This window comes from Paramormyrops kingsleyae, chromosome 18, assembly GCF_048594095.1.
Source record: "Paramormyrops kingsleyae isolate MSU_618 chromosome 18, PKINGS_0.4, whole genome shotgun sequence".
NCBI classification, from domain to species: Eukaryota; Metazoa; Chordata; class Actinopteri; order Osteoglossiformes; family Mormyridae; genus Paramormyrops; species Paramormyrops kingsleyae.
Genome location: NC_132814.1, coordinates 13,603,487 through 13,742,834, shown reverse-complemented (window position 1 = coordinate 13,742,834; position 139,348 = coordinate 13,603,487). Strand labels below are relative to the sequence as shown.

Here is a 139,348-nt window from a genome sequence, read left to right as displayed (position 1 = left end):
TTTGATAGATCAAGAGCAAAAACAAAAAAACCACCCACGTCAAACAGCTTCAGGACCAAGGACAAAGCTATCATTTTAGTTAAACTTTATGATCCGAATGAATACCGTGATCTTCGTAAACCCACAGTGGGAGCAAGAACTGAAGCGAAACAACACAAAATTCCAATCTTCAGACAAAAGTGTGATGTTGATAGTTACATCCTGCTATGGGATTTAAACTTTAAGAGTCCTGTGTTGAGGTTTTAACCTGGAAGAAGGATCAAATAAATGATGTGGCCACAGCGATTGTCAGCCCTGGATAAAATTCACCCTATTTACAGAACGCCTCTTCTCTCGGTGCACTTGAAACAACTAATACAGCTTCTTTAAGATCTCCTTGTGCGGCCCATTTCCTGCAACCCCCTCAACCAGGGAGGTGGCCCAGGGTAACCAGCAGAGTGTACCGACTGGTGTCAAACGAGGACCCCAAGCAAAGACATCAATGAATGCCGTCCACGCCAGTATTACAGTTTTTCTCGATTGCTTTGGCGCATTTCTCAAATAGCACAATTACCATTTGCAAAGTTACATCCCCACACCATGATGTCACTTCACACAAATTTCCAAATTTTTTATTACATATACTGAGTGACAGGGGGCCTAAAAAAATTGGAAGATACTTGAATTGATCTGGGTTGGGGGCCCAGTGTGACAGGCTTTCGGGGGGCCCAAAGTCTCCAGCAGCCCCCCTGCCCACAGTGCGTGATTTGGTGTCATTTTGTTGTCGTTGTTTTGCAGTATTGCCGTTTTTGTGTTATACAGTGCTGTGTGACTATTTTGTTTGCTATTGCACTGTGTCTTGAGAAGTTACACGTACACGTGAGTGCTTTCTCTTGCCAGTGAACTTTACACACTGCAATGTTGCAACTTTGCAATGTTGAAACTTTTGTTTCTGACATGAATAAATATGAGCTTGATAAACAAAAATAATCAGTCATTGACGATGAGAAGGTGGGAACCAACTATCATTCAGAAATGTGGAGCTCATGGTTAAAACCATGCTGATTGTACTTTTCTTTTTGGTGGAACTGATTAATTCATTGGTGGAATCATTTACTTTTGAGACACAATTGTTTTGGGTTAATTACACGCTTTTGCAGCTAATCCATAGTGTTGTGCTGTATGTAGGAAGTGTTCTGAGAAATGCTCTTATAGTCTTGAGAATGTTAAGTAAGTTTCATGAAATGTGCCAGAGCAATTGAGGAAAACTGTAATCTGAGGGAGCAAGGGGACCCGTCTCAAAATCTCAAATGTTCTATATTTTGTCAGTATCCTGTTTTCCAGATTTTTTCTTTGCTGGCCCACTGGAGTATTGTTGGCCCAAGACACATCATGGTAACGTAATCAGTTTGACACTTTCAGAACAATTGATGATAGATAGATAGATGAATGGATGGACAGATGGACAGACAGAGACAGACAGACAGACAGACAGATAGATAAATAGATAGATGGATAGATAGATAGATGGATAGGAAAAGCTAGGTGATGACCCAGTTATAATGCAATAAGGCATTTTAAAAGCCCTTAAATCTGTCCTTAAGTAAGACAAGATGAACTCTTACCCTTTGGCACAAGAAAAATAAGAAGCATTAAAGTCCAAGAAAATTACTAAATTGTTTTCTTCACTTAATATGACAATTTCCCTGGGAGGATCTGGATGAGGAACTAAGCGCAGCAGAAAGCTGTCATTTTAGGTTTTTACTAAAATAAATGTCATTTCATGTGGTGGCTAAAATTATGGTATGGGAACAGAGAGCTTGTTGGAGAGCAGTGAGTCAAGGCGCTGCCGAAATCTAATAAGACAAGCAGATGCTTTGGAAAAAGTAAAAAAGATGTGCATCTGAGAGGGTCGGTTGGGCTGGATAATGTGGTGTGTTCCTACGTGTAGGTTATCATGAAGCTCCATGAAGCTGATTATCAGGGAAGAATTGAACATTTTTCCCATTTAAAGAAGGTAATCAAGAAATATTCAGAATTCCTGAAAAATATGCAATATAAATATAATGTTATATAAATATTGTGGCTGGGTTAGCCGGTTTCTGACGGCCATGACCAGTGGTTGGGTTGATGGAAATACGTAACTGCCAATGTGGATAATTTCTCAGGACATCTTATGACAGTTAACAGAACATGTACGTACTGCCAGTGATCTGTGAACTTGGGGTGTGCTGGCCACACCCCAAGACAGAAGACAGAGTATGGGGGAAAAAAAAAACAAAACCATTTTCTGGTAGCTGATAAAGAAGATGAGAGAGAAAAGATCGATACTGAAAAATCCTGGTGGATTAATCAATGACAGCAGTATAAAGAGATCCGGACCTGACAATGTGTCGAACCAAGATACTTGCCACTTAATCTCAGCACAGCCCAGGTAATGGATGGAATCACATGTAAGGCTATGGAGAACTGCGGGAAGGTTCTATGCTGCTACAAGATTGGTGATTAGATATATAGATCTATCTACAGATAGATAGATAGATAGATAGATAGATAGATGGGGCTTCATTGATTCCCCACATTGCAGTGAGACACATTAAGAACAAAGAACTTCATACTGAAGAAATATTAATTAAGAATCAGAATAAAACACACATGTTGCTATACAAATGTTGAAAAGGCAGAATGATATGGGTCATGCCGTGTCATGGTTTTCTGTGATCTGCTCTCCTGTCCTCAGAAACACATCGCTAGACGTGTCGCTCTAGCTTCAGTCCTCCTAGACGTACTGGGCAAAGCCGACCACGTGCAGCTTTGAAGGATTTCCTGGTGGGAGGGGTTAGATGTGGTGAAAGGACGTAAGGAACCTAAAACCTGCAAGCCACAGATCCAACTAGGAAGACGTGTAAGCTGAAGAACAAAGTAGCCAGTGCAGTGCTTCAGTTTGTACTCCAGCACAGTTATAATGTTTAATAGAGTAAAATGATAACCTAAGTATGCATAATTTGTTTTGACTAAAAGAATCAGTCTGCCGAATTAATGTAGGAATAGCACGATAGTGGATTAGAGGGGAACATAAAGAATCGGTGATGGAAGGTCATCGACTCATGTTGCATCAGAAGAGGTGATCCAGGCAGCTGTCTGAGTCCCAGCCAAGCGACTCTGCTTTCTCTGGGCTTGGACCACCATCCGGAGGCCGTGTGTGGTAGCAGATCGGGGTCCCAGCTGTGAGATCAGGCAATTCCCAGCAGGCCGAGCTGCGCGGTCGGCCAGGCCAGAAGCATGCCACTGCAAACGGGCGGTCCCGTGTATCGGATTCTACGTGGAAACGAGAGCCGAATTCTGCTTTTCCACTTACTGGCTCTGAGTATTAGGAAAATTTGTTGCCGGCATGAAATTTATTGTGTTCAACAAACAATCGTTTTAAAAAGTTTATAAACCCTTTTTAAAAAATCGATTTCTGCAATATAAGCAAAAAAGGAATAATTATGTAAGAATCATGCAGGCTGTCCTGAAGGCTTAACTTTTGAATGCTTTTTGAGGTACAACTGGCCCCCTACTTACCTAGATTTCAGGATAACCGTCTATAATTTGGGTGGCACTGCGGCTCAGCAGATATCCTGCTTTTCATGCTCCCCCTGTGTTCTGCAGGGTTCTTCTCACAGCCCAAACACATGCAGTTATGCTAACTTGTGTCTCCACATTGCCCATAGAGCATGACTGTGTGATTGGCATCCAGTCCAAATCGGCTTTACTGTCAAACCATCTGTATGCAGGTATACAGGGGCACAAAACAGTGTTCCCCCAGGACCATGGGATCATATACAACAGCACTGACGATAGATGAATCATCTATAATCCTTCTTTACATACCTCCGAGGACAATCTGGTGAGTGGTTTACAGTCCCCAGTGTTTGGTCACAATCCGAACGATGGGAGGCAATTTTTCAAAACCTTCTTAGAAGGTCAAGCTACATTCATGCTGTGTAAAGTTCATACACCCACATAAATGTCTCTCTTTGGATATAACAGAACACCCTTTCAAGGAGCATTGTGGAATCCTGGTCAAATGTCAGTACCCCGATAGCCCCGCCCTGGTGGTGGCAGTGAATGCAGAGCATGGAGCATATCTCAGTGCAGCATCAGAAAAATGGTCCTGCTCAAGCTAGAATCCACCATCTAGCCTTCATGTCCCTAGTACACTTAACTATTTATAAAATTCATTTTTTGGTTGTAGATAATTAAGTAATTAGCCTTTTAGAGGACAGACACACTAACTCTGAAAAGGGGGATCTTGTGTAAGTGCTAGAAAAGGAGGAATTAGTGAAACGAAGGCAAACTAGAAGCAATACATTGGGTAGAAACGTGATCCACGTGATCCCACATGATCTGGCTCCCTTGCTTTGCTATTGGTCCATCCTCTACCGCTTATGTGGACCTGAGCCTATTTATATTATATTATATTATACTTTAGTTCTTCTTTACATTCTTCTGTGCAAATATTTGAGAATGAACTCACAAGTCCAGTTTTTTTTTCCACCGCAGTTGCACTGAGAAAATTAAAAGTCTTTACCATTACGGTTTGGCCCAAGTCTGGGTGTTTTTTTTATTTCTTCCCTGCAGCTCCACAGCCTAAAAACCATCTAACCACCCAGCTTCCTCACATCCCAACACGGCCCCCACCCCGCCACAGGGGCAATGAGATCCGAGGCATGCGACTTGCTCCAGATGCATACAAATAACAGAACTGCACTCCAATCTAAACATCTCTGTTTCTTATTTAAAAGGTCCTGGTGACTAATATCTGACGTGACTGCAAAGTGCGCTGTCACGCCAACTGTGCCTCAGATAATATTGGAATTAGCTGCAGATAGCAGTTTTCCTGACAAAACACTGGGTTACAGAAAAGATCAGGAAAACATGTCCTTGCAGTAGTGAACTCTACCTGTTTCTCTTAAATCCACGTCTTTGTATGCCTGGAACTGTCAGGATGGGTCCCTGCATGCTACTTTTTCATTATGTCTGTCAATTCCCCGTTTGGCCAGCTGGTGTCACTGGTCATCCTGTTCTGTGCTCCCTTTGTTTCCTGTAGTTAGCACCCTAATGTTTTTCTCTGCTCCTCTGGCTGCCACGTGGCTTAATAGGGCTGTGTGGGTGGCTGTGTCACCCTGGCTTCCCTTTTGTTGTGGGTTCGAGCCTAGCCAGCCTCAACTATGTTTGCAATTTTGAACGTTTATGTTTTATTATTTTCTTGATCTATGTATTTGTGTTATGGTTCCTAGCTGTTCCCTGTTTTTACTAATGTTCAGTTACCATTATTTTCTAGTCTCCCTTTCTGTTTTGATCGTTTATCTGTTGATTTCCTCACCTGTGCTTGTGTTGGTCATTTTGTGTTTGTAGCCGTTGTTGCCCTGCATTTGCTTCTGTTCTACTATGGTTGTTCCCGTGTTGCTCCCTGCCTTGGTTTATGCCTGTTACTTTGTTTTTGATCCCTCGTGGTCATTTTGTTTCTCATGTTTTTTGAGTTCATTCAGTCCCTTTTTATAAGCCACTACATGGATCATCCATCCTTCATCATGTCCATCCATAGCTGAAACATGCTTTTAACCAAAAAACTTTTTTCTGAACGTTTTGTGGCATTCACGAGTAAGTGCCCTCACCAGAAAATCTGATTGTTCTTAATGAAAGCAGGCAACAAACAATACAAATGCGGTCACATACCTCTCCCCCCCCCAACCCTCTCCCATCTGTAATTACCCCCCACAAAGACAACAGCCCACATCAGAGGAGTGAAAAATCCATGTGTCAAAACCAAAATGGAAACACATTGGTGTGAACTGACATCACTAACAAAACAACCTGCCTTCTCATTGGTGGGCACTTTGTGAGCCGTTAACTTTACAGGAATGCAGGATGAAAGCCTCGAGGCCTGCTGATGTCTCAGCTTTACAGGGAGGACTTTCCCTTCACCCTCTTGACTTTCAGACAAACTCATGCCCCGAGGTTTGGTAAGATGTTAGCTTCTTCGTCCCGCTAACATCAGTCACTGAGAGTGGTGATTTCTGGTAGCTGTGAGATTCAAAGAATTCAAATGCTGAGACGGTACAATTTGTGATAAAAATGGACTTACAGCACACGTGGCACGCAAACCGCAAATAAACAAGGCTTTTCTGGAAGCTTAAACTTACAGACATGAAGCAAACTTGACATTACAAGAAATGTCTAACAGATGCTCCAGCTCCTCTGTGTTTAGACACGTCTTGGCTATCTGGGATCAGAACCAGTACACATCAGGGGTCAAAGGTCCAGGGTTCAGCCACATTCGACTCCTCCACATCGCAAACTACAGGACACAACTTTGAACCACATCCTGTCCTTGATTTCATTTTTGTGTCTCAAAAGAAGGAATTCCCTGGGTTACAATGAGAACCTCATTATGACTAAAGCTGGATGTGCTGTTAAAATATAGTCACACCAACACACTGCTGCAACATTCTCGTGCAGTCCTCAGAAAGCCTTTTTTCCTGAACAGAATGCACTATTTGTTTTGAATGATTGTGAACGGCCACAGATATTTCATTTTGTCTATCATCACCCTGGCCACTGTCCTGTCCTGAACCTCCTGAACTGCATTGTCTTTGTGTACAATCTCCTTGCCAGGCATATTGTCATTCAACCATCTACAGAACAAATAATTTTCCAGTTTGTATAAATTCTGTATTAGCTTACCTTTTTTGTTGCTAGCTTCGTGATATTACACACGAAATGGATTATGTCCTCATCACTCCGGTGCCAGTTATTCCAGTGGGGTCTACATTCGTTTTGGAAAATAATATGTATTTCAGCAAATGAAAACCTCAAGGTTCCAAAAATATGTATATATGTCACTACATAAATAAATCTGCTGTATACACCCCATACTGTGTGGTCTTAATTGTTCTTGTGGCAGGCAATTCCTAGTTTACGAACGAGATCTGTTCCCTAAGTCTGTCTTTGAGTTTGCAGGTAAGTTGTAGGTAAGTTGGAACAATAATAATACAATGAATAATAATAATAATAATAATAATAATAATAATAATAATAGAAGTAATAACTACATATGGCACTGTACTGTACTGTACCTCGAGCTGACGAATCATGGAAGATGTGTAATGTGTTCAAGAGTGTCACGAAGTAGTTTGTGTGCTTGTTATTACAAACCATTGTATTTAATTCAAATTTTTGGCAGTCTGTTACTCGGACGTTGTTATCCTGGGGACCGCCTGTATTTTCCTTGCTGGTTCGAGTTCATGGCGCTTAGGAATCACTGTTTAAGAAGGATACACATCTTTGTTTGATTCTGACATGGTTGACATATATGAAGACAGTTTATATGAAGACTTCAGTCAGATGCACATTTTGCTTTGGCTCCAGTGAGTCTAAGCTGACCGGGCGCTAAGGAGTCAGGCTGACTTAGCAGTCACCATCTGATGTAGACTAGCAGATTGTTTCCTTTGGGGACATGGCAATATCTTCTCTGTCCCATGCAAAATGCTCTAGGCACACAGCAAACAAACAACCAACAATGACCAACAACCAACGCTGACAACCAGCAAGTGAAAAAACAACCAACAGCAACAGTGTCAGAAATAATGCCAAAGAGGTCAGATTGGCCCATATCCCTCTAATAATCACAGCAAAGGATTATGGGAAATCCCAGCTGGGCGGCTTAGTTTAGGTGATGGTGACACAGGAGCCTTTCATACCATACGACAACCTGCCACAAGCCATTTGCTGGTGAGCAGTTCCAGTGGGGGTGCAGGCCGGTGTTTCTCAGGGACACCAAACTCTTGGCATGGTTCCTGGGGCCTGACAGCAGTAAGGGAACCTCTGCCTACAGGCCTTCATGTTGGCATCGGTCTCCATAAAAGGGTTCCTGGCAATTCAATAACTAGTTCTAAGGCTTAATGTTTCCATGAACATTTCTCATGATTAGCATAGCATCTGCATTAAAGTCGCAAATTCATTATGATGCAAATTGCTTTTTACTGCTAGCAGATGCACTGTAATAAGCTGAACTCTAGCTATCTGTGGCTACACACTCTCCCGTGAGTTAAAAAACAAGCTGCTAACTTGACTGCTTTTTATTAGTTCACTTTCATTCAACTTCAAGAGCCACAAAAAAAAGGGACAGTTGTTTTCAATCGGTTTTGGATCAAAAAAATGTTGGATGAATCATTACAGAGAGAGGGCGTCTGGTTAGTAGAAAGCTGTTGAGGTAATCTGATGTTCAAGAACTGTGCAAGCAATTAAGGGCATTACATATTTCATAATGCATTATGTGTTTAATAAAACCGACTGCCCCATCTCACTCCTCTCTGCTCCACGCTCTGCTTCCAGCTCTTGACGAGTGAACTCGTCCTAAAGTGACTTTCCACCTTCCTTTCCATGTACGTCTTATTAAGTTAGGATAAGCTCCCAAGACACGCAGAAGTGGGGTGGTTTGAGGAGAGCGACTGCGGACAGACACGACACACACGGAGGACGTGAGCATCGCCGCTTTTCATAAACAAGTTTCGTCCTCCTCCCCCAACTGTTTTGAGTCCCAGTGCCAGAGAGACTTTCAGAGAGCGAACTTTTAATGACGATCGGGCTCACTCTGTTTATTATTTCTTACGGCGACTTCCATCCTCGCCATGGCAACCATCGACGGTGGTTTTGAGGCTAATCCGTAGTCAAATATCACTGAAATAGCCATTACTGGGTAATTACTGAGGCCTCAAGCCTGTGATGTGGGGCGGTGGCCCCACCCTCAAAGCGCTATTGCAGATCCATAGGCCGCGGTCCTACCTTCTCTTTCCATCCATTCTTGCCTCCGTGTCACTGTGTGGTGATGCTGCAGTCCTTCTGCGAACGATCATAGGATCCCAGTAGTGGCTGAAAAGGACGGATCTGGCAGAACCCTAAAAATGCCTTGCCTGATCGTCTAAATAAAAAAATGAGTACATGCATTAGGAACCATTTTTATTTAGTCACCATTTACTCCTATGCCTTGCCTTTAAGCTTCTCTGTTATGTATCTTGTGTCCTGTATGTATTCCTTGTCCACATTATGCCCTAATTGTTAGTTGCAGAGGTAGAAAATTCAGGTCCAGAAAGTACATATCAGGGTTGGGGGCATTCCGGACTGTATTCATCAATTCCAATCCAAATTAGGAAATGGAACTGGAGCTGGGATTGGAAAAAAAACTATGGTGAACAGAACTGAAACTGAATTCGAATTCCAGGGAGATTTAAACTCCAACTCCAGTTCCATGTCCTGATTGGGATTGCTGAATTCATTCAGAAATGGCCCCAGTCCAACCAGTTGTGCATAAAGAGTAACATTCACAGGAGACTCAACTGGCTGGTTGAAAAAGAAAACCTTGGTCTGGATTTGTACTTTCTAGACCTGAACTTTCCACCTCTGGTTAGTTGTTTGTTGGCATTGTGTCAGGAACAGTAGCTGCGCCAGCAAATCCCCACCAGCCACGGTCGTGTGGCAATAAAGGTTGTGATTCTGATTAACATTTCACCACTAATTAACAGAGCAAACAAAGAAGCTGCTTCCTAATTGTCTTCCCATGAAAAGGGAAATTAATACTGTATTTTAATCTGGCTTTGTTCTGCAGTGCAAGGTTGGAAAGCAGATAACAGGTTCTCTTGACACTACCTGGCAGGTATACTCTTCCATGCAGGTATGGCAGAAAATGATAATTATTCATGTAATAAAAGATCAAATATCTTGGTTGAGTGTCCAAATCTTTATAAAGGGACCATTGACTGAGGAGATAAATCATAGCACACTTGTTTATAGAACAAAATATATGTCTGTAAATATTTGGTAGGATTGTGGTAGAAAAAGCCAAGAATGGAGAAATTAAGTGCTCTGAACACAGAATCCTACAGGCAGTTACAAGTGGCCTAAACCTTGCATGTATTAAAATCACTGTATTGTTTTTATGTAGTTAAATGTTTATTTATGAAAAGCCATAAGGAAAGGAATGTAGCACTGGTGACTTGTGCGGTCGCTGTGATTAGCAGAGAAATAGTTCCCTGTTTTAGATAAAAATCAAAGAGGACACAGCTGTGCTTTAAGGCTTACTGTGCAAATTATGGCACGGTAATTATGGTTTATTTGGCATGGGGGGAAATATAATTCAACTATCTATCTATCTATCTATCTATCTATCTATCTATCTATCTATATATCTATCTATCTATCTATCTATAGATATAGATGTACTGGTAATACTTTACTTCAAGCTGTCATCTATAATGAAGATATATTATGAAGATACCTTCATAATGCACTATAATGATCAGCGTAAGAATTAATAAAGCATTACAGCATCTTCTACTGACAGTCATAAGGCATTGTAGTGTTTATAGTGATTATAATATTTCAATGGCGCTCTCATCTGTCATGCATTTTAGATCTGTACCTTTATAACGCATTATAATGGTTGCCATAAGCATCAAGGATGCTTGGTTCTGCATGATAAAGGTATCTATAATGCATTACAGATGAGAGCTTCATAGAGTATGTTCATTGAGTTATGCCTTTTTATAAATATTAATAGCCATGTTTATAATGCTTTATGAATGTATTGTAATGTGTTATGAATGTGTTCATTGAGTCTTGTAGGCACGGCATTCAGAGAAAATGTTACAAAAAAACTTAAAATAAGATAAAGGTCAGTCATTCCAATATTAAGAATATTCCCTACAAATATACCACATCATCATGTTCATATATTCCATTGGTGGAGAAGATTATAGTGGGCCTAGATTTTATCCCAGGCAGCAAAAGGTACAAGCTGGACATATTCTGCGGGCAGGGGTGCAGCCCGTCACAGGGACATGGCCATCATAGGGCCTTTTATAGACAGCACTTTGCTTTCCTGGATGGTTTACCGCACGGATACATTACATTACCATATAAAGAGACCATATGATTATGAGTATACCACATGCAGAAGAAGAAAGAGTATAAAACTCAAAATGATTAGGATTTGCACAACCTCATAATAAACCGTGGCCAATAGGGGGAAAAAAACAGTGTACACCTGCCAAACAAACAAACAAATGAAGAAGCAAACAGATAAATACACCAATATGACAATACTGGATGCTTTCAGGAAATCGCTGCGGTTCTTTATATCTCATTAATTCCTCATTCAAGGACACAATAAAAAAATCCTTCATTTGTTTCACTGTGGCAGACTATGAAGAGACACATTATTAATCAAGGGGGTGCAGAAAGCCTATGCAGACCCATACCAACCGAGACACACATTCAGACAAGCAACACAGATATATACCTGTAACATATCACAGGACACTTTAATTACCCCATTGCCTCAACCTTGGAGACCAGTATCTGCACAATATGTGACTAAATCTCTCCCACCACCTGCGCATCCCCACCTACACAATCAGCAGTGCCAGGAACAAGGCATATGTATGCTGGAGAAACCTTGTTATTCTACTTAGAGCTGTTTTTAGAAGACGCTAAGCTACTAGACCATCATATCCAGAGGTAGAGATTTCAGGTTCAGAGAGTACAAATCCAGGCCAAGTTTTTGTTTCAGCCAGCCAGCTGAGTACCATGTGACTGTGACTCTTTATACTCAACTGGTTGGTTGAAACAAAATATTGGACTGGATTTCTACTTTCTGGACCAGAAATCTCCATCTCTGATCATGCCAAATACAGGGCTTCACTCAGAATTATTTCATCATTAAATGGCCGTTTCAAACTTATTTACCAGCCTGTCTGTTAGGACCTTCCATTAAAACCATTTGCTTTATGTAAAACTGCCGTGTTTGTGGTGAATTAAATGTTTCAGCAATTATGTGAAAACAAAAACATATACTGACCCTCTGCGACTTATGACGGAGTTCTGTTATAGCTTAAATTGGCCTTGTTGTGGAAAATTCCATCCATTCATTTTCCATGCTGCATATTCATGACAGGTTTGTGGCAAGACTACAGTAAGAAGTACAAGACAGGGGACACCCTGGATGGGGAGCCAGACTGTCACTGGGCACAAACTATAGACAATTTAGAGACAGCAGTTCACCTAAACCATATGTAGTGGTAGTAAATCACACGAAGATGGGGAGGACATACACATTTTACACATAGGCAGTAATGGGTAATTCAAGTCCAGACCAAGATTTTGTTTCAACCAACTACATTGCGTATAAACAGTCACAGTCAGAGTACTCACCTGGTTGGTTGAAACAAAATCTTGGTCTGGAGTTTTACTTTCTGGACGTAAACTACCAATCATGGAGTCTCATCCCTACAGTGCTAAGAACTGAGCCATTGTTGAACAGTCTCTTATGCTAAATACATTATTACACAACGAATATACGCCCAAGCTAGTTCAAAACTTTCAAACTTTTTTATCAAAAGCTAAAAATGTAGTTGATGTGGTCTTATGTTACACCCTTTAAGTGTTTATGCCATGGATACTAAACATGCTGGTGCTTGGTGGTTTTTGTTCACCTCTATCCTTAATATTACTTGTCATATTTAACCATCTTGCCTGAGGACTGGATGAACTCTCTCTAACCTGTAGGATCCCTGCTCTTGAAATGTGCATCAGACTACAGCAGCCAAGGGAATGTGTAAGGGCAGTGCTGGTCATCACAAGTCCATTACTTTTATGCCCTAGTGGAATCCGTAATAAGCCTTGATTGCTACACATGTAACAAATTTTGGTTGAATCGATTATGCTTCAACTTACAGCTCACTATCATGTACTACCTGGGTGGCTGGAGTGCTGAGGTCACATTGAACCTGATGTTCACCATCTAATTAAAGTATCTCCAATCCAAATCAAGTCTGTTTGATACATAGATCTGATTCGGGGTCAGGTGTGTAGACTTGCCCTCTTTAAGACCAGGGTTGGAAACCCCTGGCCTAAATCTAACAGTGCTGATACACAGGGCAACTTTTTGAGCAATGTTGCCGGACAGTGTTGCTGACAAGTGTTGCTTGGGCACTTTCCCATTGATATTGGAAAACAAATTTCTATTTGAATGATTGGCAGTGGGCAACACAATCCAGATCCAGATGAATTGCCCTTTGTCTCACCTAGTTGGCAATTGCCTGGCAACATTGCTCAAAAACTTGCCCTTTGCATCATTACCATTTAATAGTTACACAATTCAGTTTGGGGGGGTGGCATGGTGGCGCAGTGGTTAGCACTGTTGCCTCACATCTCTGGGGCCTGGGTTGTCTGTGTGTGGAGTTGGCATGTTCTCCTTATGTCATTGTGAGGTTTCCTCTAGGTGTGTGAGTGTGTCTGTGATGGGTTTGTGCCCCATTGTTGTGGATCCCTACCGTGCACCTCAAACCTCCTGGATCAGCGCCAGACCACCTGTGACCCTGAATAGGACACATGATTACAGAAAATGGATGGATGGGCAATCCAGTTTGTTTCTGTTAAGAATTCAACATTTTCCAGTCCAAATGCACATTTCATCTTACGTAATCTGTATAATGATTCTGAACAGAACAAAATTATCTAGATCTACACAAACATAGAGTAAAACTGCTCCTTTGCATAGCTGCAAGAAAATCATGGGTGGATGTTCTGGCATCCAGTCTGATGGGGTCAGCTGGGGGGGGGGGGGGGTGTTTTCAGATGACACCAGCACAATGCCCTACTGGACAGGAAAGTGTAAATAACATAACAAGAACAACAAACGGGAAGGAGCAAAGGCTTTTTACTCCGGACCCAACCCACCTTATCTTGCTTCACGCTCTTGAACTTGAGACATCTTCCTTTTCCTGCCAAGGTCTTTGTTGCCTGTTTGCTCAGGAAGACCTCGCGATGGAACGTTTGGACTGATAACTGCTTTCACAAATAATAATGAGAATGTAACATTTGAGTATGATAATTGCTAAACACGAGGAGATTACAAAAACACTCACTGAGTTCAGGATAAGAATAATATGTGGGATACTGTTTCAGAGAGCAGGGGACCAGCACCTTTGTAAATTCTGACAGACATTGTGAAGAAAATGCAATTTTTACCACGGTCATGATATTTAAAAAAGTAGCCTAAATTGTTTTTTTTTTAACCACAGACACAGATGAGTCTTGCCAAAGTCATGTTTGTCAGGGTACGGTAGGTTGGCGATTCCGGATTGAGAGAGCTGAGCTGACTTCATTTCCCAAGGCATTGTTAACCACCAGAATCGACAGCAGCGCCCCCTGGTGGGCGGAGCTCTGAGAGCCTGGAGGGACTGGTCCAGAGCGGAATGGCTGCAATGCTGGGGATTATTTTCCCACGGGGAGTGTGATGTGCTGTTTGTACCCAGGCGGTGGAAGGAAACTGACAGGGGCTGCCAGGGCGGGGGCACAGTGCTATGTTGGCAAAGCTACAATGAGTGACTCTTGATTCACCTAGATGACCAAAAAAAATTGTCAGGAAGTTCTCAGCATTGGGTGTTTCCTGTTTTCCAGAGGCAGACCCCCGGGACAATGAGGGGTAGGGGGGACTTTCAGTTGTGTAATTACATACCAGTACAACAGGATCGATGCCATGGGAAAGAAAGTCTACATGCTGAAGTGGGAAATAAAAGGACGTGAACTGAGTTTTTAACACGAAGGAGGTTGTCACCTCCTGCACCTGGAGCATGCTGGGAAAATCTGTGCTGCTTCCTGTCTGCGAGGTCAGTGATATTTCTGGATTGACCAGGGGCGATTCTAGGATTTGACCTATAGGGGGACTCAGCTGTCATTTTCGAAGAAGAAGTACAGGATGCCACCCACGATGTTGGTGGGGAGGATGGATATGAAATGGATATGAAAATATGGGGCAAATCATTAAAATGGATTTAGAAAAATAATTTTTCAGGGCGGCTGAAACTCTCCGAAATAAGGTCTAGAACCGCCTATTGTTATGATCCTCAGGTTCTCACAGCAGATACAACGCTCCCCCTCCCCATTTCAAAATGGAAGTTATTTTGGCCACAAAACGTCTTCAAAGTGATGGATGTATGTGTTGGTGAGGCCGTTCCTCTGCTTCAATTGCTGGTCGAAAAGTTACAACCTAGACTGGTTCATGCAATACCGCAATAACACAGTGGCCTGGAACCGAACTGTTTGTTATGTGGGTTTTCTGTTGCTAAAGACAACCAAATCGCATAGGAAAATCACCGGAGGCGACGGAGCGAGGTACGGGGCAGTGTGAAAGCAAGCGGCCTAACGGGTCTGTGATTCTCTTGGGGACTAATCCGTTGTGAAGAAATGCTCAGTGACAGGAACCCTTCAATGAAATGGTACCATCTGAGGTTCATTCTCTCTTCTGGTACCAGAGCTACGTCTTGGTTTCTTCAACTTGAAGGAGTTTGTCACTGCCCCCCCCCTCCTCTTTTTCACTGAGTGGAACACTCCGCAGTCAGGAGCTATAAAATTACAGGGAACATCTGACTGAGGCCTGGTCTGCTTGTCTGCAGGTCAAACCCAACAAGGCCCAGCAGGGTCCACCTCTGGATCTCTGATCCCCAACAGAAAACACCCCCATCTTAGGAAGTCATCTTTCCCTGGCTACCATCTTCCGCACTTCACAGCATTCCAGTTTCCAGCTGACATCATCCTGGAAAAGACTGCAAACAATTACCAAGCAGGGAGTTTCTTCACCTTGTCCTTTACTCTTGGCGCATAAAATGTGTGTCTATCATGTTGAGTACGCACAGGGTTTCGCTCACACAGGATTAAACCGGAATGTTATTGCAGTGTGTTCGATTCTTCGGTCAGGCAGCTTCATGGGAATGGAAAGCCCTCGCAGGTCTCATGGCTACCATGCAAAAACATGTTGAAATATAAATCACCAAACTCTACACAGCACGATGCCTAAAACCAGTGTTTTCCTGTTTTCGTTCTCTAATTCTGGGCCTTGTTTTTTGAGCTTCTTTTAAGGTAAAGTACATTTCTGTGCATATAAGTTAGAGGGCAATTTTAAACAGTTTTAGAAAGAAGAAACAGAATTTGTTGTATGTTATTTTTGTTTGAGGTCAGAAAAATGAGTTAATGGCACAATTATGAAGGATCATAACGTTTACTGAAAATCAGCATTGAACTTTTAATACAAGGCTGTGTATTAAATGACTGTGATGCACTGGCATTCTGTCCAGGGGGTACCCTACCTGTGATAGAGTCCAGGGCACTCTACAACCATTCAAAGCAGTTTGACGATGAGTGGACTAAATCACATACCCTAACCCTAACCCTATGCAAGACAGTTTCAAACTTTATAGGTAAGAAAGTTTGGGTTAACAGTTGCTCAGACATTTCATTAATTATGTTCATTTTAAGATTTTCTTTTGACGGGATCTCTTCGCCAGCTGGTTTTGGGTTCACTATCTTCGGACGCCATTTCTACCTCCTGACTGGCTGTGTGGAATGATGTCACCCATCTGCGCAGCCAGCGTACGCAGCCTATAAGTCCGGCTGTGAACGGAAGTCGCTTTCCTGCGATTGTCTTCCTGCTGGCTTTTTCTTCCACCCCTCTAAGAGATCAAATCGAGCAGGACATCACTCACAAAAGGAACATCCCAGAAGATATGAAGAGTGAAAACAGGAAGAGAGCAACAGGTCAAGATAGTGACGGGAAGCTCACAGCAACTAGTAGCCACATTCTGTATCATTTACATTGAACATATTTAGCAGACGCTTTTGTCCAAAGCAATGCGCAAGTGAGGCAAAGAGGACATTACACACATACATGCTGTTGAGGAGTCGACTGGACATAAGTGAATCTAGGCTGAGGTAACAATGACTGCCCAGGTACAAGTGTCTGCATTATTGTAACAGAAGCTACACAACATCTTCCAACACAGTAAGAATCTAATAAGGCTGAATCAGATTGCTAGCTGTTCCACCTTGATCTCACCGTAATGTTTTCATTTATTTAAGTCAACGCTGTGTATAATGGGCAAGACTCAGAGGGCCCTGCAACTCCACCCACTCAACATGGTAACATTTATTACCCTTATTTTACTGTTAAGTGTAAATTAATTAATAATACCAACAAATGGAATTTAATAAGCAGATCAGTTTTCAGTTTTGTGAAAAACTGAATACATAAATAAAGCAGATTTGCCGTCGCGATGTACGATGTAATCTGCCACCCTCGGGGGCCCCCCTCCCAGCTCGGGGCCCCGAGGCCATTGTCTGTCCTGTCGCTGCGCCTCTGGCAAGACCAGAGGATAAATGCACCCTTATTTTCAGCTGTCAGTTCAGTAGAGATGTATAAGTTTACGTTTCACTTAAATGCTTCCGGAGATGCCAAGCCTGCCCTTGCTCTCAAGTCGAACCCTTGTATCGTGGCCCATCTGGGCTTTTGCTTGAATTTTATTTCCCATTTTTCTTAGCCTGACATGTGTGCTGAATTTGAGGTGGACTCAAATCGTCCCCCTTCCACCTACCATTAAGTCTCAATTCCCTTTTAGTGTGTTTAGTTTTTTTTTCCCCTATTGCCATTATCCTCCAGACAGGAGAATGGGAGTCTGGAGAAGCAAATGGCTGGGAAGAAGGCCAGGAAACGCCACTGGAAGTGGACTCTCTCCCCCCCTCTGTGAGTGGCGCACGCACAAGGCGTGACCTCATTCCTTTGCTCCACGGGAAGGAAGTACGAGGCTGATTGCTGGGGACACCTGCTTGGAACGGACGCTGGAAAGCGGCTGACAGTGGCAGTGGCAGATAAATAAATGAGCAGATAGATTATTTGCTCAGGCAGGTTGTTTAGTCATAGATAAAATAGAAGTATGGGCCTGGTCACATGGTGCAGTGTGTGGCACTGAGCTTTCCCTTTGATTTATTCAAATGCTATGTAGAAATAATACCAAAAGCCTTTTTGCCTGGATTAAGCTATTGATTCTCCAAAAGAGCGATGCATTATTCAGCCCCATATGATGGTACATTTATGCAATCCCTTTGCCCAAAACTGTAAGTTTTGGTCAAATATTGGCCAGTCGGGGTCTGTGAAAGATCACAGTCTTATGCACTGTGAAGAGGACACCCTTTGGGTAAACACTGAGATCAAGTTTTTGAACAAGGCCACCGTGAAAACGACCCCGAACTTTTTACCTTTGCATTGTAAACACAGGGGTTTCTCGGCTGAGAAAGTTTTTCATTTCACCAATGCAAATTTGTGGCCTCACACTAACCCCACGCCAAGGGATATTACTATAGTGGGCGGCGTCAAAACACAAGAAACATTATTTCTTAATATCTGTCCATCTATCCATTCTATCATCCAATCATGTTTTTAAATTATGTCGCTTTAATTTGAATTTTCTTTGCATTCTGTATTTTTCTTATGTGTAAAACACTTTGAATGACCACAGTGTATGAAAGGTGCTATATAAATTAACTTGCCTTCCCTTCAACTTCCATACTGCATATCCAGTACAGCAGGGTTATTCAAATCACGGTCCTCGAGGTCCGAGCACTGCTGGTTTTCCAGCCTTCCTTTACCTGTGAGCCAGGTGTGAAGCATCTGACCAATCAGAATCAGTAATTATTAAACTAACTACCTGGGAGAACTGAAAACAAGGCCTGGATTTGGAATCGAGGTCCAGATTTGAAGAGCCCTGCAGTACAGTATCATTGCAGTTATATCTTAATATGCAACAGTTAATTCATCTGAACATTCTTCTTTGAGCTAACTAACATACAGTAATGATTCTACTGCCACAAAACCTCTTAAGCTTGAAACAAGGTTATATTCAAGACATCTAAATGATTATCTGTAGTGCCCTGTAAAAGAGATGTATGTGTGTGGTTCTACACGCTCTGTAACAGCTGCTGACTCCAGCATCTGGCCTCCAAGAAACTCTTGCGGCTTTTTGGTACCCAGTACAGTAAACCCAGGCTGCTCGAAATAGCTAAAGGCACGAGGCAAGGTTAGACAATCAGCACTACAGCCTTTTACATCACAGACAGAATTAAGGCGTATAAAAATGCTTAAAGGTCCGTCAGTCATCTTGCATCTACAATTTGGCACGTTCTCCGCCGTCACTCGGAACAGTAAAAGGGAAATTTACAGAAGCCTTGTTACTCTGCGCTGTGCTTCAGGAAAACTACATCTGACCTTCAGCAAAACATTGAAAAGCTCCATCTGCTTTGCATTAAAGCAATGTCTTTATAATTATCTGGTTAACTATATCCACAATAACTGTGGTACCCTTAAAAAACATGAGCAGATAAAGTGTGCTATATTCCTTCTCAGTGATCTAAAATGTTTCTATAAATATATTAAACAGTGAACTTCAATTTTTGATATTAATGCATGACCGAGCTGATAAATCTTGTCCAAAATGACTGGCAATTATATTCATTTTTATTTCAGACTGGATATTGTACGGGAGCTGCAAAAATTACTGCTATCTGGCAGGTAAAATGCTTCCCTAAAGCATCTTCAAAGGGAAAAAAATTAATAAACAAGAACTCTTGCGAAAATCAAAATATGTATAAACAAAGTCCTGCACTCTCCTCCCTATGCTGGCTGTCAAATGTAAATGTAATTCAATTTACTTCTCATCTATAAAGTCGCAAAGAAATTCATCTGCAGCTGCGATTAATTTTCAGCTTTCTGAATATTTTTGTGCTGAGTTTCCTGTTTTTGTTTTTCTTCTTAGAAATTTACCATCCGTCTCTGTAAAGCACTTTGTGTCCAACATGGTTGTAAAATGTCCGACACTTCAAGTTCAATTCGACTTGGAAGGCAATGCACAGATTCTTTAGGGGTACGTCATGCACCTAGAGCTTCGAGAAGCGTACGATGCAGCGATCCTGGAGGAACCACGCGTTCCCAGTTCATCCTGCACAGGCATTTCCACACTCGTCTGGCCTGGTCTGCAGTGTTCAGCTCCACTGGAGCAGGTGGAAAGCTGACCTAAAATCCTGCCTGATTAATGGATGCAGCATCCCGCTGGCGCTCCTGGGTGGAGGCCAGAGGTGAACATGGAGAACGAGACAGTGGAGGCCTTGGCAGTGAGCGCTGTACTGTCATACTCCCTCTGCAGGAGTGGGATACGATGACAGACGCCGGCATCCAGGCGGGGAAGGAGATAGCGTGGTGCTCGAGGACAGTCCTCGTGACCTTGAAAGCTGCAGGTTCATGACTGAGAATAGGTCCTGCTATTTCACATTTCAACAAAACCATATAAGATAAAGCAAGAAGCCACATCATTAGGTAAAAAAACTATGTGAAAAGCTTCATAGAAATAGGTTGGTATTATCTCAACCCAACTGTCTGACATGTAAGTACACTGTCAGAAAAAATGGCACCAATTTGGCCCTTTGCCTGTCACTGGGGCTCAGGAACATCCCCAAGGTACAAACAACATTAATGTACCATCAATGGTATAGAAATGTTCATCAGAGTCCATTTCTGTATCTTAAAAGGTAAAATTACCCTTGAGGGTACGGCTCCATAACAAGCAAAGGTACAAATTGGTACTACTTTTTCTGCCAGTGTATACATCTACTAAGTCCATGTCCTACAGCATTTTTGAACCTGTTAAGATGAGACCAGGGCCTGTCGATGAATGTATGATATATGAAGTGGTCTAACAGTCGTATGTTAACAGTGTATACTGAGAGTAAGCCTTGAGTATTTACATACTGCCGCCTAGCTGGCCCAGTCTGCATCCAATGTGTCTCCAACGGCCTGGTCTGTTTCAGCTATTTATAAAGCCAGATATTTTCTACCACCTGGACGCCCACCTTCAGACCTTCACCTCCCATGCCTGTAGCAGAATACTTAACCCCCACCCCCTGTTTCCTACTCATATCTGTGCTTTGCATATTAGGGTGAGTAATTACTCTTGCACGGCATTATGGGTGGCATGGTGGCTCTTTGGGTAGCACAGTCACCCTTCGCCTCTTGGACTGCAGTGTTTAAATCCCATTTGTGGGTGGAGCTTGCATATTTAGCTTGTGCCGTGCGGTTTTTCTCCCTCAGTCCAAAAAACATGCACTTTGGCTAAGTGCCATCTGTAAATTGCCCATAGGGTGTAATCGTATATGCGTGTGCCTTGCCGGCAATGGACTGGCATAAGATGAAGGACGTACCCCAGCCGTGTGCCATGTGCTGGGACCCTGACCTGGGTATGCGCTTCGAGGTTTGATGAATGGATTGTATTTTAATACAAGACACTTACAATTTACCATGAGCCAGGCCAAAAGACGCAGCCTGACGATGATGATGATGATAGTGGTGTAATAAAAACTCATGAACAGAGAATTTCTAATGCAATTGTACTCAAAGGTGTAGGAGAGAGTTTAATATTGGGGGGTTGGTTAATTACTCCAAATTAAATATTGGTGCCTATGCCCCTAATTGCACTAATGAATATATATGTGAACATAAGGAGACATTTAATGTTAAACAGTCCCTTTCTTTATATGTATACCACTGTGTTTGTGGATAATTATTAATGTAAACTCACAATAATATATTCTATAATAAAAACAGAAACAAACCATTGTATTTTTACAGATAATTAACAAGCAAAAAATGTGATAAACCCCAGCTAATTAACAGGCATCATTACTAACTCCCGGTTGTAGCTGGTCTTTGTTTAAAACCACTTCCCCTCAGTATAGCTTGGTGGCACTAAAGTCTTCGTGAACAAACCCCGTTTTTCCCTCTTCCCCTCATTTCCCCCACCCCTCGCTCCCTACTCATTTCGCACCGCTTTTCACGTGTTGAATAAATTTGCTACCCGGAGCGGGGAAGGAGGCTGGCCTTGTCGCGATATCGGGTTTCACTCGGGCTAGGTGCGGCGTGTCCGCCGAGCTTCGACACAAAGCCGGACTGGATGCTGTGGCGGCGGGGTGCAGATGCGCGAGCAGTGAAAGCCAAGCCGGTGGAGAGGCGGAGAGAGACCGGGGGTGGCGTTACACACCGGAGAGCACGCGTCCACCTGACCCTAAAATAACGGAAAAGAGGGAAATATTTACCGCAGGAACAAAGACATTACATTATAAATCGGCTGTAAAAACACACGGAATGGATATATTGTAGCCAGTACCCAATGTTGTCTGTTCAATGAACGCTTACTGGATTCCTCTGCGGTGGAAAGGTACTGGAGCTGTATCTGCATACAAACGGGATTTATTGGTGGATGAGGAGCGCGCATCTTAACATCCAGCGCAGGAGCAGATGAATGTAAGAGCTCGCTGAATTTTTCCTTTCACGTGGAGCGAAACTGGCCGCCCGAGGTTTAATCATCTCACCGAACTGCATTTTACTGCGCCGGTGACACTGTCACACTTTAGTGTGAGGAAGAAATGTGTTACACTGGTACCTAAATAACCAATTAAATGTTTCACCGGTACATGCATATGCGTTAATTCCATATGCATATTTTTTGCAGAGGTGTTTTGATTGCATGCTTGGCTCCTATTGTTGAATTGCCTGTATGACTGTCACGTTGAGTAAAATAGGTGACATTAGTGAACCGATTTGTTGAATTGTCAAAATTATTTTGTGTGCCATGCGGTCGAAACGGAGCAGGGAAAACGCCAGGACCTACAAACCCCCAGCATGCCAATGACATAGAAGTGGTATTTAAATGAAATTACCCAATATCTCTCTCTTTGTGGTCCGTTGTGCCGTTTAGAAGGCCTGACTCGCTGAGATCGATTTAAAACGGCGTCTGTCAAAAAGCGGCATCATCTTCTCCGCAAAAGGCGAAGTGTTTCCCCATTTATTCCGGACAGCACATAGGGTTTATTAAGGTGCCTATTCAAAACCCATGCATTAATATAATTGATTAAGCTATCATTTAAAATTTAAACAAGACAAACTCACATCAGATGTGTAGTTAATCTAAAATTAATTACAATTGTTTAAACTAATGTGTCGTAAATCGACCCGTGTTATACAATAAAAATCAAACTCAAACCTTTTTCTTTACACACTTCCATTACTCACTGAAATAATCGGATTGAGATTTTAGCTTCAGACAACTGCTGCCTAGATAGTATTACATGTGTCGCCTTGGTCAACAAAAAAGAAAGAAAATTCGACCTATACAACTTGTATTCGTTTTCCTCCCGAGTCACAGCATGATATTACCACTTAAGAAGTATATATCAACTTTATGATTTCCCTGCAAGGACATTTTCCGACGAGAGTGGGGTCGTGCAGCGGTTCATTATTTAGGGTGGCTTGAGTTTACCGTCACCGTTCGTGGGCAGATCGGTTTCTCCCGGAGCGGCGATGCGGCACTATAATGAAAACCGACTCTGCCCCTTAACTCGAACCATATGTCGGCAACTCTAGCGGGATCAAGGTGTTTTCCTGAAAGAGAGACGGCTACCGATCCGGGCTGGTAGTGAACTATACACTCGATCGTACGCGTATCTGACTGCCTGCAGCGTCGCTGCTGCAGCTGCAAGAACAGCAGCGTTTTATTCTGCCAACTGCTGTAAGGTTATATATTGTGCATGTATCGGTAGTTTCGTAGGTGTAGGAAAGCAAAGGTGATGCAATATGATTCCAGTCTAGGGGTGCATGCAGGATTAGGTATAACTGATTTTCAGCGCCTTTAGCGATAACAGTCACCACTGGATCCTCACTGGAAGCCCTGTGGGTCAGTGCTGTTGTAATTGGGCGAGTCGGTGCAACTGGCCGTCCGTTATATGAGGAGCTGCGCAGACTCGCCTTGTCGAGGATCGCCATCTGTATGAAATAGAAGTTCCAAAATCAGCTTTTCTTGGAGTCGCATCCATAAGCCAAATAGCCTTTTTACCTAGATGGTCGTTTTTTTGGCTAGTATCCCAGACGCACGAACACGCTACTAGGGATTATTCTACTAGTTAAATATTCATAATCATGTGAAGAGAAACTTTCGTGTTGGTATTTGGAGTCTTTTAAAAATTAAATTGGGACAGTCCATCAAAGGATAAAAAAACACGTTTCATTTAAGGCATTCCCAGTAGATTAACAGAGTCGTGTTTTTTCTCCGATAGGACAATGGAAGTCAGAACAATGCTTAGCAGTTCTCACAGGATTCTTGATTTGCCTGAAAACCCAGTTCTGAATCATGCAAGAGATGCTTGCATTACTGTCTAAAACAATGAAGATATTAGATGAATAGAATTTTTCTTAGCCAAGATTTCTATCCATTTTTAAATTTCGTTGCCTGATGGAGAATTGGATCGTCAAACACTGCATGGCTTAAGTCTCTCCTGGGGTGTATTTGTTTCCATAGTGACACGGAGTACCAGCTTGTCTCAGTCTTGGCCTTTTGAAAGTAGCAGAATTTGAGGGAAGGTATGCTGGCATGGGTTTTGGGGACCGGTAGGGAAAACCAGGAGCTGTACAAATGTTAGTTTTCTTTTCTTTCCCCCCCCCCCCCCTTTTTTTTACTTGCTTTGCAGAATTTTGTAAAACAAACAATAAGACAACAGGCAGAAAATACAAGTTATGTTTCTGGAAAGGTCCACAGTCAGTATCCAAGTGTTTTCCATATATTATAACTTAAGACCATCGTCCCAGATGACAGCCAATTACTTGAGTTTACTGTCCACCCTTAGAGTTCCGCTCACACACAGTTGACGTGTTGCCGTCTGTCAGCATGAATTAAAGGGGACTTTGATCTGAACGAATCAGAGCGTGAGCATAATTGGAGCCGGGGGTTCTGAGCTGACTTGGACCCTCAGAAGTCGGAGCCAGCCCCGCTAACCCAGGCTCCCGGGTCTGTCTTCTCAGGCCAGGCTACTACCCGGGGAACCAACCTATCAGTCTCTGGCAAGCTCAGATGCTGTTTCACCAGTCTCTGGAGGACCTCCAGATGGATTTCTTCCTCAGCGCTATCCAGACCTGCAGCGTCTGCTTTCGACAAGGCCAAAGGCCTTCAGAAATGGGCCTTGCTTTTCTCATTAAGGGGGTTGTGGGGGGGCAGTGCACACTAGGAGTACCGGGTGCAGAAGTGTGTCCACTTGCAAGAGTTAAACAGCAGACTTCACTTCTGAAGATTTTGAGGAGCTTCTGTTTACACGTTGCGGATTTGGTAACAAGGGTTATGGGTACCAGTGCTGTTTCTCTTCCCGGTAGGGACAGCGTGTGCCTCTATGAAATCTGTGGATGGCCTGCTTTTTTCTGTTGTGGTACAGTGTACAGATGCACCTTTATGTGCCCTGGTTTGTCATAAAGGCTGCCTCCTTCATTTGCATATGCTGACTGGCTCCTTGAACGTTTTACACTCTGAATCCCTCCCCCGCTGCCCCCCCCAGCATTGTAGGTAATGAAGTTGGACCGTTAGCGTGTCGTAGCAAGCCACAGAAATAATTTACTGTTGTTACTCTTTTCTGCAGGATTTTATTTATGATTAAAGGGATTATAACTGCTGAGCTGATTTATTTTTCAAACAAATAGCAGGTCGTAAAAGACTCATATAAATAAGAATGGGTGGCCGACTCGGGATGGTGTAAGGCGGTGTTTCCCAATCCGGTCCTTGGGGACCCACAGACAGTTCAGGTTCTTGCTTCCTCCCAGCTCCCAGTGGGCTGTCTGGCAGGGAGCTCTGAGGGAGTGAAAACATGGCCCGACTCTGGGTCTCCGATTGGGAAACACTGGTGTGTCACCAGCATCTTCTCCCATCTCGCTGACCAGGAGAAAGGCTCCTGACAGTATCTGCTGGGAGCTGGGCCAGACTGGAGATAAAGCTTTTGTGGTTGATGTGGTCTTTGTGAGCTTAGTGGGGATACCTGGAGTGTGAAAATAGGGTGACCCATGCAGGGGCTTCTGGGAAATATATTAGAACACAAAGGATTTGAAGGTGCTTCGGTTCTGAGGCTGTTACCATAGAGGGATACATATATGAGTATATTGGGGCAGAGGGTGAAATTTATATAAGGATCCTTCTTTGCCCATTTATCTTCCAGATGTCCTTCAGTGTCCTGCTGGTGTATGGGAAAGTCATTCACCCAGAACCTCTGGAAAGAAGTGGATTTATTGTGGGGGGGGGGGGGAGGTGTTTATCATTTGCACAAAAGACCTTGTGACCAAGAGTAGATTGTGAAGGTTCTTTGTCCTCACTCTTAGTTACAAGAAAAAAATAGATTTAATTACCACTAAAATATCCAAGATCATTGCTATTCCAGTTTGTCATTGCCTCTTATGACTGTGTTTTCACCAGCTTGGGTAGGAATGAGCTCCTGGATTTTAATTTCGTTGTGTAGTGCCAGTTAGCTGTTTTTGGGCCTTTGTGATGACGTTGCATGGACCAGCTGCATCGGTGAACTGCTAAGGATGATGCAGCCAGATGGCTCTTAACAGACACCATCCAATCTCTCTTGATTAATATGGTGGTGCTCGTATATAGAATGCAGATTCATCCAATAAGCAGGCAGAATATTTGCCTGGTGGCCAGACCTGTCAGCTTGGTACACCTGTGTTTGCAGCAAGAGATCAAAGCGATCAAAATCTGGATCTATACCTGGAATTGATATATCTTTACGTAATTTAAGAAAAACCTATAATATTATGATCTTAACCATCTATTTGTGCATTCAATATAATTTGATGTATCGCTTGTATTTTCAACATATGTATAAGCTGGCCTTTTGTACCGTTGCAGTTAAAGCATGATATATAAGATTTTCATTCTTCTCATTTTATTGTGTCTAGTCCATCTGCTTTGTACTTATGGCCAACATTTTACACCTGATGTCGTGCACTTGTGCATTTTTGATACTAAAACCTAAATTCCCTTCTGAGATATAATTCTTATATGTTTACAGTAATAGTTCCAGGCTTATTCTGGTTGGACATCAAGGCTTTTTGAGCATAACAGGAATCAAAGAAGTAAAAGGAATTTAAAAATGGCTGCCGTCAGCTAACTGTTGGCATGCGTAGTTGCACCATTAGTCAGTGGGCGGTATGCAAGAATTGAGCGGTAATAGCTCTGTCTGGCTAAGATGTCAGGAGGTGTGTGCATCACGCAATTAAAGAAGCACACATGTAACAGGTGTGTGATTGATCGGGCATCAAACCTGTGTTGACACACCCAGTGTAGCTTACCGAGCCCGCTGAGAAAAATGCCAGCTGATCCCACTGCAGGAGATCACTGCACCACTCACATGCATTCAGATATGCACCTTGAGCTCAGGGAATTTTCAATATGGCATTTTTCCCTCTCTTTAAAAATCCACCAGATAAATAAGCATAATTATGCCACTGTTCTAAAACATCTGATGACTTGCATTGACCCCTCCTCAACTTTTCATTCAGGAACTACATTCCTGACAGTACGATACTTGTCATTCTTAATATTCAGTGAGTTGTCACCCATGAATTATTAAGCACCGTTGCTCCTAGCTGAGCCAGTATCTCTTACACCAAGCGTGGCATCTTAAAACACCTGTTGGTCTGACTAGCCGCTGAAATATGATGGAAATGCAGTGTGGTGGCTTCCTTTGATGAAATCCCAGTGAAACGGACGAAATCTGTCTTAAAAATTCAGATGTTCCATATTAGGGTCAGAACAAAGCATATATTCCTTATTGTTAGCTGGATTTATTTTTTCTATTTTTTAAATGTAGGGTTTTTTTGATAAAATTATTTATTTAATTTTGAAATTTTTCTAACGTATAATGTTCTTATTGAACCGCTGAGTTTTTTGGGTCAAAACAGACCCCGCTGCAGGAGCCTTGTCTTCCTGTTTCCTAGGCCTGTTTTGACTGTACTTGATGTGTTTTGTCTTTCGTAATGTCATTCCGTTTCGGCATTGGTGAATTCCCAAATACAGCTCCTTTGTTATGCGATATCTTCCCAAAGACTGTGTGGTGCTACCATCTGGAAATTAATGCTAGAAATCCAACCGTGATGTCATATCCTGCTTAAGTGATCCCAGTTGTGATTATTCATTTTCTAGGTGACAGAGATGCTATTTCTAGGATCCGAGCAGAAAGAGGTCTTGAGGCTTGTGTTTTGTGTTTCCGTCCTGAGCTACAATGGCATTAACAATACCCTTTGTCTCATTTTGGGCTTCCATCATGTCAGAACCTTAACACTTGTCCGTAGAATGGAGGCTGTTACCATGGAACACGACAGCTGCAAACATTAGGGAATGTTGTGTGTCTTTTAATATAATCTCTCTTGTCACCTGACCCCTCTACAAGCCCCTGTCCCTTCATGCATCCTTGGAGACAATTGTTTGGTGGAACAGGCTAGAAATAGCAGTGACAAATTAGTGACAACAGCAGTAACATTTTGTAGTTTGAAAGTGATTGGGACACATGTCTTCCCTTTACCAAGGGAGTTCACCAACCTCTCTGCATCGCAAACTGAGGACCAGAATGTCTTTTATCTTCAGCCTACCTCATTGTCTGAAAACGCTAACTGTCCATGTGTACCTGTTTAGCTGGAGTGTCAAGGCTGTGATCTGCTTTCACAAGCCCCGAGGCCAGATATCATGAGAGAAGTTGGGAACAAGTTACTGCCCTCTTTATGACACCTCTGACACTAAGTATAGGAATCTCAAGAGGCAGGGAAGGTAGACAGATGCAAGTTGTAGGACTGGATCCAGGGGTCTGTCTGCGTCTGTAAGCCTGGCTGAATGACTGAAGCCATTTGAGGCTTCTTAGCCTTCCTGTTGGTGGATGTAGGGGTAGGGGACGAGATTATACGTCTGGATCCAGTAATTTCTTGGCAGAAGAAACAAGGAGTTCCAGAAGAGTCAAGTTATACTGTTAGACAGTCGGTTGCTCTCTAAGTTTTTAAGAAGCGCGATGAAATCTAGTCTGTGCAATTGGATTGTAAAAATAAAGATCCTTGGTACCAAGCTGGCTTTGGTACTGTGAAGAGCATTTAGATCTGCAGGATCTGAAATTAAACGGACCTCAAAAAGGGTCATCGTATCGCCCTTTTGATTCTGACTAATGGTTTGATCCCTGACAGCTGAGTTGCTGTATTCGTGCAGATATGTCTAGTGTTAGAATTTAGCGAACCCCAATGAAAACAATTACTGATGCATTCCACGTAGCTGACGCAAGTGTCGGAAGACTGGGGTCTGAGCACCAACATTGTAGCTCCAGCATTTCAGGAGTAAATGTGGTGCAACATCAGAAGGTGTCAAGCACCCAGCCTAAGAAGCGTGGCTATTTATGTGCTTTTCACACTTTTTTGTTTTTTTGTTGAGATGCCACAGGAAGGTATGCCCCAAATGTAGGCAGAACCTTTCAACAACCCACCTCCCCATCTCAGCAGCTTTGTCGTTACTGTTCCTTTAGTGAGACTTTACTTCATTTGAGTTGGTGTTGGGAGGTGGTTGGACAGGGCTCTACAGAGTGAGAGAGGAAAAGGTACATATATGGTGTATTTTTCTTCTACATAGCATGTATATGATGAGGGTGTTGAGTAGGAGGCAGGGAGATGTTGAGTTTGCATGGCGCTACATCACTTTTTGTCCTGTTTGATTTGGCGTACCCGGTTCGACCTGTTACATCCATCAGTCCTACTGGGTCTCAGAGCCAGACCTGGGGAACCCAGTCCCAGCGCTGTGTGTGTGACCTTCAGAGGTCCACCGAGCGTGCTTTAGCTAATGCAGAAAAACAACCCCAGATCCATTTTTCTCATTCTTCCATCACATCCAGTGGTTTGAAGTCTTTGGTGGAATTCTGCATCCTGTGAGCTGGGAGTGTAAGGGTGACACTGGAGTTCTCTGTCAGGCCAGGTATAAGTTGGCGGGGCGGGGGGGGGGGGGGGGGGGGGTTAATCATGAAAATGAAAATCACAATCACGTTTGCTTTTTAATAACGGTTTTCTCGAGATTCATTGGTCCCATGGCCAGGAGTCATCTTTATGGTGGATATAACTGTAGCGAAATGGGAAACTTCTTTAAGAGAATGCTGTGATTTAAGTTTGATTTTTACACTAAATCCTAACACAGCATTTCTGCTTCCCTTGTAAATCATTGTTGATCCACTAGAGGGAGCATCAACGAGCACAAGATCATTCATGTTCAGTCATAGCAAAAGTGAGGAAAAGTTTTATATTCTTTTGCATCAAAGTGGAGCTTAGTTTTTTTAGGATTACTCATTATATTACTTTTTGTTGGGGGTGATTTAGAAATTCCGTTTTGTTACTGCAAGCATTTCAGACAAGCTTACTGACAGTGACAAAGTGCAACTATCATGTGGTCAACCATAAAGTGGGCAGTGATCCCTGTGTCCTGTTTGCCAGCAGAATGTTTTGAGGTTTGGATTGCACAACAGTCCCTGTTATTTATAATATCTCCTGCACGGGATTATGGTGTCTATGGATTATGAAAAAATGCCTGCCAAGACCATCTTACTGTATCCAATTATCTCATAGCTCATCTACACCAGAGTTCCCTGTGTTTGGTCATCTGCTTTCTAATTGGCTGATTATGTTCCATTTATTAAAAAAGCACTTTGGAACTTGATTGGTCATTGTCTTAATGGTAGAAGTTTATTGGTGGGGAGGAGTTAGTGGCCCGTCTAGTCCAGACAGGTGCAGTTGCTTTTGTAGGATGTGTAGATAAGCATTTTTGTTATATGAGGGATGTAGCAGACAGGGAACGTGCACATTGAGAATGCCCCGGAGACTGGAATTCTCCCTCCCCAGACAGGTTGTGCCTCATAAGCAATTGTTGTCTCCAGATTTATAGGGGCCGGTTAATGTATTTCAGAGCTTTGAGCTTCCATGAGTTAATGGCCTGATTATTTCTGGTGGGAAGGTTGTCCGAGAAGGAGGAGGTTTTGCGGTTCCTAGTCAGTGGGAGGCTGTGGAATCTCATTCCCTAACTGCTCTCGCCTCTCCAAGGCCAGCCTTGAAAGGGCTGCTTCAGAAGCATAACCAGGTCTGCCCAGATGTTCTCATGGCGACCTGTGGGAAGTGTTGGCTGCTCTGACGGTGGTGAGGGCCGGCAGCCATTTGTTTGTTTGGCAGGGAGGTGGGGGGGGGGCACACCTGCATTTAACTTCAAACTTTATCAACAGTGCAAGCAGCTGTGATGTAAAAGTGCTGACAGGGGAGTAGACACGCACATGAAGAATGGGCAAGTGTGTGGAATGCAAAGGGAATATCTATGGCATCTATACTGTGTGGAGCTGATGAGAAAAGCTACAGGCAAGGAGACAATTCCCAAAGCTTTAGGGATGTCTAGTGGCTGCTGTCCTGTGGAGAACATGCCCAGAGGATCTGTATGATGCTCGGTCAAACTATTACGCGAACATGCGATTTATCAGTGCAGCCTAGAACAGCCTATCAGGTCTCTCGGTTGCTAACTTATGAGTCCAGCAGCAGTGAGTAGCTGTTGTGCAGTTTCTTGTATGGATTGATAAAGTTTTGAAAATGGGAGAGCAGAATATTTTAAAAAGCGACAGGGTGAAATAAGACCTGCCGTGTTGAGGTACCCACCACTGCCCCCCCCCCCCCCCAACACATTTCCACATATGGTACCGGAGGACCACATTCCTCAAGTTGACACCTCCTGAGCTGGATGAATACCCAGGGAGCACTTTGGGCCTCTGAAAGGAGGCTTCCGGAACACCAGGTTCCTCTCGGCTCAGAGTTCTTATTAAGAAGACCCCTACCTTTGCCCCAAGTGTGGGGCTGGTTTTGTGCGGGGGGGGGGGGGGGTGGACTCCAGGGTCCCAAAATCTTGTCTGAGCTTATTTAATGCTCAGGAATTATTGCTTCGACTTGTCATCTTAAATTATTGGATATAAATCAAGCTGCATATCTTTGTAAATTAAACTCCTTCGTCAAGGTTTCTTGTGTGTGTGTTTGCGGGTGTCTGTGTGTGTTTGCGGGTGTCTGTGTGACACTGGTGAATTGTTTTAGATTCATTACACTGTTTGAAATAGTAAGATGAAAAGCTATGGATGAAGTCTCAAAGGCTCCTGTCTAATCGCAAGAGAGCACTTCTCTTACCCACAAACAATCCTTGCCACATTATGCTGTTGATATTTGCTGTGTATTCCAGGGATCTTATTCATTGCTTAAGTGCGTGCACATGTGTAAGATGCATTCACTATGCATGACTGTTTATACTTTCTCTTAATAGAACCACTGGCGCTCATAATGTTTTGTTACCGCATCGTTCCTGCAGGCTTAGGGAGAAGTGGTCGGCATGAAGACGATGTCTGAGGGATTGGGGAAGGTGCTGATGGCTCAGTTGCATAAACGTGGCACCTGGAACCAGAGGATGCTGCTGCTGCTGTACGTGACTCTGGAGCTTATTGCGACCCACGCCACAGCTGTCCTCGGCACTCTGGAGCTGCAGCTGGACGAAGAGCAACCGGCGGGTACCATCGTGGGTGACATCAGCGCCGGCCTGCCCCCGGGAGTCACGGCAACGCTGTTCTTTATCGCAGACCAAGAGGGTACTGGAGTTGGAAGTGACCTGGATATTGATGAGACCAAGGGCATCATCAAGACAGCCCGCGTCCTGGACCGGGAGGTGCGGGACCACTACAGTTTTATTGCTGTCACCACATCAGGGGTGACGGTGAAGGTGTCTATTGTGGTGAATGATATCAATGATCACGCACCAGAATTCCCGCGGGAGAGGACGGTCCTCAAAATTCCAGAACAGACAGCAGTGGGTACAAAGTTCTCCTTGGAGCCTGCCACTGATGCAGACAAAGACCAGCTGACCACTCAGGGTTACCAAATAAAAGACGGGAACGTGGGGCAGGCTTTCCGCTTAGATACCAAAAGGGGATCCAACAAAGTACTCTATTTGGACCTGGTCGTCAATGCCGTTTTGGACAGAGAAAAACGGTCTTCCTACAGTTTGTTGCTAGAGGCTTTTGACGGGGGCTCTCCCAAGAGAACAGGGCAGATGGTCTTAGATGTCTTCGTGCAGGACATCAATGATCATGCGCCTGTCTTCAACCAGAGCCGCTATCATGCCATCATCTCAGAGAGCATGCAGCCCGGTAGCAACATCCTACAGGTATATGCTTCTGATGAAGATGAGGGTGACAATGGACTGGTGCTATATGAGATAAATAGGAGACAGAGTGACCCAGAGAACTACTTTGTTATCGATCCTCGTTCTGGGATGATCACCCTCAACAAGCCACTGGACTATGAGATACGGAAGGTCCATGAGCTGGTTGTTCAAGCCCACGACAATGCGAGCCAGCCAGAGGTGACAAACGCCTTTGTGACCATCCATGTTCGTGACTACAATGACAACCAGCCCACCATGACCATCATCTTCCTCAGTGAAGATGGCTCGCCCCGAATCTCAGAGGGGGCACAGCCTGGCCAATACGTGGCCCGAATCTCTGTCTCAGACCCGGACTACGGGGAATATGCTAATGTCAACGTGTCTCTTGAGGGTGGCGATGGCAAATTTGCCCTGACAACCAAGGACAGCATCATTTACCTCATCTGCGTGGACCAGGTGTTGGACCGTGAGGAAAGGGACTCCTATGAGCTAAGAGTGATGGCCACAGACTCTGGCACGCCACCCCTGAGGGCCGAGTCCTCCTTCACCATCCAAGTTACCGACATAAATGACAACCCCCCTCTCTTTGACCAGCAGGCCTACAAACAGGCCATTTCAGAGGTGGTCTATCCCGGGAGCTTCGTCCTGCAGGTCACCGCAAGGGACAAAGACCAGGGCCCCAATGGGGACATCCAATACAGCATTCTCCAGAAGTCTGGCACCCACTCAGATTGGTTCTCGATCGACCCAGTGACGGGGATAATCACCACAGCAATGCAGCTAGATTTTGAGATGGACCCCAGGCCCCAAGTAACGGTGGTGGCCACTGATGGGGGCCGTCCACCCTTGTCCTCCACCGCCGTGGTTGACATCATCTTGCAGGATATGAATGACAACAAGCCCGTTTTCGCGGGCAGTTTCTACAACGTGTCCATCAATGAGAACGTCGAAGTGGGAACCTGTTTCCTTGAGGTAGGGATTATTTATGCATGCACCTTATGGTTTTATATAAATTGAAATATCGCTTTGGGGAGTTCCCCAATTAATTGTTCCTTGCCATTGCTTGTGGTGTGAGGTGGAATTTTTGCAGGGTTGTGGAAAATGTCCAGAAAAGCTCATATTTATTTTATTGAGATGTCAGACATAATACCATGCCATAATATGATTAAGATACAGCTATTGCTCAAGCTGGCAGCACAACCATTAAATTTATTCATTTGTGTAGGAGTCTCCTGATCTGGAGCTGATTTAAGGGGCGTGTTTCGCACAAATTCACTTGGGATTTGAAGGTATTAGCGATGGGTTCACCGGCATTCCACGAGCTACAGTGAGCAGCCGTGATCAACGTAGTCTGTCCCCTCCTTCACCTCTCTGAAAAGAGTTTCCATGGTAACAGAGACTGCGTAGGGGAGTAAGCATCAGAGCAAAATCTGTGAGCTTCACCCTGAGCATAAATACAGGTTATCACTCATATTTTTTTGTGAAAAGACAAGTGTAGGTGCCTGGAGTCAAAAAAAGGCACTTTTCACTACAGACACATTGTTCATAAGTGTAGGAACTTTTAGACTCAGACATTTCAATAGAATGAGAAAGGAATCGCTTCGATGAAAGACTTGTGGGACTTGTTTGCGTGTTTCGTAGACCTCCTTTGTCTAAAAGCAATGTGGAAGTCTTTGAAAAATTGAGTTTGGGAAAAGGAACAAGAAATTAAATGATTGGAATTCCGGATTTCTGCAAGCCTGTTTAACAAAAGATGCATGCAGAAGTCAGCCACGGATCGAGTGCACAGAGGATCGGTATTGACTAGATGTGAGATGGGAGGGGGGCGAAGGTTTAGTGTGGGGGTGCGGAAGTGAGATGGAGAGAAGGGGTTGAGGGAGGGACAGATGGGGAGAGGCTCAGCACTGTCCAGTTGCTTTTGGCGGTGCTGAAGAAGTGGAAACCACAGGAAATGGAAGAGTGATGATCCGAAATGTCCCAGTTGCCCAGAAGATATGGGTTATACATGCACGAAAGGAGGAGTGAGATGACATTGAAGTATATTTGTCTGGAGAAGGAGAATTTGCTGTGGATCTTAATAAATGGAAACAGGTGTAATGTATCAGTATATGGCCTAGTACTAGTGTCAACTGGAATAGTGTATTTGGGAACCTGTAGAAGGACATGATTTTATGTGACCGATGCATTCTTCTGGTGCCCAAGAATGATCAGCTCCAACCAGAGTGACATAGACATAGGATACCTATATTCCTCCAGTATCCCCCTGCAACCCTAGTTAACCCAAGAAATAGGATCTTCCTGACACAATAATGAAAGGAGTTCTTCTGACAGAAGGTGCTTGAGGGAGTTGGTGTTCTTTATGTGATCTGCTCTCTACGAACAGGCCGCCAGCGACCTCCCTCTTTCTCGATTACTCTAATTCCATCTTGCAGTGCTGCAGTCTGTTCTTCAAGCTTGTGAGATTCTGCCACGTTAACTGCGTTCTCTGATTACCAGAATTTGATTACCGTTTTTTAATTAAAAGGAGTGTAGCAATAAGGTGCTTGGGAGATCTGTCAATGAAAACCAAGCATGACAACTAAAATTAGAACGACAGGCCTCCAAACTATTAGTATTAATCACTGTGTTACTGCAGTATGCTGGGATGTAAATGGAAAAGACAGGTCTCATGGGAAATGTGAATTGAAATGAGAGATAGAAAATAGTGTAAGCTTTATGCCCCCCATTCTGGGTTGTTCCCTACCTTGTGCCCCTATCCTTTGGGATGGGCTTTGGACCCCCCTAAATTGGACAAGTGGTTTCAGAAAATGGATGGATGGATGGAAGCACTGATATTTAGTGTACAGTATTTTCTGTCACAGTGTCCAGACTAGGGATGCTCCTTTTGACCGTTTAACCGTTAACCGAAATAATTAATTTTGACCGAATATTACTATCAGTTAAACGGTTTAAAATGTTTTTATATATATTTTAATTATTAGTAGTAGTATGAAGTTTTGTGGCATCTCAGCTGAAGATCGCTTTTCACGTTCTAAATACACTGGGTTTGAATCGGCGACTGTGATTACAGGCACACAGGCTTAGCCCACTGAGCCATGAACACAGGTACGAGCTTTGCTGCTGAAAATGGAAACATTGGCGCAAAGCTTCAGCGGCAGAGACGTATCCGTGTGCTATATTGTAGCCGATCGGTGTAAACACTACCCAGACATGTGCTCTTGTTTTATTTCGGTTACAATGGGCGTATTCACATATTTCTTTATCCAATACTAACTGTCGGATTATCATGTTGTTATCATGCGAATAGCGCAATTTGCAAGTGGGAAGGCGATCAGAGCTGCTTCGAGACGCAGACGCTTAAATCAGTCACTCTTGTTCTTTCTATTCGTATCACGAAGCTATAAAAGTATAGGCCTATTTAGTTTCTACCTATATATATATTTGAAAAGTAGACCGTCCAAGGTTTGAGGGTGTTTTTTAAATGTGTATATGATAAAACCTCGCAGAGTTATTTAAATGGTTTGGCGAAATTTCTGTCAGATCCCGCCGGCGGGACCGCCGACCCCAGAGGAATTTAATATTCTAATCTAATCAGTTAACGGTTAATGTTCGGTTAACGAACGGCGGTTGTCGGTTGGGAAAATTAATCGAAATCAGCATCCCTAGTCCAGACAGTCACATCTCTGGTGTCAAACTTCCTCTTGTGAGAAACAGGAAGCTGTACAGGAGGAGGACACTGATTCACTTATAATGGGCCAGAGGAATATGTGGTCAGAGAGCTAACACAGTAATGGAGTTCAATGGATCTCCCTTGATCTCCATCCAGGAAGATTCACTAGCCTGGGGAGCCAGTTGGGACAAAAAAGTATTAGAAAATACTTCTCTTGCATTAAAAAGGGGGGGGGGGCAAGAAGAGTAATGTTGGAGCTCATCTCTGTTGGGTGCAGCTTTATTCAGCAATGTGAAACGGTCATCTAGGGGATTATCAGTTGTGTGGCGCCTTTATTGACCTGAAAAAGGAAACACTACCGCCGTTGAGTTATTCTTCATTTCCTTATTTCCCCCCCCCCCCCCCCCCCGGGAAAATTTCCAGACAAGTCGGGCTGTTGTGCAGAGTGGCGAGTCTGTTTCGTGGGTCCTGTCGGTGTCATACTCAAGGGGTTCATAACGGATGTTTTTGCCGGTTCCGTCTTTGATTCTAGAGGCAAGAATCGCCCCTCTGTCCCCTTGCGGTCCTGGGGTATGACCCTCCAGCTCTAACGGAAAGGTGAGAGGCTTTCCCCGGGCACTGGAGGGGGAAGTGAGGCCCACCTGAGGTCCCCATGTGGCAGGATGGAGGCAGTGGAGTAGACATGGTTTGTGGGGGGCATTGTACCTCTGGCTCCTTCATTGGGTTTGGTGTTATGAATAATGACATGTCGGCCCGTTTAGAAGGACCTGTTTTGGCATCTCCCTTCCTTGGAGTGTTGTGATTTCATTAGAGTAGAAACCTACAGTTTGCGCCTTTATCAGTTCCCCTGCAGGCAGAGGAGGCTTCCTGTCTGGATTGTGCCTTTTCAGACTTAGTAGCTTGTACTGTGCACCCTTCCTGTTCTCATGACAGATCTCCAGTTCCCTGTTCCATTCATCTCCTAGTCCTCCTCCCCCCGTTCAACCAGGGGTGGGGGGATCAGATGAGAATCCACACATAGCTGCCCACTGTTTGTATAGCATGGCAGGATTCACCCTGAATATTTGTTTTTGGGGTGACTTGGAACATCCCGCTCATCGAGCGGCCAAGAAGGTTTGCTTTGCGGCACCAGAAGATGACCTGTGATTTGCCACCATGGCGCCGCTTTCCGTGCCTGCCAACACAAACGTGGCAGCTCAGCTGAGAACAGCAGCACAAGGGGTGGGTTGAAGACCTCAGCCAGCACCCATGGAGGCAGATTGGGAGCCCTGGTGTGTGAGGGGGGGGGGGAAGCCGCACATGGATGGATATGCCAGAAACAGCGGAAAGAAACAGAGACAGATAAAAGGAAACAGGGAGGAGAAAGGCAGAGACAGAGAGGAGAGCTGTGGAGACAAAAAGGAGAGAGAAATAGATACAGAAAGAAGGAAAGAACCCTGGGAGAGGCAGTGGAGAGCTGTCAAGAAAGAAAGCAGAGAGTCAGTAACAGAGAGTGAAGCAGAGGGAGAGTGAAAAGAGAAAGTTTTGGGGAAATTGGGTCAGGATCTTATCCAATTATTCACTGTCTCACCTGAGTGGCTTACAGTAAGTCAACCAGATACCCTTCCCCGAGTCTTTTCTCTGAAAGTCCCACCCCAGTGACTGGCTGCCCCAAAAGCCCACAAATCATTGGTTCTTCTTTGATTTACCAAAAATATAGTTTGGGTTCATGCTTTTCTTGGTTCCACAAGGTTCCACTAGTCGTGCTTAATCTTATGGAGAAACTGGTGCCAACATCTGGTGGCACATTAAAGACAGAAAGGAAGGTTCCTTCGGCCGGGTTCTTATAGCACAACTCTCACACCCCCCCCCCGCCCCCACCACCCCAGGTGGAAGTTATGAAGATACACTCCCCCCCATCTCTCACACAGCTACCTGCTTGAAAATTTTGGTTCAGAGCCTTATTACTCCTGGGAGTTACCAATGTCTCCCCAAAAACATCCCATCCTGCCAGGTAATTGGGTCTCACTCGGGCCTTGCGGTTTTCTCCACTGTTGGATTGTCGGATTGTTTTAATTAGCTAATCAGCTGTGCCAGGCATCCTAACACCAGACATCCTAACACCAGGCATCCTAACACCAGGCATCTTAACACCAGGCATCCTAACACCAGGCATCCTAACACCAGGCATCTTAACACCAGGCATCCTAACACCAGGCATCTTAGCACCAGACATCCTAACACCAGGCATCTTAACACCAGGCATCCTAACACCAGGCATCTTAACACCAGGCATCCTAACACCAGGCATCTTAACACCAGGCATCCTAACACCAGGCATCTTAACACCAGACATCCTAACACCAGGCATCTTAACACCAGGCATCCTAACACCAGGCATCTTAACACCAGGCATCCTAACACCAGGCATCCTAACACCAGGCATCTTAACACCAGACATCTTAACACCAGACATCTTAACACCAGGCATCTTAACACCAGGCATCTTAACACCAGGCATCTTAACACCAGGCATCTTAACACCGGACATCTTAACACCAGGCATCTTAACACCAGGCATCCTAACAGGCCTCCTGTCTTTTTAATCCGGCAGACAGATTGCTGTCGTTTGAAACACAAAAACTAGCACCTTCTCCATCAGGCTGGCAGCTGGGATCCAGCACATCAACACCATCCTATACTCCTGCTTTGTTTGAAAGGAAAGCAGTGAAACTGGAGTTTTAATTGGGATATGGATGTGGCTTATGGAAACCATTGCAGAACTTGAGTGGTAGGGTCTCCTCAAACTCATTAAACATGCTCTCTTGCTTATAACTCTACATGGGTGCTTTAGGGGGATGTAAAATATTACAAATGAATAAAAATGGTTGTATGGTTCTTTTTATGGTCAGCAATTGGGTCTTCTCAATGGGCTCCTTTCAGAAGGCTGTCCATGTAAAGGTAGAGGGCTTGTAGGGTCCTGGCATGTGCAGTGGAGTTCCAGCTGGAGGTTAAATACGGACAGCAGTGGATGAGTCCAGAAATTATAAATCCAGACCAAGATTTTGTTTGGTTGAGTATAAAGAGTCACAGTAACATAGTTAGGGGTGTAAATCACACCTTTCCTCACGATACGATACAATATCGATTCCTTAAGCCAGCGGTTCGATTTTTTTTTATATCTCAGAAATCCCCACGATATGATACGATGCGATTTGACTTCGATACTGGGGATTGTAGTCGAAATGATGAAATTTCACCCAATCCTTTACATTTCAATGAAATGCTCCACATTTCCCTTCTTCGGAATAGCAATGGTAGACTGACAGATGAGGCAAATGCACTTCAAATATGACAAAAAAACAGTCCTCCTCCCATTCCGTATGGAAGTGGCAGGTTTTTGGCTTCTTACTTGGTCCAGCTCCCCCATTCATTTTTATACCCTTTCTTAAGTTTAGTAGAAATAAATTGTAGGCTGACTAGGCTACTCGGTAGCTTGCAGCAGCTGGCGCGGTTGAACGCGTCATCCATCCTCTATTTTTTATGCCATACATTCGACCCACACTACCTTTGCAAACGACCAGTAGATCGCGATCGACGTATTGGGTGTAGACCATGTATACGTCGGAGTGGATCATGAAAACAATACTAGAACAGGCGAGAAAAAAAAATGCATGTATCGATATTTATCCGGTCACATCGATGCATCGGATCGTTTGCCGTTGAATCGATATATCGATACAAATCGATGTATTGTTACACCCCTAAACATAGTAGGCCTACTCAACTGGTTGGTTGGAACAAAACCTTGGTCTAGATTTTTGCTTTCTGGATCTGAAATGTGGAGGAAAGATGCAGGGGTGACTTGTTGAGCACATCCTTTGGCTGTTGATTTCTTCTGCAATCTCCTTAAATATCTAGGTAGTCTGTGTTTGACAGTCTATAGATCCATCTGCTACCCTCCAATGCTTATATAAAAACATATCCACCAGTGTCAGCCAGATTTTTCTGTCACACCAGTGTTACCAGGCTCAGACCACTGAGTTTGCACATCCCCTGATTCTCTGATGCTGTTGGATAGGTTCAATGGATGAAAACAGTAGCTTGTTTGGCAACTCAGACAAGCTGGCAAATCGTGGTGGCGGCTCGGATGGTATGATGTGAGAATGTGACGGAGGCTGCATACTGATGGTTTGTTAAGGGACAGCAATAGGCATCAAAGGTCATGTTTTGACTGGTAAGGTCAACCTGTAACCAATAGTCCAGTGATGAATGAATGTGATTAAATCAAGTGTATTGTATTAGGTTATTCTTTAGTTTACTTAAACATAGAACCTTAAGAAAATGTGCAGTTTCCTCCTTTCCTCCTTCCTCTCCCATCAATAGTGCGTTTTTCTGTGTGTTCTCTGTGGAGTAAACCAGTGTTTCGCAAGCCAGTCCCTGGGGTCCAATAGACAGGCCACGTTTTTGCTCCCTCTCAACTCCCAAAACACCTGTATCAGGTATTTGTTTTTTTTGGATTGGCTGGGAAGTCAGTGGCAACAAAAAAATGGAGTGTCAGGGAGTGTCAGGGAGTGTCAGGGAGTCCCCAAGGACTCGCTTGAGAAACACCAATAACACAATGCTCAAAGGGATTAGAAGAATGTGCAAAAAAAAAAAAAAATGTGCCGCATATTTAATTACCTCTCTAATACTTAGATCCAGAAATTCCAAGGAAGTGTGCTAGAGTAAATCCTCTGAGGGCATTTGTGTTTGGGAAAAGCCAGTGGTGTCGGAGGCACGAGTTCATGCTTTACACATCATTTCATTGCCTGCTGAACCTGCCTGCCGTTACACCAGCTGGCAGCATCAAATCCTATTCTTTGGGAAGGAGAGCAGCGCATTGTGGCTTCCGTCATCGTTGGCGGCTGCCCGCGTGTGACGTGAGGTAATGTGATTTTAAGAAGGACAGACTATAACTCTTCTGATTTCTCTCTTTGCCCTTAAAAGAGAGGCCAGTAACACAGAGGTTAGTCTTTTGCCACAGGTGCTAATCGCCAAAACCACTCAGCTTATGCTAAATGTGTCATTACTGTCCCAGATACAATGACCGGGATGAGTCTAAATGCATGAAATTGGGGTCGGGGGGCTTTTATATGTCACATTAGACACCTCAAGGCTGGACAGTAACTGAAAAAGTGTTGTGGCTTCCTCTCCGCATTGTATCCTCAGCGGAAATGGAGCCAAAATAGGTTGAAACCATAGGTGGAAGCAGGAAGTCACATGACGTCTTATAGCATGCTGGGATATAGTGACTATTTTCTAGTGAGGGCATGGGTGTGAAGCTTGAGTGGGTGGGGAGGAACAACAGGTGGGTGCCCCTCCAACCCCACCCCCCAACCGAGGCGCGACATAGATTAGTTGGCGGTTAACCCACCTGTGTGGCTTGTCTGTCCTTCCTCTCTTTACTCGTGTTCATGTTACATTCATCCTCATATGTGGGGAATGGAGAGTGAGGCCAGGTGGATGCACATCTGGCATTCCTGGGGATAGCAGCGGTAACTGTCCTGGCTGCCGGTCATCTACAGGATGCTCTGGCAGAATCAAATGTTACACTGTGGTGAATTGGTGTAAATGAGCAGGCCGGTGTAGGGTCCTGTGTGGGGGAGGCTTTGGCTGATTCTCTGAAGGGTGGGGGAACTTTTACCTCCAGTCCTTTCTTGCCCTGTTGAGTCAATAACCTGTGTTTCAATAAAAATTTGACACAGGGACACAGAGTTCAGAATTACACCCCTTCATGCTGTGGGGGAGACTTGAGACAATTGTTGAATCAAATCTGGTATCTATTTACTGATAATCTGTGTACTTTTAGTATGACATGCTTCATAAAGGTCAGAGTTTTTTGCTAGGAGTGTAGGGATGTATATCCTGGGTTAGTTGTTGAGCTGTGTAAAATGAGAACTCTCTCCAGGTGTGCTTAATGAGAAAGAAAATTAATAAAATTAATGAAAAGTTGTCTGGAGAATCAGTAATTGAAGAATGGCTCAGCTTTGGGCCCATTTGAAGTCAGGGCTCAGCAATGAAGGGCTGATAGGCTCTTTGGGGGTTTGGCTCATTACTATCACCCCCAAATCCCATCTCAGAAACTCCCTACCCACAATATTGCAGTAGAGGAGGTTTGCATTATTGAACCTGCAGCTGTCTCTGCCCCACCACCCTTAGTGGCAGAACCCATGTGCTATTCCAGCTGGTGGCTTCAGATAACGATTAGCTGATAAACGACAAATAAACCATTTTTCTTTGACGCCACTCACATGTCGTGACCCCCTAAACTTCCCTTCTTTGTCTGATCACTTGAATATATGATTTTTTTAAGGTGGGGGGAGCATAAGAAATTGGTGAGTGACAGGGGAGGGGGCATTCCAGGGCCCAATCAGCTTTCAGCTGGGGCTAATGCCCCTGTGGCCCCGCCCCCGTATACACCCCCGCCGTCCTTTCAGGTCTGCCGCAAGCTACGGGCAAATTACTTCTTTGAGATCTCACCTCCTGACCTGAGGGAAGTGCCCTGTGACATCTTGGCACGGGGCAAAGCAGGCATAGCCAGTTGGGGTGACGAGTGACTGGCACAGCAGGAAGCACCATTGCCTGTGTCTGTAGCTCCTCCTGACTGCTTACATCAAACATCCTGTTCTTTTATTCCCCCTTTTGGCTGACATTGGTATGGCTCATGTCATGGAAATTGCCTGAAAGGTGCTTCTATATAAGAAAAACACAGGTAAACCAAACTGTGCAGATGATGAGCGGTGGGAGGGATGACAGGTGACCCTGTGTGTCTGCTTTACGAGGCTGGAAAGGGGAACATTTAATTTAATGAGTTTCCTGGACAGCAGCTTGAATGACAGAGGAATGTTTGGTTTTTTTCTGGCTTCCTGTAAATCGGGAAGCTGGACAGGCATTCAAATGCCGGATCTGGGAGGCTGATTAGGCCGGAGAACGGATCCAGTGACTAAACCGGCAACACTATTTCTGTCGCGCACGCAGAAAATCCCTGGCGTTCCGCTAATTAAGAGGCTTCCTAACTAGCTCGACAGAGACATCAACGTGAAAGAAACGGAACTGATTTTTACTGCCGGCTTTTCGCGTTGTGTGATGCCGTTACACTGCCATCACCTGATCTCACCGCAGAGCCCTGGGTACATATTTGAGCCAGCTTCAGCGAAATACAAACTTTGCTTCTGTGGCGGCGTGGAGGTGGTGGTGAGAGGGGAGGGGGGGGAACAGATGGTGATGCTAACGCGCTAACAATGAATATGTATCATTAGCATTCTACATGTAAAGCTTGTATGGCTGCGTTCCACAGGTCCTGCTTATTAGCACTTAGCACATTAACACTAAAAGGCACCTGAATGCTTGCTGATGTTCTGAGGTAAGCATTTGGGGACCTTAATGAGGTGGCATTGTACATTATTAGCCCCATTAAATCACCAGTCAGCCCTGCACCTTGACCTTGACGTTGGCCCAGTAACCTCGAGGGCCCCTGGCTGGCATTCTGCTCCTTAAGCGCTAACGTTGCACGCTAGCATCATTTGTATGGTGTTTTTTATGCAGCCCTGCAACATATAATGTAGCACCTTATCAAAAGTGACCCGGCCTCAGTCCTACCTGTGAGGGAGCCAGTAAAAAAGGCTGTTTATAGCTGAGTCTGCCCTGCTGAGTGGCAGCGGCGATCCCAGCACCTCCCCGAGTCATAAAGGGGCTTGTTAAGGGGGTGTTGGGCTGACTGGTGGGCCATTCATTTCCACTGTGCATCCCTGTGTTTTCCTCCAGTGGCAACAGGAGCTGTACTGGTTAGGGAGCATGTGACTAAGGGGGTGCTGTACTGGTTAGGGAGCGTGTGACCAAAGGTGGTGCTGTACTGGTTAGGGAGTGTGTGACTAAGGGGGTGCTGTACTGGTTAGGGAGCGTGTGACTAAGGGGGTGCTGTACTGTTTAGGGAGCGTGTGACTAAGGGGGTGCTGTACTGTTTAGGGAGTGTGTGACCAAAGGTGGTGCTGTACTGGTTAGGGAGCGTGTGAATAAGGGGGTGCTGTACTGGTTAGGGGGTGCGTGACTAAGGGGCTGCTGTACTGGTTAGGGAGCGTGTGACTAAGGGGGTGCTGTACTGGTTAGGGAGCGTGTGACTAAGGGGGAGCTGTACTGGTTAGGGAGCGTGTGACTGAGGGGGAACTGTACTGGTTAGGGAGCGTGTGACTAAGGGGGTGCTGTACTGGTTAGGGAGCGTGTGACTAAGGGGGTGCTGTACTGGTTAGGGAGCGTGTGACTAAGGGGGAGCTGTACTGGTTAGGGAGCGTGTAACTAAGGGGGTGCTGTACTGGTTAGGGATCTCTAGAGGGAAATTGGTTAAAATATGTAGGTATAAAATGAATAAACACAGGTAAAATAGCTTTATAATAAATGTTGTGAACAGACACAAGGGTGCCCCCTGTGGGCATTCCTGGGATGGCGGCTGAGAGGGCGGCCGTGTGCCTGGCCTTCGGCATTGCAGCGTGCCACTTTTTAAGATTCACATCACATCAGGACCAGCGTAGCGCCGTTCATTGGGCGTCGGTCACACTTGGCCGCTCCCCAGTCAGCCGGCACTCGTTCTGTGGGGTTCTCTCTGCCGCGGCGGAGGGGGGTGGGGCGGGGGGTGGCTACAAAGGAAGCACAGATAGAGACGGAGGTGAGAGGAGGCGCGCTGGGAGTGGGCCCAGATGGAATGATGGGGGATTGGTGGAGTGCAGGACCTAGGAGGGGAAAGCGAGGAGGGCTGGAGGGGGGGACGCAGCAGCCAAGCACATGTTCTTGAAAGAGGGAGGAGCCTGAATCGGTGGTGCCGGTTGCCATGGAGATGGAGGAGATGCAGAGGGAGGAATCAGCCTGGTTGTGTAGCAAGAATGCATCTTACGACAAGGGATTTTATGCAGTAATGATGCATTTACAGTACTTAAAGGGTTATGATTGGAGTATATTAGGGATTCTGAAGTTGTATGTAGTGAATATGTGTTTTTAATGTGACTGTAATAGATAATAGTGTGTCTATGTTATAAATGCCCTTATTCGTGACGCCCCTTCAGCGGATGGGGTGAGGGACAGTGTTGCAGTGTAGGTCCTGCTGAGCTCCTTCATTTTCTTCCTCCCCCACCACTCCCCGTCTCTGCTTTGTGTCTGGCCGCTAGCGCCGCCCCCCCTCCCCCCCCCGCCCCCTACACCCAAGCCCCCCTCCAATCCCTCAGAGACATCTCCCCGGTTCACTGTTGGGGAGGGGGGGGGGGAATCCAGCTAATTGCTAGCTTGGTTCGGTTCCACGTACTCCATGTCACCCACAGCGGACAGAGAGCCAAAAGCATCAATGAAGGAAAAACGGGATTTACTGGGACACGTACACATAACCACATGCACACACTCACACTCAATATACACATGTAGCTCACCAGGGCAAATCACACACACACACACATACACACACATTTGTATTGGGAAAAACTCCAATCCCAACAATGACAACCCTAACCCTACCCCACCCTAACCTTAACCAAAAGCAACAAAATACAAGACAGATTTTTATAAAACTGAATTTCTCCTTGTGGGGACTGAAAAAATGGTCTCCACATTAAAATAACGGCTATTTATCATATATATATATATATATATCCCCCCCCCACACAAACACACCGTTATCAAACCCACAGGGTTGGTTTTCTGGGAGTATCACGAAAAAAGTAAAGTAACCAGGGAATGTGTATCTGAGAGGGCAGCCAATTGCCCTGGGATCATACATTAGCATCACAGGCTGTCCCAGGAGAACAGTGGAAGCTGCCCTCTAAGGGCAATGTGTTCATCAGTGCCATGTACTCTGTCATAGATCTCGAAACTTTTTAATTGTCATGGTAACTATCAGTGATCTTGGTTGTCTGCCGGGTTTCGGTACAGAACCGTCACCGAAGACACAAGTGCCGCTGAGAACGTGACGAGCCGGGAAAGCAGCGGGTGGCTGGAGGTTTCGGCGCCCGTGCCAGCCAGGGTCCCGTCGCGTAAAATTCTTAGACAAAGAGTCGCCAAAGTTGGCAGGGGCTTCAGGGACCCGAACTAAAATGTTAGGGGGGGACGGGGGCTGTGGGCCGTCCAGTAACCAGGAGGAGCACGGGCCAAAACTCACAAAACCTCAAGGACGGCTGGAGTGGCGCGTTCTCGAGATCTTGACCGGCGAGGTCTGCAGCTTGGCGTCCTCCACGAGGTCAGTATGAACCTGGAACACAGGCTGGTGAACTCTTTGACCGCCTGGCCTGCAGTGGACCGGATTTGGTACCTGAGCAGAGTGTGATGAAGAGGAGTAATGAAGAGCAGAGAGGCAGAAATAAATAAATGAAGAATAGTGACAGAGGAGAGGAAGGAGGAGGAAACAGAGATCCATGTCAACCTAGCTGCAGTGAACTGTGAGACAGGTGATTAAAATAAACCTGTGAAATTGGGTGAAAGCAGTGATTTATCAAAAAAAGCAAGGTCTTAAAGGCCATAAACTTACTGATTGGTGGTCGGGCGTCGATGTTTAAATCTTTGTTTGGTTTGGGTGCATGACAACCTGCGAGGTTTGCATCTCGCACCCATGAGATAGCAACATGGACACCCATGAGTGTCATAGGTGAACCGTGACACTTGACACTGATGCAGAAATTGATATATCCATATCCAGGGGTTTCTGGGAACTGAAGGGTGGTGATTCAAAGAAAAGGGTGGAAACATGCACAGAAGTGAGATTAGAGAAGATATAGGAGGTGGAGTTAATGAGAGGGATAAGACAAACAGGGATAGGTATGGATACAGAGGAGTTTTGGAAACATGGGGGAATATAGTGGAAGAAACAGTGAGGGAGGAGAGTAGAGGGAGAGAGACACACAGGAAGAAAGGCTGCAGAATGAGGTAGGAAGATGGGATTGGAGAGAGAAAGAGAGACATTCAGAAAGAGAGAATGAGGCAGAAAGACAGAGAGAGATACTCAGGAAGGGAGACTGAGGAAGGAAGACTGAGGGAGAGAGAGAGACTCAGAAAGAGAGAATGAGGCAGAAAGACAGAGAGAGATACTCAGGAAGGGAGACTGAGGAAGGAAGACTGATGGAGAGAGAGAGACTCAGAAAGAGAGAATGAGGCAGAAAGACAGAGAGAGATACTCAGGAAGAGAGGCTGAGGAAGGAAGACTGATGGAGAGAGAGAGACTCAGAAAGAGAGAATGAGGCAGAAAGACAGAGAGAGATACTCAGGAAGGGAGACTGAGGAAGGAAGACTGATGGAGAGAGATACACAGGAAGAGAGATTGAGGTAGGAAAACAGAGATACTGGGCTGAATAGGACACATGTTAGGCTGGCTCAGAGGCGCCTTCACTCAGGCAAGAGCAGCTGTCGTTCCAGACTGCCCCCCCCTCCACCTGACTGGATGTTTGTAGGTTCCCCCCACAGGAGAGGAAGGCCTCACAGCTGGGCTCTTGATCTGAACTGCTTTAGCAGGCGTCCAGTTAGCACTTTTCCAAGCCGCTCTGGAAGGACCACATCGCATTTCCTTGGAATCTAAGCACTTCTGTCTGCTGCACATATCTGCTCCGCTTTACTTCCACTTTCTATACGTCCGCCTCTCTGAGGAGCTTTAATTGTGTGTGGTTCTGAGTTCTTCTGGCGATATACGCAGTTTGCCGTAGCGCCTTATCCGCCTGCAATTAGCTGTGCGATAAGCGAAACGTTAGATTCCGATTTTTCAGGGGCCACCATATCAGCCATCTTTTCTTCGGCTTTCAAAAAGCCCTATCTCGAATTCCTTTAGGATTACGCGTTATATACTTCACTATACTTGGATGCAGGCCCCAGCTGTAATCTGCTAGAAGGTCGGGGCAGTCGGTCGGAGAGTAAAACACTCACATTTTAACACGAGGGTGCTGAGGCCCAAGGGATCAGGGGTCGGGACGTGACAGCTTGTGAAAAAATCTCGTGGGAGGCGTCAGTCCTTCTGTAGCGGGTGAAGTTTATTCAACACTTGAGCACAGTAGCGCAATTCATTTTTATGAAAGGGTTTATTATGCAGATTTATTAACCAGATGTTCACATCCATGACATCCTTTGTGGGTTGTTTGTGTCTCTATACAGAATATTTGTGTATACAGTTTTAGATGTTGGTTTATATTAGATTGTTTGCCTGTGGTATTGTGTTTGTATTTTGCCACTCGTCACCGATGAAGTCGGCTGATATGAGTATTGCCAGGAAATTCAGAGGCCGTAGCCAGGGACTGTAAATTCTGGAAGCTTCCACTACGAGGGGTGGTCGACAGAGCAAATACACAAATGCTAATGAGACAAAGGAACGCCTTCCTGCACTGTCAGCAGGGCCGACTCCATCCAGTGTCAGGCAACAGGGGGGGTCTTCTTTTTGCTCCGTTTTGCGTGTGTACAGGTAGATTGTCTTTGCTTTTTTGGAGAGTCTTTCCTCACTGTCTTCCTTTCTGCACCCTCGTTTTCCTGCGTGTAAACGGACTCGCCACCATCAGATAACTCAAGGTTCCTTAATGCACTAGAGAGTCTCCGGTTCTATCTGTGTTCTCTTTCAGAACCTGGTTATAGATACAGTTTCCATGGAAACACGGGGCGAAAGGTTAAAGGGATGGTTAAAGTGTTCGTTCTCCACCCTGTGATAGGTGGGGGTGAGGTGGAAGCACTGGGGCTGGGAAATGGGGGGGGGGGGGGGGCAAGGGCTCTTCATATTGGGAAGACATTGTTGTACTGTTGCTGCAACAAAGGGTAAGCTGCTGCCACATGCCGAAACTGGTGGCAGTGTGTGCGGGTGAAATGAATGATTAGTGATGCCAAGCAGGTTGCTATGGAAACCTATAACTGTTCGGTGAATTGAGTGAACAAAGAAAAAGAGGGGAGACGGGACGCTTACACATTACAGGGGAGAATAAATCTCTGCTGCAATTTCGGCATTTTACGACCAGAGTGAGGTGAGGGATTGAAAATGAAGAGAGCATGGAAGAAAAAACAGAGAAAAGAGGCTGATGGTTTTTACTCATGTGGTGTTCAAGTGGTGCTTTTTTAACTTAAATATTTTTGATGCTTAAGTTCCGTGTTTTTTTTTGCTCTGGCAGTAGCGGGCGGCACGATGCTCGTTTCAGGGCAATAATAATTTGAATGGAGAGAGAGGGACATGACATGTATGTGTGTGCACATACGCTTTCTGTTTGATCTTCTCCGATCCCTCGTGGATCAGAGGCGTCTTTGACTCATTAACTGCACGCCGCTGGTCCGGCAACACGTGTGTAAGTGTCAGCGGGCAGCGGGGAACCACGGGGGAGCCGGCAGTTGCTTCAAGGCATGCTGGGGGGGATGGGGGCGTGTGCTTGCACCCGGGGCCCAATCAAACGTGCCTGCTTCCCCAACCTCGCCCAATAGAAGAACAGCTTTTAGTCAGTCCCGAATCAGGAGGCTGACTGTAGGAGCTCCAGTTGAAACCCCAGTTTTGGGAATATTTAAAAAAAATAACTCAGTGAGTCGTTTTTTTTGGCGGAACGAAGAAACCCATAAACCCAATTTTATTTACCTCAAAGGAAATTGGTTATAATATTATACAGCTTGATTTTCCTCTGTAGGAAGTTCTCCGAAAGGCCTTTGTTGGGCCTGCCATCCAGATGCTAGCTATTAAATGCATTAGATTCAGGAGCTAATTAATGCTAAGAAACTCGTTAATGAAAACTTTGATCAGACACGGACTCAGGCAGAGCTAGAATACTTGGGGGGGTTTCGGGAAAAGAGGCCCCTAGACCCTGTCCCAGCGTCCCACACGTACGTCAGTTTGAAGAGAATTTTTCCAAGCTTTCAGAAAGGGGAACTTATGTAAAATTACCCGGTGTAGCTAAAAATAAAGCCCCATCCCCTGTATTTAGCTGATAAATGATACGTTAACAATGCTCTTTGGCTTGCGGTGCTTTGGAAGTGAGGGGAAGCTAACTGTTACCAGGTTTTTCATCTCTCTGCTCACATTCGAGTGAATTAGTCTGGGTGAAAGAACGCTGATTCTTATGCCCTATTATAAACCACACTTTTTTTTCATCTGCCATTTAAAATTCTGTTCTCTCTGCGGGTTGAGAACAAATCACCACCACAGCTGACAGTCCCAGTGTCAAAGGCAATTGAAGAGCAAATTTCTCACGCTCCTCATCATGTATTGAGGACCAGAATGTAATCCAACAAGGAACTTTCGCTACAACACAGAAATGGTACTTACTTACAAACCTATCTTGTCCATATATACCAAAGACTGATTGTATTGTGGCAACATGTTCTTCAATTGACACATCTATGCACCATCACCTGGTCGGGATACAAGTTATGGTACATCAGGACCATCTGGCCTGTGGAGTCCATGAGCTGAATTATTCTGTAAACTTGCTGAGGAGCAGAGGTGCACATTTCAAATTCATAAAGTAAAAATCCAGACCGTTTAAAGACAGGGCCATTTAAGTTTTCCTTTTCTGCAAACCGGAAACGCAGCGAGCGAGGATACGAGGCAAAGCCAAAGCTAATTCCTCTGAATTATAACGCTAAAGGGGGAGGAGAAAAATGGGAAATTGAAGGGGAGGAAGATAGTGTCTGTGTGAACGGGGGAAGCGAAAAGGAGGGCAAGAAAAAGAAGGTGAAAGGCAAGCCAAGGATGGTGCTTCTCTGAGGCTGTCCGCTAACCTGCTAGGCGCCAGCTGGGCCGGACCCACTGGAGGGCAGGGGATCACGCTTCAGCGCCACACTGTCGCAGGTCTTCTGAGCTCTGGGATGGATCTGCAGTGGATGGGTGGGTGGACCGGATCCACAGAGACATAGGTGGGGGTGCTGCAGGGTAAAGTTGGAGACGTGCCCATTAATGGAGAGAAGACGGGTACAGATGGGGGGTGGGGGGGGTGGTAACGGGTAGGAAGAGGAGGACAGAAGGCTGACTGCAGCAGTTTTGAGGGAACACAGGTAAAGCTGGTCTCTGAGGTGATGGTCAGAGGATCGAGAAAGTGCCAGATTGGGAAGATCCCAGGAACGTTACGAGAGATTTACGAAAAGGAGGGTCTGATTTTAATGAAAATGAATGAGAACACACTATTTCTCTCATTTTAGGGAACATTTTAGGAGGGGTAACATAATGCCCCTGGATAACCCTACAAGGGGTAACCTTGGTTGGCTTCATACCAGGAACCACGGTGAGGTGACTTCGCATCCGGACTCTTTGCCTAATGATTCTCTCCCTGAGGTCTCCCTGAGTAGCAACCTTCACTGTGCCACGGAGTGCTTGCAGTCTCCTGAAGACCATCAGTCTTTGGGGGGGGGGGGGTTCATGAAATTGGACAAAATGGCAAAATTTCCTATGGTGTTCGTTCTGTCCGCCACACACAAGAGAAAGACAGTGGGAACCTGAGTCGGGGAGCCTGTCTCGTTGCCCTGGAAACGTGCTGTGGATGAAGAGAGGAGGAGGGGGATGATGAAATGATGGATGATGAAACAAAAAATTAAAGAGCAAAATCACAGTAAAACCATAAAACACGATTGGCCTCATGTCCATGTACATCTGGAGTGTATTTTAAGGGGAAAACCTTTTCATAACTTTGAAGTTTTAGTCTCTTAGTGGATTAAGGTTTTTTTTGTTATAATTTTTGGGGGAGAAAAGAACTGTGTTGTGTTTGGTTTTTTCATTACTCTGCATCATCTCGGGGGTTGGAGAGGGTGGGGTGCACATTTCACCGCGTCACATTTGCTGATCATAAGAGCAGTATGTGTAATTTGATGGTGCAGAGTCCGAACGGGCATTTCTGTAACCCACTCCGAATGCGCTGCTGAGTTTCTGTTTTAGCGGCGACCGGCCTGACTGGGCATCACTGTAACACAAGTAGCGCGTGACGGGATTAGCCAGATCCCTGGCCGATGGCAGAGTGTCCGTGGCCACGCCCACTCTTTTCACTCTGCACTCCGCTGCTTTCGGCGACAGTGGAATCTGTTCGCCCTTCCAGCCCATTCGAAAAGTTTCCGCCTGGTCCTTGTCGAGATGGACTCCGGACGACGACGTGGGTCGTCACGGCAACGCCAGAGCTGGGTGGTGGATCAAAGTTTGGAGCGCCAGCTTCCCCCCCCCCCCACACCGCATGTGACCTCTGACCCCAACGGCGAGGCTGTCTACGGTGACAGCTGTCCGGCCTCAGCGGGAGCAGGCCGCGCCTTAAGAATCCTCACGGAGAACCGCTCACTCAGCCAATCTGGCCAATCTGCCTGCGAGATACAGTGATCAGGGAAACGGATGGAGGTGTGTGTGGTAATTAAATGACTATTAACTACACACTACTGCCCGACTTATTCCAGTAAAAATTATGTTCACAATTGCAGGAGTAAAAGAAACCTCAAAAGATTAGGTCATACTTCTAAAAATCAGGCCGTGTCAGTTTCATTTCACAGATGAAATATTTATATTTTTTGAGTTTGGCACGTTCGCCATCCGGGGCATTGTCATGGAAGCAGAAATGTGGTCTCTCTAGAGCATTGTGCTAAGGCTGCAATGGGTTCGAATCCCAGGGATCACACATTAATTGCAACCCTTCCCTCTGCTGTAAGTTGCTTTGGATAAAAGTGTCAGAATTGCAATGTGATCTTGGTTTGGGAGGAAGGCTGGTGTGGTTTCATGGGAGGTTGTGGAAAGTGGTGTTGGAGTTGGGGGGTTTGAACTCATCCCCTTCTGGGGACCCGGGGCATGCTGATGGTAAATATAAACAATCTTATTTAGCCACTGAAGCATGTTCATGAGCATGTAGTCTGGACATGGGCAGGGAGGTTCACCGGCTGGCCGCTTCCCTTCTGCTGAAGCCAGTTGATCGCTGGTTAGATGGATATCACCGTCTCCCTGAGCCGTACCAGGCACCCTGCATTCCAACCATAATGATTTGTCTTCAAACACAACCCCACCCCCATCCCATTCTTGATAAAATCACATGCATACTTCCACACTCTTTCATTCATTCAAAAAAAATCCTCGCTGAATATTTACCAGGCCGTGTGCCCTCCTACCTGGACTATGCCAGAGAACTGGAGCCATTTTTTTTGTTTGGTTGTTCTCTTTTGTTTTGTTTGGTTGTTCTCTTTTGTTTTGTTTGGCTGTTCTCTTTTGTTTTGTTTACATCTTTACTACCCTTTGATGTCACAACCTCTACCAGCTGTCATGCGTACAGTACTTGGTCCGGAGTCTCTCTATTTAAATATTCTGTGCTGCTGTTTTGGTTTTCGAAAAGCGGATCGCTAGGACCGACCGAACAACGTTTGCCTATAGGCCGTGGAGGAGCAGAAGGTTCGGTAACGGCGTAATTTGCGCTTCTGCCCCCTTTCCATGGAGGGAGGTGTCTGTTGGTCCTCCTCATGCGAAGCCGCCCACCTCCCCACCCCCCCGCTGCTTCATCTGGTAACAATCTCCAGGCAAGCTGCTTCTGCCACTGAAAGCCAAATTCACTCAACTGTCGCTGAAATATGGCAGGATGCGTAGCTACGAGGACTGGTGTGTTCCTTAAAAATTGGGGGAATGCCAGACAGCCTCTTCTTAGTTATAATTCTTTGAATTATCATTGAATTATAATTAAAATGTACTTCTATTTGGTCCCCTAACTTTTAAAATGGATTTAAATTCGATTAGATTCTTACCCACTTTGCCTTGACTCACAAAAGAAGAGAAAAAAAAATAACATCAAGGATGCCCAGTATACATTATGAAAGAGAGACGGCTTTTAATAAAATTTTTGGTAAAGCTGAAAAAAAAAATCCTGTCATTTTCTTTACACCAACAAAACCCAAATAGAGATTAGAACCTTTCAATCTGTCGGATCTTGGGTGGACTTTGCTGTCATGCTGCAGGAACTGAAGCCCCGTCTCTTTTCTGGTTTGCGGCAGAATGAATCACAGTCCGTACCAGCCCAAGGAAAACAGTCGGAGCGAGTCCTGCTGCCAGACTATCCCTGAAACACTCATGATTAAAAGTACATTAAAACATGTCTGAGCTATCAGACGGCAGAAAGATCGGTATCGGCAGCTTCCAGGCGGGACTTATGGAGATCCCTGCTTCCAAAAGCCCATACAACAGTGCTGGGCCTTCGGTTTGAATCAAAACAGTGGCATAATGTTTTCTTTTTTTTTTTTCTTTTTTCATTTTTGCTTCATATTGAGCAAGGGCAGCACCAGAGGTGGAAAGCTCAGGTCGAGAAAGTACAAATCCAGACCAATATTTTGTTTCAACAAATCAGTTGCATACTCTGTGACTCTGGTTGGTTGAAACAAAATCTTGGTCTGGATTTGTATTTCCTGGACCTGAACTTTCCACCTCTGGACACCAGAGCATGTGGTGAGCACTAGACACCAAGTTGATATGAAGTTTCATCACTCTCGGTGCGATCCTTCTTCCCAGTTTGGCGCTGCATGCGGTCCTGAGTCGACAGTATGCAGCCTGCCACAGAGAGCATCCTGTTAGGAAGCGAGAAAGATGCTCGAGTCCACCCCCAGAGGATCGTAGGATGCAGGATGGCTGTGCCTGCTGGCTCTGACTGTCTTTTATTTTCGATGCAGAAATAAATGGTTTCTAAATAAATTCTGTGAGAATGGCAGAGAGCAGGAAGGGAGCAAGGCTTTCCCGTTGTCCTTGTCTTCGGATGTCAGGAGGGAGGCCTTGTGTGAGCAAACGTGTGGCCTCGCTGACAGCACAAATCCTGTCAACTGATTTATTTGGCCCTTCTTTTCCTTAAAGACGAAACACGGCTATTCTAAAGGTCCTTGGTCTTCCTCAATATCATTTGCAGGAGTTATTCTAAGATTTTTTTATAACTTGAGAGGTATAAAAGGGGCCATAATCCAATGATATGTTTCGAATTGGTGAGTGACAGAGGATGGGGCACTCTGGGAGCCAATCAGCTTTGAAGCAGAGGCCAGTGCCCCTTTGGTCCCGCCCCTGTATACATCCATGGATGCATGACATACACGTGTTATTAACAGGGCCATGCCACAAGCGCGTCTGGCATTTACTCGCCGGCCTGCTTCTGGAACAGCTATGAAGGGCTGCACCTTTCTGGATTAATGCCTCGTTCTTGCGCCGCAGCGAGGCATGCGTGTTGCAGTCTCATTGCTCTGTGGGAGAGCTCTTCTGCTCCAGAGATGCATGGCCGTATATCAGAAGATGCGCTTGGCAAGAATCGCGAAATCCGCAAGCACGCGCACTGCTGAAATGCCAAAACATCTGGCTTCGATCCTGTCCTCCGCTCGCTTGCACGTGGCCTCGGTGGGGCGGCCTATCCTGCATCTCGGCGGCTTGCCTTGTAAACGCCGTCTACCTGGCTGTGAAAGCAGCTGCTCCTCGCATGTGAGAAAATAAAAAGGAGACAGTTCCGGGTTTCAATTAATTGTTCACCCCTGGCTTGTCTGGTTTTACGGGAGCAGTCGTTCGGGTCCTTGGGGCGTGATCAGTGATTTTTGCTCCTAGAGCAAGTGTTTGATTGGGTCTTACCACTGTGAGTCAATGATGGGGTTGGGCCCAGTATCCTGTTTCCCATGAGGAAGTGATAGTCTGAACATCAGCTATGTTTGGTTGTGTGTGGTACCTCGCATATAACTCAAGTACATTTGTTCACCATGGAAATTTGAGATGGGTTCCATGTGCTTTGCCTTCAGTTTTTCGTCGTACGATTCCCATGAAGGTGATCAGGGCAGCTTCGAAAGCTTTGCTATAAGCCTATTTTAAATGTCCTCTGATTGGCTGTAAGGTGGCAGGTGAGTAGAAGCCATTTTGGAATGTACGGAATGTATGGAAAAACCTTTTGGTTTCCAGATGTTTTTGCGACTTTTGCAACAACAACAAAAAAAAGAGGTAGATTCAAAGATACTCTTATCCCACCTCGGCAGTCTGTACCTTCTTAAGGGTTTTGTTGTTGTCTACTTAAATGTCCAGTGTTTGTTGGTTAAGTAATAGGCTTCTTATTAAATACCGGGCAGCATTAGTTGAAGGCAGAAGTACTAAAACCCCCCAAAAATCTGATGCTAAACCAAACGTGGTACACTGGTAGAATTTCAGGAATATTGGAGCTTATAGAATTCAGCCTTGGATCAGCCTTGGATCAGCCTTGGTTCCGCTAAATCAGTAGCTTTTTATTCACTACCCATTTATACTGTACCATTTGGAGACTTTCCTCGTATGAATCTTCGAGACTGAAGAGTAATATAATAACTTCCAGCAAACCACAGTGTTCCAGCCCTGGAGCCTCAGCAACTTTCTGAGTAGTAATTGATTTCTTTTGGGTTTAGGGTTACGTAAACTGTTATTTTTTACCCGTAAGGATATGAAACTAGGCATTGTTCCACTTCAGTGAAAATTTGCTTACTTCATTTGTCCTCTGTAATGGACCTGTGACATATTGGACATTTTGCCAAACAGCAAAATATCGTAGCATGTAAAATCTTCATTTTGGTTCCCTGCACTGAGCTGTTCCTGAATGATTTTACAGTGAGATTAATTCAAAGTAAATATGGTGAGTGCCACTTCTTGGGTAAATAGTTATGTTTCCAGTCTATGTTTTGGAAACTTGCTTGGAATTTAGAATATCTGGGCTTAATTGGGCTTGAATTTGGTGTTTGAGTGTTATATTGAATGAATGGTAACATTTTACTTAAAGCTATCATCTACAGTATAATGCATTATAGATTCCTTCATAATGCATTATAATGGTCAGTATAAGAATTAATAAAGCATTACAGCATCTTCTATTGACAGTCATAAGGCAGATATAAATATCTTTACTGTAGATATCTATAGTGAAGGTATCTAAAGTGCATTATAGATGAGAGCTTCATAAAGCATTCATAATGAATAATGAACATGGTTATAATGCGTCACGCCTTTTTTTTCATAAATATTTATATCTATGTTTATAAGGCTTTACAAAAGTTTACTGACTGAATTTGCTGCTGCAGCCATCATAAGGTACACCGGGATTATGCCGAAACAATAACACTCATCACCATTCTGTCAGATGTGCCAACCGTCCCGGCAATTCAGCGCTTATCCAGCTCAGAACGGGGTCATTTTTCTGAAGAGTTGTCCAAAATCGGTGGTATTAAAGCGAGACTTAGAGAGCACGGGACACAAGACTGGGGTAGACGCCGGTCAGGATGCCAGCTCGTCGCAGGGGACATATACACACAATCGTGCACTATGGGCCATTTAGAGATGCCAATTAGCCTAACTGTGGGATGGATCCTGGAGTTTCCCAGACAAAGGCCCACAAGGCAGGGAGAACAAGGAGGGAGAGAAAATAAACTGGACTTCTAATTTTCAGAAATCAGTCTTGACCCCCCCCTCCCCTTTGCTAAGACAACCGTCTGGCAGTTTCTGGCTATAACTGTTGCCTCCCCAGGTGGGACCTTTCAAGATCACCCAACCATAGGAAAAGCACAAGTTGTGTGTGCGTGTGTCTGTGTGCGTGTGTCTGTGTGCGTGTGTCTGCACTGAAACTTTATTTGTACTTTTTTCAATGCATCTTTGCATATTCAGGGGCAACTGTTGCAAAAATTAATTTAATTTCAGTATTAAGAAGCAGCTATGGTGATTGGGGTTGGGCGTTCTTGGCTCATAACAAACTCAGACATAATCCTTCAGTTGTTGTCAGAACAAGAAAAAAAATGCCCCACAGACGCCAGCCAGCCGTCCCTGCTGTGACTTAGCGAGTAACATTGTGGTGTCTTGTTTCCAGATGAAGCAGTAAAGACAATGAAACAGACATTACTCTCCTCTGCCTCAATCCATTCCCTACGATCTGTAATTCATGTTTTATGTTTCCTTTATTCATTGCTTTCAAATGGTGATTGGAAAATATAGCATCATAACAACAACAATGTGAAACCGATTAGCTCAGACTTATGTTGGTTGACTCTCAGGATACGTCAGTTGAGACTGATCAAGGAAATTGCCATAATGGCTGCTCTTAAAACTCTGGCTGAGTGTTGTTGGCTGGAAGGTGCCCCCGTCAAACCCAGCATGAGATCGGGCTCGGGGGTTCCTCTCCACCCTTGTCTCGAGCGTCATTCTGACAGAAGATGTGTGTAAATGATGTGTCGGTGAAGTGGGTTTGTTTACGTAATCTGGACGTGATACTGCCAACCAGACGTGTTTTGTGCTTATTGAGTGCATTTTTCCAAAGAGGAGTTTCACTCTGTGTGATCCTCCTGCATTCCCTAATTTCCCATTTCTGACTCATGTAATGTATAAACCATGTTTCTTGCTCAGAAGCTGATATGGCAGAATTGCTTGGTTGAGTCCAGAATAATGTTGGGAAGGATTGTGATCACGAGTTGCTGAGCTGTACTCATATACACTGAAGTAGCAGCTTCACTAGACTATAGTGACTATAGACTATAGAAATCTGTATTTCTATTGAGTAACACTACTTGTTACTCTATAAAAATACTCAAGTAGTGTTATTGAGTAACACTACTTGAGGGGACACAAATAATGTAGTAAAATAATATCTGGGCTGACTTGGGAACGCCTTAGCATTTACCTGGAGGAGCTGGAGGAGGTGGCTGGTGAGAGGGAGGTCAGGGCATCCTTGCTTAGACTGCTGCCCCTGCTACCTGGATAAGCGGCAAAAAATGGATGGATGGATTAGTATGTGGATGGATACACTCTTACTTAAAGTATTAATTAACCAGGAACTAATCAGTCATAACAGTATTTCATTCAGTAACTATATTTGTTCTTGATTTGTATTTGAGTAGTGACTGAGTTACTAAGTTATTTGTGCCCTCTCAAGTAAAGTGTTACAAATTATTGTTAAATTCAGCTAAATAACTCATGTTAGATCTACGTAGTTAAATTCATTGAAAGATGGCTGAAAAATACAGACTTTATCCTAGAATGACAGGTGTGTTTTCTTCAGAGCAAGATTCTGAATGTATCTGTCAATCACGCAGTGACCTGAACATGTGGTACACATTCATAGAGGCTCTGATTTTGGAGATGGATCAGCCGGGAGAACAAACAGGAGTCACTTGCGGTCAGAGGGGTGATGGCATCAGACCACTTTTCCATTGGTGAGTCACGGCGCATTGAGGAAGGCACGCCTCAGGGGTCAGAGGTCAACAGTGGAGATACAGAGATGTGAGCAGGTCAGCAAAAGTAGTTAAGTGTTAGCGGGCCGGGGGAGTGGTTAAGCAGATGTGCTGCTGATATTCTCAGAAGTGACACAAAATGATGACATTTAGGTTCACTCACTGTCCATCAGTCTTTCAGTCATGGTCAGGAATCATATCTTAAGCCTGTCTCAGGCAGCGCAGGGCACAAGGTCAGGGTACATCATAGATAGGATGCCAGTCCATCGTAGGGCGCATACAGTACACACAGTCATTCACTGTGGACAACTTAGAGACGCACTGTTGACTTGAGCTGTTTTCAGAGCCTGTCCTCCACGGGTTTGTATTTTTCCTGGCTTTTGTCTGCTTTCACCTGGTAGTTACTCTGTATATCGCGACATGTTTTCTATGTAGGATAAAAATGATGATGGGGAGATGAACAGCCATTACGGATGTTGTGTGGTCAGTCAGAGCAGGAGATTAGCGTGTAGGATCACTGCTGGGGCCCTCTGGCGCACTGTTAGCTGCGTAAGACAGTGCGGCCACCTCTGGCAGGAGCGTCTGACACCCCATTGCAAGGAAAAGTAAATGGAAAAGTACCAAAGCAAAATAAACAGTTGCAGTAACAGGGAGAAATACATGCGTGTAATTGTTCTGTAAACAGAAACAAAGAGCTGGGTTCTGTTCTGGTCTGACGTTTTCCTTAATATTCGGGGGAATTCACTGAAAGATGGTAGATGTCTGTAGGCCAGAGCTGTTCTGGTCCAGGAATAAGGGAAAGCGACGCAGTGATGCATCAGCTTACTGCGTTTTTACTGGTGTGGTTGTGTCTTGGAGGGTGTTGTCTGCACTCGATGCAGACACCCATGGAGGCTGCAGGCATGCAAACACCGGGCCAGAAATGAGCCTGGAAGGTTGTAGCTAAAAAATGTGCTTCCAGTTTAGCTTAAAAATTACAGTGCAGAACTAGTCTTGAAGGGGCTACGCAATAAGACTGAAGAGACAAAACAAATCGGTGATTAAATTGATGGTAGAATGCCTGGCAAATTGAAAGACTTGAATTGTGAGTGGGTGTGTGGAAATGTCCAGGTAACATTTATCAGGGGATTTTTTCTGAAGCTTGGAGCTGATTGTTGGGGCTTTGCAGTGCAGAACTGTTATCCTGGCCAACTGTAATGCTTTTTCTCTTTCGGTAAGAACAGTTTGTTGGCAAGATGGTCCAAAATCTGTCACGTGTTGCCTGAAAACCAAAATGAAGCATTTTAGTCCCTCCTGCTTGCGCGCACACACACACACCCACACACACACGCACACACGTGTACATGTTCACACATACAGAGTCACACACACTAAGACCTGCCAGAAAGAAGGGGAGGTGCTCCAGGAGGCTTGGATCACAGCTGATGTACCGGGAGGAGAGTGAGGAAGCAGCAGTATGGAAACGAGGAGCTGGAAGGTTGATCCAAGCTCTCGCCACGCAGTGTTGCTCCTCTGCTGGACCCGTCTGGCACAGTAAGGCTGGAGGGTGGGGGGGGATGGGACAATATGTCACAAAACCCAGTGCTGGGGCTTTTTACCAGACCCCGTCCTAAAAGCCATGCCGTGCCGCTGAAGACACTACTCAGTCCCAGGTTGTTTTGCGTCAGAAAATATCTCCTTCCTGTATCAGATTGTAGGTGTTTCAGGTTTGATATCGCCGTCATCTGTCATTTCATTTAGGTTTATCTATCTATACAACTCCTCTGTCACCAGTGTAGAGCTAAGCCGTGTAATATTTGAAATATTTGTGATTATTCATAGGGAACATGTTGACTTGCCCAAACACTCCTACAGAAGGTAGCTTCAGGATTCCTGCTTAGACATTAAGTATGATTTCATTCACCATTACTTTTGGGTGTTATCTATACTTAATTTTCAATTTTCATATTTATTTCTATGCTTTTACTTATTTTCACTTTATGCACTTCTAATTTCTCATCTCAGTTTCTGTAAAGCACTCTGAATGACCTTTGTGTATGAAAATGTGCTATGCAAATGAACTCGACTTGACGCAGCTAAAGCAGATAATGCTAACAGTATAATTTGCAGTCATATGCTTTCCTGCCCAAAGTATCATCCCCTGCCCTCGGTTGCCATCATGCAGCTTCTGCAAATGAAGTGTCAGTCTTTGCTTATTCAGTCTCGACTCAGCAGTCGTATCCTGTCTCGGGGACCTGCTCCCAGTCAAGGGTTTTAATATTTAATCTCCCTCTGAGCACTGGTGCTGTATCATGGAAGCGGTGCTATTGACTGTTGGGTGACTCTGTAGTGGTACTCAGAAAGCCGGATCACTTTGTATCATGGAATAAAATTGTCCCTGGGTGATTCAGACGGAACGTTCAAAGGAGTATTATGTCATTACCAGTTGATTCCAATTACGTCTTTTACCCGCAGCAATTGCAAGACGGTTTTAACCATGTACAGCCGGAGTTACTGCTTCTACGGTCAGGAGTCCTCCACAATAAGGAAATGAGCTAAAACGGGATCAAAAAGGACCCACGGCCATGTTATTAAGTGTGAAGGTCATTTTTTTTTAGCTGCGGTGGTGCATGCGTTCCTGTCGCTTGTTTCCACTTCCTCGGTTCCCTTTTTGAGGGTTGCCGTTTCAATTGTCACCCCCTCTACCCCCCCCAGTGTCCCAGATGAAAGACTCATCACTCCTGGAATCGTGAGAAAGTTCCTTCAGGCCTTCAATAGACGACTATTCCAGTTTGCCGGCATTAAAGACATAAGAGGTGATTCTAAGGCCCTACCAGAATAGGTTTAAGGGGGAGGATGTCCGCTGTGGTAAAACAATACAGATAATGTCTATTTTCTTTGCATTTTGATGTAAAGGAAGGAACTGCACTTTTACGTCAACCTCACAGGGTGAAAACTCAGATTCAGATCCTGCTGGAGATGTTCTTGGTGATGACTAATCATAGCATCAACTCCAGTTCACATCTTCAGGCTCATTCTGGGGTCAAACTCCCCCCAGATATCAGACAGCAGAGTCAACTCTTGGACGTTACATGTTTTTTTTCCCAATTATCAACCTTTGATAATTGTCCCTAGCGTAGGACCCGCTTCTTGTATCGTCTACGAGTTTCTAAACTGTGTCTAGCTAGGGTGACTACATGTCAGGGGACAATATGAGCCAAGACAGGGTTTGTAAACTAACATTTCAATTAAAAAGGCCCAGATTCCACTTAAGCACTGAATCCTTGCTGTGTGCTGATTGGTCAGTCTCCGATAATCATGTGTGTGTCACTAATATCAATATGAAACAGCTGGACGAGTCTTTCAGTCAAGGAAACAAACCAGTAAAAGCACAAGACGAACGAAACCATTTAGCCGAGCATGGAAGCCCTTCAGTTTTAAAGTAGTTGGTAAAACCTGAAGTAGCTCACAGCGTCCCTCCTGATATGGAGTAGCTGGTCACCCTACGTCTGGCTCAGACAGCTGACAGTGGGGAGGGGAATTGGTGTCTTGGTGTCTGGGGAATATCATGCCTTCTCCGCCTTCGCCTTTGTCTTGGAGCCGGGAGGAATGCGGTGGATGAGGTGGAGATGAGCCAAAGAGGCGGGATTACTCTGCATTCCGAAGGCGGCTGAGCGCCTCTCTGGAAGCCATTACCTGGAATTACCTCCGCTTCAAAGGAGCCTTATCTGAAGAAGTGATACACTGGAGATCTGACCCCGAGCACGGCCCAGCGGCCTGGCTGCCATCTCGATATGAGCGCAGCTGCTATGAGCTAAACCCGGTCCTTTATTGTGCCATTCGGCTAAACCGGCCAAAAAAACAATGTAATTGTAATAAGCAACCAAGCGGAGCTGTCTTTGCAATCGGCAGCATTTGAAACACAAAAGCATGGGCCATTTTAATTTCTCATTACCCGTTTGAAGCGGAGTGTTCTTAACACGGTGAGATATAGCGATGGCTTTTTTGGCGATGGGCGCATAAGCTACGTGCGATTTTCGATGGCGATAATCCGGCGTTTCGGAAATAATGAAAGGAGTGAAAAGGCGTAGCGACTGAAGCATACGTCCGTTTCGGGGGTTGAAATATGATTTGCCAAAACATCCCAGCAGCAGGCTGTTCGACTTCGAAACTACAGGCAGTTTCTTTTTTATCAGATTTGCAAATCTTCTTTGGCGGTAATACCATTGGTGGGGGGGCGGGGGGGGGGGGCGCTCCTGCACTGGGCTCAATTCCCATCAGCATGTTTCGATTCAGGGGTGAACCTCAGGTGCCAAAATCCCTCAATGTGGTTGTGGAATTACTCACCAATGGTTTTCCAATTCCATCTAAATCATGGATGTTCTGTTTACCATTTTTCAGTTTTATCTGTTTATGCCGACATAGTTTTACTTCTCCGTATTCTAGCGTCGTTCTTATGGCCTACCTTTAATCCACTGGAATGGTCTGTGGCCGCTGAATGTTGAATAATGGGTGATGGGCATTCCCACGAGAATCGTATCCCAGGCGTAAATAAACAAACAACAAAGCAGAGCCATTTTTGGGATGGGTATTGTATTTTGGGATGGGATCCCTGCCACTCTTTGTCAATCCATCTCTGCTTGTCCCGCTGCCATTCAGAGCTGGGGGTGGTCCCCGGGTGACAGATCAGTCTCCTTGGTAACTGTCACCACAGCAAATGAGCCCCCCATTTCCTTTTCAGACCTCCATTTAGCCGGACAATGTGCCATTTTTTTACCATTAGCTTTACGAGACCCACCAGTGCATGCCAGTTGCATGCGCGCGTGCATGTGAACAGAAATGCACGCGTGTTTGTGGGTGCGGTATTAATCGTGTTTAATAAAAATTGGTGCATGAACCTATTGAATGTTCCTCAGAAGCAGCACGTCATAATGGGCAATTGATTTAATGTCTCAACAGACCAACGTTTCAGAGAACGTTAGCAAAGCCATGGAGAGTGTGGGGGTTCCCCAAATGATCATTGTTAGTTTGATTGATGGGTCTCCCTGGCTTCCAGCTTCAATAATGTACCATCCAGGACTGGATGAACAGGTTCACTTGCTCTGTAGTCTGGGCATAGAGTGCCAGTCCAAAACCCAGCCCTTTTGTGACACCACAACACAACCCCCCCCCCCCCCCCCAGTATATCTGAGATCCACTGATTACTATGTGTAATGAAATACAATACTTTCACACAGGAGTATGGTGTAGTGTGAGAACTGAATTGAAATTAGAAATTTATTCTGCCTCCATAAATAAGGCTTTTAAATAACAGTCTTTCTGGTTTAGCTAAACCTGATGTTCTTTGTATTATTCCATCATGAAAATAGTGTTCTACCATTGTGAGTTACTGTTACATTTTGTAGTAATATTACTCTTGTCACAAAGTTGAACCATTTTTTGAAGAGCTTCTTAAAATAAAATTATGCTAGATGGAGTAGAGATTGGATATCTGGAAAGGTTTGAAGGACAGATATAAAGGAACTGAACCATTTAATGATAACAAATCCGGTAAGATATTAAACACAGATTATATTATAAGATACCTAAGTGTGAGTGGGTGTACTTTCAGGATGTTTACATTATTTAGAGAAGGAACACGTCTCCACATTCTGTGTAGCCATGTGATTTTTTTTTTTTATTGTTGAAGTCTGAACAATGGAAGATGTTTCCTGCTTTCGAGCTTTTCAGTTTCGTCTGAAGAATCGGAGGCCTGAGAATGAGTAAATAAAATTCCTACTAAGAGACTAAAAATAAAATATTAGTCATAGTGTTATGTTACACATCCAAAGTGCTACTAAGGTGGGAAGAAAAGCTTATGTTCAGGTATACGGGGCTCGCAGGTTAATCTGCTGGTTCAGTGGTAGAATGAAGCACATGCAGATGTCCACACATGCAAAGGCAAAGACAGACATGTACACACACACACAGACACAAGCTCATCCGCACCTCACAGTGAGCCCATTCGGAATCCACTCCTGTTTCTGTGTGTCTGCAGACACGTGACTCGATGCAAGGTCATTCTGCTCCTTCTCACACCATTAGGCACATTCGTCACATTGTGGGGCCCCACCCACTAGCAACAAAATAGAGAGGGACGGTGATTGAAAAACAAGCGTTTGGGGAGGGAGGGTCTCCTCGTCCCACACCGTGGAGGACAGAGCCAAGGAAGAGTCGGAGAGTGAGGTCTGCATGCTCCAAACCAGTATTTCAGTATGAACACTGCTGTATGGCATTGTGTAGGTCTACATATATACAGGTCTTGATAAAAATTAAGAGACCACAGCAAAATTTTCAGTTTCACTCATTTCTCTATTTATGGGTAGGCTTCTGTATAAAATATGCATTTTTTTTTGCTAAATCTAGCCTGGCTGTTCCCTGCTTCTCATTGATGAAGGGCTTCTTCCTTGCTTTATGGGACTTCAGTCCTGCTTCTAGGATCCTGTTATAAACTGTCCTAGCAGTGCACTTCACACCACTTAATGTTTCCCATTCTCTTTGAAGGTCACTTGAGGTCATCCTCTGATTTGTGAGACACTGCCGGATAAGGTGACGGTCATCTCTGGCATTAGAAAGTTTCTTCTGCCCTCTATCTGGCTGGTTTTTGGTAATTGCCAGTGTCTCCTGCTTTATCTTTTGTACTGCTGCCTTAGAACTTTGAGTCTGGAAGCAGCCTGTGCATAATGTAGCCTTTTGCCAACAGAACCAGGATTCTACAATGCAGATTTTTTTTGATCCCTTATATTTTGCTGGCATTAAACACACTGTAGATATATATATATATATGATATATATATATATGTGTGTGTGTGTGTATTACTATATATGACAATTACACCAATTGTTGCATTTTCTTGTGCATGTGCACAATGACAATAAAGTTGACTTTCACTTTGAAGGTGTGAAGATGCACAGATCCTCCTTTGAATCTCCTCCAGAGGACCTAGTACAGTATTTCGTCTTGTTGTTTGCTTGCTTTTACCCTGAGAGACCCGACCCTTGCAAGCTTCTGGGTGGCCAGATATAGCTGATCTGGCTTACGAGGAGCTTTGGGGCTTTTGATCAGTTTTGGCCTGGGGGGGCTTACGTACTGAACCCCCTCAAGGGGCAGCTGAATGGCGAAAGTGCCTCGTCATCGCCGGGTGGACGAACGAGGTGTCGGACGTGCCACTGCCTCTGCCATCCAGTGCGTTCATGACACTGCGTAGGAACTGCAGGTTAAGCTTGCAGACATGAACCAGATCTGTGTTTGTAAGAGGAGGCTCGGCTTGGACCTCGGCCTCTAGGACGGGCTACAGAATCGACCCTGTGTTACTTGTCTAGAGGTTTTATCTGGCAGCATTTTTTATGCATCTCTCTTCACTGCTCATCCTATTTATGCATTTTGCCCCAGCCATGCGCAAGCGATATGTGCTTCCTCTCCCCATGCTGTGGTCAAAATGAGCTGTTTTTGGAACGTTCTCCTAGCTTTTAAGAGACTCTGCAGATCTAGTAAACATGTAGATATTCACACCAACAAATAGAAGCAGCTGGTACGAACCCTATAGCTCTGCTGGGCATAAAAATTGAAAATATGGACGATGTGATGTTTCTTGGTGAAAAAGAAACTCCATGTCTGGCTCTGGAGGACTGTTAGATACACATGAACAAGAATTTCTTAATATCGGGCACGGTGTGTTGGAGTTCTTCATGAAGAGGAGAGAAAAACGTCCTGCCTTGACCTCCTTTCAGTCAGATTGAGCTTTGCATGCTGCAAGCTACTAAGCTGTGAACTTAATTCTCTTAAGACCCACTTAGGTCTGCTACTTTAGGATCCCAGTGCTTCTTGTTAACAATGGCTATGTTCTCGCCAAATAATAATCTAATCAGAATCGTCACAGACAGTCATATGGCTACTAGACAAGCACCTTAAAGTTACCTCTTGACCTTTCACTGCCTAAGCTTTACATTTACGTTGCTCCTGCTGTGGGGAGAAGACTTTTCCTTCCTTCTGGAAGAGCTCTGGGAACAAAGGAATGGTCTTTCCTCATGGAGAGGAAGAAGCAGCCCCGAGCTTGGTGGATTGGACACAGTGAAGATTCCCAAAGTGGTTATTATCTATCTACTGTTTTGTCCATCACTAGCTGCCCATGTGTCGCATGTGTATCCGTGTTTGTGTGTATTTCACATTGCTGGAATCTGGATGGTGTTCAGGAGAGTAACAGTTTAGTTTTTTTTTTTTTGTGACGCTGAGTTTAACCAAATTCCATTCCATCTTAGTGGGTAATTAAAAAATAACGCTTAAATTAAAGCCAACCCTGAAAGCGAGTCATATATGGTCAGCAAAGTTATGACCTATACAGAGAATTACTCATAAAAACAAAGAAAAAGCACAAACTTAAATTGCCTTTCTCTGGGGGAACTATTCTCTGCGCTAGCTGGCTGGTGGAAGTTCCATAGCTGGTTAATTTGCCATTTAAAAGACATGCCAATGACGTTCAACTTCAATACCGGCGTTGCACATTCAGCATCTCAAAGCAGGCTGCACGAATCTCGTGGGACTTTCTGTCAATACCGTGACTGTAAGATCATGGAAATCTACCGAATGAAATCTGAGTGCTGCTGCAAGGTGTGAACCATCAGGTGCCAAGTGGAAAGTGACGGACGGGTTAATGAGTCGTCTTCTGTTTTTGCCGAATCTGTCCCTTAATATTTAATTTGAACTTCCCTGATTTCCACATTCAAGGACATTAATGTGAACCACAGACATTTTTTTTTTTGCTAAAGCCCAAACAATAAAATAAAGTTGTCTGCAGGGTAATGTTTCTGTGCTCAGATGATGGCATCTGTTACTTACTGTGCAAAGGGACAAAATTGACAGGCAATACCACCAATGTTTTCCTCCCCATAAACACGTCATTAATGCACCATCTCGATGACCCCCACTCTACCCACCACTCTATGCGAAATGCAAGTGACCTCTTGCAGGTTTAGAAGTCAGTGATACAGGAAGCAGACGAAGTTAAAACTGATAGGGTGCAGCCAGCCTTGTCGGGGACTCCTGCCGCCCCTCCCCCCCCCCCTCTCGCCGCCATTAAATGCTGAGCTACGGTTAACACGACACCGGTTGCAGTTGCTGGCTAAGCTGAAATCCGGGACTGGTCTGAGACAGACAGAATAAAAGATCACGGCGGCATCCTTCGGAGCGTCGGGAGTCCACTTTAGTAGCTAATTAGTCAGCATTGACGGTTTTTGCATTATGGAGGAAGGTTGCCTTAGGAGTTTTTAAGCTGGGCTGGCAGATTGTTTTCCCACATGATGACTTTCGGGGAAAGTGAAAGTGGCTCCCAGCGATGTCACTGTTGGTTGACGCAGGGAGCTCTGCAATAAACATGTTGGATCGGACTGTGATAGTGAATTTAGAGTTTCGCATCAGGTGGGAGGGATTCATGAGCTCGAGGTGACAAAAATAGAGGAATGCCTTGAGTAGAAACCTCCAGGAAACTCTCTGATCTGTACCCAGAATCTGCTTGTTTTGCATGGGGCTAACAGTACTGCTCGCAAGTGACTGTAATGAGTATGTGCCTATGGAAAATATGCAGTGCACAATATCAGGTGCACTGAGCAATGCAATGACTGCTGTATGCCTGGAAGGGTCTTAAAACGACCCAAGCACCTCAACTGGTTCCACCTCTGTGTTTTCAAAGTCTGGCTGAAACTTCTGGTTATCTTCAAATCAGCTAGAGAAAGCAATGTAAAGCTACACTGCTGTTGATTCGTAGACTAATAGCTCTACCTTCCCATAACAACTCTGCTCTACAGCACCACTGCCTTCTCCTGCTCCAGTTCCTGGAGGATTCACATTCACAACTGGCCCCCACCAGCCATCTCCTGAAATTCAATCTACTTTCGGGACCTTTGATCAGTTTTCACATTTGTTTCTCCACGGCACTCCAAATAGTTCCTGTCCCGAAATCCTCGGCTTATCATGTGACACCAGAATCTTTGACCCATCAAATCGGCTTAAGTTTTACTGGTGGAGCTACAGTCCAAGAGGTCTCATGATTTGTCACTAATCCCTAGTCCCCTTTTCGTTTTTTGTAATAATTCCTCTGGAACATGTTGTATTGCTGCTTTGTGCAGGCACTGTTTTCCTTCAAGATCACATTGGCTGCTCGAAGAAGGTTAGCGTAGCTGACTCTCCATTGTGGCACCATCTAGGATCTGTGTGCTGGATTTTATAGTTGCGACAATCTAGGCTTGGGTCAGGCTTTGACAAATTGCATTCCACAGACATTACCAAGTCACAGATGTACAGACATGGATGGATTTGCAAGTGGGGAGCAGTCATTGGGTCTGGCTCACCCAGTTTTGGCTTGGTGTGAAGCAGATAGCGTCCTTTTGCTGCTGGCCCACTGTTGTGACAGGTGCAACCCAATGTGTTGGCGTAGGAAGGTCTGTCTCGTCTGGAAGGAGTTCGAGAATCTTGCAGAGGAAATGAAGGAATGAAAACATCACCAGGATTTTGTATAATGGACCTTGTTGGGGGGTGGAGGGGGGTAGGATGGATGGGGTTGCAAAGGAAAATGAGGGGGGGTTATGAGATTGCAATTGTTAGTGTGAAATTTTCACCCCCCCCATCCTGTTTCTGGAATTACTCACCACTTAGTGAAACAGTGTGAACTGTGAAGTGCCCAAGGGGTACAATAACCAGCAGGGTCTCCTCCCTCACCCCGACATGGGGCCATGTTTAATCCCATCAGTTACAAAAACCGACGGTCGTTTAACCTCATTTGCTCCAGCACTCACTGTGAGGGTACTTTGCTATGTGTGTGAAAATATAGGCATATGTGTGCATATGTCTGTGTGCACACGCGTGTGTATGCATCCCTGGTAGGAGCTGGTGCTTGTATGCTGGACACAGTCGCAGAAAAGATGTTCTCAATTTGAGACATCAGTTCTCAGGAAAAAAAAAATGTACATCAGCAAGAAATGGAAATACCACAGGGAAGGCAAGAACCGAATGACTAAATCTGACTGACATGCTTAAAAGGCTTTGCGGTTCACAATAAAAAAATAGTCATGGAAATTTCACTTTATCTCTTTCATTTTTTTTTTAAAGACCGTCATGTTGAAACATGAATCGGTTACGGCCTGGGATCGAAAATGCGATGCGTAATGAATCATGTGGGGAAGATTAAAAAAAGGTGAGAAAAGAAGGCAAAAACCCAACAGAGCAGCCATGAAATAAATCCATTTTTGTCTAATCAAGGGCGCGGTGATGTCATCCATCTCATACGCTTTGACTTTAGTGGCGTCCCCCGGCTCCAGGAGTGGAGACCCCTTTGCCTCATCCACATGACTCACACCTGACGCCATTGGGAGGCTGGGTTTGCTTTTACTTACCGCGCTGTTTCGGAAAGCCATTTCAGGAGCATTCGGTTGGGTTCGAGAGTTGAGTTGATGTCCCCCCCGTTTGCACACCTCCGTCCTGAGGCCAGTGCCCTTGTACTTCTCCTTGCCTCTCTCCCTTTCCGGCCTGAGCCCCTGAAGACCCCTGACCTCCTCTGGTTCTCAACATCCATGTTTTTCTTGGGTGTTGTTTCAGCTTTAGGTCACCAGGACTGAACCTAGGAGGGTGGGGGTGAATGTGTGCAGTTATGTGTATTTATGTGTGTGGTGTTTCCCTCTGCAATTTATGGTTTCTTTCTACCACTGAGCACCTTAATTAGCCAGTGAGTCCTGGGTATAAAGAACTAAGTGTTTTTGTTTGATCTTGCAGAAGTCCAGGCCTATTACCTCCATACACACACACATGGTTAACACCATCTTCAGGGTCCTACTTTCAGCTTGAAGGAACAACGCCACTAAACAAGTGGACCACCAAAGGTCCACCTCGGTTTTGTTGTGCTTTTTGATGTAACAGGTGTTTAACACGTCCCCCTCCCTCGCTGGCGCCCAGCCCCCCCCCCCCCCCCCCCGACGCTAATGACACACACACACGCACCACAAAAGCTTTTAGCCTGTGTCATTTAATGAGTGTTCCCATGGAAAAAAGAGAGAGATGTTAATTTGCTGGCCCAACAGACGGGGAGGCTGGAGGTGACCCTGCCTCATTAACGTTGATGAGTAATTAGTATTTATTGCCTGGAACCGAATACAAAAGCGACGGAGTTTAACCGTGAATAATAGAGGAGAGAGAGAGCGAGAAGAATAGAAAGTGGGGAATGTGGTACCTTGACCCCAGCCATGGTGAAAATGGAATTTGACCTTCAATACTCACCTCTTCTTATAGCTCATTCAGGGACAGGGCGATTCCAAAGCCCAGAAGTGCTCTGAGCTGCCTGCCTCCGTCCTTCCGTCACCTTCTCAAATAGATTTCAAGTCAAAGTCAAGCCAAGTCGAGAGAAGCGTTATTGTCATCGCAGCCAGGTACAAGTACACAGAGAAATGAAATAGAATTCCTCCTGAGCACAAGGTGCATTCATGGCAGGACAGTGCTAAAGAGTGTTTACGTAGTGCACAAGGCAATTCCTGCAAAGGTGCAGAAATGCACGTGTTGTATGCATGTTTGCATGTAATGCATGGAGATCTACATGAGCATTGTGGCATGTGTATCAATCGTTTAAGGCAAGGGGAGACGGATGGAAGATCACTGCCTGTATTTTCTACCTAACATAACAGGCCAACTCCATAACACTGGGGAATTAGTGCATGGCGATACTGTCCATGTTTAGGCTGAGACCTTGGCCTTCAGCCAGAGTGATAGCAGTCCACTATTCTTGAGCGTGCCTTGCTGATGTAGCCCTCTCATGGTTTATTATTATCTGCTGTGCCTGGGGTTATCCAGAGGTGGATAGTTCATGTCCAGAAAGTAAAAATCCAGATTTAGTTTCAACCAACCATAAAGAGTTAAAGTTACAAAGTATTCACCTGGTTGGTTGAAACAAAATCTTGGTCTGGATTTTTACTTTCTGGACCTGAACTTTCCACCTCTGCTGTTATCCCAGAGCACAGGGACCCCGATGAACCCCTCCCTCAGTGTCGCCTTGGGGTCTCAGACACGAACGCTGAAGAGCCTTTCTGTTGTCTGTTGGCGGTTCAGTTGAAGGACAGCTGCTGTGCTCCAGTGGCTTCCCTTCCACACAAAGGATAAATTCTCCGTGGTTTAAGAGCCAGCATTGTCTTTAGTGTAGGTAGGAGGATTAAGATTAACCGCCTTAGCTGATGAGGGAAGCTCTTAAGGATTAATTTGTAGAGATTTATTGTGATTTGTCCCCCTCACCGAGGCGCCAGCATCCTGGTTATTGCCCCTGTCCCTCTTCTTCACCCTTTGCTTTTCATCAGGGCTTCATTAGCGAGGGTGCGGGACCTCAGGGTGACCCGTCTAAGCCATAATGCCAGTGTCCTCTGGGAGAGCTCACCGCATCCCTGTGTGCGTGTGTGTGTCTGAGCGACGTGCGGCGGGCGGTACCCGTATGTGGTATGCGTGTTAGCATGTTAGCATGTTCTGCTTGAAGATCTTATGTTAACTACAACAGCACTGTGGCGTGTGTAGCAGTGTACAAACCTCAGTGTGTCGGGTGTGTGTGTGTATTTAGCGCTGTGTTTTCGAGCGCTTTGCCTGTCTCTGCTTACTGACCCTTCTCTCACCCGTGTGGGAACCTTTTTTTTTCTTTTTCAGACATTTAATGCAGGTTATATTGTTTTCGAAGTGCATAGTATTTATCCTAGAAAGCAATTGTCCTTTGATGTCTGGAGACTCTTTGACCCTCTGTTTCTCAGTCTTGTAGACAAAAAAAGCTTCTCACTGAAATACGAAGCCACCTGTGATTGGCCCCTTACTACGATTACGAATACTACTGTCTACTACACTACTATGGGTTGTACGGATACTACTATCTCCCCATTTTCCTGAGACTAAGGCAGGTCCCTCCTCACATGCGTTTTGACCTAGTTGCTCCTGGAAGGATGCAGGACACAAGACCCAGATTATTCCTCAGAAGCCAATGGACTCCCTCACAGGTGTCACATGACATATATTTAAATATATAATTAGATTACTTGTCCCCCCCCCAAACAGCAATCCAAACACTAAGCAAGAAAGGTTATAAGCAGTAAGAGGTGGCATCCCGTTCAGTTGTGTTGATAGTCGTACTCAGTTTCAGGGGCTCTCTCCTGGGCGATGCTCTGGAAGGGGTCTCTGAAACCCTTCCTATTTTATCAGTTTGACATTTCCCACAAACTCCCCAGCTGCACAGCTCTCAATGAGCCTACCCTCGGCAATCAGGCCAAAGACAAATAGAGCACTTTGGTATCTAAAATTTTTATGCACCCGCTTAAATTTTCCAGCTGTGCTGCTGAGGAAAAGGGATAAACCATTTATTGAGAAAGATAAGGGATTTGTTTAGAAATATTGCCGTATGCTATTAAAGCTTTGTGTTTTGGCTGCGTGTTTTTAAAAAAACTGTCCACCAGATAGTTGCCTGTTTTTAATGATGGAGGTGAAGTGGGTAGTTTGAGAGCAGTTAGGAGACTGCGGGGCAGGTCGATGCCATTTCTCAAGAAAAATTTGCCCAATTAAAGTGTTGAAGCCTCATTAAAAAAATAATTGGAAGCTAAAATACAGGCTGGCCTGCCTTTGCTTTTGTATGCTCTCAGTCGGGAAGAGCAAACTCTTCATTGGCATCGATATGTGTCCTTGTAATCCAAATTTAACCTTTGACTCACAGATCCTTGACACACATGCAGTGTGTGTGTTTACGCTGAGACAGTAAGGAATGCGAGAGCAGTCATGATTGTCAGGTTAGACGTTTCACGTACACGGAGCACACATACTCACTTTTATGTCTAGTTTCACATTGGCCCTCTGCTGATCACATGTTTCTGATTGGCCACCTGACATTCAACAAATAATGGGACTTGATCAGGCAGCAGGGCATTCGCAGGGGTCAGAGGTCAGGAATGGGGGCAGCTGGATATTTTAATGACCTTTGGACCCCTGGATCTCACATGTTCAACAGATTGTCCTCTTGACCTCTCTGATGGGTACCTTGTTCTTACTGAGTGGACGGTGGTGTGATGTGGAGAACATGTGGACACAACAAGGTGCTGGAAAGTTCAGTGGTTCTGCTGACCCACATTTCTGCATCTATAGTAATAGGGAAGACAAAGGTTTGAAGCCCCCAGTAGGTAGGGTTACATTATGTATGAACTGGTGAAATAGGGTGAATGGTAATATAATCTTACTCCTCCAGGGTCATGGGTTTGATCCCCTGTGGAGGTTGAATGTTCACCCCATGTTTCCCTGGGTTTTCTCCAGTTTGCAATAGTCCAGAGATAAACAGATGTATCTGATTGGCCCTCAGTGTGTGTCTGTGTGCCTTGCGATTGGCTGGTTTTCTCTTTCTGTCCCCAAAGACCTTTGAATGGATGTTTGACACTTTAGCACTTCGGGAACCTAAGATACCACAGCAGCCAGTGCTGCCATCATGTCGCATTGAGTGCTGCGTTTCCGCAGGTGCTGGCTGCAACGGTGCAACTTTTGCTTAACCAGACCTGATAATGAGTGATGCAGGGAAATGCAAATTACGTCTGTTTGTAAATGGAAAGACTGGAAGTGGACGAAGAGAAGGCTATCACCCCAGCGTTTGGCATGTGTGGGTGGGCAGGGTGGTGCTTTAACGCCGAGAGCTGTTTTTAAGAGCACTGGGTGGTTGATAGCCCAGTTCAGATAGCCCAATTCCCTACAATGGAAGCCATGAAATGAAGTGGAAAGGCTGAACGAGGATTGAAATAATCGATGGTGAGCTGATGAAAACTTCAAGATGTAGATAAAGCGTAGGGGCCCACTGCTGTGAAATGTACCGGAAGGAAGTGCAAACACAATGGGTTCAGCAATAATTAGCCAGATGAGGCCTGTTTTTTTTTTCTTCCATGATGTAATCAGGCTCAACAATGCGGCATAGCTACATTGAAGTCGGTTCCAAATCGCAGCTTCCAGAACATGCGATTAAGCAGCACCGCCCCAATGTGAGGCTCCAAATTCTGCCCTTATTTTACTCATTCTTTCTTTTCTGTTCCTTTTTCATATCCAGGCTCTGGATTGTTTTTAATGATTCATAAAAATGTACTCAATACAGTTCCCTCACAGTATATGAGAAGTTTATATATAAAACAGCAATTTTTTCCGCCCTGTTTTTATGCTTCGTGTCTCTCAGACACCTCAGCTGCTCTCTGCCAGATGACACTGGTGCAGCTGCTGAGCTAATGAATGCCAAATGGTACCCTGGGTCTTCCTGTCGCTGAGACATGTGCTCTCTACTGCCTTGGGTGCGAACTGCAGGTCTCTGCCAGTAGCTGACAAAGTACTCTGTTCCCAGAAACAGTGTGTTCCTCACACTCGATGGAAGGTCGGGACGTGTGCAGGAGGTGTACGCTTATTGTGCGCTAGATCTCCGAAAGGCGCGAGGTCTGGTGCCGAGCTCATGCCCAACTGAAGAGATGAGTCTCAGAAAAGGAAATTAATATTCCGATTATTATTTTGTTTATACTGTATGTCCTGTTTACAGGTATACATGTGTATCATATGCTTTTCACACTTGTATCCATAGTCAACAAAGTTGGAGGGAATTTGATACTGGGGTGGACACAATAATTTAAATACAAAGATCTATTGATTTGGGGGGGGTGATTCCAAATTAAATGTTTGGGGGGGCGGGCACACCCCCTCCCCCCGTTCTCCTCAGTTCCTGAATCCCTGTCTATGGTAGAATGTGTGTCTATTGCATCACAAGATAACCAAAGTTGCGGCTACGTTTGTTGCTGGAGGCTGATGTCAACACTAGGTGGTGTTTGTTTCCTGATACTTTTACACAGAACGGACTTTTCACTGTCAGATTTATGAATTTTCTCCATCAGCCTGTATGATGTCAGTGATGTTTCTCTGGAGATGCTGATTTTCCTTTTGCCGGACTTTGTGGCACAGATGGAGAGGGACCCTCTCCCCTTACAAACTTGCTCTCTCTCAACTAGGATCCCTGTTTTACACAGAAGGAGAATGTTAAATGCCTTTTATAAACAGAGAGAGACAGAGGGAGGAAATTTAGGTAACTTGTCTCAGCAGCACTTAAAATCGAAAATCAAATGACACGGTCGAACGTAAATGTTTGAAGTACGGTTAAAATATTGGCCAGGAAGCACAGTTCGTTTCAACAGCAAAGGAAAAAGGTTAGATTGTTCCAAAAATATGAAAATCAATCAAGCTTTATGTAATAAAATATACAATCTAGCAGTGTAAAGCGCAATTTTATAATCTACTTTACAGTCCTTTTTTGGTCCTCATTCTTGGGGGGATTGTGCAGCTCGGTTTAACGATGTGTGTTTAAAAGTTAACAGCCTAATATATTAGGAGCTGCTGCTTGTTCAGTGTAATGGTGATACCTGATGTTGTTTTCAGGGTCTGAGGTGCTGCATGCGAGCGACATGCCCGCCTCCTTATTCCTACCTAAACAGCTGCTTGGCCTGGACGTGCACCATCTTAGCCACAAATGCATATTTCTTCCGTCTTGCTCACCAGGAGAACCTGGATTGCAACAGCCTCTGCTGGATTGATGAGTTTAATTCCCCCCCCCCTCCCCCAACCTGAAACCGGCCAATCCCACATGCTGCACTAAGGGGGGGGAGACACTATCTTTTAACTCATTTCTGTGACCGTGACAGGCTGCCCTTATCCGCATTATTGCGACAGACTCGAGTGGCTCTTGCGCCCTGATTGGCTCTTTCTCCTCCTGGGGGGCTGTCGCCCCGGCTTAAAACAAGGTCTGATTTAGCGTCCCTTTGGCAGCCACGATTACATTCTGCGGGAGCGAGTTTAATATCGCTGGGGGCCGTTTGTTTGGGTTACTGAGAGAGGCACGTAATAGACCCATGACCCTTCTGATGATATTTGAGAGCTTTTACTCCAGGGCGGGTTTGCTAAACAGTTTGTCTGGGAGATGAGCCTGTCACAGATGAAGTGTCTGGTCCCCACCTTACCTCCCTGGTCTCCTGGTTCCATGAAGTATGTGCCTGAGAAAAACATCAACACAGATCATATACCCCGTCACCGTGAACGTGCTGGGCTAACTTGTTAGCATGTCCATGCAGTGTGGGACAGCCTAGATCAACAGACAGCATCGATTAGTAACGTCTGCCGTAAATTTAACAGGGTGCCCCAGCTGAATCCCAGTCCGTGTGCTCCAGGTGTCTTTATGATATTTGTTTTTCGCTCAAGTGCCGCTGGCGACTCGGATCCGCTTCCTGTTTTCTTGTTGGCGCCTGGAAAAATCCACCGGCCTGGTCGTGTTTACTTCATGCTTCTAGCTGCTTCTGTGTACACAGGGCTTTTGCTCTCACAGTAGTCATTGATCGGATTATCCATCTAAGGCCATAACAGGCCATTCTTAGCCTGGGTGTCATCAATTTCATTTATACCCCCCCCCCCCTCAATAGACCCTACACATCAATAAATCTAACTCAACAATCAGATTTTTAAACAAGGTTTCTTTTTAAGTATCCTCGTTAGACGGCCCATATGTGAGCCTTCTGCTCATTTTTCAGAAGATGAAGGTGGGGGTTCTGGTTTGAGATGAAGCTGGCAGCTTATCCTGTCCCCTGGACATTACCCCAGACCAGGGCACCCAGATGGGGAGTCTTCATATCGGGGGCCAGCCCCGCCCCCGAATCTGCCTTTCCCAGCGCGATATCTGCACCGGGTCAGTCGCTGCGCTCTGCTGCATCTGAAGCAGAATAGGCAGCGGATTCAGGCAGATGTCTAACTTGGCAGCTTTAAGGCTGTGAAACAGAAATAGCCAATCAGAGAGGGGCAGGGGGAGGACAAGTGTGAGTCCTGCTGTCACTCTGTGCCCAGAGCGGAACCCCTCTGTTAGGCCCAGTTAATGAACAAACTGGGCAATACAGAAGCAATGCACACATCCAATCAGAAGCCTGCGATATGCAGCGTCTCTCTCGGATGAACAAGTGTGCTTCTCCTGCTTGGGAACCAAGGCCTTGTTTTTTGAGGGATCATTATGTCATTTCGTCATTATCGTCGCTAGCCAATCGAAAACACATATTGCCAAAAAATCTATTAAAAACTACTTTACGAAATACACCTACAACACCCTTTTCACCACAGATAGAAACCTATCTCTGCATAAACGTCAGTGAACGGTTTAATGTTTTAAAGGGACTGAAGTCGATTTTTGTCAGTGAGGCAAATATGTCAGTGTCAGCAAGATACAATCTAATCGCTCTTTATGTTCACAATTAATGATGTTGGTTAGCTAGCTATCTAGCTATTGACGTTAAATTGCTAAATTTAATGATAATAAAGTGTCACGCCCTGCTCCGTACGATCCTCGTGTGTGCCACGCCCACCTCGTTACCTCATGTTATTTCCTAATTGTGATCACCTGTTTCCTATTTGGTCTGTGTTAGTATCCCCAGTCCGGTCATTGATGTTGTGTTGTTGCGTGCTTAGTGCTCCGATTAAACCCTGTGTTCCTGATCCCTGGCTTCCTGCCTATTTGTCTACAGGTACGCTCCGGGTGCTTACGCGATCGTAACAATAAAGTAACCCATACAATCATGAATATTGCTGTTAACTAGCAGAAACATTAATACTAGTTAAACAGATGACTTCATAAAACATCTTTTCATTGGTCGGTTGCATTTCATCAGTAGAATGGGCGTATTCTGTCTATAGTAAAAAATCATTAAAAAAGTGAACCATACTTAGTGTTCATCGGGCGGTGATGCTGTGTAGCATATGGATAACGAGGAAAAAAAAACTTAGATGCAATGCCACTTGTAGCATGGTGTTAAATAGGCTGCAAAAATGTATAACCTAGATCTAAAAATGCTGACGCTCATAGAAATGCATGCGTGAGTGTGTCCATCCACGCCAATGTCATTTAACTCCATTCTTGATTTATTCCTTTTCAAAAACATTAAGTACAGATTACAAAGCATCATAAAGGAAGCCCTTAAGAGGGGAGAAGCCTGCGGCTTGAAACACTTTGAGAACAGTGAGTCCCACAAGCACGTAGCATGAAAAGCTTTGCGGCGTCATTGTGAGAGCTCATAAAAAATGCACACAAGCTGGTTTCTCACTCGGCCGTGTGTAATATATTACAGCATGTTTGTTATTTTTTGGTGTTGAGGGATTCCAACATTTTTCGCACCTCTTTCTGACTGTAACGCCTTGTCTTAGATGAACAGAAACGACCACAATATTGTCCCAAGACTGATTTGGTTTAATATCACAGCTGCACTGCCGCAGTAACAAATAATAATGATGACAAACAAAGGGGTTCAGGCAAGCGTGGGGGCCGGCACACCAGACAGCCTGGCCTCACACTGTCGCCGTCCAAATGTTCAAATAATTTTTCACTGGTTCAAATGAAAAGTCAGCAGAAGTTTGGATGTTTGAAGGTCTTGCCTACATCCTATTTGGGGCTTTATTGTCTTTTGCATGGATTTCATGAAACTTTATTAAAATCTTTTATAAGAACCCTGTGGAATATAACACCCTAACAGGAAATGACATATTGCTGTCATTAATATCAGCGTGGACGCAGTGCCGGGGGTTTGAATCCTTCCATGCACCCTCATACCGTTCCCCCCTGTCATTGTAGGGTGCCTCTTGCAGTCCAAAGAGATGCAGTTAGACACTAAATTGCCCATAGAATGTGAGCATATGCACCCTGCCGATGATCTGGTGTCCTGTGCCCAGTGCTGTCTGAGACTGGCACCAGACCCCCCACAACCCTGACCCGGGTAAGACTAAAGGATGGAAAAAACCAGTACAAAATATCCAGGAAATGAACTATTTTTACCCAATGATGCATATTGTAGTAAATGTATATATATTTTATACATCCATATAATACTTCTTTGAAATGAACGTATATTCCTGATTTTGATATATATTTTACTTTCTCCTAAGGGCCAGCAGCCAAACCCCAGTTACGGTCCTGAGATACATTACGAGCCCGTGAATTCAAAACGACACCAATTCACGTAAAATTGTTCCATTTTTAAACTGGTTCACTTTCTCGGGCATTTAAAAGGAGGATCTGCTTCTTTGGAAAAAGGTCATCATTAGCATACACACGACATTTGTGGAGAGTTCTGTAATGGCTCAAAGAAAGTGTGTGTGGGGGGGGGGGGTTTAGGAAAAAACAGGTTACGACGTCTTGCCAGCGTTAAGCATTAAACGTGCCGACTGCTCCGAACTTGTGACGCATGGCGGAGGAGGAGTTTGGACTGAATTCTATAGGGACCGTCCGTTCCAGCTAGCTGAGTAGTGAGGCCAACTGCTTTTCCAGAAATTGAGGTGATTTGTGAGCACAGAATAAGGGCTGGGGCTGTTTGGGGAAGCCCCCCCCCCCCCCGCTGAACCTCACTTCTCACCTCGCCCACCTCCCACAGCATGACCTTCATCTCGACTGGTGGCTCCCCATCGTTATAGAGGCGAATAACAAGCCCGTGTGGATTTATGGCGAGAGCGAAGGGTGATGCATCTGTGCCAGCGGTTAAGCCAGGCTGGCGCTTCGGTGAACAAAATGAGCATATAGAGTGTATATTGTAGGGCCTCATCTGGCGCCTGCTGGCTTCTTAGCTTCATCAGACGGACCTCTGATCTTAAGCAAGAGAGCAAAGTCTGAAAAGAAAGGCCTGAAGAGCAGTCTGTTCATGCGGTTGACCTGGGCTGCCATCACTAAGGCTCCATAAGGCACTTTCCTTTAGTGTCACTTCTTTGCTAATATCATTCTCAAAATTTGAATTTCTTTTGTTCAACAGGCAGGGGTGGGGCCATATAAAAGCTCATTGGCCTCCAGAGTGCCCCCATCGCTGTGCCCATGGGAGTTTTACTTACACAAAATTGTTCTGAGGGTAGAATGAAAAAAATGATTGGTTCAGAGAGATAACCAATCAGACTGTAGAAGAGGTGGGTCCAACTAATGAGATGCCTTGGTCCCGCCTCCTCTAGTTGCTTGGACCCACCTCCTTTACAATCTCATTGGTTATCTCTCTGAACCAATTGTTTTTTGTTCTGTCATTTTCCCATGAGCCTCCCGTGTCTCTCACTGATTCAAAACATATCCTTGGCTAATGTTTAGGGTGGCCCCTCTGTATAAATTATGGCCCCTCTTATGCCCCCATCTTAAAAAAACATTAGAATCTCCCTGATCAACAGAAATGGTGTTTTTTGTGGTCATTTTTTCATTTGCAGTTATTAGGTACATCCAAGTGTGAGGGTTCGGCAGAAATATGCGGTAATGAAAACCAACTCGCCAAAAAAAACAAAAACAGGGCTGTCTTGTTTATAAGAAAACAAAGTAAATATAAATATTTATTCGCTGTTTTCTAAGCATTACTACATCCTAAAATAATGCTTGCAACTAGTGTTATTTTTGCAAAATGCTATAAATGTGTGCTTACTTCACGGCCTATCCACGCTCAGCTAAGAAGCACGACTTAAACTTGCACTAGCTCCAGCTTGTAGCCGACTTGTGAAAAGCCTGTTCATTCCTGCTGATTGTTAATTCTATTGGTTCTCTTTGCTATCCACTGCATTTTTTCCCTCGACATCAGTATCTGTCATTGTATGGTTAACAGGTAACTCGATATATCTGTAGCATAGAACCCCATCTCCTTTCCAACATAAAGAGACATTTTTTTTGCAGTGTGTTCCGCTTAATTGAATCTTAGTCTAGCCAGCTCAAAAGGCTGGGGATATTTGCCTTGCACATTTATGGCTATAAATATTTATTAGCTGCGAAAAGTGGGCCTTGATTTGATTCTCATCGGGGTGACCTGCCAATCACCGGCCCCCTTTCTCAGAATCTGCTTCTAAAGAGCCCACAGATGGGCCCCTCAATAAGAGTTGCTGCATAAATAGCTTCTCGGACACATTCTCAAATAGCGGATTGTGTTTAATTACCTTACAGCTAAATATAGACTGAGGCGCTCTGAAATCACCCCTATTTTGGTCTTGCGTGGAATTAACTTCTCTTGACCTTCATTCCCTGTTTTCTGGCCTCCTAGTTTTTTTTTTTAATTAAAGGGATAGGCAGACGGAATAGCTAAGACTAGCTCTTTATGCTAACGATATGATGGAATAATTTGGCTGTGGGTTTTCCTGGTGTAATCGAATCCTTTTTTTTTTTTTTTTTTAAATATCCATTCCATATTCCATAAACTGGAAAATATATTTAATACCCAGGAACAAGCGGAAAAAAGAAAAAAAAACACCTTCCTGCTCCCTGTATTCAAGGTTGCTTCTTTTAATGCGTGCCAGGTTACGGCGTGGAGGCTCTGACAATAAGGCGGGACCGACCCTGTCTGGCTCACAGGCCCGTAGGAGATAAACCCCGAAATTAATAACACAGACGGCATGCAAGGCTCTGCGAGCCATGTAATAACAAACAATTTACAGGGCTGCGAAACCGTATACCCAGTGCACGGCCTTTCTGTTTGTAATCTCGATTTCCACATCAGCGTGTTCATTTGTTATCCGAAACTATGACCTTGGAATGCGATCCCTCCGTTTGTTCCCCCAAGTGTTTTTTTTTTTTCCTTTTTCCCCCCCTCCCCCTCTTATCCACAGATGACATTTGTGGGTGCCATGCTTCAGATGTTTCACTGAAGACCCATGTATTCATCTTCCTCTTCCAAAGACATTGGAACCCAGATGACTGTGAAGTCATTAGGTGACATCAGCTTCAATGAAACGGTTATTGTTTATTGCTATCAATTGCTATTGTCCAGCAGCGAGAAGCTGGTGTCCAGCAGGCCAGAGAAGCTGGTATTATTATTATTGTGTTTGGGCTGTTCCATTTTTGGTGGCTTTTATTTGCATATTTCCTGGAACATGCTTTCCCAACTTTGTGGTGGGAAGCATCATTGTTTGTGGTGGTTAAAATGAAACTGATGTTCAGCTTCTTCAAGGGCTTCAAACATGGGCAGATCTTTGCCACGAGCGTAAGAGAAACTGCAGTCATGTCCCACCAGAGAACCTGAGGGGCATTCGCATGAAACCCTATCAGCCTTTTTTTGGTTTTTTTTTGGTAAACACACTTCATCAACCCATGACACTGGTCCATTATAAACAGTCTCAGCACTGGGGGTCTGTTTTCTGTCACTTAACAACCCATTCAGGTTGGTACTGCTGAAAAGCCTCAATACTTAGGCCTGCAGTGGTCCGTTTAAGGTTCCGGGCACTCTGAAGAACACGTTTAGGGTGCGTCCACATCGATAGGTTTCACAGATGTTCTGTGTGCGTGTATATTTTTTTATCTGATGTTCCTAAATAGCTTTCATTATCGAATCCTTTCATTTACATTTGCCTCCAAAATCCCAGAATAGCTGGCCGTCTTTTCCTCTCCCTCCCTATCTCCCTACACGTTCCCCCCTGTTGCACTCTGCTTCCCTCTCTCTGTCCTGCAGCAGTTTGATCTTTTAATCGCTTCCAGCTGCGAACGGCAGAGGGGAAAGACAGGCTCTCGCAGGAACAGTACAGCTGGGGCGGAGGCAGGGAGCGAGGGGAACGGGGAAGAGACCCAACTCTGCGGCCTGCTTGCACTCGCCGGCCTACTTCCATTACGCCTCTTCGTTGCGCTTTGGACTTGCTTTGTTGCCGTGCCAGATGTTTGCACCCTGCACTATGTGTGAAATTTACCTGCCGCCCCTGGTCGCTGAAGTGTTAGGACACTCATATAAGTGGACAGTGTAGCATTTTATATTTATTTGACACTTTTATCCAAAGCGACAGTAGAGGAGAGGATTACAGTTTGAGTCCGTCCAAGTATTCAGAGCCACAACTTTTGCGTCTTTAGCACAACCCTCTACTTGTTCAGCTAGAGGAATGACGTGAGAAAAAAAAAAGACGCACAATTTTTTCAAGCTTTCTCAGGCATGGATTGTGTTAGTCCTGAATCAACACTTCTCAGTCACGCCACTGGGAGAAATTCTTCTGCAATTTTCAGTTAATTGAATCAAATGTAGCACTCGATTGGGCGTTAATTGAGCATAAATTTAATGTGACTGTTCTCCCTCTGCGCCCCCAGCTGAGATAGTTTCTCTTTTCTCCGAAAGCATATTCATCTAAAAAAAAAAACTAAAAACAAAACAACGCAGAATGAGACAAAGCTGTGTAATTTCAGCTCTTCTCTGACGAGGAGCTGCATATTGGATGCTAACTGCGTTAGTGCTAGATCAATTGCCTGTTTGAAATGGAACAGTTAACATTCAACATTGGTACCAACATATCGACCAGTGGTTGTATTGTATAGAGTATAGAGCTCAGTTACCATTTATGTGACGCTATGGAATCAGTTCAGTCAAAACATCTGAACATATAGAATATAATTTATTCATTCAGCAGACTAAGAGCAACATACAATTCAAACCAGGGTCAGCCAGTCCCTGGATCAATTGGGAGTTAAGGTCATTGCTCAAGAGCCCAATGGTGAAATCAATCAGCCAACTGTGGGATTCAGAGTGGTGACCTTCCAAGCAGAGGAACAGCATCCCAATCCACTGACTGACGCCACCCACTAAGAATAAAGTCTCCACTACCCAGCTGCGCATTGGCTTGTCTGGGATTTGAACCCAGAACCTCTTGTGCCTAAAGTGAGAGCCCTAGACCAAAAAGCCAGAAGCGGCCGCAGCAGTCATGCACTTGGAGGATACAAGCTTTGGGTAACAGGAGAGCGGCATCGAAATGTAGAATGCGCGATTGTACGTCAACTGTGAGTCTTTGATTCCCAGATCACCAGGTGCAGCACATTTGCTGGAGAACGATCCCATTGACTCTTGAAGGGGCACAAGTTTCGCATGCATCTGACCTCCAGAAAAAGCTGCGGCTAGCCTCCTCTAGAGATAAATAAAGCTCTGAAAAGAGAGGAAGAATTATTAGGCTGTGCTCACATTTCGCTTGCCAGAGAGCAATTGTATGGCGAGAGCGATGGAGTATAGATGGACGACTCTCAGAGGAGATCATTGGCTCTTTAGTTTGAGCCGAGTTCCTCAGTAGTTTCATCTGGGCCATGTAACGGTGTACAGGGGAGGTGGGCAGGCAGAATATCTGTGGATCGGCTTTGGATGTACTTGTCTTGCATTTAGGAGCGATTCTAGAATTTCTTTAGAGATGGGGGCATAAGAGGAGCCATAATTCAAACAAGGGGGCCAATCTTATCATTAGCCAATTGGTGAGTGACAGGGGAGAGGGCACTCTGGGGTCCAATCAGCTTTCAGATGGGGTCAGTGCCCCTGTGGCCCCGCCCCTTTGGCTGGAGCCCCTGTCTGTCGAACATAAGGAATTATGTTTTTGAGGATGATTAGCAAATAAGTGACACTAAAGGAAAGTGCCTATTGAAGCCTTAGTGATGCCAGGTCTGGTCTCCCACACGAACAGATGTGGACTTGATTTCAGTACTTTTTCAGTGCTCCTTAAGATCTGACGGCCATTTGATGAATTTCAGAAGTCAGTGGGCGACAGATGAGGTCCGACAATATACGCTCTATATGCTCATTTTGTTCGCCAGGCCTGGCTTCACTGCTGGCACAGATTCATCACCCTTTGCTCTCACAATAAATCCACAAGGGCTTGTTATTCTTGCAATGACAGGGAGCCACCAATATGCTTGGGGCCCCGGCCCCACAATGTGGCCCCATGCTTGCGTCGTTCCGGAACACAGTCATGTGCAAAGAGTGTTATCTATCCTGTCGCAGTTTAAAGGCACAGGCAGCAGCGAGTCTTCTAGTCAGGCTTGCCGTACACCAGTATTTACTGAGCAGACTCCAAGTTCAAATAGCTGTAGCATTCTGAATTTTTAGCATCTGGGGCTAATACCGACAAACTATCAGAAATTACCTCATGGGAGATCTGCTTCTCCCCCTCCCCTCAGTTTCCATTAGCAATCAGGTCCCTACAGGGGCCATTCAAGGATTTTTTTAAGGTGTGGGACATAAGAGAGGCCATAATTCATACAGAGAGGCCAACCTTAGTGAGCTGGGGAGGGGACACTCTGGGGGCCAACCAGCTTACAGCTGGGGCCAGTGTCCCTGTGGCGCCGCCCCTGTATACGCCACTAGGTCCCTATCCAGCCATCTCCATACATTCCAGTTTCCAGTTTAACTCTCAGTAAGTTCAGACTCTTCTAGTGGAGTGAACCTTTTGACCATTTTGAAAACAACAGTCTTTCACTTTTCTTATGTTTGATGCTTTCACTAGGAGTGCTTGCTACCATATTTTGTTGTGCGTGGACACAATGACAATAAAGTTGACTTTGACTTACAGAGACCAGGGTAGCTCTAGTAGAGAGACCAGGGTAGCTCTAGTAGAGAGACCTGGGAAGGAGATCAGGATTGTTGAACTCCAGAGAAGTCAGGAGGCTCCCTTCCATTGTGTCTGCTCCATTTAAATACACTCATTGAATATCTTGATGAAAGTTAAACAGATTTACTTCAGAGGAATGCAAATGTCTATTAAAACATACTGTATCAACTCAGCATGGTTCCCTAGTGTGTTCCTGTGTTTTTCTTCCTATAGCCTGTGAGGTCATGATGAGGACACTGGCTCTTTGACAGTCCCGTGTCCTTGGGCTGTGTCAAGCGGATAATGGTGCGGTTCACTTCTAAGCCAGTGGCAGGCTTAGCGAAATCTGTGCCCAACTAGGCTCTGTTTGGGCACTCGCTCAACCTCAGTCATACTCCCCCCCTCCCATAATTCACATGCACTCTTCTCAAACTTCATTTTTAAATTTTACATTAACATTTTGTTTAGCAGGCGCTTTTTTCTAGAGCCTCATACAGTTCTGAGATAAATCAGGGTCCGACAGTCCCTGGAGTAATTGGGGGTTCGGGGTCACGCTCGGGGCGCCGACGGTGACAAACCTAGGGCTGAACCTGCAAATCTGGTCACAAACACAGCATCTTAACCTGCTGATGGACACACCTCCCTTGGGGTCTTTGGTTTCTAAAGGTACATTCTTTGAGTGGGCTGGACCCCCACCTCCACTCCGCTATATAAGAAGGTATATGTTTCCAGAGGTATTAAAAAAACCTAATTTAATAAATATCAAATTTTTATGGAGCAATAAGCTATGTGCAATCATATTTTAGAAAGAACCATGGAATTTTAGGGCAGCCTTTGATCAGTATACACAGAGGCCTTGGACCTTGTCTTCAGGAGCACAGAGGCAGCTGGCCTGGAGCCCTTGTCTCCTTTCCCCATTGAACTTTTGACTTGAAAGTAAACAATGGCATGGGAGGGGGGGCATCTCAGTCCACACAGACCACCTTAAAGTGGCAGGACCCCAAAGAGCTCGTTCAGGAAATCTCAGAAACCTCATCAGGTTTCATTGTGGCGTTTTCATCTTACAGCCCAGTATTTATTGTTGATTTAATAGAGGACATTAAACAGATATCACGTTATACAGTTCACCGATGATGACTTTGCCATAAGCATAAATGATTTCATGTTAGATTTGTAGGGATCGTTTGTGAAGAGAGTAAGGGATGGAAATCAGTTTCGTTCCCGCGAGAGTAAATCACAAGAGCGAGACCACCACAAAGGTCAAAATTATTAGCCTCGTCGAACTTGAATTTCTTCCCAGTTTTTGTATTTGTGTCTAGGCTAAACCATCTAAAAACAAACGTGAGAATATCTGTTTTTGTAAAACTTATCGTATTTTAGCAAAGGCCAACATGGAACAGAATCCTGTTTAAGAAAGCAAACTTTGCTAATGTAAAAAGCTTGTATTTGCTTTTGTTTGACTTTTACTTATGGTTATAGTCCCGTCCATCCTTACTCTACACGTGAGAAAGGCACACGCTTTCAGCTTAACTCCTCTGTTCTGGAAAGCCTACAAGCTTTGAACATCTGAAGGCACAAGGTCTGGCTCACGTGCCACTGTCACTCACGGTGTCGTTTTCCCCCCACACGTGCTGACTGGGCTACAGGGACAATCTCCGCACACTCCTTACATGGGAGACCTAAGCAAGCTGCCTTTCTAGAGCATAAATCCAACATGTGTCAGCAGGAGGGAACACTCTGACATCACACACTAAGACCAATTTAGCAGTTTGTTGACTGTTTTCAGTTGTCCTTTAACGTCAAAACATAATTGTGTTTTTTGTGCTTTTTTGGCCTTTTTCGCAGGCATGGTTGATGATCTGTTGTTGATTGGTGCAAAAAGACGGGATTAGTCGGTCGGGTAGCTGAGCAGAGCAACCCGTGATGGTTTAGCTCTTGCATGCATGGAGACTAGTGACAGTTAAGTTCCACGGCAAATGTTTCTGCCCTCCGTTACCCCAGAGAAGTATGGCTCATTTTCACGTATCTGGGTGCCTCGATGAAAAAGATCCATAGCAGAGAAGACCCAGCTTAATTTGAACATGATGATCAACTCCCACCTTCAGCTACATCTCATTGCATGCAGAGGGTCCCTCAATGATATTGGCTTAATTAGTCATTCTAGTTACTGATCCTGCCGTGCTTGCTGTGTGATTTATACCTCACCATCTCTGTCTCCCGTCTCCTGTCTTGTCCGTCAGCCAGTTAACTGGTTCCTTCCTTTCCTTCCTTGTCATTTTGGGTTCCCGGGCGCTAGATGGTTCCTGCCACATTTCCTTTAGCTTCCATATCATAAATATTCAATACAGGACTTGTCCGGTTGCCAGGATTTTACAGGGGCAGGGCGCCCAGAAAAATAAACACCCCATGATTCTTTGTGACTGAAATGGAAAGCGATTAGGAGTTATGTTTCTCCTCGAATAGGGCTTGCATTCAGAGCTCACTGCAGCCACCCAGCCACAGGACAGGAAACGATACGGCCGGCGAGGTAGAGCTGGGGGGAGTTGGTGGAGACATGGTGGTGGAATGGAGCACTCTGACCTTCTGAGAGAGCCTTTAGGCTGCATCCCCTTCTCACAGACCCTTAGATGTTGGAGGTATCAGGGTGGACATTCATACTAGTGTGGGATGGGACGTTTTAATAGGTCTTGAAACTGGAAGATCTACCGTGGAAAGACTTTTACCCATGATGCATCATAATCCAGTTAGAAATCGTCTTTGCTGTGAATTATTTCTTGCAGAATCATTTCATTGGTTGGGGTGTCTGCAGCTTCCGCAGAAGCATGTGTAAACAACAATGCTAATCTCTGTCCAGCAGTGTTTTCCCTCACAAAAATGTCCAGTTGGACTGCTGGGACCTAGAAGGAAACTGGCCCGATTCCGATATATTAATCAGCCCTGTGCAGTGTGTTTTTAAGATTTACTGGAATGCATCATGCCTCTGCCAGTACGAAAAAGAGAGAGATTTGGGTGCAGGGATTGAATAACTCCAGGAGCTATCAAGGGGCAATCATTTGCCAAGAATTCATTTACCAGTACCTATAGCTTTCTGTGATTGGCTAGGTCACCATTGTCCCGCCCAGGGGACCAGTGTAGTGATTGGACAGGCATCCCAGGTGACGGCCTTGAGGTCCTGGTAGCCGAATCGGCATTCTTTGCTCTGCGTGTGTTTCCTGCCACTGTGCTGGGCAGGGCAGGCCCCCGCCATTACCGATCCATCCAACCACTCCCCATCCCCGAGTCATGGCAGCCCGCCATACTTTTGTTCAAAATGTATGGCCCGGGATCTGTGAAAACCATTCAGTCCCCCCGGCTTCCTCTGAAAACTCTGCCCCCCCAGATGGCCTGTGTGCTGGCACAAGATCCAAAACTCAGACAGAGGGCGGGAATGAGCTTGCTGGTGGGATATGTAGGGGGCAATATACCCTCAGAGTTTGTAATCTGAGCTACAGGGGTGTCAGGGTGTGGACACAGGCGACCTGTTTGTTTGTAGAGTGGGTGGCCCGTATTTTTCTTTCCAGCGCCTGGTTCACACGATCAGGCTTTTCGAGGTTTTCCTAACCCAGCTAAAATGACACACAATATAAAATTATCAACGCTTTTTTCACAGGTGTTTTCTTAACACATGCCTTTGACCGATACATTTTAAAACAGCATGTGTTTTCGGTCCTGATTGTTCTCGTCGTAATATTATCGTTTTCTTGTTTACGTTCCCGCAGGTGATGGCGACTGACGAGGACAGAGGTTCTTTTGGGACCATATCCTATTCTATCGGATCCGGAACCGGCAGCACAGCCCCCACCCAATTTACCATCGGCAAGGAGACGGGCCGGATCTGCACCAACATGGCTTTGGACCGGGACCAAGGTCCATCCAGCTATGACTTTGCTGTGACTGCAGCGGACGGGGTGAGTCAAGGACATAGACTGGGTCACCTCGGGCCACAAGAGGATCTCAAGGATGTATGCAAGGACACTGGAGCAAAGTACAACTCAAAACAAATTAAAAGTAACCCCCTGAAAGATCCCTTTGGCTGGAGCCGCAAATAGCATCCATTTCATGGCGTGCCAAGTAACATTTAGGGCGAAGATGGTCGCAGAGATGGTAAAGCCATCAGCGCTAGGCAGCGGCCGCATGGACGCCAGCCACTCGTATCTGAAACGCTGGGTTGTCTGGCCCGCCACCAAACCCCAGGCCCCTTTCCCCATCTGCGGTTTTTGCTCCACCCTCCATGTTTTTCTGTTTAAAATGAAAAACAAAAGAAGTGCAAAAATCTCAGAGGTGCTGAACGATTCCCACTCCTTCCAACTTCTGACCCAAGTAACGCCACCCTCCCCCCCCCACCACCACACTTGGTCTCAATCCAACCCCACCCCCCAATGGGAATCCTTGTAGAACCGTAGAGGAACAACAGAAGGAAGCTGAAGATATATCTCCCCCCCCTTTCCTTTCTCCAGGGTGGATTGAGCTCCACAGCATCCGTGAAGGTGACACTGATGGACATCAACGACAACGTGCCCACCTTTTACCCTGTGCTCTACGCCGTCAGCCTGAGCACGCAAAGCACACCTGGAACTTCGGTCGTCCGGGTGACGGCCTACGACCCCGACGCGGGAGCCAATGGGAGGGTGACCTACCGTATCATCCCAGGCAACAACTCCCCCTTCTTCACCCTGAACAAGGACACAGGTCAGTGTGGTGGCTGTGTGGCTCGCCGAGAGTTTGACCCAATAAGCTGTCCGACATTTGAAAACGTTTGTGGTTTAATGTAAAGTTTCTGGTTTCAGATGATTAAACTGATTAATTTCATATCGGAATTTCATTTGTGGATAATTGTGCTTTGTGGCTTTTCTTACCTTAATGTGTATGAAAATTATTTGCTAGTAGCAGTAGGCCAGGTTCTGTTGGGCAGAAAGTACAGGTGTGACTTCAGGTGCCCCCCCCCCCCCCCCACAGCCCCATGCGTGTGATTTCAGGTGCCCCCCCCCCCAAAGCCCCACGGGTGTGATTTCAGGTGCCCCCCCCCCACAGCCCCACAGGTGTGATTTCAGGTGCCTCCCCCCCCCCTCCACAGCCCCACAGGTGTGATTTCAGGTGCCCCCCCCCCCCACACAGCCCCATGGGTGTGATTTCAGGTGTCCCCCCCACAGCCCCACAGGTGTGATTTCAGGTGCCACCCCCTCCCCCCCCCAACCCCAACAGGTATGATTTCAGAATCTTATTTGCACTTACCCCCCCAGGTGTGATCTCCCTCTCCCGCTCCCTTCACGGCAAGGCCAACTCCGTCATTTCCATGGTGATCGGAGCCCAGGACGGTGGCGGCCTCACAGCCTCCACCAATGCCCGCGTCAACATCAGCGTGGTTGCCGGCTCAGTGGCTCCCCCTGTGTTTGAGCAGGCACAGTACTTCTTCACCGTGTCAGAGGACGTGCTCCGGGGGACAGAGGTGGGCGTGGTGCGTGCAAACAGCAGGAGCGGTGAGTCAGCGTGGTCACCGTGCAGGGCGTCAGATCCAAACCCAGACTAAACACACATTAGTGGTTCTATAAACTAAGAAGAACAGAGCACAGCAGTAACTGGGTCCGAACCTATTATGAAATCACTGACTTGACCTAACCTAATACTTTCACTCAGTCAGATCAGGTCACTAGGCAATTAGATAAAAAAATATGGATAATCTACTGACTCACGAGACATAGACCTAAGGACTGTGACCCCGGGGGCCACCTGGGCCTTTGGCTGGGTCACTTTTGGGGCATCATTAAGAATGCAATGATGAATATGACACAATCACCTGCACATACTTTCATGCAAGCCTTTAAAACTTTGTTAATAAAAGCTTGAATTATATCCATGTTTTTTTTTTTTTTAAACAAATGACTAGGTTAAATCTGACCAGCACTTAAGGCGTGGTATTCCATTCTTAACCCCTTTATGCACCAGTATCATAGATGTAGATTTAGGGCATGATTTAGTGAGTACATTTATTTCAAAGATTCCTTTTCACAGCATTGTCTTGCTCAGAAATGACTACCTGCCCCACTTCCCACGTGCCATTTCCATCTCGAGTGTCGCCATCCTTTCCACCTTCCTGCTCTGCCCGTCAGGGGTCTCCCGGGACGTCTCCTACACCATCTCGGCGGGCGACCCGGATGGCTTCTTCACTATCGACGAGGAGATGGGCGCGCTGCGCACCAGCCTGCCGCTGGACCACGAGGCCCGGCCCTGGCTGGAATTGGAGGTGCAGGCACGCAGCGGCTCCCCCCCCGCCTTTGGGCAGGCACGGGTACGCATCACGGTGGCCGACGTCAACGACAATGCGCCCGCCTTCCTGCCCTCGTCCTCCGAGTCGCTGCTGCTGCCGGAGGACACGCGCATGGGGACCACAGTGTACCGCGTACGGGCTGAGGACCCCGACTCGGGCCCCAACGGCCAGCTCAGCTTCCACCTCATGTCTCCTGCCGGCCAGCGCACCTTCAGCGTGGAGCGCGGCAGCGGTGACATCCGGCTGATCGGCAGCCTGTCGTACGAGAGCGTGCCACGCTACGACCTCTTGGTGGTGGCCCGGGACGGCGGGGCGCCCCAGATGAGCGCCACCTTCACCCTGGTGGTGCACGTGCAGGCTGAAAATGACCAAGGCCCCGTTTTTGACACGCTTACCTACCGCGTGGAACTCAAAGAGGGCACGGCCCTCAACACACGCTTCCTTCAGGTCCGTGCTCTCAGCAGGGAGGCCCCCGGGGCCGCTGGAGGCTCCGCCCCCTCATTAGCATACCACCTACGCCCCGACGGCGATGCGGCAGGCTTCGGTGTGGCCCCCGACAGCGGCTGGCTCTTTGTAAAGAGCGCCCTGGACCGGGAAGCCAAGGACCTGTACCTTCTGACGGTGCTGGCTACGTCGGGCAGCGGGCAGATGAAGAAGACGGGCAGCGCCACCGTGCGCGTCTCCGTGACGGACGAGAACGACAACGCGCCGCGCCTCACGCAGGAGCGCGTCTTCCTGGCCGTGCGCGAGAACCTGCCCTCAGAGACTGGATTCGGCCGGGTCTCCGCAACCGACCGCGATGCAGGCCTCAACAGCCGCCTCACCTACCGCCTTCTACATGCAGACAGAAACTTCCAGATTAACTCCCAGACAGGTATGTATATAGCAATAACAATACTCATAATACATAGCTGAATAATAACAATCATCATCAGAAAATGATGCTTCATTTTCCATTTGCACAAGTGCATTGGAATGCTTGCTTTGGCGTATCCCATCATGCTCTCCTTTGAGACACAATCACATAAATATACACTGTTGCGAGTGATGTTTGGGGTAATTAATCTGGCACCTCTGGTGCATTTTGAGGGGATTTAAGGGCATTGCTCAAGGGCCCAACAGATATGTGACAATGCTGCCAAGGATAGGATTCAAACTGTCAAACCGTGACCTTCCAGTCATACAGTAGGTGCAGAAACCTCACCCACTGAACAGCACACCACCTGGCTGTGCTTCTTACATATAGCTGTATGATGACAATAATCATCATCATCATCATTAATTACATTCTGGATTCAAAATGATGCTTTATTTGCCATTTGCACAAGTCCATTGGAATGCCGCTTTTTGCATATCCCATAATGCTGTTCTTTGAGTGTGTGTATATATATATATTTCGGCACCCCTGGGCATTTTGGGGGCATTAAGGGCCTTGCTCAAGGGCCCAAAGGACAGGTGACTCTTTGGCTAAGTGTGGGATTCAAACATCATCATCATCAACACCATCATCATCATCATCATCATTGTTATTAAGTCTGGATTCAGGGGAAGGTTTCATCCCCACCACTGCTGATAATTTGACTCCCCCCTCCTTGTGTTTCAGGTGAGATCAGCACAAAGACAGGCCTGAACCGCGAGCAGCAGTCCAGCTACCAGTTGGTGGTGGTGGTACAGGACGGGGGTACGCCCCCCCGCAGCGCCACGGGCACCGCCCACATCACGGTGCTGGACGAGAACGACAACGCGCCCTCCTTTGTGCAGGTGCCTTCGGGAAGGGAGCTGGTCATGCAGGTGAGAGCTCATTCATGTCCATATGACCCCCAACCTCGAGTTTCTGTGTCCCGTTAATCAGTTGTGCTAACTCCTCTCACTAGGTTCAGGACAGTCTGCCGCCCGGATCTCTCATTGGGACAGTGCACGCCAAAGACCCTGATGAGGGAGAGAATGGGACCGTTTTTTATTCCCTGTCAGGCAAGACAAAGACGGCAAAGCTTGAAACATTTAGCCGGACATATTGAATGTGTTTCTAATGTTGCTCAATATGTTGGACAGCACTTTGTTAACACATTGCTATGTACATATAAGCACAGACATAAGAATAGAAAAAAATGCTGAGAATAATGATATACAAGAGGGTTAAAAGACAAAGACAGAAATGAAATAGAATCCAGTCACAAACTTGCAAGTCGCTAATCAAGTCAACATGTGACTTATTTAACTGTAAGTGTAGACCAGTGTTACTCAACCTAGTTCTGTCCCCAGACAGGCCACATTTTAGCTGCTCCCAGCTCCCAGCCAATCAAGAACACCAAATAACTGGTACAGGTGTGGGACTGTCTGGGGGTCCCCAATGACTAGGTTGAGAATCAGTGGCGGTTGGTCCTTCATAGGCTAGCCAATCAGAAGGCTTTGCCTCCTGATCTCTGGTGCTATCTTTTCATCCGCTGCTCCCACAGGCCCAAGGGCAGAACGCTTCTCCCTTAACCCCAACACGGGTGAGCTCCGTACCTCCGCCCCACTGAGCCGTGCCGAGCGGGACGAGTACAGGCTCACGGTGACGGCCACCGACAGGGGCCTGCCGCCCCAGAGCTCCACATGTGCCCTACATATCCAGGTGAGGGATCTTGTCCATCTTCGGTCTGCCTTGGCAGGGTTCTTTCATGCCTCTAGGAGCTTGCACTCCAGTTGGGTGAAAAATCAGCACGAACAGACCGGAGGACTGATCTGCTGCCCGTAAAAACAAAAAAACACCTTGACTTATGGTCTACGTTTTCTTTTCCAAAGGTGCTTCAGGAGACCCAAACTCAAGGTGCAAACCCTGTTAGGCAGTGAAAATGTATTCTTCCACATTCCTTGCTCAGTATTGGGAACCGGAAAAATAGATGTGTCATTTTGACGTTTGCAAGATGTTTTTCTCGTGTTTTGGGCATTATTCACCGCCAGGGGAAATGTCACTCAGTGGAGCAAATACATCATGTGCATCAAAACACAACCAGCTGAGAGCTGTTGAGAGGCAAATGGAGATGTGGTCCAGAGCTTTCAAGCCTTGTAGGTCTGCCCAGAGATGCACTCTCCCATAAATAATACCACAGAGAAGCTCAGCTGAGGGTAACATTTCAGCTTGGGAACAGGAGTGTGAAAGAATGTCATGCTGAGAAGAACCAGGCGCAGTGGAGGAACCTTCACTTGCATGTTGCTTTCAATTAGGATACCACCAAAGACAACAGGGTGGCGCTGTAGCCTCCACACCCCCATGGTCGGGCATCCAGTTCCCACCCCTCGATCTCTGTCTCTCCATTCCAAAATCATGTGGTTAGGCAAATTGGTGTCTCCAAGTTCTTAATGCTGGTGATGTAACAGTCTGTGTGTGACTTCTTACCAAGCAACAAAGGAATAATGTTGTTGTGCATTTTTATACACAGAATAGTGCCATAAACAAAATAAAGAGCCATCACAATGTGGCTCAAACGTGGCTGCTGATTAGCATACTGTAGGTACAAGAAATCAAACTTATGGCAACAGACTCCAAATTAGACTATCGATCTGAAACTTATTGCAGCTGGCCGCTTTGAATTGGAATGACAGTGTTCTCGTAATTCATTTTCATGAATGAGCTGACTCCAGCTAATTCCAGGACTAGCAGAGTCAGAATTAGCATTAGCATTTCAGGAGACAGTCAACTCAAAGGATTGTTCAGTGTCAGAAGTTTATAGGACAGTCTGTGTACCTGACTATGCTAAACAATGTGACAAGAGGAGGAAAGGGGACAACAAAGATCCTGTTCTGAATAAGCATAAAGTTGCCTCTATTTGGACGCAAAAGCACCTTGTAGCAAGGATATTCAGGTTTGGCATAGACGGACACTTTAAAAATAGTCAGGGGTTACTGTCAAAAGAAAAGCAGAACACATGAATTTACAGGGATAATGAAGAGCAGGCAAGCCAAATCAGTATGAGTAATGATAGCCTGACTTTCCCTGCCAAGTTGGACCCCCAAGACAAAGCCCCCTCCTTTTCTCCCAGAATTGTTTGGTTTCTGAATGATGAAATTTATTATAGTATGGGAAGGTAAAGTATTGCACATATTACAAAGTCCAACATTCATCCTTAAGGCAAATTTCCTTTCTGTGTGATTCATTACTCATTCCTACCATTTTCATGAAGAAGAATCTTTGCTTCAACTCATCGCGTCCTGTGCTTTTGTCTTTAGGTCATCGGCTCCAGCAAGACTTCACCAAAAACCAACTCTTTGTCCATGACCCTCAACTCAGTAGAGGGAGCCAAACCTGGCTCTATAATTGGCTCCGTAAGGACACATGACAAGCAGCCACAAGGCCAAGTGACCTACCTGGTAGTAGGAGGCACAGACCGAGATGGCACCTTCATGGTAGACCACCTTACAGGAGATGTTTACCTGGCCCGGGAGCTGGACTATGAGCGAGGGACTCGTTATACCTTGCAGATTGAGGTGGATGACCTCTCCCAGGCTTACCCCAACAGTCACCTGGTTCAGCTGGACATCAATGTGCAGGACAACAATGACCATGCCCCCCAATTTCCTGAAGACCCTGTTACCATTGTAGTTTCTGAGAACATGCCACCTGGCTCCTCTGTCTACACCTTCCAGGCCATGGATGGAGATGGGAGTGGCCCCAACAGCGAAGTGCGCTACTCCATTCTCCGTCGTTGGCCCAACGACACAGAGGTTCTGTCCCTGGACCCATCCACAGGTGTCTTGACCCTGATACAGCCCCTGGACCATGAGGTCACCCCTTCTTTTTTCTTGGTGGTTCGGGCCACTGACTCTGCCCTCGATGTTTCTCAGCGGCGGTGGGGGTCAGTAACGGCCCGTATCTTTGTGACAGATGAGAATGACAATGAGCCAATTTTCAGCTCACCTGCCGCTGTTAGTGTCATGGAGGACCAGCCCGTGGGTTTTGTGGTGCTGTACGTCATGGCCCGTGATGCTGACAAAGGGGAGAATGGCCGTGTCTCTTATCGTATCCAGGATGGAAATGCCGGAGGGAGATTCAACCTCAATCCCAACACAGGTATGCCTATAAAGGCCAGGATCTTCAGAAAATAACATTTCGGTCCTAATTTAATATGTAACTGTATTATTAGTTCTTATCTTTTGCCAAAGAACTTTAGTAATGTGCTTTTAGTCACTACCGCTACCTCCTAAAGAACTACTGTAATATATTTCATATTAACTGAAGTTGTTCACTGTAGTTAATGCATCATTTGTCAAGAACCGCTTAGCTCCTGGGTCTCTACAGGTGCAGAATGTCCACTATTAAGCAATCGCTTTTGCACAGTTAGTAGAGATTGTCCGTTTTCTTTCAATGCATCTTGTGAAAGAATTCAGTACTCCCAGTTTGTGGCTTGGCCTTGACTCGTGCAGAATACACTTACGGATATACTGCTGCTTTTTGTCTCTCGCCTAGCTTGCTCCTCTCATTTCGAGCCTTGGGAGTTCCAGTGTGTAAGGGATTGTCAGCTGCCGAGCAAATGTTCCCGGTTACAAAGACCCCCCCCCCCCACCTTCTCCCCACTGCAGCTTTCTTCTAAACACAAGGCACATTTTTGCATGTACCCCGAAGACAGGCTTTCCCAAGCCAACCTCGTTAGCCAACTTAATGTGTTGACGAGGCTCTGAAACATGCCCCCCTTCCTCACAGATACCTAAAGTCAATGTCTTTAGAGTCATAAGTGCAATAGTATGTTATTTTATAACGTGCTGGCAGAGAGACTGAACGGTGGGAGGCCTCTCATAGTTAGATCAAATTCGACATGACTTTGATCCCCCAAGTTCCACAGTATGAAGGGTTTCTTGGCTCGATGTCATTGGGCTGGTGTGGATTTTTCTTCTCATCTCCAAAAGGACTATATGTGTTTTACAGCTGCAGTTCATCCAGGTAGACAAGCCTGACCTAGCAGCATGATGCTGTTGTTATACCACATTGTCACTGGTAGCATGACCCAGGAGTTCACCTCGCACCTCATTGTGGATATGGGAGGTTTATAGGTTGCCACGCAGACTAAGGTCTCCGTCGGTCTGCGTGCTGTGGGTATCATGCAGATTCAAAGAGTGCAGGCCAGCTTTCAATCTGAGTATTACTGCATGAAAATTTCAATGAGGGGGAATGCTAATAGAACTTTTAGCGATTAAAAACATCCTATTGTTTGTAGCCTGTTGAGGATCTGTCCTAATTCCTCAAGAAACAAAGAATCTTTAATTCTTCGGTACTTGTCAAGATCAAGGATGAGCCATAGTAACATCTAATCAGAAACTGAATCCTCCTGTTTCTCCTCTTCTCTCTCACCTGACACCCAAGGTTCTTTGTCCATCTTGAAATCCCTGGATCGGGAGGAACAGGCTGTTTACAACCTAACGATCATAGCCGAGGACCATGGGGTACCCCAGCATTACACCTCTCAGCTGCTTTCCGTCCAGGTGATTGACGTCAATGATGAGGCCCCCTGGTTTGAGAAGGCCGAATTTGAAGCCGAAATCTTGGAGAACCAGCCACCTGAGGTCACCGTCCTCACAGTATCTGCGTCTGACAGGGATCAAGGTAAACCATGCCCCTTGAAGGGGATTTCTCTCTGTTCAGCATAACTGTAATGCAGAAAAACACATTAGACTAGTTACTGTAAATCAGTTACACCTTTGTTAGCCTTCATTACAATTCCTCATCATGTCCTGCATGTTTTTTTCTTTTTTTAACTATGTGTGTGTGGTTTTGAGAAGGGTATGGGTGCTTGGCTGGTGGTACATTCTCCAAGTCTTAGTCTGTAGCTTATAAACAGAAGGATCATAAACTTTCTCTCCAGGACCAATTAATGAAGCAAACAGGTGATGGTGCCAGGTCATTCTCAGTTAGCACGCAATCTGGCAGCCGCACACCAGGCCGGGGAAGAGAGTGAGACGGGGCCAACTGCTCGTGAGGCAGAATGAGCAACGTGCAGTATGCATGCACAAGGGGAGGGCTCCTCTGTTTACACGTCAGGATTAGGGCACGGCAGAGATCTCGCTGCGAGGACAGAGCGAGTGCCGGCACAGGAATGCTGATGCAAGCAAAGTGTGTCGGTCTGTGGAGCTTCTCCTTGATGAGATGTGTTTGCCCTCCCTCCCAGGGAGTAACGGCCAAGTGACCTATGGAGGCATCGTGGAGGAAGGCTTCACCATCCACCCAGAGACCGGGGTCATCATGGCCACTAAGGCCCTCGACAGGGAGGTCCAGGACCGCTATACAGTGACAGGTAAGTGCTGTTGGGTGTACTCCAAACTCTTACAATAAGGAAAATAACCCTATTTGAGTTGTGCCTAGCTACCCCGGAGGACCGGTTAGTTTGCTTTGATACCAACATCTGCTTTTGCGCATTTTAATTGCTGTTGCACTAGCAGTGAATCACATGGTCTTCCCTTTCTGTAACTCCCCTCGACACCCACCTTCTTCCTTTTCATAAACAGTCTACGCTAAAGACGGCGGTCTGCCAGCCAACTTTGCCACAGCCACAGTTCGGATCACAGTACTTGATGAAAACGACAATGAGCCGACCTTTGGGAGTTCCTACTACAACCTAGAGGTGCCAGAAAACCAAGACCCTGTGGAACTCTTCACGCTTCGAGCCACCGACCAGGATGCTGGAGCCAACGGAAAGATTAAATACTGGATTTCAGGTACATCTCGTGTGAAACGTACCATGCTGTGGCAGATTCTCATTTTGGGTTTGTCTATTGCATGATATCTCTCCATCCCAAATGCCTGTCTGGTATAGGTTGTGATGGGGCCTGGATCCTATCTCAGACAGCATAGGATACAAGGCAGCAGAACACCCTATACAAAATGCAAGTGCATTACAAGGCACACGAACAATCACATACTAATGGTGATTTAGGGACACCATTTTATATAGCTATATGTCTTTGTACTGTGGGACAAAACTGATGGGATTTGCGCTTTGTGTTTTACACTTTCACAGCTGGCGATCCCAATAGTGATTTCAGTCTGGACAGCAGCTCTGGAGTGCTGTCTAATTCCAGACCTCTTGATAGGGAGAGAAAGTCCAGCTACACACTTACTGTTGTGGCTCAGGACCACGGCACCCCACCACTCACCAGCACAGCTGTCGTGGATGTCGCTGTCCTGGACATCAATGACAACAGTCCAAGGTTCCAGCACAGCAGCTACACCGTTGACATTTCAGAAGATGTGCCTGTTGATTCAGTGTTGCTAGAGGTGACGGCAACAGATGATGACGAAGGGCTGAATGGGAAGATACTATATCTTTTGAGCCCAGAGTCCATGGGTGCTTTTGCCGTCGACCAGGACACAGGTCGGATCACCACAGCTGTGGCGTTGGACCGTGAGAAGCAGGCCTCCTACAGCTTCAAGCTATGGGCTATGGACTCATCCCCCGCGAACCCACGCAATGGTACGACCCATGTGTCGGTCCACGTGCAGGACGTGAACGACAATGCCCCTTTCTTCATTCAGGATCCATTAATCATCAACATCTCCAGTGGCAGCGTGTCCAGCCACCAGGTGGTTGCTACTATGAGGGCCGAGGACAAGGACTTTGGGGCCAATGGGTCTGTCTTCTACCGCTTCGCCAGCCCAGTTCGGGGCTTCACCATCAACTCCCTGACGGGGGCAATCCAGGCCTCACAGAGCCTGCAGTCACTAACCCAGAGCCAGCGGACCCTGATCGTTGAGGCGGTGGACCAGGGCAGTCCTTCCAAGTCCTCGCTTGGGGTTGTGATAATCTACATCAAGGAAGAGGAATACAAGGGCATCCGCTTCTCCCGCACTGCTCGAGACGTTAACATCCAAGAGAATGCAGCCAAAGGTGCAAGGTTTTTTTCAGCTTGAATATGGTGTAATAAATGTTATGTCAGTCAGGGTGTTTTTTTGCTTTGGTTTTTTATACGGTTGTGTGACAAATTACTGCCATATATATTTTTAACTGGGAGAAATACAAATGTGACAGCAATGTAAAGTAAAATGTGACCCGGAAAACTCTTGTAATATGAAGCACTGTAATTATATTCCCGAAGTCCATCTGGAATGTAAAGACAGCTAGTGTTTCATTCAGGCTAAGGAACAGCAGCTAGACTGTAGAGGAGTGCTCATCGAGGCATGTTATGTCCTTCTGCCCAGGTACCTCTGTGGTGCAGGCAGTAGCTCAGCACCCAGATGGTTCACGTGCTGGCATCACCTACAGCATATTCAGTGGGACCTGGAAGCAGTCTTTCAGCATAAGCCCCAGCACAGGTGAGTCCGGTGCGAAAATGGCTGCCTGTCATTCCAGGTAGGGAACTCTGAGGCAGTTCACCAGAAAACTGCTCTGGTCTCTTGCTCCTCAGGCGAGATTCAGGTGCTGAGCTCCATGGGACTGGACTTTGAGGACACCCCGAGACTCCGCCTGGTGGTGAAGGCAGAGACTGCATTGTCCAGCTCCTACATGGCCATCAATCTGATACTGCAGGATGTCAATGACAACCTGCCGCGCTTCCAGCTGCAGACGTACACTGCATACATGCATGAAGCACAAGGCTATGACCTCCCCATCATCCAGGTGCACAATACCTTCCAATTTCCTGATTAATGCCACTGGCGGCCAGCGGTTCTTTTGAAGACAAAAAAGAAAACACCTGTGTGTGCTTAGGAAATCATTTTACTCTGGGACTATCCACTTTACATTTCTACATACCCTTTTCCAAAGCCATAGGCCCAGGAGAACTGCGAATCAGAAACTATTTGATTGCAAAGGACATTACAATTTTTTTAACAAGGCTTGTTATCAAAGCAAAATGCCCAGACAGTCCATTGCACTTATCTGATGTAATTTTTTCCCCCCTTTAGCTTAAATTTACAATTAATTTTCTCAATTGTACCCATTTCCCCAATCTAAGGTTCTAGCTAGTGACCCCGATCAGGGTCCCAATGGTCAGGTGACCTATTCCATCTCATCGTCCAGCATGAGTGGCCTTTTCAGAATCAATCCTTCCACGGGCAGCATTACCACGGCAGCCATCATGGACAGAGAGATCTGGACACAGACTAAGTAAGTGCATGTTGCACTGTATTTCATGTCTTTTTGTTGTAACATACTCTTGTCTGTGTGATTTACGTGTAGTGTGTTGTAAGCAGGGATGCCGCTAGAGATTTTGGGCTCCATGAAAGCATATCATACAGCTGGAGAAAAAAATTACAGACCACTCTATATTTTTAAACTCTATATTTTTAAACAAATCTGCATTTTTAAATCCTGGTTTAATCATGGTTCTGCTGGCAGAAGGCTACAGTGAGTGGCAGGCTGCTTCCAGATTCAGAATATCTAAGACCACAGTACACAACAGTGAGGTGAAGTAAGAGACACTGGGAATGACTAAAAACCAGTCAGGTAAAGGGGCGGAAGTGACTTTCTAATGATAGAGATGACCGTCAAATTATCCAACAGTGTCTCATGAATGGTAGGATGACATCAAGTGACCTTGTATGGAATGGGAAACATTAAGTACAGGTGTGAAGTGCACTGCTAGGACAGTCCATAGCAGGCTTCTTGAAGCAGGACTGTAGTCCCATTAAACAAGGAAGAAGCCCTTCATCAATGTGAAGCAAGGGAGCACCAGCTTGGAGCTTGCAAAGTGTATATATATATATATATATATTATTCACAGATGCACACCCATAAACAGAAATGAGTGAAACAAAAAAATGTGCTGTGGTCTGTGAATTATTTTTCTCCGTGGCTGTAACAGGCGCCAAATTCAGACCAACCCAATTATGTTCCAGTTCTCATGAAATCGTCCTGACCCCCCCCCACCTTTACGGTGCCCCTGGCTGTAAGGCTCAGCTTACATGCTTAAGATTCTCATTTGAAATTCAATCGAAATTTTCTGCTAGAGGCCTAGGTGTTCCATGTGAATCCTTTGTAATATAGGATGGAATTATTAAAAATATTTATAATGTACATTGCGTAGCATTACAAGAAACAAGGAAACTGAGAGTAGACTTTGTAAAACCTTTGTTTATATGTGGAAGAGATCACCTGACCATTCAAATCTGAGCAGAATTTGTGGCCAGAACCTAAGCAAAGGACTGTTGTTTATTTATTCATTCATTTTGTTGCATCAGGCTTGTTGTCACGGCAACAGACCGCGGTAATCCCAGGTTGTCTGGGTCTGCTACGCTCACTGTGATCATCGTGGACCTCAACGATAACAGTCCTACAATCCCTTTGCCACGGGAGATCCGTGTGCCAGAGAGTAGGTCATTTAACTTGTTACCCTTAGCTGGATAGACAGAGCTTTACTTTCCTCGTCAGCCATACTGCATAGTAATAGTTGTTTTCTATATTTGTACACCTTCAAAATATTTTTCAGACACCATCATTGGAACAGAGATTACTCAAGTGACGGGCAATGATGTGGACTCTGGTCCCGCCTTGTTCTACTTCCTGCATTTGGATGCCTTCTCCAAGGGAAAGTTTGGGATTCACCGCTATGGTGGAGGAGTGTCGTTGACTGGGCCACTGGACTTTGAGGAGAGGACCTGGTACACATTCACCATCCGTGCTTCTGATTCCCAGCACCATGGCGAAGCCAACCTGACCATTCTCGTGGAGGATGTGAATGACAACGTACCAACCTTCACCCAGGATCTGTACCAGGTGCGGTTTAGATATAATCAACTCATCTACCTCTCCAGATAGAACTGCTCCAGTAACAAACTACATAATTTTATGAAACAGCCAGAATTTATTATGTATGATCACCATCCATTAACCATCTATTATCCTCCTCATGGTCAGGGCCGCAGTATATAAATTTCAAGAAAAGACGTACAATGTTTTAAACTAAATAAGTCAAATGTATGTATGTCGAATTTCACAAATAACAGACAAGGCAGTAATTTTTAATATTATATTTAAATATTTAAGCTATTTATGCTGGTGTCCACCCCTGCTGAAAAAACAGCTAAAAACCAGCTTGCGCTGGTTTTAGCTGGTTTCAACTGGTTTTAGCTGGTCTAAGATGGTCTTAGATGGTCATGTTGCAGCTCATGCTGCTCTTTGATGGTTTACCTGGGTGGGTCACCAACTGGCCAGCTTATCATGCTGGTCATGCTGCTTTGACCAGCTAAACCAGTTAGAATGATCATCATAAGCTAGTATGATCAGCCGAACCATCAAACCACCATGCGAAAACATACCTTAAGCTGGTAATGCTGTTATTTTTCATCAGGGATGTTTTGATATGTTAGCTGTCCTGCATTGCAGAGGCTAGATATTTTCAAAACAATTTGCTGAGGTAGGGGCTGCAGTGAATACTCTAACGGTCTGACAGATGAGCAGGGGTTCATGCTGAAGAAGTTCTCAAATAAGCCTGGGAACCAAATATTCCTTATCACCTAGATCATGCATCTCTAAAACTGGCTGCCTTTGTGTTGCTGAGTGGTGATGATCTCATCTAACCTCTGTGTTGTCTTTCTCCTGTCCTCGATTTCCCAGGTTACACTACCTGAACACTCCCCGCCAGGCAGCCCCATTATTACAGTCACTGCCACAGACAGGGACACTGGGAAGAACGGCAAGGTGACCTACAGAATCATATCCTCCACCAGGGATGGCTTTGACATCGACCCTCACAACGGTATGGAGTCCCACTGAACACTCTATATTTGTGTTCTTACTCCACCTGGAATTGTTTGGACCAGGAATGTATGCCTGCTCCTCCGATTTTGAAGATACTACCATGTTAAAAATGCATTTGGGTTGCTGTTGCTGTTTGGAAACTATGAGCAACAGATGACTTTTGGAAACGTAGAGACAAAGTCAACTTGTTCCTTAAAAATATATATTTTCTGTCTGGCAGGTACGCTGTTTATAAATCAGAAGGCAGAGTTCGATCCAGAGCGGCCATCAGTCAGTGTGGTGATCGAGGCACGAGATGATGGAGTCCCAGCATTGTCGTCCCTCACCACCGTCCAGGTGCAGATGTCTGATGTCAACGACAATGCTCCAACTTTCCATCAGTCTGAATACAGGGCTACAGTGTCTGAGGACACCCTGCCTGGGGCCACTATCTTGACCTTGGAGGCAATGGATGCCGACTTGTCACGGGACAACTGTGGTTTTGACTTTGCCATCGCCAGTGGAAATACAGGCAACGCCTTCCAGATTGAGAGCAGTGTGCGGTATGTGGAGGGGCGGGGCTTCCAGACAGTGGGGACCCTCATCTTAGCTGAACGGCTAGACTTTGAGACCACCTCACGATACAACCTCACTGTGGTGGTGTCAGACCGTGGCGTTCCCCAGCGCAGCTCCAGTGTTGTGGCGGTGATCTCAGTCGCCGATGCCAACGACAACCCACCAGTCTTTGGTCGCGCTGAGTATAGTGTGGCGCTAAGTGAAGGAGCGGCCGCTGGCACGGAAATTTTACGCCTGACAGCCACAGACCCAGACTCTACCACGAACACTGAACTCCAGTATGCCATCAGCTCTGGAGATGAGATGGAGCTCTTCTCTGTCGATCAGTGGACCGGGGCGCTACGGCTGCGGAGGTCTTTGGACCGTGAACGGCAGTCCTCCCATGTTGTTATTGTGCAGGCATCTGATGGTCATGGATACTTTGCTTTGGTCCCTGTCATTGTAGAGGTGAAGGACATCAATGACAACAGACCTTACTTCCCTATCCAGACACTCACAGCAAGCATTCGAGAAAACCAGCCACCAAACTCTTTGGTCACTGTACTGCATGCCATTGACTATGACACAGGTGTGTTTGGCCAAGTGCGATATTTCATGCTGGACATGTCGGGAGAGGGAAAAGACTCCTTTCTAGTGGAACAATATACAGGAGAGGTCCGGGCACGATCGACTTTTGACTTTGAGAAGCTGAATGCTTTCAGTTTTGTTGCTTTGGCTGTGGATGCTGGAAACTTCTCAGCTACTGTCACAGTGCAGGTTTATGTGACAGGAGAGGATGAGTATGATCCTCTCTTTACTTCTCCAACCTTTTCCTTTGAGGTTCCAGAGGGGGCCAAGAAAGGGCAGATCATTGGGCAGGTACAAGCTACTGATGAAGACAGCGGTGTTGATGGCATCATCCTCTACTCCTTTGCAAGCCATTCACCCTACTTTGATGTGAACCGTACCACAGGTGTAATTTTCCTGAAGATGGACAGCTCGGGCCACCATAGTGGGACAGGTCGTTCCAAGAGAGAAACCCGGCTGATGACTTTGGATGTGGAAGCCCATAGTCCTTTGGACATTTCACGTACAGCCACTGCCCAACTGACGATTGATGTCACGCAAACCTCCTTTGGCCTCGCCCCTGATGTTAACATTTTGCTGATCATAGTAGTTGCCGTATCACTGGGCGTCATCATTATCCTCATTGTGATAGCGGTAGTGCTATTTCTGGTAAAGACTAAGCGGCGCAAGAAAGGGCAGGGAGCCAACCGTGGGGCTGCTACACCTCAGGGCACAGCCCTACAGAAGTTGGATGAAACTGCTGGGGGAGAAAGGATCTACCACCAAACTCTTCCTGGCTATGCAGGTGATCAAGGTAATGCGGCCGGGGGACCTTATGCTAGAGGTGGGTCCTTGGATCCCTCCCATTCCAGTGGGCGGGGTTCTGCTGAAGCTGCCGAAGACGATGAGATTCGGATGATCAATGAGTACCCCCGCGTCTCCAGCATTTCGTCTTCCATGCAAGAGCATATCTCTGCCCGAGGTCCAGACTCTGGGATCCAGCAGGATGCCGACCAGCTCTCTGACATTTCCTGTGAACCAGGGGCCTTGGATGCTGGACAGTGGTTCAAAGGAAAGAAGCTTGGAAGTCTCAGTGGGACTCTGCTATCAGGCCAGCACCCCATCTACAGGGATGAAGGTGGTGGCTATCTGGGGGTTGGAAGGGGCTTAAACATTTCACACCCAAAGGACTATGCCTTTCCAGAGGATGGGAAACCCTCTGTGGATGGTTCTCTCACAGCCATAGTAGCCAGCGACGAGGAGCTGCGGGGCAGCTACAACTGGGACTACCTGCTCAACTGGTGCCCACAGTTCCAGCCCTTAGCCAATGTCTTCACAGAGATTGCCCGACTGAAGGATGAGACCGCCCCTCCCAATAACCCACGCCGGCCTTTCCAACCAAAGCCTAAAGCCGACCCAAAGCCAAGAATCGACCCACCTCCTCTCATCACCTCTGTGGCCCACCCAGGAGCTAAGTCTGTTCCCCCAAAACCAGCCGTCGGACGGACGTTCCCACATTTGGCATCCCTACGGCGGTCACCTATCAGCCATGAGGGCTCTATTTCCTCCGCAGCGATGTCCCCAAGCTTTTCCCCCTCCCTCTCCCCATTAGCTGCCCGCTCGCCAGCCGTCTCTCCCTTCGGTGTCACGCAGGGTCCCTCAGCCTCGATGATCAGCACAGCGGAACATTCCTTGGAGCATGGCGAGGAGGCTGAGCTGAGGATCTGATGTGGTCGAAGGAGAGGATTGTCAGTCAAGGAAGGTCGAGTGTGTGATGTGATGAGCTGTGATGTTCTCACTCGCTCAGAGTGTGGTACAGGCCCCCTTTTTGCCATGGTGGTGATGGTCTCTTTCTCAGGACCACCTGCTATGTGACAGACTCCATCGCAACTCGGCATTGATGTCTGTAGATACACGTCGTACTGCCTCACTGGCTGGCCAGGAAGCTAAGATTCCAAGATTCCCTTTTTAGCTTAAGAGGCTGAACAACCATTCAGTATTACTTTGCAGCAAGTGGATATGCCTGCTACTGTCACTCTTTGCATCGATTTGACGAATGTCTAGAAGTTTTTGAAAAAAAATCCAAGAAACATGATTTTTATGCACATTTAAGTATGGGGAATCGAAGGATGTTAAAATGTTGCTTTACTATTTTTATACAGTCTTTTGTTTTCTGACTAGAAAATGCCATTGCCTCGTGTCAGGAGGCTCTCACTGTGTTATATCACACGTATGTATGCCACTCTATGTATGTTTGTAATAGTGTTGCATATTGCCATTTGAATTGGAATGAAAAGACTATTGACATCTGTGATGTGAGTGCCTGGGGAACATTTTGTGGTTTATTATTTATATACATATATATATTAAAAAGTCCAAGCGCTTGCTATGTTAGAAGGAAAAGTGCAAATTAGACTAGATTGGTTTTTCAGTATGGTGTTTGTTGTAGTAGTGTTTTACGGGTGGACTTTGCAGGCCTTGCATAGTGTCTGCTCCACCACTGTCGAGAAAGAATGGCTGACCTTTTTTTGAAAACTGGGACCTTCCACCTCTTTTGTGGCTCCACCAAAACTCCAGCCTGCCAACACCAACAGCAGGGCCATAGATCAGGCGTATGAGTTGGGCCAAACTCATTTATCAGCAGTTCCTTCCACCCCTTTCATTTGAGAACCTCCAGTCACAGTAGATATTTCCTGTTTCCCAGAAGCAGGAAACCTTGCCATCCACAAATCTAGGCTGACCAATGTCAACCACTTCCCTCCTAGCTAACTTCTGGTTGCAAACCTTTAATAACAAAAGAAAACTCAAAAAGCTTTCATTGACCATGCAGGCCATCTGCAACAGCTTGCTAGAAGGCTCTTATGGCCTGCTGTTAATACAAAAGAACGGCTCAGACACCATTAATTGTTTCAAGGCTACGTGTTTTTCTTTGATTGTTAGTTTAGAGCCAGAGCTCTGGTCATGGCTTATGTTATACTTTTGGCTCTTTGATCTGCATAGGTCCAGGTGAAGGAAGGTGACATTTTAATAATGGGCATAATGTTTGTCATGGTATTTAGTACTAATGGCAGAGGCTCACTTTTAATAGTAGAGGTGAAGTCCTGAATAAAGTAACCTTCCTTTGCATTTCCCCCTGTATTCTCCCATGTCCCCCACATTTTTGAGAGTCAAGATTAGATGACAGATGTTCCAGGGCAATTCTAAACCTCCTCTCCTCCTTTCAGAGCTGCCACATTTTGCCACAAACTTAAATTGTTCTAGAGGACAAAACGTACAAAGCATTTGTTGTGGCCATTGAGCTGTATGTTAAATATCTAGGTGCAGTTGTGGATCATGTTCTCTAAGGACAGGACAAGCCTCCAGGTGGGACCTAAGTGATTTTTGAGATGGCTGCCAGCATTTAGACAAAGGAATGGTTGTCGAAGCCTTTGCCCATGTATTTAAAGCACATAATAAATTCCTAACAACCCCCCCCCCCCCTCCTGACACACACACACACAATTTATTTCTGAAGTCTTGACTAGGATCTCAAATGTTTAGGCTGAACTGTGTTACAGATGTCTCTTTTAGAATTGTGAAAGGCAAATACACCCATTGTTACAAAATTATTAGCAAGGCAGCAGTCTACAGACATGGCTTGGAGCAGACAAGTGGTTAGGTGACGGCCGAATCCAGATGACCCATGATCCGGCGTGCAGAGGGAATTCACAAACACGGCTTTACTCCCAGGGAAGGGGAGCTGTGGATGGCAGCTATTACTGGACAAAAACAGCAACAATGCCTCACAATGCAAAGCAAGCCAGCACCACCAGAATGGTCTGTAGGCACATGGCACATCTGAACATCAAAAGAAATGGACTGGCAGAGGACGGAGGACTCTTCTTCTTTTCTTTCGAAAGCCACAGACCATACCCGCATTGTAGATATGTAAATAGTCCCTTCTCACAAATAACCACTGAGCTGAGCCTTCCTCTGGGGCTGTCGGATATTTGACTTAATTAACAATCCAAACTGAACATGGCTCTGAAAGCTTCGAAGAATGTACATGTGTTTGACGTGGCTCAGTAATCAAGAGGCGTTCCTCTCCCATGTTTCTTCATGTGGACCACAGACATGTTTACATAGCTGTAATGGATTTTTGCCTCAATTGCTGCACCAGGGGAAAAAATGAGCAATACTTTTTTTTTTTTTTAAATATACAAATTCAGGCAAATCCATACAATGGTGCTTGAAGGTTCTGGAGCAACAAAGGACTCAGAGCAGAAGGACAAATTTGATTAACCAGGTTAATAGAGGACAAAATAAATAATAAATTGCAAGAACTCATTAGATGACTTATTATGTTCTTCCTGTTCTAGCTCCAAAATTTGGAGTACTTGGTCTTCGTTTTGTACAAACAGTATTGTAAACATGGACTTTTAAAAATGAATTTTGATGGGTGAACATCTAATGATTCTCATAATATATCTTCTTCTCGTTGAGGCCCTAATATTCGGGTACCAAAACACAGTCTTTGAAACCTTTCTTGTCTCTGTGCATTTCGACCAATCAGATGGTGGTGATAAAAACCAGTATGGTTTAGTCATGCTTTTGCCACTGCTTACGACACGTCAGCGTGGGTACGGGTTGGGTACAGCTCACATAATTTACAATGGAAAATCATCACTGCGGTTCGGCTTGGGCACGGCTTGTTTCTTGGTGGCAGTGGAAAAGCACGATATCTGTGTTCCCAGGACAGCAGTATTACAGAGTATGAGCTATTTGTCTCTAATCCAAGGAATGGTAAGCTCCATAAAAGCAATATTGTTCATAATTACAGTAGCTGGTCGAATTATATAAGATGGAATTGAAAACGTACTGAGACGTTCTTCTTCTCGGCTGGAAGCTGCCCTTTCTGGTGGTGTACGAGTATTTGCTACGATGCGTGCCTTCTTTTCCTAAACCACACGCAACAGTTTTACATCATTTAAGGGAGGCTAAACCAGTCAACCCAGGGATTCTCTTCTTCATTTTTAAAAAATAATAGTGAATGACAAAAATATCAAACTGGGCTTAAAAACCATTAACGTAAACTTTGTTTTTAGTTTATATTACAGTTTCTGTACTTAAAACCTAGTATCTTAGGATTGTCATGGAATTGCTTAGACTCTTATGGCAATGTCTTGTGGTCATTTGCAATCCTATGCATCATTTGACAAATGAAACAGCTCAGTTCTAAGTGTAACATCACCAGCAGCATTTGCTTGTTGGGTCCTGGATGCCAGGGCAGTTTGTGGCAGGTTTATGATGTTTTTGGGTTTATACTCTCCCCTCAGCACAAGCTGCAGACTACAGACCAGTATACCTCTACAGCGAGCTGGTTCCCAGCTGCATCTGTGTTGGGGTGTGCTTTTTATAAAACATAGTTTAGATGCCTCTCTAATCTGAAAATAAAATTCTCACTCTGTGGTTTTTTCATTCAAATTTTTATTGAAGGTCTTAATTAGCGCTGATGTCCCGAGCCGATACCAAAGATGGCAATCAGGGTCAATCCAGGCATTTCTTAAAGTGATCAGTATCAGCCACCACAATCCGATCCAAAGACCACATTAATTTCCTGCGTCTGCCTAATTTACATTGTAAGGTTCCATCACACACTGCAGTGAGCCTGAGGCACATGGTTTGAACTACAAGCTACGGAGATGTCAGCCACGTGAAAATTCTTTAAACTGGAAACTCAAAGTAGCCCAACAGCTACCTGCAATGTTTGCAATGCAATCATTTAGAAAGGAAATAGCAACAGCGCGACAAATCTAATTCGGCCCTTGCAGAAACATAGTAATGAGCGACACTACAAAATCGCAAGGCTCACTCAGACTAAGAATATACTGACTGCCTACTGTATGTCTAAGTATAATTACTTATTTATCAGATTGGTACTGAATCAGGAGATATAAATATTGAATGGAACCAGTGGATCAGGATGTCCCTATTAAGTAGCATTTGATGGGTTTAAGTGTTTACTTCACCAGTGAGGAAGTGCAAATGTGATGAAGTCGATGTGTCTTTGCGGACTCATACTGTACACCCTCGTGTGAGTCGTGACACTTGCCTGGAGGAAGTCTGGGATCCCCAGTGATACTCCATATTTATTTGTCAATGATCAAGTATTGCCCAGGTCTTATTTTTCAGGTGCTCTTCAAAGGCTGGACAGCCAATCAAGGTCATGAAAATACACAAAATGTTTCTGGCAGCAGAGCTTTGGTGAGGGAGCCCAGCGTAAGGTCAGATTTATTACTGTCTAAACATTAGCCATGGAAGAAAGGTCTGGAATTTACATTTCTCCTGTGTTTTTCAATGAAAGGCCCTTTTTCCTGACAGTTCTTCAATGCATTTTAATTGTTAACATGTCAGTAAAATAAAAAGTTGTTTATTGGTTTGGAGTGGAGTGCTTAGTGGAATGTAATTAGCAGCTTGATAAGTTGCATTCCTGCTAAAAATGTTTAATTATATAAAGACACCCAAAAAAAAAGTAATTCCTGAAAAAAGCAAAGCCCTAGCCCTCGCACTAATGACGGTATAGTACTGCTGAAATGAAACTTGCTGGCCAAAAAAGCAATTTCCCAACTTGAGTGCAGTGAGTTCCAGGAGCAAGCGAGAGCTGTAAAATCGTTTAACGACGTGAGCATCGCTTTCCGCTTCCCCTTTGAGGCTGCCCTAACATGGACGGCTGCCTGATTGTGATTACCACAGAGGATTTATATCTGAATATATTTTTTGCATTTCGCTGAAATGTCGATAAATGCCAGAACAGATTTTCCGCCGCGTTGAGCTTGCGAGGATTTTGACAGCAGACAGAACTAAACGACTTGGTGACATGTAACAGTGTTTCGAGGACCTGTAGACTTAAATAGTTCTGTAGCTGCAAGCAGAATCACAGTCCACTGAAAAGATCACACTGAGGAGTCATACGAGAGAATTACTACAGCAAATATAGGCGGTAGCTACTTAAACACTAATGACTAATGAAATTCTCAAAAGTGAATCTTGCTAAGCAGCCGGAAAGTATTCACTAGTATGAAAAGTAAGCAGTCCTGTAGGAGGTCACATAGCAAACCATGTTTATAAGCGGAAAGCAGATCCTTGTTTAAAACCACCATGTCTTTGCTGTGTTCATTTTTCTTGAGTTACTTTGCTATGGAAAATACCTTAAGGTGCATGTGGCTGTTTTTTTTTTAAATTTTAATTTTAAATAAAAATAAACTAATTTGATTTTAAGTTCATGCAGAACCCAGGGCATATGAACAACGACCCATTAGTGTTTGTTTAAAACTCCAAATTAAATATCACAGAGCTTGCATTGCCCATCTTCACTGATCTTATAACTACTCCCAACTCACCTCCCCACATAAGAAAAAAAAAAAAGAAACTGCATTGCTTCCAATTAATTGAATGTAACCAAGCTGACCCATGAGAATAACCAAATGCTACTGTCATTCTTTGGGGGGCGGATCTGAGTAAACGGCCATCCACTTGAATCGGACAGATTCCATATCTTCTCCATTACATGGAGAACACAGCTGGGCGATTTTGCTTCATGTACTGTGTAATGGTCCGATTCTCTTTATACCACCGTTCAGCTCGTGCACGCAGTCCACCAGAATTCCCACGTGGCCTTTGCACCTGTTTCCCTTTAAAGCTGTATTATATATGAAGGTTTATCTTTCTGTTTAAACCCTCAGAAAATGTGCTGTATCTCACACAGCTGTTCACTATCTTATCTCCTCCCATGGAAAGTGACGGGGGATATAATCGCAGATTCAGAACAGCCGCGAGCCAGGAGATGCTTGCTGGATCCGATGCATTAATGTCCTGTCAAGGTTGTGAAACACCCTCTGTCGGAATCAAAGGCAGATGCGAGGAACAGACGTATAAGATCATGAGCATAGATGGACATTAACGGGAAAAGGCATGCTGGATTGTAAATCCTCAACAGGGCCAACAGTTGTTTATTCAGAAAATGTGAAGAGCAGCGAAGGGTTTTGTATTAGCAAATGGAAGGAATATTGTGTTTTTTTGAGGAAATCCAAACGTGTCGCCGATTCCTTCCATACCTCATGTTCCTAGAAGATTCTGTCAGACCACCAGTTGCCAGGACTTGATGTGCGATGTCCTGTCTGGGATTCTTGGAGTGACTGTTTTTTGGAGCTAGTGTGGCCTTTTTGTTTTGCATTAGCTCGCGACCTATCAGGCTGCGTTATCCGAAGCAACCAACTCCCGAACAATGCAGCACGTGTTGCAGCTTGCATTCACTGCTGTCACAGGCTGCAGTGGCAGAAGGAGCAAACTGCCAGTGTTGGGGTTAGGTTTTGTGGGATCTTCTCATACAGAAGTCTGGGTGTCGAATGTATTCCTTATAAGGATTTCCTGTTTAAGGAACAAGAGTGTGTGGGGTTTGCAGGAATGATCTGCCTTCATATCAACGGCCATTGCAATCCCTCAGCTACAGTACTACTGGTAAATCACCTGTCCCTGATGGAATTTACAATTCCCAATAGTCATTCTAATGCTAGCACCCAATTACATGCCGTTTTATGATTTCAGAGCTGGTTTCAATGTAATTTGAATGTAACATTCTAGGTGAGAAATCCCTCCTATGGCCCACCTCAGGTCACCGACGCTGTTAGTGTGGGTCTGTAGCTGGATCTTCTCCACCCCTAATGGAGGTGTTTAATCTGACCTCCAACTGATGATGTAAAATTCAACACGTGTGTTCAGATTCATCCCCATGCTGTCATTGCAGCCAGCACGAATTGGGAATCGAAGAGCTTGGCTACAGCTAGGGGTACGATGCGAAACATTTCATCTGTGAAAGGAGCAAAACCATTGTCTGAACTCTTGACGAAGTCATGTCACGTCACTGCTTTGGTTGGCATTCTCGTAGTGGCAAACATGGCAGATGTGAATACCGACATCCAACTGAAATCGCAACCGGAACACCCAAAACGAAAAGTCATTTACCTTACGATTGTCTTTTATTTTCTGCACAGTGCCTTTCTTTGTTTTTAAGACCTTGGATGGAACAGACATTTCCGTCCATCACACACTCCTGGTCACTGTTTTTTGCCGCAAACCTTTGTATATTATTGTAGCTAAGGAATGAAAAACTTTTATTTATTTTATTTTGTAAAAAAAAATAATGAAATGTTTATTTGTTCTTGTTCCTCAATATATTCTTGAAGTCACATGTTCTGACTGATTTGTACTTTGTATGTAGCTGTGCGTTTGTAGGCATACGTTCCACCTTGAGTCTTCTCGATGTTGTTCTTGAGCACGGAAGTGTTGTTTGCGCCGGTGCCATCCATTTGAGAACAGATGCCTTAATAAATGTCCTGGGAATATTCGTTACGAACACGGAGATGTTTTTGTGTCTGTTTTCAGTCTGTCCGCTTCAAACAAGGGAGAAAAAAAATGTTTACTTAGCTTAGCGGTTTCTGCAAAACAATTTACATGTGTGGTTGCACTATTTTTCCCATATATGTACAACAGAACATTCAGTGGATCAGGTTAGGTATGGGTCACAACATGCAAATCTCCATCCAGGGAGCTTAATGCCTGACCTTTAGGTCACAGAGGTCGAGTTTATCTTCAGCCCCGCAATGGCGCCCCTCTCCTGTCCAGAATGTTATTCAGGTTCCCTTGAAGTACAACGGTCATCGTCTGACTTTCAGGCTGCTGATCACTGAATGCACATGATAAAAAGCTTCTCAGTGTAAGCTTGAAAGTGATGGCGGCCCACCGAAAAAACACACCACATCTACACTGAAGAATATTAAAGGGTTTTTATTTTATCTGCCCCATTTAAAGACTTCTTGCATCCTGTCTTAATAGTAAAGAAATAATGGACATTTGCTCCCGGTTGCTGTTGACGGAAATTTGTTCCCATTCCTGAACTGAATGACCAGCAGAACCTTGGAAATGTTGTGATTTTAATGACGGCTGCATATAATAGCTTTTGCATGGTTTTCCAGATGTTTCCACAGAGGCAGGAGAGCCTTTGTAGAACATGACAGCACCCCACCCCCCCCTTTTTAAAAAACCCCTATCCACTGAGGTGGCGCTACTGTGCTGGGCAGGTCTTCAAAGTTAATGATACTGCAAGTCACTAAAAGTGTGGTTTTACTTTATACCAGCTGGCCAATTAATTGCATCGCCGTCTTATTCAGGGCAGGCATTCCAGTAATGGTTTCTTTCTGCAGAGAGGTTCAAATAAAATCAGAAGAATGGTTACAGTTGACGCGCCATCTTATAATGTTCACAAGTTGAATCGTGGCAGCAGTCTACGTGTCTATGGAGTTTGGGCAAACAGGACCAGACTAGGCGAGATGTCTTACAGCATTATGGTGGGGGGATCCTGTCAAGTGGAGATTACCCATAAGCCCCAGCTTGCTCAGAAGCCTTTACTCTCCAGTGCCCACTGCGTGCTGAGGCAGGAGCTGTCAGGGATACACAAAAGATTCACCCAATTACCATTTCATTTATTCTCTCCCTTTCACCCGCTCCTCTTCTCCGACTTTCTGATACACATTTATAGTCCTGTCAGGCTGCTTGCGTGACTAAGAGGTGCAGTGGAGGGGGGGGAAAAAAAATCCCCTCCTAAACCGACTGGCACGCAAACTCCTACTAACTATTTTTGGACCTTGTTCTTTTTTGCTGCCTTTAAAAACTGGTGGGGGATGACAGGAGAAAGAAGGCAGGCAAGGCACTGACAAACTTCTGGTTCTGATTTTCGGTAGCCCCGCCTCCTTGTCCAGCCCCGCTGACGTCAGGGCCCTGGGACTGAGGAGGAGTGAGGTGTATTTTCACCCGTGCGGCCTGGCTGTACGGCCAGCACCCACACCTTCCGTCACTTAGCAACCGTTGCCACCTGATTCCTATTAGCAGCACTGGCCTTCGTATCGCAGGCTTTGGCCCTGGACTGCTTTCCGTCTCCCTTCTCTCGTGCTCTTTCTTCCAGGTCCCTTGTCTGGATTTCGTCTTTAATTCGTCTTTCGCTTTCCTGCTTGATGAAAGAGAGGTGTTCGTATTTTAGTCCTATCCGCCAGCTGACGCATGTTCTTGGCTGAGAGAGACTCTCAAAATTATTCCTTATGTCTTTGTCTGCGATGATTGTAAAGGAGTTTCGGGCTTACTGTCAAGAATGAAGAGAGGATGGGATTCATGTTTTATAGAGCTTTCAGCATAGCACCGATCTTCAAGTGTGTGAAAAGCAGGGCTGGTATTTCTGTGGGTAATAAATCCATGGTTAAAAGAATTTATCAGCAAACTGTACCTTCATTGGCATCCTGACCAGGGAGGACCCCAGCCTTGTCCCCATTGGGCCTACAATAGGCTTCAGACCTCTGCGTGACCCTCATCAGGATAAGTAGTTAGAAGTGGGAGATGGATGGATGGATGGAACTTGCTCTCTGCTCACTCCACATCACAGAAAAAAGCTTTACAATAAATTCATATTTTATTTCATGTTTTCACAGTCATGGCTGATTGACCATAGTGAAAAAAATATGTTGTTGATGTTTTTGAAAAATTTGGTTAAGAAGCTCCTGAAAATGGGTGGGAATGGTTCTTTTAAAGTGCAGATGCAAAGGTTCAGCCTGTATAAGAAAACAAAACATGTATAATGAAGTACTGGGTGTTGGTGGAGTTCTGAATGTTTGCATACAGGAAGCAGTGGGGGGGTGTTTCAGCTGGCCTGATGGGCCATTCCGATCATGGACGACTTCAGTGCTAATTGATGTCTAGGCGCCATTCCAATCATGGACGACTTCAGTGCTAATTGATGTCTAGGCGCCATTCCGATCATGGACGACTTCAGTGCTAATTGATGTCTAGGCGCCATTCCGATCATGGACGACTTCAGTGCTAACTTGATGTCTAGGCGTCATTCCGATCATGGACGACTTCAGTGCTAACTTGATGTCTAGGCGCCATTCCGATCATGGACGACTTCAGTGCTAATTGATGTCTAGGCGCCATTCCGATCATGGACGACTTTATGTCTAGGCAAACCCAAGTGAATGAGCATAAATAAAAAAATACCTTGGGACAGCTTAGTGTTAAGGGGCTTCAAGCATAATGGAGTAATATTAGACACTTTAATCTGAGATCTCACTGACATGAGAACTGTTTGCATCTCGTATCAATTTCAATTATGTTGGGTACATCAAATAAATCCTGAAGTAACTGCCAGCCAGTGGGACACATGATCACATATTGTAGTTGGCAGGTATTTCCTAGCTGCCGACAAATGGATTGCACTCCTTCAGTGTTTGGGCAGAATTGATCGTTTTGAGAAAAGGCTTCTCTGTGAGTCCACCGTGAGTCAACCTCACAGTGAGGTTGGGAAACTAATGATCACATGATCACGGGGCAAAGTCGAACTGTTCGTGTCACGTCTAAAGCAGGTTTTTCTAAAGCAGATGTTTCTCATATATCACACAGATCTGAACATAAGTTGAGGTGAGCAATCCATATGACTTCAAGGCTGAAAGAAGGCCATTTCGCTGTACTTGCCTGTTCTAGTGTCACCCTTAATTTGCATAGGTTCATCTTCAGACACTAAGCTCCAAAGATGTAAACCGCAAAGAATTTCAACTCCACCTCTCCATGACTGAGATATGAGGATTGTTTCTGTTTTAAAAACCTGCTATGGATAATGTTCGTCCGTATGGATTTCTGACCTCCTTGTTGAATGCAGCCTGAAGGTCCAGATCTATAAAGACAGATACAGGCGATCACAGTTTTTTTTTTTGCTGGCAAATATTTCACAGAAATACTGATATGGATGCAGAAAAAATGGACGCCTCATAGCTTTCACCGTTGTTCAGTGAAAATAACATTTTCTGTCCTTCCATCTACGAAAACAAGGCAAACCCAAATTAAACAAAATACGACATAAATGACAAAGAGAAAGTGCCTGCATTGTCTTTTAAAATCTAGTTTCATTTTAATTTTGGACAGAAAGTGTTTTATAGTCTTGTTGTTTTTCTTTTTGTAGTTACCATGTCACTTTGACCCAGCCGGTGAAAGCTGGGCTTATTTTCTTTAGTTCGATATCTCCCTGGGACTCTGGTCCACTGCTTTGGCAGGAATGGGGAATGAGTGAGACAGATTGAGAGATGAAGAGAGAGAGATTGATGGAGTGACCGCAAAAGGCATTCAGGTCTTTCTACCACTAAGTGAAAAACAGAGAAGAAGATAGAGAGAGCTCACTGTTTGTTTTTCACCTCCATCACTGAAGCCACTCCTCACCGAGAAGATGATGCCTGTCTGTCTCACAACAGAACCTTCAACTGTGTCCCAATGTCATGAATGAATGAATGTGTATCCACTGAAGCACGTTGTCAGGAACTCAGGAAAAACAACAAAATTACATTCAGAATCAATAAAACAAGGTTATAATAAGGTCTTTGCAGAGGTGGATAGTTCAGGGCCAGAAAGCAAAAATCCAGACCAAGATTTTGTTTCAACCAACTAGTTGCGTATAAAGACTTACAGTCACAGTTGACTGGTTGGTTGAAATTATATCTTGGTCTGGAACAATAGTCATGAACGATCCAACTCTGCCTATTTGCAATTCCACTTCTGTTCTACTTATCAGTCATATTCCGAATTGTTTTAAAAAATCTTCTGAACCATGTTTTTAGTTTCTACTAACTTTCTTCTGCTTTTTAACATCAGCAAGCTTCCCACTGACGCTACTCAAAATCTGAGGTTAACTGGCAACTTTCCTATGTTATTGTTCGGTGCATAATGTTCATTGTGAAACCTTGTGATGATGTTAACCTGTATTGCCATCTCACGATTGTGACCCCCTGGATCTCTATGGACAAATGGATAGCGTTTTCTTTTGGCTATATCTCAAAGAGTTGCACAGAAGCACTAATTGAGCCATCAATGTTGAATCCAGAAATATCAATGGCTCTTCTGTTTATCATGTTGCATTTTGTCTGTTTGTTTCAGCCGTCCCTTCTTTAGAGGAAAGATGAGACCATCATATTCTTTAGTATTTTAGTCACTGATTTGTTTCTTTTTTACTGCTCTTACTATCTACATCTGTGCTCAGACCTCAGAGGCTTCATTTGGCTTAAATCACAACCAAAAAAGCCTTGTAAAACTTTACTGTACGTGAGATATGCTGTTATATCCCCAAACGTTGTTGAAGAGTCCACTCCATTCACCTCACACACAGTCTAATCTTTATGATTCAACTTTAGAAAAAAACGTATGAATGTCTTTAAAGGATTTCTTTTTCTTTGAGACATCCCATACACACAGATAGGAATATACACGTTGGGTGGCTCATCTCACTCCCTCACCATACAAGCAGCAACAACTTTTCAACCTTGGCCACAAATGAGGCCATCGTTCTGTGCCAGAAATGATTGACGCCAAAAGGCTGGGCAAAATTTGTAATGATGCCACAGACCACAACTGACTGATTTGGCAACTTCATTTGACAATAGGATATGGACAGCATTGGTTTGTCTTCCTGTCCCCTGTGGAAATGAGGTGGGTGCAAAAGGAGAGCAGGCTCATTACCATGCTGATCCTGAACGTGGAAGCCATGAACCTCCCAAAGCCCTCATAAAAGGCTCAATGAAATCTTATCAAGGGCCATAGAGACAGACTACATATAGTGAAAATTGGCATATACAGAGTATGGCTATCATCACAGAAAGTCATTACATGTTATCTTGTGTCACTAAATAGTCTACAGACCAATATTGTTTTCACCTGTGTGAAGAATTGTGGGTACATGTCTATGGCTTGGGAAACAGATAACAAAGCATTTATGAAACAGTTTTTTCTGAGTTCTCAAGTTCAAGATTCATCTACTTCATGAATTCCTGTACTATCCTGATGCTTCTTCTCGTTCCCTGAATGTCCTTATGTTGCACATCTACTCCTTTAATAGTCCTATTAGATCTTGCTTTGTTAGAAATTGTTGTTTAGCTCCTGCTCCAGTAACTTGCAATTTGGTGTTCATTGGAAGCTTGCCTAGATTCACTTATGCCTAGTTAACTCCTTGACAGCATGTGGCACACATCAGGAGCGGACGGAGCGGATCATGACAGCATGTTTGATTGCAATGTGCTATTTGTCTGACCTGGACTTTGTCCTCATTTTGGACAAAAGTGTTAGAGGTCATAGAGCCATCTGTATATATTGGTTGCCTTAGCCTATGGCCAAATCTAAAGATAGATCAAATAGATGAGTAGATAGACAGATATTGCTTCATTCCATTAGTCTTTTCCATAGCATTTTTGCCATTAAAATGATGCTCTTAATGCATTAAATTGTTCATGATAACAGCCTACAAAGTTCCAACAGTAACGAGAGACAGACTTTCGCACACAAGGACATCAGTAGTTTTTTTATTGCCTCTGACTTTAAAAAATCCCCAAAGACCTCAGAATAATTTGAGTCAAGAGGAGTCACCAGTATACAGCCCTGCATCAGGTCTTTAAGAGCTTAACTTTAAATGTGTATAGTATTTTTAAGTATGATTTGCTCTCAGATTCTCTTTGAAAATGGATCCTTTCTGGTAAGGTACTTATTTCTTCGTGTGTAATGTCTCTCTTTCTCTGTGTGTTTTTCTCTGAGTGCCCTCAGAGACTTTTTTCCCCCCTGCCCTGTGGTTCTTCTTCAATATAACTTTCTTCTCATGTTGCATGATTTTATATTGCTTATTTTTGGAGGTGAACCTTTAAATTGACGACAAATTCCAAGGCTGTTTCTTGTGCCCACAGACCCACCAAGAAACATGGTATATACCCAAAAGAAAAGAAAATCCATTCGCATCATGCAAGTCTGCCATAGGTGCTTTCTTGATAGTTGTGTGCACCCATTGGTTAACTTCTCTTTCACTTCCTCTGACATGATTCCAGGCCCAATCAGAGGAGAGAAGAAGGGTAAGGATTAGACCGCACCAAAACCTGCAGGGCCTCGTTGGTAGAACAAACAGGTGCTGTTCTGAATTGCTTCCTCTTTTTATAAGACTTTTTAGCTTAGCAGGAGTTCACTGGCCCATGGCCTTTTCCCCCTCGAAAAACCTTGAACAGACATCTTCTCGAACTCGCTGCGGCTAATTAAAGGCCGAACAGAAAATAGAAAAAGCGATGAAAAAGAAACAACAAAAGACACGTGTTTGCTATTTGGTATTTGACCCAAACCGGAGACGGCTCAGCTGAATTATTGCTGCACGAACTTTACCTTTTATGGACATGGTGTAATGCAGTATTTTTGATTTCTCTTCACTTTGCATTTGTTTTGAACTATGTAGCAATGAGCAATGGTGCTAAAAGACTAATCGCCTGGGATTGGTCTGGGCAAGGGGACGGGCAGCGAGAGGTCATGCTGTGGGGCTATTGGGGGGGGGGGGTGGGGGGGGGGTTTATCATGTGTTGATCCTGTCAGCACAAAGGGGCTTAAACCAGACCCAGACTCTAGGAGATGACAGCCCTCTGAGTGAAGTTTGCCGGAAGTGGGTGCTGAGAGAAAAGGACAGAACATTTCAGCTTCGCTGTTTTCTCAGCCTTTAGTTGGTGGTTTTCACGTTAACACAGATAAATGTAGCAGCACCTGAAAAAAAAAACGCAAAAAAACATTGCCCCACATTCGCCTGGACGTGGCTCAGATCCGGTTATCTCACCGCATTTGTTTATCTTCACCACATAAACTGTTATGATCAGACAAAATTGAAGACAAGATAGTTGGGAGAGAAAAGCAGTGCTGGTTTATCTCCTTATAAAGGAAAACGATTGTAACAGGGTATGGAAATCGTGAAGCAAAGTCTAAAAGCTGGATTTTAGCTGGAGTTCAGACACAATGGCAGTGACTTAACGTGCCCATTCTATGCCTTGGGCCTGTCGTTCAGATCTATGATTCTGGGCAACTGTGGGATTGACTTCATTTGACGCATCCAAAACACGGCGTCACTCTCAACAGAGATATCACAGTGACAGATGGGTGAACATCACACACAAATCAATCTAGTTCTTAATGCGACGCGGCAGCTTATTGCTTATTGCTGCACATCCATGCATCAGAAAGACACTCGCATCTCGCATGGAGCCTCCTCAACTGCCAATATATATACGACTCTAAAAATACTGCGGTTTGGCCTGCAACTGGTGCTTTGCAAAGAAACCACAATGGCTTTTAGTAGCATACTTATGCTGAATGTAAGAAAAGAGACCAAGAAGAGGAATGTTTATTATTTAAATTAATAAAGGCCTTTGAGGGTCCGGTTTGTATTGTTTTAACAAAAGTGGTTTGGATGAGACAATGTGGCATTCTAATAATTTATTGCAGCTATAGAAAAAAACATTTATAGGGCTCCATTACATGGTTCTACCAAACTAGATGTTGTGAAAAATGCATAAAACACATTTTAATGTGGATGTGTTCATTCAAAGTCAGTGTTCTTTTTTTTGCACTGTGGCATCCAGATAGTTTTAGCTGAGGATAGAATTAAGTCCTAAACAATGAAGTGCATAGATCTGTGAATGGAAAGCAGAGTAGCTGTGTTCCTCCAGCTCCAGAATACATGCTGTAGCTCTCACCACCATTAATTTTGATGATTGCTATCAATGTTTATTGTTCTTTTGAACATGGCTGATGTATTTAGCACAAAGCACAAAAACTGCACCCCAAGAGGGTGTGGATTTGTGAAATGGCACCGTTATTTGCACAGCAGTTGAATCCGGCATATAAATTTGATCTTTTTTTTTTCCTTTGGCGGAGGAAATATTTGCGGAAAGTTAAGATCAAAAATGAGAGTTGAGCTATCGGTTGGCACAGATCATGTGACAATCTGAGTCCCAGACAGCAGAGAAATCTTGAAGTGCACTGAGGGCCGAATGTCAACACTTTAACAGAATATAATAAACCTTAAATCCTACCCAACAGTAACTGCACCATCAGCAAGGTGCCATTGTGTTACTATGTATAATTATATTAAAACATCAAAGAACAAGCCTTCAAACTGTGAACTTGGTGCCCCAAGTTGTACCGGTGGAACACATTTCTGATTTCTTTATTTTGTTGTCGCTTTTAAATAAATAAATCAGAAATGTGTTCCACCGGTACAACTTGGGGCTTTCATGAGTGGTTTAAAGTGTATTGAATGATTCAAACACCCAAAGTGACATGACGAGTAAGTTCAGCGATCTTATTTTTTAAAATTCCCCAGACATACCATGATGGGTTCTCTGTTACATGCCACAACAGGGGGATGGTGATTCATACAATACAAATGTAATTTACAAAACTAGTATCAGACAATGATATTGTGCCATGGACACCAAGTGATTAGTCAACCGAGTGACATAGTGATGAACCAAAATGCAAATTGTATTACCCAAAACTTTGGTACCATCTAATATGGAATCTTAAGAACGTGATGACGGAACCTAATGACAAGAGAGATTCATAATCTATGTGGGAATACTAAGCAACTAGTTTAATTAAAAAAATTCACAAAGTAGCAGGTGGGTTAAACCAGTTGGCTCAACTAGGATTTTGAACTTAGAAGTTGTGTTACGTTAATCTGGTGCTTTTATCCATAAGAACTTTTCGAAGAGGGAAGACTTCCCTCTGGACTTGTTGAGCAATACGAGCAACTGAACCATGCATTCAATCAGCAGACGCTATTATCCAAAGCAACTTGCAATTCAGAAGGCAAAGACAGCCAGTTCCTGGTGCAACTGGGGGTAAAAGGCTTTGCTCAAGGGCCTGACAGTGTCATCACTCAGCAGAGCCCAGTATTCGCACCTGCAACCTTCTGGCGATGGGCTCCGCGTTCTAACCCGCTGAGGCACACACTGCCCGGCAAACAGTTCTCAGCATTGTTAATTAAGTACTGTGTTCAGTGATTTAAATACAAGTTTTTTAATCTATGTTCTATTAGTATTGTGTCTTGGAATTTTCAATAGAGCAGTTAGCAACATCCATATTGTGAGTTTCTACTGCTTTGACTGTGCTTATATACAATTCAATTAGTGGTTTCCATTTCTTCCCTCAGCGCTTCAGGGCACAAAAAATCAGTGTAATTAAGATTAGTAGAATCAGTAACTGGTACACAGTTTAAATAGCTCACTTTGGAGACCTCCAGAGTAAAATAAAGCTTGCTCGCTTTATTTGCCCTTAAAAAAATCTCACACTGGGTCAGATTTCCAGCTCTACAGCTGTTCTATAGATACATTTTAGAGCCCAAGCCTGTGGCAGGACCAGCACAAATCTGCACGGCCAAGTAAACCACTGTCTTCCCTGTTGGTTCTGGTGAGGTGATCTCCTCCACAATTTAGGAGGTGAGGAGATACCTTAAGTGGAGGACATGGAAAGTCTCTGTGGGTACAGGCATCAAATGGGCAAGATCCAAAGTGTGCAGAGGTCTCCAAAGTCAAAGCTGGGTAGACATGTGATTAATAAACTAGACTTGTAGGTTTCAATCCTCTCAGGCCTTTGTTATTCTATTTCCCAGAGGAGAGAGAAACAACTTTAAATTACTGCAGTAAAACTAGAAAATCACACTAATATGAGCAGGTAAACTCAAGGCCTGGCAGATTCTTTTGGTTGTATCACCCCAAGCAGCCAAGCTGGCATGCTAATCTTGGCTTTGCCACTCTTTGGGAATGGCATGAAAATGGGCAGGCTTGCTTTAAGGTCGAAGATGATTAGAGTACGGGGGAAACAAGATGGATGGCCGTTGAGAAGCCCTGCGTTTAAAGTGTCTGAAAAATTTTCAGATCTTGGCTGTGCTCTCCTGCTCCCGCCGCTGTGTGAACAAGAGTGCTGTTCAAGGCTGCAGTGTCTAACACAAGGCATTACTCTCATTGGGTACACTGCACCACCTTCTTAAAAATAGCTGCCAGGCTTTTTATCATTATATTTGCAGAAACTGGAATATTTCTTTGTGGTTTTGGGGAAGGCGAATGCAAGAACGTGCGCTGAGTGAAAGAAAACACATTTTGGCAGCGCCAAAGTGCCCATGAGTCCGTACAGTTGGAAGGGAGAAACTCACACATATATCATCTGTCTGGTGAGATTTGGAATGTCCGCATGCCGCTAAGAAGGGGGCGATCTGGGGTGGGTCACTGTTTCTGCTGTCCGGCCCACACAGGCGTCCGGAGCTAAATCACACCTGAAATCCAGCAAAACACAGCGGCTTGTGTGAAACGTTCAGTGGTGTGGAAGCGTTAAGAAAAAACGTCCAATGGGAATCAGAGGGTGTTCTCAGGTGACGAATAGGGACACAGGTGTTAGAAATACTAGAATACCGGACCTGACAGGCTTTGGATTAAACTTAAATGTTCACTCCAAGGGTTTTTCATTACATTGGACTGATGGAATAAAAATAGCATCGTTGAAAAGCAAAAATGTCAGTCAAGGGATAGCTTTTGGGAAACTGTCGGCTATCACCTCAATGGTTAGTTTATACATACATACCAGGTCTTTTTCTGCACCTTGACGGGCCTCCATCAGCATTTTGCAGCTCTGATGAGGTGAAGGCAGGCAGTGAGTGGCCCCTGCGGGGCTTAAGCTACACTCCACCAGATGTGCTTCTCGACGTGTGCTGGCCGAACCGCGCAGGACTACCCGCGGTGCTTCTGAAGAATTCTCGTGCACGTTTGGACCACAAATACATTTTTTAAATGCTCCCTCAGAATTTTGTCACGGCTTGTTTTAGTGTCGCCATGTTTTTCAGGGGAAAAAATGGTCACCTTTTCTTGTGAAATATTGGGTGAATCCGATACTGGCTGGCAGCGGCAGATCGCTGTTGTTTTCGCTTTTTTTCTTCCTTCTCCACTTTCCACCCTGAAGTGCATTTTTTCTTGGGGGTGGAAAACTAGTGAGGACATAGTTTAGATAAGCCAAATTCCAGCTTTCTCGCAGGCATATTTAGATGCAAGACAACCGCAGGCGGGTGGAGAAAAAAAAGGCAAAATTCCCCTGGGATGAAGCTGGGGAAGAAGATGGATGAGGTGAAACATAACTGTCGTTTGGTTGCGAGAACCTGGAGCTGTAAGTTGGACCTTCTCACCCTCTGCTTCTTTCTATGTGCCAACGTGGAATGTTCAAATAAACCAAACCACGTACTGGATCCCTGAGAAAATCTACATGTGCAAGGACCGTGGTCCAAAAGTTGTCTTTCAGTTAAGTGACCTATTTACGTCCGCACTGACACTAACCCTAACCCTAAACCTAACCCAGATAAATGGAACTCATGTAACTATGGATGACAAGTTCAGTCAACGAGGAACTGAAACAGGGTTGAAGAGTCAAGCTCAATAAATTGGTTACTGTTGTGTTATCTTTGACTCCGCCAGCGGTCTCTGCAATGAGACAGACATGGGCAGAGGTGAGAGGGTGTATCCAGGTGAACAGCATGACAACAAGTCCATCAATGGTGGTGTTTTACTTGTGTACACTCACTCCTCACATTTACACATATCAGCGGCAGCTGGTGGCTAAGAAGTATTACAAAATAAAAATACTACCTATTGCGATTTTACAATAGTGAATTTTTCCAAAGAAGAGAGAGATTTCTTTAATGACAATAAAATTGTAGTATAGCATAATATAGTATAGTATAGTAGTTATTTCAAAATTTCAGTATTTAATCTCAAAAATTGAGGTGGGGTTTACCTGGTCTACCTCTATGGACCAACTACCTCTGATACAAATAAACATACATATATTATTTTTTTCTGCCAGCACTGTCACCCAGAAAGTGAAGGATTTATTGAGTAACATAACACGAGAAAATTCCTGCTGAAGTATTTCAGGAAGAAGCCAGATGCGGGTCAAACTGAACTTTATTTTCCGCACGGCAGTAGCAAATCATCACAAACAAAAACACTTAGCGGCTGTAAATCTGAAGCTCCAGCAGAGCTCCCAGAGAGGGCCGTCTCCTCCCCAGCTTCTGACCAAGGAACACAACCAGGTCTCCAGAGTGGTGGCTCTGAGGCTAGGGGTCTGTGCCTGTACCTGGAAGGTTGCTGGTTCAAATCCCATGAATGCCCAGAGTAATTCTGCTCCATTGGGCCCTTGAGTAAGGCCCTTAACCTTCAGTTGTTTCATGCTGGGTGTGATGTTAATCTATATCCAGCCCTGCAAGAAGGTCCCCCAACTTATGGGGAAAAACTTTAGGTGTTGGTGGGAAGATTGGCACTCCAGCCACCAGAAAAAAAAAAAAAAACTCATACTGGTCGGACTAGTGTGGTGCTGAGGTATCACCCCTCACATGGCTGCATTCAGGCTCTCATCCCTGAGATGGTTTGTCATGTGGTGGGTGTGGCCAGGCCCTGTAATCAGTGCATGATCCTTACCTCTCTCTTGAAGATGCTCTGTGAGAGCAGAACCGTTTCAAGCAAGCAGGTGAAGCAGTCAATCACCCCCTAAACATCCAGCCAAGTAACAAAAGCTGGAATCATCCAGCTCTCCTCACCATCTCACTGAGGAACCAGCAAGAGGCCTTGTATAGCCGTAAGTGGTCACATGACTCGCCCAGTCAATTAATGCATGTTTTCCCATTTTCCATTTGTGTTAAGGGAAGAAAAACAAACGAAAGGCGAGGAAAGACAAATGCGGCGAAGTACATCGTGTGATTTTTTTGTAGCTGGAGAAAAAAAGGAACAATGTAATTACAACAGGCGCTGGCTTGATGCCAAAATGAAACATTATCGTGAAGCTAAACTTTTGTTTGGCAGTGTAGTTTTGAAATTCTAAATATAACATCCATCAGCAGAAATCAATGTTTTGTGTGAAAATGTCCCTGTGAATACAGAACATGGAAATACATTAATTTCTGCAATGTTTCTTGAGCCTTAAATGGTTCTTTCTCTTTCTACAGTGGTTTCCAGCAGCGGCGGTGATTTTCAGACCCCAGTCTGCAGTTACAGTAATGCATCACATTTTAGCATAAGGAGGGATCACTGGGATATTCATTACTGACCAAAGTCAGTCATGCCAGTGTCAGCCTGGGATGAGAATATCCCCTACAACTGGGCTGATTTTCTAGCCTCCCTTTCCCTGTGAGACAGGAGTGAAGCTGCCAGCCAAACAGAATCAGTAATTATTAAATCCAAGAAAACCGTAAACAAGGCCAGGATTTGGAATCGAGGTCCAGATTTGAAGAACTTTGACTTACATCATAAAAAAAACCAAATGTACATTTCTCAACAAAGAAAGTTTGACCTTTTCCAGGCTCTGCTTGGAAAGTTCTACAGCATCTTCATCAAATCCATAATCGTGACATCCATCACAGTCAAGTGTGGGTCAGCATCTACCAATTCCAAGCAAACTTGAACGAGTCACATGGTCTTCGAAGGAGGTGTTCTCTCCTCCAGCTGCTGAAGAGATGTGATGAAAAGTTCACTGCGGACAGTGTCCATCCCGCCAGTCACCTTCCTCCGTCACTCTGCACTGGCAGAAGGTCGAGGGCTGTAAAAACAAAAATGAAACAGCACCCTAATGTTTTCCTTCACCAGGTTGTATCCATCAGCAACAAGTCACCCTTTCCAGCTCCCAGACTGCCTCAATGCTATATTCTTATTGGCTCTGAACCTTGCACCTTACATGCTGCATACCTCAACTTAAATAACTGTACAGTACCTACACTGCAACTGTCTCTATTCACTCTCAGTCTCACAATTTATTAGTTTGTTTTTATATCCCCCGAATTTTTACATTTAGATGCACTTGTGTGCGTGTACATAAGTTTCACCAGGATTCATTTAATTCCTAATATTCTCGTCAATGTGCTCTGTGAATTAAATGATTTTGATTCTGATTCTGGTGGCGCTCTCTCTGGCTGAAGGTCCAGTATCCAGGCTCTTGGCCGCTCCTTAAGGTTGATCAGCTGAGCTCTTCCATTGAGGAATGTAGTTCTCATGATTAACATGACTAGATGTCTCAATGTTTTGGAAAAAAAAAAAAAAACGTAAGAGAAGAAAATGGCATCACTGGCGAGGTGTGGAGATATGTCCACGTTTGTGTGCAGCCCCTGATTCAGGCTTTCTTTGCTGATAAGAAATTAGCTCCTTGCTGACCAACCTCATTTTGCATGTTAAACCTCCACAAACATATAAGCTTTGGAGTGGCTGAGTCTATGCAGTAACTTAAAGGGGCTCTATATAGCTTTGTGTTATATAGCTTTATGTTCATGAAAATGGTCTGCAAATTCTTAAGGGACCAAGTTCATGCCAAAAGGGAGTAACTCTCGCCACAGAACCCACTCTTCTATATTTTGCCTGAAACACCTTGTTGGAATCCCAGCCCTTACTTCTGTGACATGATGAGGTCACCTTGTAATACTTAATCCTTACTGGCAGTTTGCAATACAGGGGCAGAACGTGTAGGGCAAGCTGACCATTAAGCACCAACCAGAGCATACTGAGGGCAGAACTAACTGCTCTAACAGAACTTTTCCGACCGAGTTATAGACTGAGTAAATAGAGACACTATGAGAAAAACAATGTGTTTTTTCAAAACTGAAGCATGTAAATCTATTCTAGGGGACCCCAAAAATAAAATTATGAACAGTGAAAATGAGCATAATATGGCCTTTTAACCCCGCCCTGATTCTGTCCCACGGTAAAATCATTAAAAAATGTTTCATTACTTTATATTTCATGAAAAATCCCAAAGTAATTGGATGGGAAGCTACCTTTTACAGTGTTTCATGGAGGAGCCATAATTACAGTGAGACAGATGAGTCACTGCTTAGATCAGCAATACACAACCACACTCAGCTGTTGCTCTGATATCGGCTTGCAGGTAAACTTTACCCGTTTGGGTCGGGGACGTCTCTCCTGCAAAAGAAGCCGAATGCATGGTGATTACCGTCTGTCAGCGAGAGCTGAGGTAACGGTGGCCAAACTATCAATTATGGCCGGGTCTGTTTGCATTGCAGGGCCTGTGCTGATTGTATCTTTATTTACTGTCAGAAAAAAGACATTCTCATTCTTTATTTTTAAATCAGATGTTCTTTGGTAGAGGTGATGTATTGTTTATCTGATCTTTGTGATGAAATAAGATGCTTTAATGCATTTACAAATGCAGTGTGTAACAAAGGGCCCATTTCAGTACACAGCATTTCATCAGCACCATTTCCTGAGCCCCTTCCACATCCCACAGGTCAGTCACACAAGCAGACGTGCATTAATACACTTATAAACATAAGCCCATATTTGGTCGCTCATACACAGACAAAAAAAAAACCCATTTTGGGCCTGAGAAAAAGATTCTAAAACATCTTAGAAATGCAATTTTTTGTAAATCTGTTTATTTCCAACAAAGCGAGGTGAGATATCTTTTTTTTTTATTGAATTTCCTCTTGTGAGGACCGAAAAAGTAAAAATAACAGGGTTTTTTTTTTTATCACATTGAGAGGACACACAATGGACACACACAAACACACACACCTAAATGGCTGTTGGACGTAGTGAAAAGGAAAAGCCTCTTGAGGGCAGTGTTTCTTTCACAGTCCTGGTGAGGTCAAAGGCCACAGACAGGGGTCTCTGAATGGGTCACGCAAAAGGAGAGATCCCTTTCACCTTGACAGTGGAGGGAGCAAGGAGTTATGGTTGAACACATGTGTGCTCACCCAGTTTCAAAAAACGACCCCAGTGTGATGCAAATGTCATCATGTAGGATCTCCTCCATATTGTTTTGCCAACGGAACACAAAGCTTTCTGAACGCACGCCCATGCGTTGTGCTTTTACCCCATACCCCATGACGCATGGCTGCGTCGTCCCGCACTATCAATGCCATCCTGCATTTTCCCCAGCCGAATCTGCGCAAAATAAAAGCTGAAAAATCGGCTTTATTTTTTCCCTCCATCTTTCTGTTACCTTGCAGCGTCGTACTATCCTGGATGCAGGCGCTGGGCTTGCATGTCCAGCAGAACCTGGGCTCTGGCCATGGAACAGACCCAGCAACTGAGAAAAGTCCAAACAAGACCAGAATACTTCAAGTGGAAAATATTCCAGCCCATAGTACCATCTGCTTTCACTTTAGAGCTCAGTCCCCCACCTAAATAAAGATCCCTCCTGTGTGCCTCTATTGTCCAACCCCCAACCACCCCCCCATTATGTTTTTATTCCTTGAAGTACATCACCGCCAGTGGCCTCAGACAAGCGTGTGTACGCCTTCCTCCATCCCCCCGCTCATCCTGAATAAAACTGTCCCCACTTTAGCCGACGGCTCAGTCTCTCTCGCGTGACTCATTATGGTGCCTTTACCTCGTTGTTTGCTTCTCGTTCTGGAATGCTTCCCATAGATGGGACGGTTCGTCCGAAAGAGGAGATCACCGTCTGTTCTTCTTGATTTCCTGTAGGGTTTACCCTCATTTCTGGGCTGGCTTTTGGATTACAGGTGGCTCCCGAGGAGGGGGGGGGGGCGGGGCGGGGTTTGATTCCTCCCTTCTGAGCGTAAACTACCCCTGTGACTGTGGCCCATTTTATCAAATGACGTGGCACATGGTGTAAGGATGAGTTTTAGCAACAAAAACATGCACCGTAGACCTTCTTATTCTGGCTGTATTTCTTCTGCTTTTTCAATGCCTCGCAATCCAACATCTGAACCGAGTGTGTGTGTGTGCCTGTGTGTGTGTGTGTATCAGCGTGTGTCTCTGTGTGCATTTTCCGAGGGCTGCGTTCCCCGCTTGGAGTGTATCTTGGCAGCCGGTGCCAGCACAATGTTGTTCTTGACTTCCAGGGCAGCCATTTCTGTTTGAGAGTTCAAAAACATTGGGGGAACCTGCTGGTGGAGCAACATTTGCTACCTTGACCTCATAAATCAGGGAATAAAATCTAGAATGCGCTGAGAGACAGTTGCCAAGTTGCCAGACATACTTTCCCCATTATGTTTTTTAAGACCTGTAAGCGATCAGCCTTTGTTGCTGACCTCTGCTTTTCCCCCGCAGTATAATTCACCTGGGGTTAGGTTTTAATTGACAGGCAGAGTCAATTCAGTCTCTGTCATATGTTCCGGTCTGGGTTCCCATATCTAATACGGTTAGTGCTGGATTCTCAGCAAAAAAGGTTCATCTGTATCAGCTTAAGACCTACCAAACTTCTTGCTTTTTTAATGGATTTTTGAATTTGTAATTAAAATCAATAGAGTGCAATTTCTTGTAAAAGCACCGTTAAATTGTCACTTTATAATTGATGTATTGGTTGACTTCTTGATGCTCAAATTTGGACATCAGCCTACCAAAGGAGAACAAGGTCAAAGTGGCGTATGGCTACAGTACCAACCCAAGGAACTGATTGGGTAATATGTCGATCGTCGTATTTGCCGTGCACTGCGGTTGGTTGCTCTTGCAGACATGTGAAAGGTTTATTACCAAGACACCATCCAACCATAGGGGTTCAAAGATCACACCTTTCCCTCCTTCTCTGGGCCTCGCCATTACCTCCTGAGGCTGTGCGAGGTCACACCACTCTAAGTAGAAGATTGAATCCCCAGCCTCAATATTGATCCATTGATCCTTTTGGAGTGGAATCTCTAGTGGTCTCCTGAGAGCCAGTGCAGCCACATGATCACACTTCCTGCTCTGCATTCTCCACAGGCAAAGCACATTTCAGGCCTTCCTAACCAGGTTATGGAAGGTAGTGGAGGTCACGGTTCATTTTCTGGCGGAAGAGGGAGAGTAGAAGGGTCATCTAGGCCAGTGCTTCTCCAACCAGTCCTCGGGGAGCCCCAGACGGTCCATGTTTTTGCTCCTTCCCAATTTCCCGAGAGTTGGGAGGGAGTAAAACATGGACCATCTGAGGGTCCTTGGGGGCTGGTTTGAGCAACACTGATCTAGGCTTAAACTCAACATGCTGAATGCTAGAAATGCAATATGGGGGGGATGAACTCTGTGGTGATGTCAGGTGGCTCAAGTAGAACCCAGTTATGTCACATAAAACTGAGACCTAAGATTTAAATCTCTAGACAGGGTTTGAATCCCCACTGCCACCCCCCACAAGTTTGCTGACTGCTAACTGATAAACATCAAGCCAGACCACTAACTCTGAACTTTCCCCAAATGATTCTCGTACTTTTGTTTGATCTGAAGTGTCAGACTCAGTAAGCTTGTCTTGAGCGATATGGAGCCCAAAAAGATAGAAAATAGGACAAGAAAAATCAGTAATGTAAACAAGACTAACACAACTACATTCATGAGGTAAGTCCATCCATTATGCGTATTCATCAGACTATTGAGAGTTCAGAGTATTGATCAAACCAGTTATATCCAGATGCACCATTTAAGTTAAAGTTGAAAAAAATATATAGGCTGTAACCAGTAGGGGAGCCCATGAATCTTTTTCTGGTTACTGGCCTGCTGAGACGTAACTGTCCAGCTGAGGTCTGGATGAAGGCATGCTGATTCACTGGGATGTCAACGTCAGCTTGGCACATTAGCTTGACCCGTCGCAGCCTCCTGGGTTTTCGGAAAACTGCCATTGAAGACAATGACAGAGAAGCGCAGAGACAGAGTCATCTTTCGCAATCACACTGTTTGTAAAAGGGAGCCTTGTTTGGCAGCCTTGAAAAAGAAGCCATAATTGTTCCCAGGCTTGTCACCAAAGCCTTCACTAGCCCTTCAGAAAATAACTTACACTGTGTCATAAAAGACAAAACTGTTACTCTCATTACTTTCCTTTTTTTGTTGTAATTTTATTTCCTCCTAAAAACCACCTTTTCAAAAGCATGAAATGTCTTTTGGAAGTATCCAACACCATTTTTATGGGAGGAAAGGGGGGGAAAGGAACTTTAAACTGTAATATATATCAGCATCAGAACTGGCTCCAGTGAGTATGGTTCTCCTCTCCCGTTTTACTTTTCTGAAATTCACTGTCCCCCCGCTGCCTTTTGTACACCATTTTTGGGCAACGCAATAAAAAAAACAAAGGCTTTAAAATTAAGAAGGTTTGCAAAAAAAGCGAACATAAAAACGGCCTTAAATCACGGAGAAACTCCAAGGTAGCAGTGCAGGCTAATGACCCCCCCACACCCCCACCGTACCCCCATCGTACATTTAAACTCCTATACCGAAATGCTGGCAACAGACAAAATACAACTGTCAAAACTGAGCAGTTATGCAGTGAACACTCATTAGAAAACATATTCACCTCTAAAAGAGAGCTTTATTCAAAATTTAACAGCAAGCTGAGGTGTGCCAAATACTTATTTAGTCACTGAATATCTTATTCAAGTGGTATTTAACTGAGAAAGAACTTAAGTAAGCACTTAAGAACATAGGTGAGCACATCCTCAGAAAAATTTACTTTAAGACATATCGCTTGACAAATTATCACTTTAATGTCACCACTTGTCCTTTATCTAACAGGGCAGTTTTGTTCCACAACATTCTTAAACATTCTGTAGGAAGGGGCTTTTGGACAAGGCAGAAAACCTCCTGGAAATCAGCAGCAGAAGTAAATAACTTTTTAAAAAGTCTGTTGAAGGAGAAAAGGGTAAAGAGCAGTTTTAACACAGATTGGAAGCAGCCACATTCAGAGCGACTGGCATAGATTTGGTCGAAACTGGTCTCCCATCCTGGGGTTGCGGTACTGAAAGGATGCGTGTCTTCACTTGGTTGATCATATGTCTGAGAATGCAGGACCTGCACCACCAGCAAGATGCTTCACTGCCAAGTCCCGCACTGACTGGTTTCGTTTTTTTTTTTCCTTGTCACATATGAGAAAATTATGGGATGCTGGGCTCTGCTTTGGATTGTTGTAACCCATCTGTTGCCCCCCCAGTGCCAAACACAACATTGGCATGGGCAATCTGTAGTTGGGTCTCATGAGAGGGTAAAAAAAGGAAAGCTATGAGGAAGAGCATCATGTTTTTGTTTAAATTGCAATGGAAATGACATTTTACACTGTAAAGGCATTTATCAGCCGTGCCTGATGTACATGATGTAACAATTTGTCGATGGTTTACCTGTCCGGTCCGGGTTGCATTTGCAAGTGGTTTCCAGAAGGTTCGCTGCGAAAAGGCGGGGATTTTTCCTTTTTAACAGTCCAGTTTTATGGATGGAGGCCTGGGACAGACGATGATCCCAAAGAAAGAGGAGGAAGGGAAATGAACCATGAGACAGCGAGGCGGGATCCCACACACAGTCATACATGCACGACTGCGCCCCAGAGTGAAGGCTGATGGAATTCCACCCCCCCCGCACACACACATATGCGCAATTAGACACAGCGGTTACTGTGCACCTGTCAAAACCACCTGAACTGGCACACAATAGCATTACATAAAACACGCCAGTGAGCCAGTGACGCAGTAAGGACTCGGATACCCGTGCAGGCCCAGCACCTGAATACCTAAAATCTAGCTATAGGCAGGATAGGCGGTTGGCTAGTGCCTCTGAGTTATTTGTGTTGCAGTGGAAGCGAAATGATCATCAGTTTTTTTGGTTGGGGGGGTGGGGGGGGGTCCCAAGTAAAGCTTTGCCTAAGGCCCTTGAAAAGGTAGAGCTGGCCCTGCATAAATTTCTGATTTTTTTTGGGCGGCAGGGGGGGCAAGTTGACATTTAATTGCGGGGGGGCAGGTCTGAGTTAATGGTGTTCAGGTAGGGCTGCAATTACACAGACAGGGGGTTTTTAGCAAGAAGATGGAATGTTCAGATACATCTTGCAGGGATACTCTGGAGAACAGAAATGTTTGGATGTTGTATAGTACATTTCAAGTTGGGTGGATGTAAAGACATATGCCTCTACAAACAGCAAATCAAACATTGTCACAGATGCTGTTAATCTTCAGGTGTGTGTGCGTGTTTATGGACAGACGGGACATCAGCCCCGGTTTTGGTCGGATAAAAAGACTTCGTGTTTTTCCCTGCTTTTCTGAATGACTTTGATTGAGCATTGCCTTCTGTGGTGCAAAGCCAAATTCAGGAACATGCTTTGCCCTATGACAGGCCATATGGAAACTTCAGTCTGTAACATTCTGAACGTTCAACATTCAACATTTCCACTGCACTTATTTCCGAGACAGAAACTGCGCACCTTTTCATTCAAACAGCTGGGATAGTGATTTGAGAAAGTGCTTTTCCCAGTATGGCTTTATCCCAGGAGCACAGTAGGGGCAAATTCAGGGGGTCCAGCACTTTACCAGGGCCCTGGAATATGTAAAATTATTGTACAAGTAAGTTGGTGGTTGGATCGGGGTGGATCAAGGTGACATTTTGTCTGAGGGCCCAAATTTTTTAGCCAGGCCTTCTGTCATAACCAAATTATTACCTGCATCCCTACAGTGGGCAAGGACAGGCCCCTAACATGTAAATACTGCTGCTGTACCCTAGGGTGGGTTACTTTGTAACATAAAAGTTTAACATAACATAAAAGTATAAATCCAAGAGTTTTGAAGCTTTTTGAACTCTTGGGACAGCTATAGAATTCGACTCCATAAATTTTCCACGAAGAAACCGAACATGCGCCTCTGTTTAGCACATCAATAATGTAACATAATAAGCGTATCTCAGCTTTCGGCACCTGTTCGAAGTGCCCGGTTTCCCAAGTTCTCCAGTTATTCCGGCATTGCATCCGGGTACAAAAGTTAAATGATGAAAAGTAGATATTTTTTTATTTTTACTTTTTAAAAAGGATTCCTTACGCAGATGCAATCTACGTTTATGGTCACCCTTCATTAGCAGTGCCTGCATTAATTAATTGACAGAAACCTATTTTCTACCCCGGGAGTAATTTGGCCTCCACATGCAGAGTTAGGCATGCGAGCTGGTCTCCTTGACGACCATTCGCTGTGAAGAAGAGGGCAAGACCAACTCTCTTCACGTGTTTATTGCATTTTTCTGACGCATATACCCAAAGTGACTTATTAGTTAGGGTACAATTTATGTGTGCTCCCTGGGATTTTAACCCAAAACACTATTTATTGAGCTACAGAAGCTAGCATGCAGCTACTGCCTAGCTATTACCGAGCGCAGTTTTACAATATTCACAGTTCGGATAGATCACGGAAGGCAGGTTCTCTTTTAGTTATAGCTGGTTAAAGGGGTTTTGACCCAAGTTCCTGGTTGAGTTTATTTACCAGGCAGCATGTCTCACTAGGTCTTGGGCTAAACCACTGGCCACCTCTGG

General features: G+C 45.0%; 1 protein-coding gene across 1 annotated transcript; it reads left to right on the top strand.

Annotated features, from left to right (window-relative positions):
- Nucleotides 1-21,692: 21,692 nt before the first annotated feature.
- Nucleotides 21,693-116,591, top strand: dchs1b (dachsous cadherin-related 1b). Its single transcript, XM_023805229.2, has 21 exons — nt 21,693-22,198; nt 32,118-33,938; nt 90,889-91,077; nt 91,627-91,858; nt 92,410-92,646; nt 93,277-94,308; nt 95,038-95,225; nt 95,309-95,405; nt 95,891-96,048; nt 97,644-98,484; nt 99,772-100,011; nt 100,574-100,699; nt 100,911-101,120; nt 101,423-102,289; nt 102,601-102,714; nt 102,807-103,018; nt 103,356-103,507; nt 104,581-104,711; nt 104,829-105,115; nt 105,956-106,097; nt 106,320-116,591. Exons 2-21 carry the CDS (start codon nt 32,139-32,141, stop codon nt 108,926-108,928), a joined length of 9,864 nt encoding a protein of 3,287 aa, XP_023660997.2. The 5' UTR covers nt 21,693-22,198; nt 32,118-32,138; the 3' UTR covers nt 108,929-116,591.
- The last annotated feature ends 22,757 nt before the right edge of the window (nt 116,592-139,348 follow it).

What these genes read in the sequence shown, in the direction of transcription:
- dchs1b (XM_023805229.2), top strand. Translation starts at nt 32,139, where the DNA reads ATGAAGACGATGTCTGAGGGATTGGGGAAGGTGCTGATGGCTCAGTTG. An exon ending in GAGATCTGGACACAGACTAA is followed by an intron (nt 103,508 to 104,580) that starts GTAAGTGCATGT and finishes TTGTTGCATCAG; the next exon opens with GCTTGTTGTCACGGCAACAG. An exon ending in GGAGATCCGTGTGCCAGAGA is followed by an intron (nt 104,712 to 104,828) that starts GTAGGTCATTTA and finishes AATATTTTTCAG; the next exon opens with ACACCATCATTGGAACAGAG.